General features: G+C 26.8%; 4 protein-coding genes across 6 annotated transcripts in view; 2 read left to right on the top strand and 2 right to left on the bottom strand.

Annotated features, from left to right (window-relative positions):
- The window catches only part of LOC145835657 (solute carrier family 60 member 1-like), a 17,380-nt gene extending 13,679 nt beyond the window's left edge, over positions 1-3,701 (top strand). The window contains exons 8-9 of one of the 2 annotated variants that reach the window (XM_082943339.1): positions 1,107-1,295; positions 1,560-3,701. In XM_082943339.1, the coding sequence (XP_082799465.1) occupies positions 1,107-1,295; positions 1,560-1,617 (247 nt within the window). In that variant the 3' untranslated portion in view covers positions 1,618-3,701. The remainder of the gene's footprint in view (positions 1-1,106; positions 1,296-1,559) is intronic. The other variant, XM_082943340.1, reaches the window with a different exon arrangement.
- Positions 3,702-16,842: 13,141 nt separating this feature from the next.
- LOC145837242 (teneurin-3-like) lies at positions 16,843-49,307 on the bottom strand. The gene is made up of 38 exons (XM_082945035.1): positions 49,191-49,307; positions 46,919-47,290; positions 46,673-46,773; positions 45,986-46,128; positions 42,075-42,418; positions 41,417-41,566; positions 40,724-40,902; positions 39,967-40,144; positions 39,181-39,285; positions 37,381-37,578; positions 36,559-36,759; positions 35,880-36,071; positions 33,772-33,924; positions 33,202-33,415; positions 32,555-32,674; positions 32,079-32,394; positions 31,600-31,879; positions 31,193-31,489; positions 30,192-30,343; positions 29,706-29,889; positions 29,107-29,318; positions 28,579-28,769; positions 27,892-28,017; positions 27,160-27,346; positions 26,768-27,004; positions 25,501-25,882; positions 23,538-23,896; positions 23,057-23,296; positions 22,676-22,913; positions 22,153-22,415; positions 20,975-21,171; positions 20,418-20,678; positions 20,128-20,260; positions 19,667-19,820; positions 19,228-19,372; positions 18,540-18,963; positions 18,059-18,194; positions 16,843-17,705 (listed from the first exon to the last, which is right to left on the bottom strand). Exons 1-38 carry the CDS (start codon positions 49,234-49,236, stop codon positions 17,266-17,268), a joined length of 8,250 nt encoding a protein of 2,749 aa, XP_082801161.1. The 5' UTR covers positions 49,237-49,307; the 3' UTR covers positions 16,843-17,265.
- A 16,705-nt stretch (positions 49,308-66,012) lies between these two features.
- On the top strand, positions 66,013-70,137 carry LOC145836563 (uncharacterized). The gene is made up of 5 exons (XM_082944357.1): positions 66,013-66,235; positions 66,405-66,467; positions 68,711-68,870; positions 69,236-69,353; positions 70,046-70,137. The coding sequence occupies exons 1-5, from the start codon at positions 66,042-66,044 to the stop codon at positions 70,135-70,137; spliced, it is 627 nt and encodes a 208-aa protein (XP_082800483.1). The 5' UTR covers positions 66,013-66,041.
- A 9,516-nt stretch (positions 70,138-79,653) lies between these two features.
- LOC145835831 (uncharacterized) lies at positions 79,654-96,676 on the bottom strand. Of its 2 annotated transcripts, none has more exons than XM_082943562.1 (19): positions 96,540-96,676; positions 95,691-95,811; positions 88,701-88,804; positions 88,477-88,563; positions 88,250-88,377; positions 87,259-87,362; positions 86,440-86,591; positions 86,064-86,191; positions 85,826-85,900; positions 85,450-85,735; positions 83,705-83,825; positions 83,239-83,381; positions 82,558-82,712; positions 82,048-82,235; positions 81,609-81,776; positions 81,283-81,376; positions 80,902-81,040; positions 80,659-80,773; positions 79,654-80,346 (listed from the first exon to the last, which is right to left on the bottom strand). In XM_082943562.1, exons 1-19 carry the CDS (start codon positions 96,642-96,644, stop codon positions 80,216-80,218), a joined length of 2,544 nt encoding a protein of 847 aa, XP_082799688.1. In that variant the 5' UTR covers positions 96,645-96,676; the 3' UTR covers positions 79,654-80,215. The 2 variants fall into 2 exon arrangements, with proteins under 2 accessions (XP_082799688.1, XP_082799687.1); XM_082943561.1 differs by having other exon boundaries at positions 85,826-85,903.
- Positions 96,677-106,695: the final 10,019 nt, after the last annotated feature.

Genomic DNA, 106,695 nt, shown 5'->3' on the forward strand with positions numbered 1-106,695 from the left:
AAATTTAAAGCTATTAATACAAAATTTAAAGACTATGGATATATAGCTTTATTAAGAAACACTAGTTTCAAGTAACAAAACATATTTTTTTGTTTTTCATTATGAACAAACCTATGTTTTATGTTGAAAAAACTAGTATTAAAAAAAAAAGTTCAGTAAAAAAAATGGTGTATTGCGAATCATAATCCCCATCGAGTAACTCTCAAGAGCACTTGCATGACTTTGTATTAGACGATGACATTTCACAAGAGCACACTCAACTTTCGTATCTCAGTGTAGGTATATACCCGTGATCGAAATCACACCCGTACAGAAGCGTCGTGACTTTGCTTGAAAGCTCAGCATTTCTGCCAAATTTGTCCGAGGATTTTCCCACGAGTGAAAGTCCTTCGAGGAGGACCACTCGTACAGCATGTAATTCACATTACGTTAAGTATCGTTGCGAAGCTCGTATATATACGCGTCAGTTGATTGCGCAGCTACCTTTTGTGATTAATAGTATAGTGACGTCATCAAATAAGCGTGTGAGCTAAAAGAAAAAATATAGAGTTTGTATTGGATGATGTAAAATTATTTAAAATTTTTCAAGTTTTTATTAAAATCAATTTAAACGAAATAAAGCTCAATAAACTTATTATATAATTTACGAAGCTAATTTAGGTACGCTAAAATACTTAGTTTTAAATTTTTTTTTTCTATTTTTTCACGCACAAAAAAATCAGAAAAATTATTACAAAGTTGGAAATTTATGTTTGTACAATGTAGAAAATGTTTTCAGCGTTTTAATTTATCTACTGTTTAATAAACTATTTTATTTTATTTAAGTAGGACTAAAGTTTCTGCTGACTTTCAATTGATCATATTGAATTACAATTTTTAAATATTATTTTATTATACCTCTAAACTCACTCAAACTTTCTAATTCATACAACAAGTTGACGTATAGACTTTACAAGAATGGTTTTCAAATTATTTAAGATATGTGCACATTAAATTACTTTGAAAATTTTTTGTTCACTTTAATTATTTAAGTATATACTTAAAAAAATTTCAAAAATATTCCTGCCACAATCTCAATAGATTTTACTCCAACAAAATTCCTGCAGGGCAGCATCAATACTTATTGTTGGTGGAAGCGTGGGTGAGATGCTGATACCCCTGCTGATCGGTTTCTACATCGGGGAAACCCCAATGAGCCTGATATACATCAACGTGGCATGCGCGGTCTCCATGGTGCTAATTTTCACATTACTCGTCTGCATTGCAATGAAGATGGGAAAGAAAATCGACAAAAAGTTGGTTAATTTAAATGATGTAAAAAAAAAGAACAAGTTTTTTCGTTAAGTTTACTACACTAGTTTAATTACTATTATTTTCGTTATGTAAATTCAGCTTAACAGCAACGATTTTTGGTAATTGATATTTATTTACTTTAGTTGCATCAGATTCTGAAGTATATTCAACATATAAAACTAAAAGTTTTCAATTTGTTTTTGTTTATTTTAAACATTTTGTGTACCTTAAACAAAAAATAAAATATTAAACCTGAAATATAAAAGTAGATCTAAAGACGAGAAAGAAGTTGAACTGCTAAATATGAAACCAGAAGATTTTTAAAAGACAAAAAACTTTTTTATTTTATTTGAAGTATACATAAAAAAATTGGAAATTCGGTCAAGTTTTTGTGAGAATTACATTGTGTTTTGGTGCGAGTATTTCGTATTACAAATCTTGCTGGAACTAGCTTACAAAGCAAAAAAAAAACTAATAAATTTTTTTTTGTGGTTCAGACTTTAGTTAGTTTGAAAACAAATTTTTAGCTGTTTCTATAAACCTCTAGATCAGTGGTCTTCAAGCTAATCATAATCTGTGCATTCTAAATCAAAAAATAAAATTATGTGCTCTCAATGTGCTCTTCATTACGAACCCCAGAATATCTAAAATAAGTTCCAAAACTTCTCTTTAAATCGAGTGTAACTTTCAAAAATTTTCTCGTAAAATTTACTTTAAGTTTCAAAATTAGTCTTAAATAGACATGATAACATTTTTTGATACCCTTCACGAACTCCAAATTTTCTAGTGTAAATCAAAAATTATGGATTATTTTCAAAATAGGATCAATACACTCAAAAATAAATTTCGTGTGCACACTTTAAGACCACTGCTCTATGTTACAAAGGTTAATTTTTTGAAGATTGTTATGAAATGCCAAATAATTTTTTGATTTGTTTACTATTACTATTATTATATGTTTACTATTATTTTATATGTACTCAAATCAATAATAGAACTTGCTTTTACTACTTAATTTAGTTATTAAAGCTAACCATGCTTAACTTTAAAAAAAAGCTTCATTTTTATTTAAAGTGATGTTCAAGACTTTTTCATAAATATATGTTTAAACTGTTTTTTAAATTATTTATTTTTTTGAGAATGTCAAGGTATAAAGTTTACAAAAAAATAATTGTTCTCAATTTTTCTAGTTTTGCTTATTGCTTTCAGTGTTTAAAAACTTTTTTTTATGTTACAACGAATAATTCTTCATGTTACTAAAGTATAAGTCATAGTGCTACCCTTGTCCAGCATAGCTCAGGCTACATAGCTTTTTAGGAACTCAAACTAATAAAAGCTCATTTAAAATCAAACTCATCTAAGTTGCCATATTTTTATGTGTAGATTTTATTAAATCAAAGAAAACAGTAGGCGAAAGTCTAACAGATCCTAATCTTGAACTTAAATATTCCGTGAGACAAGTTCAAGTAAACATAAAGTTTATCATACCACTTCCATCATCAGACCACAAACTTTAGATAGACTGAGCCTTGGTTTCGATCTACTGAAAGCTCGTGGTCTGATGGTTGAAGTGGTATGATCAGACCTTTAAATAGAATTTATTAGCATGTAAAATTTATAAAAAAATTACTATAAAAATCTGTTAAGTTTCATCATTAATCAACATACAAAATAGCAACAAGAGCTTCTGTTTGAAAAAAAATCTGTTTGCAAAAACGTTTAAAAAAACTGCCAGTATTGCGATCAAAATCTATTAAACAAATAGTTTAGGTTTTAGCATAAAAGGTCCAAAAATATATTTTTTTATTGTAAATTGATCAGGTTTTTTTGTTTTTAGAATTTTATCAAATTATTTGAAAGTTACCAAACAAAAAGTAAAGAATATTTATAGTATTTTTCAAAGTAATTGCTTTAATCTTATGTACTTTTATACTCATTTTTGGGCATACAATTTAAAACGACCTATAAATTTTGTTGGTCTTTTTAAACTGTGAAAAGTTATAAGATATGCAATTAACTATTTTATTTTTGAGTCTTTTTATATTTGCTGAGAGTAACTTTTCAAAATTATAAAATTAACAAACATGTTTTTAATTTATACAAAAGTTTTAGGTTTGTATTTTTAAAGTTTTACTGATTTGATTTGTACTTTTTATCATGCTTAACTTAATATTATACCTTTTTGATTGCTAAAAGCAAAGTGCATTTGTCGTGTAAAAATAAATTATGATTATAAATTTTGTAAAACTTTATGGCTTATGTTTTCTGTAAAAACATAAACGGTTTAAATTTACGATTTCAATAAACACAGGTGTAATTTCAACAAAATATTTATTATAAATTTTAGCTCAGTTTTAACAATCGTTAAAATGCTGAATTATATGTAGCAACTATGTACTACTTTTCAACCAATATGAATTTTTGACAATAAGTCAATAATTGTTTCAAGTAGTAAAACTATCATGTTAATATTTAATTGTGCTACTGTTGTGTTTTAATTTAAGTGGTTTTACAATAAAATGTAGATTCTAAAGATAATATACTCTATTTATATAACATATGTAAAATAGTAATTAATCTATAAAATAAATGAAACAGTTTTAATAATGTAACTTTTAGATAAAGTTTTGTTAAATATTATATAAGCTGTAAGGAGAACCCTTTGAATTATAAGCAAAACAAGTAATAACTTGTTTCTTAGGTATGTAGTTTTAGCAATTTGTCAATTTTTATGATGAAAAATCATATAAGCTAAGAGTAAGTTTTAAACATTAAATAAGAAATATTCAAATTGTTTAGGCATTTAAAAATAACTCATGCTTTTATTTAGCTTAAATTACATATATACGTTTTTTGTATAGAGTTTACACCCTTAATATTGACTAATGTAAGCATACTGTTATTATTCAAAACAAAAAAATCAAGTTCTTCTTTTAGAGTTTAATTTAAAACAGTTTTACTAAACCACTTATAGAGTTTTTTTTTGTTAAAAACAATAAAATTAAAATAGTTCATTTTTTAGTACATTTTATATAAGTAAAATTACTTAGAACTTTAACTAAACAATTATAGCTTTAAAATGAAATTTACATTCTATTACTTTTTATTCAATTAAAAAAATAATATTCAATAATTATTCAGTTTTAAAACAAATAAATTCTTATAGTGAAAAATATTGATAAACTTTATGTAAAAACTTAAATTAAACAAAACTTTAAAATAAAAAAAAAGTTTGATTACCAAAAATGCTATTTTTTAAGTAGTAGATTCTAGTTTTTTTTCATTTTATAGGTTGTATTTTAGAAAAAAAATTCCAAACCTAACAATAAATCTCTTTCCTTTTGTATATAATAATAAAAACAAAGTTTTATAAAAATTCTAGTATCTAACTCATAATAATCTTGAGGTCACCAAAAGTATCCTTGGAACCGATTAATGTTTTTTTAAATAAAACTTGTACGTAACTGACAGGAAATATTCTATTGTTTTAAAAAGTAGTTTTTGCACGTAAAAGATCAAAGTAAGATATATTAATGTGTTTTTTATTCTTATTAGCCTAGATAAAAATGTGTGTACTTAAAAAAGTATTTGATACTTTTTATTATATGCTGAATTAAGAAAAAACAAGCTTCATATTTGTTCTTATTGGTATAGTTAAAATGATGAATTTAAAATGTTATTTACTTTTAAAACACTTTTGTTTTTCTTACTCAGATGTATAAAAAACTGTTCTCGAAGTAAAACTTAATAACTTTTTTTTTTTATAAAGCAACGAAATTTTTTTTACAGTTTATTAGGTGATATACACCTGCAGATTATAGAAATACTTATCTATATCTCACCAATTGTAAATTATAGAAACGTGATTAAACTAGTTAAAAATATTTATTACTATTTTGACAAAAAAAATTGTCTACACTTCAAAACTGATAAACTAATAAGCAGTCAGTCTTAAACAAAACCTTCTAGTTAATTAAAAAAAAAGAAAATTTTAAGTTTTGAATTTACTTATGCTATGTATAATGTTTTACTAATTCAATATATGATTAAGAATAAACTAAAACTAATACATTATTGCCTTAATATATAACAGTTAGATAATTTAAACTCTTTAAAGACTTGTAGACAGTTTTAAATTGATAGAAGATATTAAATGAGCTATATAAAATAAGATTTAAAATCAAGAACGGTGTGTAGTTCAACGAAGTATATAAGCTTATTCTGCAGTAAGTCTAGAGCTAAATAGATGTGTAAAGTTTTAGAGGTAAGATAGTTAGAAAAATTTAACTTAAAAAGTTTTAGTATAAACCGGTAGTGCGTACTTAAGAAGTTTCGATAATTAAAAAATATCTTTGATAAAAAAGTAATCTTGTGTTAAAAAGTAAATTAAAAGTGTAACCAGTAGCAAAGAAGATTAGCAACCAGTAAAAGACGATGAAAACAAAGCATTATACAAAGACAAGCCAGTTAGTATTGATATTACTTGTCAAATAAAACAACTTATATGATTTTTTTTACACGTTTACTAACTCTTTTGTCACTCTATAATGAATTTTAAAAAAAAATCTAAATGGAAAAATTTAATGAAAAAATATGCAAACTGTTGGTGGTAAACTATGGAAGGCGATAATAAGATTTTAATAATTTCTACGCTATTAAAGTTAAGACTTGCAAACAACAGAAAGTGTCTGCAAGATCTAAACGACAACCTACTCTAACATGCACGTTTTTAAGGGAATCTAATTTTAGAGTAAATCCAAATTGTGTTGTTCTTTTTTTTATTAAATGACAAAACTTTATAAGTGTTTTTGTAATTATGTTTCGATTTTTCAGTATGTTGTTAATTTTGGTAAATAATAAAAGTTATAAAACCAAATTAACATTCGTTAGACACCAGTAAAGAGTAGCTTTATGTATCATGTGCGTTGTTTGTTTGAAGTTTTGACAGTGATTGATTTGCTTTGCCGTAATATTTTGAGATGTGTCGAGGTTTAATCGCATTTACAGCATGGAAAATACAAGTTCAAAAAAGTTCAACGTTAGTAATTATATGTCTTAAATTTAGTAGTTAAAAACGAGTGTTTATTTATACGACAACATTTACATATTTACTTCCATGTTAGAGTTTTTTTTAATTGACCATACTTTTGAAACATTAATACAAGATAAAAAATATAAACTTCAACAACTTTATTTTTATTTAAACTAAGAACTTTTAATTTTCTATTCTCAATTTTATCTTTCATTTCTTTTTAAATGTTGGTATGAGTTTAAAACAGTAAAGTATGATTTGTAAAATTTATATATTATTAAGTCTCTCCTGGTATTATACAATATAAGTTGTTTTATATGGTACTAAATTGACACAAGTAGAGACTTTTATTTGAGGTTTAACTCTTCATGGACAACCGTGACCCTAACTCTTAACACCTGACCTACAACTCTTATAAACGTTAGATTATATATTTCTTCTATAATAATAAAAAAACAGCTTAGTCCATAAAATTTAACCCTTAGATTATAAGTTTTAACTTATAGTATTCTAGTCTAAAATACTTAATAAAAGCTTATAAAAATTATAACTTATAACAATCCAGCTCGTTTTCTTCATTTTATTAAAAAATAAAAGGTTAAATTGAAATAAAAACTTTAAAATACTTTTATAGTAACTCCACTAAGTTAAAAAAAAAGTAGTTTATTGTTTGAATTTTGTTATTTTTTTATTTAATTTTTAGTTTATTACTTACTACTACACGCTCAACACAAGCTTTCTAAATACACTCTACTTAAATCAATTGGAAAAATATCGCTAATTTTTTTAAATACAGAATAATTGGTTTTTAATGAGTCTCTTTTTTTTAAACTCAATTATAAGCAATGTTTATACGCGTAATAAGAAAATTATAAAATTATATAAAATTAAGAAAAGTAATTTAATTCGTTCACTTTTATATATCTTAAAAGCTTATAAACATTTGAAATCTAAATTTATTAGAAGACTACAGCTTATAAGATTTTCACATAAAAAAATCATTCCTAATTAAAATTGTCATACTGAAAAATCTTAATGCACAATTTTTAATATAGCTTTTTTTTAAACAATTAAATTTTTAGTTTAAAAAAAGTTTTAATAAAAAAAATTAAATGGAAGGATTATTTTTGGCAAATTTCAGAAACGAAAGTTAATAAACTTTGTTTACAATTAAAACAATAAACAATAGTTGTTAAAAATAGGGAGTACCAAGTTTAATACAGAAACATTAGTTAAAAGATAAAAAGTGATAGTATAACTAGTTTTGGTTTTTATTTAAGCTTAATCAAGCTGTTAGTATAAATAAAAATTTTACAAAATTTAAAAAGAACTTTATATGTAAGCTTTTTAGACTAGTTTTTAGTGGATATATTTAAAAAATTAATGTTTTTTACCAATGTTTATGTTGAAAAGCTTAGAAAAGTAGTTTTTTAACATTTGTAACAATCATTTAAAATTTTCAAAAATTTCTATGACTTGAGAAATTTATTGACTACACGACTTAATGTTTTGTTAATACTTTTATAATTAAGAAAAAAGAAATTTTTGAAAAGAAAAAAAACTTTTTACTTGTCGTAAATGTGTCCCTCGTTGCTTGGGATTTTTGTTTTTAAGAAGTTAATATGTAGATTTAAATAAGTATTTAAATAAAAACAATAACAAAACAACAGAAAAGTATAGAAATAACACAAAAACCATTTTAACTAAATTTAATTCTAAGTTTTAAATTAACAACTAAATAAAAACTTTTTGAGAATTACTTTTTCACATAGTTTTAATGCATTTATACTTTAGTTTTAGTAATTGACTTTTGTACTATAGTAAGCTTTAAAATTTTTATCATCACTAAGCAGTTTTTTATCAACGTACAAAACTATCTATGGTAAAATTTAGTTGGTTTAATTTTTTATAAAATACAAACTTAAATTTGATAACTTTCATACCACATACTTAAAATATTAACTGGGACTGTTTTCAAACTCATTCTACACTTGATAGTTTTATTGTCAAAGTTGTCAGTTAGTGTAGTTGGAAAATACTATTTCCAAAAAAAAAGAATTGAAAATATTGTTTTTAAATATTATTGCGGTGTAGACTTAATCTTGTTTAAAATCAAGCGCTACAATTACTTTTACTACATTACGATTACAATCTAAAACGAAATAAGCTTACTACTTGAGTCTTGTTAATCGTAATGACCTCATTTAAATAATCGTGTCATTAAGCTATCAACTTGTTTTTTTCTAACTAATATTTTACAACATTCTATTACCTTAATAAAAAAATAAGAACAGTTTCACTTAAATATCACCTGTTTAACTTAAATAACAAATGTAAAACTCAGATCTTTAAATAAATTACGTATAGAGTAGACTAAATTTCAAATCTAAGCACAGCTTAAATATTTTATCAGTATCATATTTATAATTTTATCTACGTTTTATGTAGCATAAAAGAAAAGAAGTGGTATTTATGCACATTTATTAAACAAATTTTATTAAATCCAAAAATCATGTTTTTCTACAGGTACGAAAATATACTATGGCTATTATTTTTATAGTAGAAACGTTAAGAGAAAAAAGTATATATTTGCCTCGTAAGCTTAAAATGGTTTTATTTAAAAACCAAAATTTTTCGTTTACGCTTAGTTTTGGTAAGTTATTTTAAATAAAGTTACTATTTAAAAAGTAATGGTTTAATGTAGAATGCAAAGTTAAAACATGTAAAAAGTCAAAACGAAATGATCTAAATAGCAAAACATCTGTTTGCCAACTCGCAGACTTGACTTTGTTGACTAAAATAATTTCTATTCGGCTTTTAGAGCTGGTAAGAGGCTTGCGTATTGATTTTTAGCTGTCGCGTTTTCCTTACCAGAATCGTGTACGGTTGCAAAAGTTCGCAACCCAACAGCCTGTTTGCTGTGTCGTTTTGCAAGGCGAGGCGCGCAAAGCTCACATTGATAAAAACATGTTCAGTTTTGCAATTTTTAAGGGTCTAATTGAACGGCGAGGCACGGAGCGATGGTGCGACGCTATTCACGTAGCCTAATGCAAATAAGCGTTTACTATTCAGGATTATCACTAGTATGAGGGGTCAACACGATACGCATATGTCTTTGCATACTTGCGTTCATAAAAAGCTTGTTTTTGAAAAATCTATAGACAAGACATTTCACTCAAAACTTTTGTTTTGTAATTTTATAGCACGTAGAGATTAAAGTTGTTTTCTGAAATGTTTGTACTTTTTTTTTAGAATACTTGGGTCGATACAGAGTTCATCTTGAACAAGTTTTAAAACTGAACTAAACTTTACTTGGCTTATAAAATGCTACCTTTACATTTATTGGCTAAGTGAGTTATTTTATGTTTGAATTTATCCTACAAAAAACTGATAAATATTTTAGACAAACTCAAAAACTACTTTAAGCAGAACTATTAAAAATTACTTACATTAAGGAGTATAAAAATATTTTTTGTAGAGTACACTACATTTTTAGAGAAATAACTTTTTTTTCTGAGTTTATTTTACTTAAAAAACTGTGTAAAGTATTAAACAAATACATCAAAAAAATATTAAAATGATAAATTTTGAGTGACTTTAAGTTTTTTATTTTAATTTTAAGAAGATAAATGAACTAAAAACAATCCCTAAAAATTACTTAACAATATTTAGTCTTAAAAACTTAATCCCCAAATATTTTAAGATAGCCTTTTTTTTTTAGTTATACAAGCTTTCAAAATTTTAATTGCAATAGATGATAAAGTTTAATGCTCAGTAAAATTTATAAAAAAAAGTATTAATTAAACAAAATTTTATAATACAAAATTGTAAACAATAAATTTTGAGAAAAATAAACATGCACATTATATTTTGGTAGAGTACTATAATTTTTTCTTCAACATATTTAAAATTGTTGTAAAAGCATATTTACAAGCTACAAAAAATAGCTGAAATGAATAAAAAAACTAATTGAAAATTATGTGTTACAAAAATGAATTCATAAAATCGATTTGCTGTATGTTTTTTTAGTTTGTTTTAATGCTTAAGTGGTACTTTTGTCAAAAACCAAAAACTATCATTATTAGGGAAAAACATCTTAATAAAAAATGTTAAATGAGAAACTTTTATTGAAAACAAAAACAAAACTTAAGCTTTTACAAAACAAGTCAAATGTTTTAAGTATTAGTTAGTACTGATGTTTACTAATAAAAAATTTGAAATGAAAAAAAATCATTAGATAAAAACACATCAACTTCAAAAACACTTGATTTATTAAAGCTAACCAAGCTTTTCTACGTTAAATTCATAACACAGTTCGAAAGTTTTTTTATAAAAATTAAAGCAACATTTAAAAAACTCTTTCGAACTGTCTTATAAACTTAACATAGAGAAACGTCGTTAATTTGAATAAAGTACTTCTATTAATTGAAATTCTAGTAATTATAGTATGAAGTTCTAATTTTTAGTATTTTATAACTTTAAACGCAGCTTATTAAAAGAAACAAAATAAACAATTTTACTTTAGTTGAAGTAAGCATATTGTGTATTATTCATTAGATTAAAATTTATCAACTAGAAAGTGTTAACATATGAACATGAGGCATAGATGAAAGTTCTTTTAGAGCTTTTTCTTAGAAGTTTAACTTTTGGTTTATAAAAACATTAAATTAAGCTTTCTCAAAGCAACAAGAATAAAATATTTTTAGTTCAAGTTGTTGTTATAGCCATTTTCATATACATTTACATGCTTAAGTATATTTTGTTCGGTTATTAGCCACTTTTAGACAATAGAAATCCTTAAACTATACTGTACAAACACGAAATGTTTTTAATACTACTTGAAAAAAGAAGCACAAAAGTTTCATTCATTCTTGATTTTTCTGTGAAAGTTTACATTTCTTAAAAAAGTTCGCTACATTACCATGTTTTTTTAGGTACAATGTTACGTTAGCTACAATCTAGTTTGTATTTACTAATAACTGTTTTTAATGCTTAATATAAAGTAAAATACTTAAAATAAACTTGACTGGAACAAAAAGTTACTGAATTTTCAGCAAAATAATTTAAACTTTATGCTTAGTTTCACATAAAACTTTTATACTTCCTTATACTTAAGTTAGTGATAATATTCCTAAAAATTCTTTTTTAAACGCTTATTTTTAGGATGTGAAAAAAAAGCTTGTAACTTCTAATTTTTTAAAATTGACTGATATAATAATCAATAGTTTACTTTCTATGTAGTAGTTTTGCACTAAAGTACTAAATTCAACTAAAGTTGGAGATATATTTAAAAACTATATTAAAATTAAAAGTCACTGTTAGACGTAAAATGTCCGAAAATGCTTTAAACTAATGTAAAAAAATAAACTTTAAACCAAAGTAGGTAATGTGTTTGATTAACTATCTTTCAAAGCTTGTAAACAATAACGTTGTTATTTATTTACTTATACTTTAAACTTATTTTTTGTTAAAAACTTAGGCTCATGTTTGACTTTTAAGGGTTATTAAAAGCTACTAGGTATAATAGTTTTTGTGTGCATTGAAAAAAAAAACAAATAGTTTTACATTTGGAAGGTTTAAAGACATTTTTCAATTTCTAGTGATTAAAAATGTTAACATAAATCTTAACCATTTGAAAAAATTCATTATTTTGAGATATAAAATTATAATTTAATTTTTAGTTTGTTGCAAAACAAGATAAAAAGTATTAACACAAATCATAATCAGTATTTATTCTCACTGGACCTTATATCTGTGACAAATTACAATTTACTTTGATACACAATCTAATAGCTTTGAAAACTTAGATTATTTATGCTTAAGAAAAGATTTATTTTAACTTACACAAAAAAAAATTACAAGTTACTTTTTAACAAAAGCTAATTACAACCAATGGTCGTTTAGGTAACCTGAACCTTTTTTGAGGACATGACATCTCTCGCTTAAAATTCTTCAAGTTTACATTCACTAGCAAAGTAGCGATAAATTACCTTTAAAAGGGGTCATAGTGGTTATTGAATAGTCTTGATAGATTAAAGTGTTCACATAAGAAAATGAAATTTGATACAGACGTAGAATAACAACACGGTCGGTTGTAAGCAGAATAGTGTTTCCGATCCTAACTATTCGAGTATTTCAATTGTTGTTGGACAGCTAGCTTTCTGTACTTTTCGTTTGGTGCCAACAAAATCGCTCGGCTCTAGCGATTGACTACTGCGCAGTTAAAAACAATTACAGTACAAATACGATTTATCCCTTTAATTTCTCAACAGAAATGAAAAATCCAACGACAAATAACATAAAAGTTTGACAAAAAAAATTTATCAAACTAGTTTTACCATTTACATACTTTCATAAAACTTTTTAACTCTAAACTTTTCTGTGTACTAAACACATAAATTCTAAAAATAGAGTTTAAACATGTTTAAGTGTTTGACCTTGATTTATGTAGTTACATTGATTCGTTATACTTAGTATCTACATGCAACAGTTTGTTAACAGAACAATAAAAATAAGTTTACTTTGAAAACTAAAGTTTTAAATATTTATTTATCAATCACGACTACTTGACACAGTTTAACCTTTTATCATTTTCTTTAATTTTTCTTTAAACTGTTGTTTATGTTATTGTTATTAAAAGTATATAGCAAGAAAGTTTAAATCACAAGATTTTTGTTTTAATGCTATCACATTGCTAATTTTAAAAACTTTGTATAACTATTTACAGCTTTGGTAAAAAATGTTGGTTAATTAACTGAATATATAAAGTTTAACGTATAAAAATTTGTTAGAATTATCTAAAATATGTTTGTAAACTATTTAGATAACAAAAGTAGTTTTAATACGAGCTAAAGCATTAAGAAGAAAACTATTATAAATAATTTCATTGTATTTTCTTAATTAAGCTAATTATTTTAAATATCAAACTCTTTTTTTAGTTGAGACTTGTATATAAAAACTTAAGTGATGAATAAAAACTTCAATACATTTCAAAACTAAAATAATGCTAGTTTTCCTTAAAAAAATTAAATAAATTATTTACTACAAACGAAATATCAGGTTTATACAAAAAAACATTATTTAGTTAAAGCTACATCAACTTAAAAAGTTACTTGTAGTAAACACTTTTTTGTCTATTGCTAAAACAGCTTTGTACTTAAACTTATTCTAATAAATAAATAATTAACTAAACATTTGTACCGGCTTTTTTAACTGAAGATACTAAGATAAGAAAAATAAGTTGTCTCTACAAAACAAGTAAAAAGTACAACTACAAAAACTATAAATTTGTTTACTTTATTTTATTTTTCAGGTAAAACAAGTTTCTGTATGATAATTGGTTGATATAATGAACAGAAAATAATTTGTTAACGTATTGAAGCTTTGATTTATTATTTAATTATAAAAAGTGTCTATTAAAGTGTAAACAGGTATCTTAAATAATTTTTACTTTGAATTTTTTATTTTTTTCTTTAAAAAACTTAGGTTTTATTTATCGAAGAAACTTTATAACTTTTTTCTATATGTTAGCTAGTTTTTTTATAAATTGTAATCAACTTAGTTGCAAGGACTTGTAAAAAACTTTAAATTGATTCTTTTATATACGGCTTAGTAGAGTTACCTATTGTCCGGTTTTATCATGGCCACTGGTCTACTTTGCACCTAGACACGGTATTTTGTCTCTCAGCACTTTTATCTTCGCATTTGAAGCTTTGCCCAATGAAATCGACTTGAAATAACGAAAACATATGTTTTTAAAATTGAAAAGAAAAGCAAAGCTTTTAAGTTAAACGCATCAAAAATTCGGTTTTAATCCGTTCCACACCGCAAGTAATGACTCAAAATGTTGGCTACTTTAGCGAAAACCCTATTAACTTAAACAAGCGTATATGTCCATTGTAGACTAAAAAGGCTTGTACTAATTTCAAATAAATATAAGAGTTTTGCGAAAATGGAAAGATTAAAGCAATTTGACCCGTGAAAATAAAACATCTACTTGATTTTAATAGTGTATAAAAGTTTTTAAGAACATTATAACTTTTTATGTTTTTCTGTTTATTTTCTGCAGAAATTAACGGAATAATTACTTTAGCTGAAAAATATTCTCAAAGTCTTGTTTTGATATAAATTTAACAAAAACAACATTTTGTTTACTTAGTCTTGATAAGCTCATTAACACTTTTTATTGCAACTAATTTAAATGTAATTGACTGTTAATTAAATTTAAAAAGAATTGTTTGGCTTATAAAAACTGTTTAAACTTTATAAAATATGCTATTAAATAAAAAAAATTGGTTAGAAATTATAATCTACTTTAAGTTATTAGTTTTTTAAGTATTTTAATAACAATAAAATTTTCAAAGTACTTTAAACTTATAGTTGAATTTTTATTTGTTCACAATCTTTTGTAAATTAAATACTTTTTCATATTATGAAAACACTCATGAAAAATATTAATCTAAACTAAATACTTTAAATCTTATTTATAAAAACTGTAAAAATATAAATATACAATTTAATACAAAAAGTTTTCATATATACCGAAGCTTTAATCTTAAAAAAGTCTACTAATAGCTGATTTTAAATTATAATTCTTATATTTTCTTTTTAATGATTTTTAACAGGTTTAAAAGTCAATCAAAACTTCTACGTACTAGAACAACCTATTTGTTTAATATACTTTAAGTTTCTATATGTTAGTTTGAAAACTTCAATTCAGATAACGAATAAGATTAGTAGTACAAAATTTTCCTTCTGAATGAAAATAAGATCTACAGTAAAAAAAAAGTTATAAATAACACAAAATGTTTTACAAAACAACAAAACATTTAGAAGTTGTTTTGTATATGCTTTTGAATAAATTGGTATGTGCCCACAAGTGAACGTGTACTTTCACAAACAAATATTTCCCAGACACAAGAGATTAAAATGTAATTTGCCTAGCCCTTACTGCTTTGTAGGGTCTAATCCCCTCTGCTAGTTTCTCAAAACCCATACAATGCAAAACTCTAATCTAGTCCACTCTTATTTCACTGTTCAGTTATTAATTGTTCGTATAAGGAATTCTCATGGACGTATTTAGAAAATAAATAAATATTTTATTGCATGACAAAAATATGTTAAATAATTTTCAGCATTGTTAAGCTTTTCAGTTAAATTTTATTTTACTAGTTTAAACTAATAAAGCTGTAAAAACAATTTGCTTTTTAAGATCTATAATTTGAAATAGATTTATTTTTTGTAAGTATTTCAGTCAACTTATACCTGTACTTATGCTTAATTATTAAATTTACCTTTCGATTCTTTCTACTAGTCAGAGCAAAATAAATAAAGTGTAATGAACTTTCAACTACTAGAACTTAGGTCTAAAATGAAAACCTTTAGCCCTTAATAAAAACAGTATGTGGCAAAAAAAATCTTAATAGTTTAAAGAAGTTATCAGTATCAAATATAATTATTTTTAGACGGAAATCTTTTCTATACGCTTGATGCTAATTGAAAAAAAAGTGTACTTGACATTGTAAACAACTTCTCCAAAATCCAAAGATCGATAAAATCATTCCAGACTGTCGTTCAAGTGACTAAAAAGCATTTTATAATGAGAAAAAGTGCTTTTAGTGGTTTAAAAACTCAATTTTGTTTCAAGTTCTTCCTAAACTGATTCCAAAACTTGAACATATACTACTAATGAGCTTACACAACAAACTTTATTAGATAAAAAATACTCTCTACTAAATTACTAGATAAATAAGCGTGAAGTATACCATAACTTAAATTTTTATTTATAGTGTAACTTTTTACAGTTTACGAGTAAATAAAAGATTATAAGTTTTGTTTATTACTTATCGATTTTTTTTGAATATAATTACTTACTATTACTACTTGATTAAGTTTTTAAGACATATTTTGATTATAAAACTTTTGATTACTTTTTTAGTGTTATAAAAATTTTAAAAATTCAAAAAAATTAAAAAAATATTTTAATAAAATAAGCTTACATAGAGTCTAAAAAAGTATTTTCTTAAACAGCTTTCGCTACTAAAAGTTTACACACCAGTTTCAAAATTATTATCTTACTTTCTTCTTTTTGAATATATTTTAGACTATACAATAAAAATTAGAAATGTTTTGTACGAACACGACTTATTTTTTTTCTAATATAAATAATTGTACTTAAACAGAGAAAATCAATTACAATAAAACAACAAAACTTTTTTTTTCTATATTTATGAAATATATTATGATTGTAATGCACTTGAAAAACACAAACAATTCAATAATATAATAAGAATGATGATAAAAGCAGCGAAAAAATGCAAGAAATAGTTTGACAATTTACGCTAAAAATATTTTCAAAATCATTTTGTATGATTGAATTTAAAGATTGTATTTCTTTAAAAAAATATATGTTTTTTTTTACCTTTTTTTAGTTATTACTTTGTTTCGCAATGTAATTTAAGTCAATTAATTAATTAAACTAAATTAAAAAAATTATCAAAAATTAATTTAATGTACGTGATAAATTTTCATTGAAATAGTTATATTTCCTACATATAAAAATTATAAGGCACCAATTTGAATTGTAGTTGAATTTTAACTCGCAAGATAAAAAAGTTGTACTAATCTACTACTTTGTATATTTAAATTAATAATATTTTTTCTACATTTAAATACTATAAAAAATATAAAAAGCATAAAAGAGACTAAGCGAAAATGCACATAAAAAAAAACAAGATCACGCTGCTTTTAAAACACAGTGATCTTAGATGCGTTAAAAAGACAACAAGTAGAAAAACGTAACCTCATTAAAACTGATCAATTGAAATAGTTAAATGTTGGATTCTAAAAGTATAAGCAGTACTAAAAAACACAAGCCAGTTGTATTCAAGTTGAGTCAAAAAAATTATGCCTAAAACTTTATTGAAATCATTTATATTATGTTACGTTTTATCGAGCTTGTTATATTCAGTGTCTATTGTGTTAAATTCTATTGAGTTCTGACTATGAGGGTTGCCACCAAAAGTGACGTACGAAATTGTCACTAAGGCGTTGGCTGTTTTTATGCTGACTTTGTTGTCGCGCAAACTAGTTTGGATGCCGTTTTCGGCCGAGTTTACTGAGCCTTGGGCCAGCCTTAAAGTTTGCACATCCTTGTTGAAATGCGAGTAATGTTTGTACAAGTGAATTTTTTCCTTCTGGTCGAAATTTAAGCTTTGTTTGGGCTTGTAGTAGTTTCTGCCAACCATCAGAAGCGGCTTACACTCGTCTAGCACTTTCCCTATTCTTTTAGCTTCTTCTATTACGTTGTAGGTAAGATGGGTGATGACTTTTTGATTTTCATCAAACGAAATTGTCAATCCATCGATGAACAGTGAAGACTCTATAATTATTTCAAAAATTATTATAAAGTATTTATTACTATAAAAACATGTAATATAAGCAACTCTTGATAATTAACTAGGCTCATAAGCAACTAATACTGTCTTTTATACTTGAAGAATAAAACAAGATTAAAACAAAGTATATAATATTTTTTTAAGTTAAACTTTAGTTTGTATGATACGAATACTCGAGTCTTTATTAGACATCAAATAACAGAATGGTTATAAAACTTAAACGTACTTTAAAACGATTGTAAAAACATATTAGTCAAAAAGTAATAATACTAAAACTATTTATACTTAACATACAAGTGTAAAAAAAATATTTATTTCAAAGAATTGATCTACGAACCGTAGTTAGGTTGTTCTTTAACTTGTTGATATTTGCTTATGAGTGGACTGGAAACCGGCTCACAAATTTGCAAATTACTTTTTATATAAGCTTCCAAATGATGACTCAATTGCCTTTCCACACTGCACTGTTCTTGCTGTGATTTTTTTATTCAATTTAGTTAAAACAGCTAAAAAATAATATTCACTGTTACAGGTTTTATGATTATTAATGCGGTTATAACGTTAATTTGTTTAATAAAAACAATTTTTGAAAACTAACAAAAAAAACAATATTTACTTATATTTTATTTCATGTCAAATGACATATACGCTTTAAACTTATTTGACTTAAAAATTATTTTTTTACTTAAGATAAAAAATATTAAAGCTAGTTGTTCAATTTTTCAAAAACCTCAAAAAGTAAAAGATCAATTAGAAAAAAAGTTTTTTTATAAACATAAAATTTTAAACATCATTAAAAAACGTTCTCAATTGCAAACCTTGTTTGTGTCAGAGGTGATGTCAGGAACCACGTTGTTGAGCTTGAAACCAAGCTTCTCAAGCCAGTTCCTCGTTCTTATCAAATGGTAGTTCGGCTCGTTCCGCGACGCGGGACGAGCTACTTGGTACGGGTAAAACGGAAAGACTTCCAATTTGCCCGATGACGTCATCCAATCGAAATCGGCGGTCGTCGTCTGCCCCACTTTTCCGTCATAATCGACTGCGTGAGAGAAAAATAGACTTTCCACTTGCAAGTCGTCGTAGCGAATTGCTTCCGGCTGCAGCATCTTGTCTTGTCTGATCGCCGAAATGTGGTTGAAGTGGGTCAGGCCTGTGTCCGGGTCCCTTATGCCTCCGCGGTAACCAAACGGGAAGTAGAAGTCGGGGTTCGAGTCTTGGTATACTTCTCCGAAAGGTGTGTAGCTGTTGAAAAATTTTTAAAATTCAATAAAAGATGATATCTATTAGGTCATAAGTTTAAATTTTAACAACTTTGTGAGAATAAGTAAAAAATACTTATTATTAACTTGATAAAATACTTAGATTATACAAAAATTAATTATATAGTTTCTAATAAGCGTGTAACAAAACACAAACATTATGAAAACCAAAATTATATCAAGCACCGGTTTAATAGTTTAAAACTTTAAAAGTAAATCAGTGTAATATTTTTTTCGGTTTTCTTACCTAATTGACTTGATTAAATTGTAGTCTTTAAAAAGCACTAGTGGTGTACCAATGTGGTCAGAAACGACAGCAATGTCTTCATAGTTGTTACTCTGAATTGCAAAAATTGACCCTTCTCGATCGTAGTTGACTGTGTAAATTGCATCTGCAAACAAAAATATATTATGATATAAAGTATTGTAAAATAAAAAATAATTATGTTCTTTTCTTAATACTCTTAAGCATGCAACCAAAAACTAAATAGTTTTCCAATATATGTGCAGCTTACTCGAAACTAAACTTATAACTTATGCCATAAAAATGTTAAAAATAATTAAGCTAAGATACAGTAGTAATTTATAAAAAGGTAAAACTTTACTTTCACTAAGTATTAATATTTTTTCTCTTTTAACACACTAAAAGCCGGTTTCAAAAAACCATCATTTTTCTTAAAACGTACCTTCTTTTTCGAAGAAGTAATGTGTAACTCTCAGTGGGTTTTTTATGTCAGAATAAATAAACACTACATTATCATTGGAGTTCGCAGCGTAGTTGTTCAAAGACTTAGCAGTTCTGCTAACCATCCTTCCTAAACCATCATAACCATATTCGATCTGTTTTTAATTGAAATTTAATAACTTTTTTAAGACCTAATACACTTAAAAAATATTCTGTTGACAATTATTTTGAAGATAGTTAGTAGAACAATCAGTTTAAACAACGCATTAGTTATTTTTATAAAGATTAATCTGTATAATTTTAAGTTAATAGTTCACAATTAATTATTCAAAAGTATGATATTTTTACATATTATATGTATAAAAAGGTTATATATTGATTAAAACTTAACCTTTTTGTGATTTGAGGTTTTAATATTAACTTTTCCGATATGAAAAAGTAATATGTTGAAAAATAACTTACTGTTAGTTTCTTATTGGTGTCTACTGCCTTCACGAGCTGCCTTAATGAATTGTACTCTAGTTGTATTGAAACTTTTTGCTTCATAATTCCGTCTTTGTCAAATTTGTACTTATCGCCACCGAGAAGTTGCAGTCTGATATAAATAATTTCGTTTTTATCTAATAAGAATAATTGATATGTTTTTGAGTTGACTACATTTTAGAAAAATTGTTATAAATATTTTTCTATTTACACTTGCAACATAAAAAAAAAAGGTGATCATATATAAAAAAATCAGAACGTGATTAAACCTGTCATTTTGATCGTAGTTCAGGTAAGAATTGACGCCGTTCTTCGACAAACTGGTCAGTTTTCCGTCTCCGTCGTAGTTCATGTCCCATTTGAAGCTGGTCGTGGTTGATTGGTGCTGGATCACGTGAGTGCACCTCTTCAATTTGTCCTCCTCCCACAAGTAGTTGATCATGTGTCTTTCTCCTCCCGTTATCAGCTGCTTCGAGATCACTTGGTTGGAAGTTTGAGAATATCCAATACTCATTTCTAATATTGCCTCGCTGAAAAAATATGTACAGTGTCACAATGCTGAATATATGTTACAGAAAAAACGTTGATAAAAATTGTATTGTATATTTCTTTATAAAAAAAAATAATCGAAAGTTTGAAATCATTAGCATCGTTATTAATCAATAAGACTATTACATACTAAATTTTCTAGTCAATTTTTTTTTTAATTAATAAAATAGCTTTTTTTTGTGTAAATATAGTGTTTTAGTTTTTGATTTTGCACCTGTTAAATCACAAGTACTCGTTATAGTTTTAAACTACTCGTTGAAATTTAATTAAAACTTACTCTTCAAAGTAAAGAGAAATTTCTTGCAATTTTCCGCTTTCGTCGAATGTTTTTGATGTTTGCACGGCAGAATGACCGATGCTGTAGTCTGTCGCCCCTTGCTCGAATATCTGGAACTTTCTGACTGAAGTGAGCTTGCCAGATATTTTGTCATAGGTGTACTTTGACTCTGGCAGCTCTACTGAGTTTATTTCAGCCTGCAAACAGTGGTTGGTTATAGAATAGAATACTTTGACAAAAAAATTTAGCAGTATTTTTGAATTGTTGGTGTTTAAGACTTTCTTGAAATACAGAAAAATAATTTGAAACTGAATTCAAATAGTTGATATTTGTACTATTGTACTACTTCATAAATCTCTTTTTTAAGCGCCAGCAGTTTCAAAGATCAAAAAATTTCTTAGCGTGTTTAAACAAATAGCTACGTCTACACTCAAAAATGTGATAAAGTAAAACTATAAACATTCGCATGCAATATGCATTTCAGCGTGAAATTTTTCATTAAATTTTTATAAACATAAACTTTAGAGCGAAAAGATTTAAAAATGTATGAAGTCTGACACAAGTCGCTAAGCTTGGGTGTTACATTGTGAAGCAAAAAAAGTATAAAATATTTATGCAAAGGGAAAACTAAGTGAATAATCTAAACAAGCATAAACAATTTAAGACGTGAATTTTCTTGCTTTTAAAACAACCGTCACCTTAGTGTTTTGAATGCAACCTCAAATTAAAGCTTTGTATCTGTAAGTGTATTTAAACCTTTAAAATTTAATATGACGGGGAAGAAAGTGAAAAACAAAAAAGAAAACTGTAAGTTTAGCTACTTGAAAAACAATAAATTATTCAAATTAACATTAAAAAGAAGCTACTGAACAAAATGGAATAGATCAAAAGAAACAAAAAATTATAACGAATAAAAGTTTTAGAGAAAGAACTGCAGCACAACTATGAAGTAAGTTAATATTATTTAAAAACTCATGCATTTAATAAATTGTTTGACAAATTAATTTTTACACAAATAATGTTTGGAAAGGTGAAAAATACAAGTTTTCAAAGAAAAAAGTATTAATTTTTACTTTTAACTGTGAAACTATTTTTAGTGCAGTTTCTTTAAGAAATAATTTTAACTTATAAATATTTATTCCAAACAAGAAGCCTTGCACTGAATTTAAAATTCTCACCTTCACAGACGTGATCCTCAGGTAAGAATCGTAGAAGTAAAAGAAGGCAGCTTCGGTGTTACCAGTAGAAACGAGCTGCTGCTTAACCAGTTTCAACCCGTTGCGATGGTAGTTTATGGTTGACGCGTTGTTCTGAATGCATTCAATTTCGCTGTTTTCCGTGTTGCGTCTAATGTCGACCACATTTTGGTCGTGCAATACTCTCGTTAGCTTCTTACCGTTCGACTGAGAGTTGTATTGGTAGATGACTTTTCTACTGCCATCTGTTATAATGTAATTTTTAGTTGTTAGTGCACACACGTATTTGTATGCAAACAAGTTTACTCTAAAAATCATTAGATAAAACTTTGTAGCAGCTTTGTTAATTTTGTAAACACTTTAAGCTGCGTAAGTGTTAAAAGATCATCCTAAAGTTTTGATCACAAAAACAAACGATCGTGTAGGAATTTCTCACACGTATTGTATTTGTAAAAAAAATAGCAATTTTTTCTTAAGTTTTTCTTTTAATTTATGTAGTTTTTACCTTCTCCTGGATAGTAAATGGACAAGATATTTCCAAGATCGTCTTTGTCGATTTCGACAAGAGCTTCCGAGTTGTAGTCAATTCTGTTTCTGACAAAACCGATTCCCTTGAACAGCTTCTTTTTATAAGTGTTTCTTGAGGGTAACATGACTTGTTTGAAGTTCATACTTTCATCGAATTTAAACAAGTAAACCGACTTAGAGTTTGAGTTGTCCGTATTTCTACTTAGCATAATAACCTTGAAAACAAATTACCTTCAGATCTTAGCTTTTATTATATTACTTTTTTAAAGTTAAGTACATTATTGTTTGCTTACTTTTATAAAGCGTTTAGCTTTTATAATTTTTTTTTATAAATGTAAAAAGAAAATTTTACACTCACGTCATCGCTTTTGTCATATCGAACTTGCCACCTAGAACCGTCAGAAAACTGAATATTTTCAACAACCACATCTTTGTTACCGTTCTCGTTCTCATAAGTGTACCTTTCCAACATTTTGTCGTGCTTCCAGCTTTTTATCAAACCACCGTCAACTGCCAAACTTGATTTTGTGTACTCAACACTTACGTCGCCATCTAATTGAGAATTTGACCACTTAGTGGGCTGCCCTAGCTCATTGTACTGTAGAAGAAACATTTTGTAAATACAATCATACATGTACTTTAACAAAATCTAAGATAAAAAAAAAAGTTAACATTAATAAAAATTAACTGAAGGGTTCGGACAAAACACTTAAAATGTTAGTACAGTATGCTTTATGTATTTGTTATTTGTTTTAACTTCAAAATTTTTGTTAACCAAACAATTATAGACGAAATATTACTAAGACGTAACTTAAGACGTCATAGAACAAAATACTCACCTTAATATTAATCTTTAACTGTGCGTGGTCGTCATAAACTTGCTCAACCATAGTTTTTCTCGAGTAGTCTAAAGAAAGCATGTTTCTCCCGTTGACTCTCATTTTCCTCTCCATTGTGACATCATCAACTCCCGGATAAGTTTTCTTTCCGGAACTTAGCTTTCTCCACTCTACTTCATTGACAACCGGAAACTCTCCTCCGGCCATTTCTGCTTTTCTTGTGGAAAGAAAAGGTTTGGAGGGATATTTTGAAATTTGGTTACTAGGCAACGGCTTTGTTTGCATAGAAACTGTGCTTCCATCGGAGTACATGACTTTTATTGAGTCGTCGCTGCATCTTTTGAAACTTGTTGTAGTCCCTATTTGTAGATGTTATTAATTAATTAAAAGTTTTCATTAATATTGTAAAGAATATCTATGATAGAATTATTTCTTAACTTCTCAGTAAAAACTATAAATTCTTAAAAATTGTCTTATTAAATCAACTACCTTTTTAGTAATATATGATAGTGACAAACGTTTAAGTCAGTGCTTCTGAAATGGGGTTCCGCGGAACCCTAGGGTTCCGCGAAGCCTTTCGAAATTTAAAAAAGGAATTTGAAAGAAACAAAAAACTTAAATCGTAAAACTTCAAAAAAAATGTAACACATGAAATGGCAAACATTCATAATTATAGCATACATTCATCTGCTTAGTGTGTATCTAGCGGTAGGACTTTTAATGGGTATTCATTATTAATAGGTGTCCTGGTTGCGCAAATTTTTGCAAATTTTTTGAATTTCTATTTTTAGTGAAGTCATGAAAACACTGGTATTATCACTAAAGTAAACAATGTAGGAGCAATCAAAACAAATTCTAAATGTTTACACAATAAAAATAAGTAAAAAATCTTATCAGAAACTTATTTCTGGTTTATTATATTGTTTCAAATGCTGTGAAAATGTTTAAAATATGTCTATTAGCTTGATTTAAAATTTAATATGTATAAAAGCTTTTTTTTTACTTAAGAAATGCTACTATAATTTAAAAAAAAATCTGGCCAGGCCTATAAAATTTTTACAGAAATTGAATATAAAATAGTTTTTTTAGACTTACATAATAGAAAATGATACTCTAATTTTTAAAAGTTGTGGCCAGGTCTTAAACAGAAAACGAATGGCTGTAACTATCTGAAGATAGCAACTTAAAATTGAGTTTAAAAGGGAAGGAGCTTTTAGATTTTAGGATATGTGCAATTTCAGAGTACCCCGTCTTAGCAAAGCGTGCAGTTAAATTTCTTTTACCATTTATCACCACTTATTTTTGCGAGTCCGGTTTTTGGCATGTAACAAACATTAAAACGAAGCAAAGGAACTGTATGCTGACTCCAACCATAAATGCTTGTCTCCGTCTCAGTCTATCCAAAATCCAGCCGCGCATTGACATGCTTGTTGCTAAAAGACAAGTTCAAGTTTCGCACTAAATGTTTTTTTTTTATTTTTCGTTAGGCATCTTACCTGTTTATTACATTAATCTGTGATTTAAATTAGGTTCATGTTCATTTCCTTATTGTTTGTAACTCTCATTTTCTTTGTATTATGCAAAAAAAGATTTTATGACGTTGCGATTAATCATGTTTGTTTTTGTTTAATTATTATAGGGTCATGAAATACCTATTGCCTCTGGCGCACTTTGAGTTTTACTCGACTTAATTCTAATACAATTGGTATGATTTCTAACAATGATATAGTTTTGCAAAAAAAATCGTTTTTTACTGATTATTTTTTTGGTTTTTGGCAGGAAATATTATATCAAACATTATATGTAAAATTAAATTAGGGGTTCCGCGGAAAAGTTGAACTTTGGAAAAGGGTTCCGCCTGTAGAAAAAGGTTCAGAAGCACTGGTTTAAGTAACCTAAGTTAGTTGTATAAAAATATAGTTTTAAATACTTTATAATGAGCTACTTAAAATTTTGTATGTACCTGTTTCGGATCTCTTTTTAACCAAATCGCAAATAAATCCAGGTTGTGTTAAAATTTCGGTCGTGTGGACAAAACCAGCAGGGTCTGGTCCAATCATGGGCGACGCAGTCACTATTTTCACAACAAACTCGTCTGTGTTCGACTTAATCACACTCAGTGACGTCATGACACCAGAAGCAGACGTCATAGTGGTCAATCTACCGCTCGGTTCATACTCATAGTAAGTTTGAGAAATGCCGTTTCTCACCAAACTGGTGAGCAGTACGTCATCGTTGTAGTTGGCATCCATCAGTGAGCCGCCGAACACACTGCTCCGAATTTCAGATAAATACCCGTCTGAATTTTTCGTGATGTCCAAGTACTGCCGATTCGGGAGTGTAATCTGTTGAAGTGTAACCACATTAAACCTGTTAGGCAACTTCTTAATCTAGATTGAATTTGTAGCTAAAATAAAAGGTGTAAAAGAAAAAATATAAAGTTTAGTTTTTGGAAAAAAATATTATTTTGTTATCTAAACTTAGGTACTTACAACGTATTAAATAACAATTCTTTATATCACTTTTAAATAACTGCTTTACTGTAACCGTATATAAGTAAAAATTTAATAACGTTTATAATGAATTTAAAGTTTTATAGTTTTTTGGTCAAAAGTAATAAAAATATTACTAAAAAAACTGAAATGCATAAATGGTATACAACCTATATATATGAACTAATACCGTACTTGTATTCAAACTTAGAATGATTTTCTACGCTTAAATTTTTGCATAGTGAGAACTACTTTTATTACGGCTGGCAAAAAAAATCGAACTTTAAACTAGTTTATTTATTAAATCATTTTTATGCCAAACCTTAAAGTTTTATCCTGTTTTCGCTCTGTTTAGCTTTCATTAATTTTATAAAATTTCAATAACAACTTTTTACTCAATTGCGAAATAGTTTAGTCAATATCACATAACAATTTAGTTGCATAATTAAAGAGTAATATCAGTTTGTACAAAGTAAAATTAAATGTAGTAAGTTATCAATCTAAGGTGAAAAATTTTAATGTATTTGAATAATAAAAAATAAAAGTGTAAGCTAATCATCACTACTACTTTTGGTAAAGTATAGTATCACATTTTTTTATAAAATACTATATGATACTTGAAAATGCATGTTATTGTATTTCATAAATTTATTTACAAAAGTTTTTTTTTTAATCAAGCTAAAAAGTATATGTTACCTTACTTAATTTACATTTGTGTTATTTAAAATTTAAGCAAACCTGTGTACTATAGTCAGAAGTTGACTCAAATGTTAGTCTGTTGTTAAACTGGTCGGTGATTGAAACGAGGTTTTTGTATGTGTCATAAAGAAACTTGTACATAATAGTTCCAGTGATCAGGTTTCTGGTTTCCTTGTGTTCGTAGCCTGAAGAGTCGAACACGTAAAGCTCGTTATTGTCGGGATTCGAAACTTGGTACTGGTTTTTAGAAGTCATTACAAAGTCTGGTTGATAAACCTAAATAACAAAAGTCCATAATGTTTTTTAAAGTATCTAAAAAAATAGTAGATAAATATAAAGAAATATATTTTAGTTTATGAATTAGTTTCCGATTAACTGGCATTAATTTTTTTCAAACAAAAATAGTATACCTGTGTACAAGCTTTACTTACTTTTCGGATTCTGAAGTTCCGTTGATCACATACAAACACTGCGTCGGTATCCACAGCAACCGTCACGCTTGACAAACCAGTAAATTGAGCATTGTGGGCAAAATTATCGTCACCATAGAAACAGTCGCAATCGATAGATGCACAATCGCAATTTGAAAACTTTCCTGCTATTGTGGTTACTTTGCCGCTGTTGATATATTAAAATTTTGTTTACATCAAATTTGCTTTGCGTTTGAAGTCGATTTTATGGACAGTTTTCGAAAAAAATCTCAATTGTTTACTTTTGAAAAGATAAATGAGTTTCTTCAAGCACTTTTAGTAAATTAGGAGATACCTATTGCTAAACGGATATTTCATTTGTGTGTAAAGGTTACTTTATTATCAAATTTGAATCGTGATAGAAAAACGCAACAATTAAATTATAAGATAAAGTTATAGCTTATAAATTATTACTTAAAACTATAAGCATAACAAAACATTTTTGTGTGCTTTATTTCCGGAACAAGTTTAAATAAATGTAATTTTACTATAATTCAGATAACTAACTATCAGAATAATAAATATACGATTCACATACTAGAAATACTGTCCAGAAATTTATCAAAATTGTAAACAAAGCACTTTTTTACTCTAGGTCGGTTTTAAAACAATTTTGAAACATATTTTTAATTAACAAAAGCACACAATTAGTCATAAAAAAAAAGATTTCTCACTAATTCTGAATAAAGTCACCTGAAAACGTCGTATCTTAACACTTGTTCGACCTGGTGTCGGTCGCTCTCAGTGATGTACAGAGCCCCGTCGACGTGAGAGACCGATACGTCGGTAGGAGCCACCAATCGAGTTTCCTTCGCTTTCCTGTCAACAAATGCGAGTGATTAAAAATCAATTTGCTTCCCGCTGTCAATTACTTTGTCGCGCATTTAGTTTTTAAACTTGCTAAAGACCAAGCGGTGTTTTGTGAGCAAACATGTAGCGATTGTGCAGAGCTTTTAAGTATCAATTATATTGTGCTCAAGTAAAAGTACATTGCGTTAAGCAAACATTGAATAATTGCTTAAATTGCTTTTGCACCTCGAAAACTTTTGTAAACAGTTTTCTTCAATTTAAATGAAAAGAGACAAAATGAATGCAACAAAACGCAACAAGGAGATTAAAACAGGGTTTTAATCCAATAAAGTTGAAGGTAGCCCTAATCAAGCAAACCTTTATTTGTTTTACTTGTAGCTTTCACATAAAGCAAGAAAAAACGCACTAATGTTTCAGTAAAAGCCTATTGTAAAAAAAAAACAACTAATTTCATGTTCGAAAGATTCACAATAAAAATAAAGTAGCTCAACAGTCAATAAATTCTTTGTTTTTATTGTTTAACTTTTGCAAGGCTTAACAAACCGGACGCTTCAAGTTTTAATTGCTGACCTGTCGACGTTTTGATTGTCTTCAGTTGTAAAAAAATTCGAGGCCAGGTGGCCGCATTGGATGGGAACGCCGACTACTAATGACGCTTGACTGTGACGTATGTCAATCTTTATTATTACGTCATTATCCAGCAAGTACAAGGCGTCTTCAAGTGAACTGTACGTCAGCGCAGAGGGGAATATTAGCTCGAGCTGTTTAAAAGTATACTTTAATACAGCTATACATAAAGATAGTTTTTTTTTTTAATAACAATTTATAACACAACAGACTTTGGATTCATGTAGTACGTTGTAAGATTTTAAATTTTATTAAAACATTTTAAAAATTTAGGAACTGTTTACCTATCAAAAATAATAGACAAGTAAATGATCATTCATTAACTGCAGATGTTATGTACACTTTTACCAATCAGGCTTATAAAACTTTTAACTGAAATTGATTATGTCAGAAGTAAAAGCTATAAAAAAACTAAAGTTTTAAATTTTATATGTTATAGTTTAGCTTGAACATTTTTAATATAGTTTTTACCTGATCTAATGTTATTGAACCCTCGCATGGAAGTGGCCTGGTGCCGTAAATGCTTTGGCTACCGGCAAAATGACCAATTATACCGGTTTCAGGATCGATTGTCCTAATTGTGTTACCATCAACAAAATACAATCTTCCCTTCAAATCGACTGTTATTCCCTTTGGTGCAGTTAATTTAGCTTGTATTGCTGAATTACCGTTCCCACAGTTATCTAACGACAGTTAAACTAGACTTGATAAAAATACTTAACAATTTATTGTAAATTACTATTTACTGGAAAACAAAGGCAAACATCAAAAGTCATTAAAATCTGTTTTTAACTGCTTGAGTTGATGTTTTATAACATGTTAGGAAGTACAAGGTTAAAACAACATCACTACAGTTTTAATAAGCTTTAAGCTAAACAAAAGCTATACAAAAACATGTATGTGTTTAAATAAAGCATAGTTTACTGCAATTATTAAAAACTCTTTTAAAAAACATTTTTTATGTTTAAACTCATTTAACCAACTGTGTTTTTGTTACTTCAAAACTGAAGTTCAGTTTAGTTTACAAAAATTATCTAACAATATTATTTGTTATTCACAGGTAAGCTCACCTTTCTCATTGCTGAAACAGTTTTCCCCAGTTCCAGCAACAACAATGTAATTGTTTCGAACAGATTGTTTATTCCAATGTCTAATGGTATTCAGTTGAAGGTCGCTTGATTTCAGTTTGAAAATCCTTTTGCTCCTAGTCAGTGTGAAGTACACATCACCATTGGCACTTGCAGCCAAATAATACTGCAGTTAAATAAAAGTTCAGTGAGTTTGTTTATCAAAACAATATCAAGGTCAAAGGCAACTTTTGTCGGTGAAAGTTTTCGTAAAGTTTTTTTGAAAGGATCTAATTTGATAAAGTTAAGGTAAGTTTGTATTAGTACTCATTTTTACTACAATAAAACTAAAAAAAAAAGAACTAGCAACGCTACTTTACAGCAATAAAAAATCTAACTTTTTAGACACATACCAATAACATATATCTTAGTCGACTTATATACACTAAAAACTTTAAAAAAAATTGAAAAGTTGAAAAGTTGTCTAACTTTTTCGTGGTCGACCAATTCGTAGAGTGAAAATATGTTTCCGTCTTTGTCAATTTTTTTGATAAACTTGTAATCTCCTACATATATGTTTCCTTTTTTATCGCTTGCTAGCGTCATTGGAGAAAATAGTTTTGACAAGCTAGCGTTTTGTCCTGTAAATAAAATATTGATAAATAAAATGCATCATTTCTTTTAGAGTTTAATTTAACAATCATGCTGACTTGTTTTTAACATGAAGAACACTACAAAGAAAAGATTACAATCCTTAAAAACTGTTAAGTTAATTTATAACTTTATAAATAAATTTTAAACTTAACCTTGTTCAGACACTATGAGTTATTAGCTTGTGGTTTTAGAACACGCTTGTAAACAATTAAAAGATTTTATTGTGTTAATATGTAAATACAACTTATAACACCTACAGGTTTTATGTGCAAAAATTGTTAACAATAATAAATACATTAAGATTTATTTGTTTTTATAAGCACCGCCATTAATAAGTTCAAAAAAAGTTTAAGTAAAACAAATGTGACAACTATAACAAGGCAGGTAAATGTTTTTATTTTATTGCCGGTCGTTTAAAGTTGAAACAGGTATAAAAAGTAGCTGTTTTTCCGTTTTACTTTAATAACTTGTATTTACAAGATAACTTAAGTACCATAAAAATAAATTTTGAACTGAACTTGACTTTTGATAAACTGTACAACTTAAGTTTTTTACTACAGCTGCATGTTTAATACAAATTTTCAATTGTTTTATTTAAAGAAGTAATAAAATTATTTCAAATATTTTAGATCTGTTTTAATTTTTTTAATTAAAATATTTCAAATAAATTGAATTTGAATTTGTAAGTAAGCTAAGGTATTTTAAATATGAATTTTTTTCTTCATTCATAAGTTAATTTTGTATTTAGAAATTAAAGAATTACAAAGTATATTTAAATTAAAAATTGATCTAATATTAAAAAGAATAATTATATTCAAAATCTAGTACGTCTTTACCGTTTAGATGAGTAGTTACGTCCAATTCTTGATCTCCGTTTCCAGCAACGGTCTCCACTATTCGTGGCTGCTTTTTGAACGAAACCTCTCCCCCGTCACCCATGTACAAGGTTTTTCTTTCGGGGAAGTACCTATGCTGAAGGTTGAGAGACCAAAGGTCGAATGGCGCCACTTTGTTGCGATAGTGCATGTTGTTTGTAGTGTACACGTGGAATCCTTGGATTTCCGACACCTGGCTTTTCCAAACAACTTGTTGGCTTTTGTCGTCGCAAACTGACACTACGTATCCAACACGAGCTGTAAAAAATATACATATATACTATAATTATCGTAAAACTGCTTACGGATAACCATAAGAAAAACATTTAAAAATTTTTTAAAAGCATTTAAACAACTAAAAATCTTACCTTCAACTGGAACAACACCAAATACTTTTTGGTTGTACGCATCCAAACCATCCCAGGTGAAAGTGTAGTTTAGACTCGAAACAACTTCTAATGTTTCCTCATGCACGGCACCTTCGACTATAATCTGAACTCTAATCTCATCAACTACATCCACAAGTGGAACTTCACTGTCACTTATCAGAGACAGTTTTAGTACGTTTTTGTAACCAAAAGTTCTGCTACTAAGGTATACTAAAGAAACTCCAGCCATTGTAGGAAACTTAAATTCTTCTCGAACGGTCTATGTAAAATAAGTATACTTCAGCAAACACGGAAACTTTATAAAATTGTTTTCAGAGTTAAACTAAGAGTTAGTTTTTTACATATTTTTTTTATGACACAAGATAATTTAGATACAAATATTTAAGTTAAAACAAGGAAGAATTTATTTTTTTGAGTATTTAAAGATAAAAAACTTTTTCTACATTAACAAAGTTTACCTGAGTTTCTGGTATATAGTTGCTTGAATCTCCTCCGCTGGTCCAAGAGTTGACGCTCGTGAGCACAACTTGAGGCTGAGGAAGCTTCAACTTGTCAGTTCTTTGTTTGCAATCTGACAGCTTTGAATCAGCCTTTATGTTGCTCAAGCTGGCCGTCGTGTAGTAGTTTAATGGCTTTTGTTGCAGCAGCCTTGTCGTTGCTAAAACAACAAACTTGTTCTTGCTGACAAACACCGGGGAAGTGATTGTTTGCGTAAACGATTGTCTTGTTATTTCCAATGAAACTGCTGACCCACCAACCACTACCAAGTCGAACCTAAATTTGTAGTAAGTATTAGAAAAAAATATGAATATGTTAATACATAAATTTTTTTTAAATTCATATTTCTAAAAATGACCTTAAATTTTAACTAAATAATATTTCAAAGAACTTTAAACAAAATTCATGTAAATATTGCCATATAGTATTTACTAACCATCCGTTAAGTTTTGTTTTAGTCATAAAACCCGAAGCCCCGACTACTTGCACAACAGCTCCGACTAGTGGCGATTCATCATCGTCTGAAACTAATTGACCTCGCACAACACTAAGTTTTCTGTTTAAAATTAATTAATAAAAACAAATGAAATATCTTTTTTCCTTGTTACTTGGATCAAAGCTTCAGTTTAAAATTTCATCAGGCATGCAGTTTTAAATTATAAAAAAAACAAGCTATAAGTTATTAAAAACACGTTTCAACTCAAAGTGTTCTTTTTAAATACTTAAGCCTCGTTCTTTGAAATTGGTCACTTCATAGCAAGCAGAGGTTTAAAAGCCAACCGCATCAGTCTTGACATTCGAATGGGATAAGAAGATAATTCCTTTCTGGCTTTACTTGCGTAGGGTGAACTTCGTTTGAGGAAAGAATTTATAAGAAGCAGGCTTATTATCAATAAATAATGACCTCTGCTTGCTAATTTAACTCTTATGGTGTCTCTTTGTACTATCTTTATATGAGCGCAATCAGCCACACTGGCTATTTTAATAAAGTTTTTGGAACAGCTATTTTACGAAGCAGTCTACTTATGCATTTCAAAACAAACAGTTTATCTATCTACAATGCACTAGCTGAAATCAACTTACTCATACTGTGGCTTGTCAATGCTGCTTCGCGGGTTGTTTTTGTTTTGCTCGCGTATGAGAAAGTCAATTCTTTTACTAAACGGTGATGTTGACACCAAAGGTATGGGCCTCCTGCCAGCAAGAACTTTAGGGTCCACCCCAGAGGAGCACTGACGACTGTTAATGCACGCGTCTTTTAAACAGCAGTCTGGGTCTTGACAGTCAACTAAACCATCTGAATAAAAATGATAATAAGTAAAACATTGTTTAGCATAAAATGTCTAAATTGAAGCAAAATATGATTGTAATAGGTTTCTTGTGTCTCCTACCAGTAATTTTTGTCATAGTAAGAAATATACATGTTAGTTAGTGTAGTTTTGACTTTATTAATGATTGTACTCTTAAGTTTAAGCAAATAATCTTTGATTTTTAACTTTCATACATAATGTCATTTAAATTGCTATAATAAAATATAACTCATTGTAAAGGTCTTGTTCCACATTTGCTTAAAAATTTATTTCGGTTTTAGTTTAAACACCTATCAACGAAGATAACATACTACGTGTGTAAACATCAAGTACTAATAGTAACCATTATCGTTGTCTCGTGCGTCGCTGCAACTGGCCTCCATCTTCTGTTCACAACCTCTGCCCTTCCTCCCTTGCCTACATTTGCACTGCCACGTCATCGTGATGTCGTCAATCTCACAAACGCCGAATCCCGAGCAGTTGTTCGGACACCCGTCTGAAAAGATAGTAAGAGTTTTAAGCAAAGTAATTTACTTTTTCTAGATTTTAAATTTAAATTCTAAACTGATTCTAAGAGTCAAGACGGCGCCACTTATCAAAGCTTAATGAAAAATTAAATGCATAAGGTTAGCTTTTTGTAAATTTGACAGTATTTATTTGATTCTGAATGCGTAATTTTGATTCAAAACACTTTTTTGTTGAAGCTTGTCAAATAAATGCTCTTAGAAAGTTTTAATTAAGTCTCACAGCGTTGGTAATGAAGTAATCGTATTGATTTTTGTTGAGATAATCATTTGTTTAAAGTCTAATAAAAACATTGTAGCATAGTCTAAGTTATATAATTAATTAACAGCTGAAAAAAGACTAAAACAAACTTTGAGCTAATACTAATATAAAAATCCAAGTTTATTAAAACTTAATCTAAGTATTTTAGTATAAACAGTTATTTAAACTGATATTAGTTTTTAGCTTCTTGTTGCTAGTGTGAGCTTATTTTCAAAATTTTAAAAAATAAAAATGACTTTATCTACTCAAGAGCTTTTGATTTTTAATCACAAATAGTTTGACGGTTGAAAGTAACTTTTGATGAGCTCGCAGGTTAAGTGGTGGGCGTATAATGAAATTTTGATGCGGTAATGGGGTGTTTAAACAAACATTTTCCTTTGTAATTGATTTGCATTGCGGGCGAAGCTGGGTGATAGTTGGTGTTTTGCGACTAAATATTTGAATAATCTTTTTGTTGTTGTCACGTTTGATTACACGCTCTCTCTTGATTGACAGCCACCATCCCACTTTTAATTGTAGTCTTAGGACGTAATTAAAGTAATTTTAAATTTGAAAAAAATCATTAGGAGAAAATGATTCTTAAGTACACAAAGTATTGAAAAGTTGTTTAAAACAGCTTTCATGTAAACATCAGTAGGTGATGATGAGAAAAAAATAACTAAATCATTAAACTTAGTATAAGCTGTAATAGTAGTTTTAAACTTTTAAGTATTAGTCTTTATTAAACTTTTAATGCCTTTAAGTATAACTTCCTTTAACAAGATATTTTTGTTTTGTAAACTTTTTTTCATGTTAAACAGGTTGCCAGCTGTAAACATTGTTCAAATAATATACCAACGATCAATCTTAACTATGTACTTTTTTAACCTTGAAAACTTTGTATCTAGTTCTATACCTAGTGAACTTAAATAGTGTGTTAGTGTTTAAATAAAAACTGTTTTTTAAGTAACAAGGTTTATAACTGACGATTTTTTAAGAAAAAATAAATAGATTTGCGGTGTTTACAGTTGTGGTATTAAGTATTAGGCGGCTTTACCAGTCGTGTTATATTTCATTTCAGCTTATACAAACCTATCACTATCACTTATTACATTTTCTAAAACTGAATACTACTTGACATCTAATCTATACCATCGTGACGGCTCAGACTTTACTTTTTTCTAACAAAAATAATGTTTTCCTGCACTTTTGGCTGAAAAATTATCGATTTTGGCCTTCATAATTTTTCTGAGACTTATAACGCCTAAATGTGGCTCGAAACTTTGCGACTTATCAGCTTAAGTAATTTTACTTTTACCGTTTTGAAAGCGTTAAAACACGTAAAGCAGTATTTCATAATAGTAAACTGCGTCGTTTCGTTCAAAGGCACGCAGAATTTGTGGGCCGATATTTGCAGAAGATTAATTTAACTAAGCGTATATTCACTGGATTAGCGCGTGAATTTAAAAGGTTAAGGTTATGAACGTTCCGAGCTGCGTGTCAACTATTCATTCTTGGAAGTTTTGTTTGTTATTTATTTTTTAAGCTTGCTAGTGACATCAACAAAGTTTTCTTGTGATTATTTTTGAATAAATATTCAAACACTTAACAAGACTGGATACATTGAGCAAATGTAAATACATAGGTTATTAGAAAAAAAAATCTACAAGTATTTTTTTTACTTACTGAAGCTGCAGAGTTTGCCATTCCAGCCGACCTTGCACGAGCAAGTTCCGTCTTCCAGACAGTTTCCATTGTGCTTGCACTTCGGGTGGCACTTTTTGTTCTGACAGCCCAACCCAGACCACCCTCTGCTACACTTGCACTTTCCTTCAACGCATGTTCCATGCTGGCTGCAGTTTTCAACACAAGAATTTTCTGTTTGAAAATAAACATTGCTTGCAAAACTTTGGGGTTACAATAGCGCAGTTTTTAGGGTTTTTAGTAGAAAATGTTCGTATTGTATATGAACGCTACTTTAAACAAACAAAACTGATTTATTAAAACTTAAACTTGTTAAGACAATTGGAAATACAGTTTAGAATTTAGACATTACATTCATATATTTTTTTAAATAAATATATCTTGAATTTGCTGATGTCTCATTTTATTTTTAAACATAACAGTTATTATTAATTACAGACATATAACTACAGTGTAACTAAAAATAAGTTAAAATAATTACGCAACTTTTTTTTGTTTTATTCAAATTAAACAGTTATTCAATTTCGATCAGCACAAGTATATTGGTGTTATCGACAAACTATTTTGTTATCGCACCTATCCCATTGTTTACCAGCCAATGTTTGCTGAATCAATTAACTTAAAGCAATATAAACATTAAATTCAAATTTTTTAAGCTGACCTCTTTCGCAATGCTTGCCGGAATAACCCACATTGCAAATGCATTTATCCGTTATTTCATCGTAAGTACCGCGGTTCGAGCATTTCATGTTAATGCTTTCATCTGTGATGGAACACAGACTTCCCGACCATCCGTTATCGCAGTAACACTTGCTTTCTACGCACTTGCCATGCTTCGAACAAGTTGGATCCTCGCAGTCATCTGTTAATGTTTGCTATCGTGGTAAATCGTTGTTTGTTTTGAAAAAAAAAGTTATTAGAAAGCTAATTTACCACGAGTTTTTGATTGAAATATTTCAGTCATTTTTTTGCTGAAGAACAAACTTTTTGGCTGTTTTAAACAAATAACAAACAAGTGAAAAGTTTTTCATGAAAACAGTGTTTTTGTTTGCTAAAAAAAGTTATTTTTTTCTCGTGTTTAAAATTTAATACATTTTTACACTCAATTACTTTCTAGTTTATTTTAAATACTCATTAGATAAAATACTTTAAGGGTGTACATTAAACAAATTATATGACAACTTTAAAAATTTTTAGTTAAAAACAACTTTTTAAAGTCAACCATTTTGTAAATTATACTCTACACTAATGTTTTTAGGTTTCTACTAGTTTCTAAAAAACAGTGTACAGCATTTATGCATTAATAAATGTACAAAAAATATCTAATTACAAAGACTGCATTTAAATTCTTGAAATACTTTAGTAAGTTTGTTGTATTTGTTATAAAAACAAGTACTAAAACAACATAAACAAATACACTAATTTAATGTTTTAAAAGTGTTTCAAGCGACAAAAGAACATACATTTAAATTACAATACAAACTTTTTTCGCAAGAAATTCCCTTGAAGCCCGCGTAACAATCGCAGTCGCCGTTGGAATTACAAACTCCGTTTCCGCTGCAATCGTGCGAGATGCACTGGTCTGATGGAACGGAACATTCTGCACCTTTCCACCCAAGAAAGCACTCACAACCACCATGGTTGTAAACACCATTTCCATTGCAAGGCACCATGCAAGAAGCTTTGAAAATTTATTTTTATCTTAAACATGCTTTGGTCTCAATTTTCAGTTTTAAGTTTTGTTTTACTAGGTTAAAAAATACTTCATAACTTAATGTATTGTTTAAAAGTTTCAACATTTCCAAAAAATTTCTACGGCAGCCAAATATTATAAAGGCCATAAGTACTTGAAATAAATTTTTGTTTGGTATTGATTTTAAAAATTTATTTATTATCTATTTGATATGAATATTCACTTTTATAATGATATACAGACGCGAGTAGATTGCTTGTTGAGAACTTATAACGGCTCACGTACCCACTTACACGATGACTATAACAGTGTAGTGTGAAAAGGTTATGTTTAATTTAATGTGCTTACATACAAGTGACACTATAATGCTGAATTAAGACGTATCGTTAACTTGAACTTCTGTTGACATTTCTATTTGAAAACAATTCGCTGCACATTCTGCGATGAACTCCTTCGAACAAAGCGTTAAGTTTTATTTATAGCGCGTTTTGTTGAGTGAAATTGTGCTTTATGCTGTGTGCTAAGTGCGAAGGTTGTTTTCAAAACCGTGTGATTGTTTATATTAAGTGATATTCTGAAACAATTGTTTTTGAAAATACTTTAAATTCTTTCCAGCAAGGTTTTAAACTAATGTTTAATATCGAAAAGTTTTTATTTTTTAATGTAAAAATAAGCATGTTTTGAATTTTTTGACAAATAAGAAAATTATGTCGAAGTTAAACTAGTTCTCTAGTATATTGCGCGAAACTTTTTCGATCTTTTGACTAAAATACTTATTAATAATGTGGTAATGAAAATGAAATTAATTTTATTAACGACCGTTTAATTATATATTTTTCAATCCAGATTGTTGTTACAGTTGTTTCCGTGCGTATAACTTGAATATAAAGTATATTTAGCTGGGTCATTAGCTTCAACTGAGCCAAAGAAAACCTTTAAACCGACTATGCAAACACAAGCAAATTTTTTGTACTACTTGAGCTTTTAAGCGTATGACTGTTCAATAACTGTTTGCTTTCTTCATGAAAATTTTCAAGTATTAGCTGCACAAACAGCTAAAAGTTTAAGAACTTTTCAAGCTTTTTTTAATTGAAATTGATTTTAAAATCAGAAGGCTCTAATCGTTTACAACAGTTTTATCTTTAAAAGCTAGTTTAGAAAAAAATTACTCAAACTATTTAACAAGATTATTGTTTTAATTTATAGTATGTTGTTTTTTACTACATTCTTATGACTCATACTAAACGTGACATTGAGTCTAAAAAGCCTGTAATAAAACATAAAGTCGTTAACATGTGTTTAAAGCTCACTCAAGGGCCAATATATTGCAATCATGTACTTGTATAAGAGCTGTATTAGCTGACGTAGAGCTTTAAAGAAAATTCTTTTTAATCAACTCAACTTTTTTGTAAGATAATTATTTATAAACCTACTTTTTGTTTTGACACACAAAAGAACTTTTAAGGAAACGCGATTTCGGGCAGTTTCAAAACGACCTAGTTTTAAATCAAAAATAGAAAAAAAATTGGCAAAAGTTTAAAGAAACTTTTTGACGGATGGCGAAAAATAATTGCAGCAAATATGTCTCACCTTCAGAACAGTCGCTGCCTTTCCAACCCGGATAGCATTTGCAGTCGCCGTACAAAGTACAATCGCCGTTTCCACTGCATTTGTTCTCGCAACTGTTTCTTGATTCTGTATAAAATTGACGAATTTAAACTTTAAAGTTTATTTTAGAACAGTTTAAATACCAATGACATATGCGTAAATATCGAGGCTGTTTAAAATAATTGCCCACAGGTCAGTATAAAAGCTTATAGCTCGACTTTTATTTTATTTTAAAACTGTGCCAAAAAACAATTAACTCTAATAAATAGAGTCGTTTATTAAAACTCAATAGATTAAAAGAGTTAGTCTTATATATAGCTTACCTTTTCATACAGCTGCTGTAAATTAATTTGAAAATAAATTTATAATTACTGTCTTTACTTGAACAACGGTTTTTTTGGAACAGATACAAAGTATATCAAACTATTTTTTCTTAACAAAAGCATGTTATGATTAATTACAAAATATTATTTATTAAAATAAATTCATCAAAACAAAAACTAAAACATTCATAAAAAACAAATTAAGACAAGTTTTGAGGTCTTGCCAATTAAATTATTAATTTTTACACTTAATGAAATAAATACAAAATAAAATGAAAAAATTGGTATAATGTTTTTGCAATACTTTACAACTGATAAAAGTTGAAATGAAAAATTAATTGTATTGTTATTCTTACAATCAGTTGAAACTCAAGTTAAAATATCCACTAAAAAAGCAAACAGGTTTATGTGTTCTTTTTGATTTTTTTTGCTTTTAAAAACTAACCGTAGAAGTATACTTTCACTTTTAAATTTATTGGTCGTGAGCCTCCATTGTAAAGAGCCCAATACCAAGATCCTTGCGGCAGAGACTCGGTAAAAACAAAGTTTGAAACTGTTGAAGCTGGCTGACTGATGTAGAAAGAAGGCAGTAGCCTCGTGTCAACTTGCTTTATGACGTCATACTGAAATAACAAACATAATGGGTCATTTAAGAAAATAGTACGTACGGCTTAAAACTTGACATGTTTTACTTATGTTTTCAGGTGTTATATTGACTAGCATTTTAGCGAAAAAAATATAAAAAAGTGCTGTGTTTGTCATTGAATACGACGATCAATACGGCCTTAAGTCGTTTACAACGTCCCGTTCAATGCGTGTAACTTAAAACGATCGAACAACAATAACAACTAGTCGCAGACACAAAGTGTTTCCGATTCTTTTTTTTTTCAATAATTCGATTGTCGTTGGAGAGCTAGCTGTCGTGGGCTTTTCGTTTGGCGCCAATAAAATCGCTCGGCTGCATATTACAGCGCGTTGGAAAATAATTGCAGGACGTACGCGGTTTATCCCTTTAATTTAGCGGTCTGCTACGAACCGGGCGTTTGCAATATTTCAAATTGAGATAAATCGATTGAATTGTAGGAAAAACGCACTGAACTATTAACTTTCAAAGTTTCAAACTCATAGCTCTCGGTGATGAGAATTTTAACGCGCAATGCTAAAATTAGTTTAATTGCTAGGTAATGCGGTCGTTAACCCACCTTGGTGTGGGAAGGAAGTATCCCCTTTCTTCCGTACAAGGCGACATCTGCGCTCGATGGAAGCGTGAAGTTGAATTTGAAAGTTTCAGACTTGCTGCTGACATACTGACGCATGTACAAGAAACTGGAGTTTGCACAAGTCCCTTGTATTCCTCTCCTCGTGTTCAGTTCTAACGGAGCTGTTTGAAATGTTATCATAAAAATTTATCAATTTAAATGTTTTCTTAATTTTGTCAATTTTATTACAAAGAAAACTTAAAAAGAATTTATCAGTTTTATTGTTGTTGAAATGTTTTAATACAACTTTTTTTATCTTTTTTTTTTTTCTTAGAAAATATATTTTACAACTTAAAATGATTTTTTCTTGTTAACCAGTGCTAAGAATTTCATCTTATAGTTAACAAATCATGTGATTAGTTACTTTAACAAGGTCTTTGTAGGTTATAATAAAACATTTAAATGAATACATAACATATGTTATCATTATGATGAAAGAATTTATTTAACAACTTGTAATGAAAGAATTTTTTAAATAAAGTATGTAATCATCTTTTATGTACGTTTCAAATAGCATTCATGTTTCAAACTTCAAACAAAGTAAAAATATTTTTCTTCACTTTATCACATACTTAATTATATTAAATTAATGATTTTAGTAACATAAAAAAGAAGTTATTTAGCAACTAAGGAAACCTTTATTTGAAATGTAGCTGAGGAAGTCACCGTTCATATTATCCCCACTCTGGTGTCCCACGTACACTGTTCCGTTGTCCGTTTGACACGGTACCATTTGTCTCTCAGCACTTTTATCTTCGCATTTGAAGCTTTGCCCGATGAAATCGACTTGAAATAACGAAAACATATGTTTTTAAAATTGAAAAGAAAAGCAAAGCTTTTAAGTTAAACGCATCAAAAAATCGGTTTTAATCCGTTCCACACCGCAGGTAATGACTCAAAATGTTGGCTACTTTAGCGAAAACCCTATTAACTTAAACAAGCATGTATGTAGCCGGTTTAGCGTGCTGCTTAATTCTGAAAAACCGACTTTCGTCAAGTAACAAGTGTGCACATGCTAGCTGAGCTTATTTTGTCAACAACAAAAGTTTTTCTGTGGGATAAATCTGTAAACATTTCTTACACTTGCTTTTTAGATTTGCGATGTTGATAAACAAAGCGGTTATGTGTTTATTGAAATGAAATTTTCAATATTTTTAGTTTTCTTAAATCAAACAAAACACATTATTAAAAAAGAGGAAAATGATAACAAATTTTTTTTATAGTATATACCAATAAACTTTTACAAATTAAAATAAAATTTAAATGTTTTTTGTCATAAAGCAGAAATACATACCTAAAAGTACCGCTAAAACGGCCAAAAGAACGATGCTTATCACTGTCATGACAACTCCCCACACCTTCAACTTGGACCAGTCGGAAAAGCAGCCCCCTTTCCACTTGGTCATCCTTCGGCTGAAGTGGTCGCGCGGCCTGGCCCTGAGGTGGTGGTTGGTGGGCGGCAAGTTTCCAGCCATCAACCGGTGACCTGGATTGTAGGATATCGGTTGCGGCAAGAGGGGATTCCCTGGTTCTATGAACGAAGTTTGCTGCTGAGTTTGGTGTGCAGTGAACCGTGACGATGTCGTGGGCGAAACTGTGGCGGTGGGAATGTTGGAGTTGATCCTCGGGTTCTGACTTCTGTTAAAAAACTTGTATTTAGCAAAACTTCAAGCGTGTAAAGTATTTTAAAACATCAAGTAGAAGTTGTTATGAGTTGGTTACAAACGGTACATGTTTCGCTTAACTTTGTTGATACATCGGTTGTCGGTAAAATAAAACTAAGCAAACCCTCATAAAACTTGTTTAACATTTTTTAGGATTTTCAAATTCGTAAACTAGCATTAAGTTGACCTCCTGTTTTTAAGTGCGCGCACCTGTCAAAATTACTTTGCGTGAGCTTCTCTTTTCAATTTAAAAACAAATCGCTCAAGGTTTCGCAAACACGGGCGCAAAGTCATTATGCACAGCTACTACCAGACCGAGTGTCGAGCTGTTAAGTATCAGTAGAAAAACGTGATGAGAGATAGAAGCAAGTCGTCAGGTTTTGTTTGAAGCGCCGAACAGAGCAGGGCAAATTGAAATCAAACAAAGGTATTACCTACCTGTTTCTAATTTGCACGTTTTTCACTTTTTTATTTATATGCGGCTGCCAAAGTTATATTCAAGTGTTGCAACTTAAGTTTGTTTTAATAGTCGGAGAAAACAACTTTTTTTTTTACATTTTTGAGCCTTTTTTTTTTGTATTTAAAAATAAAGTGAATTTAAAAAAGTGTAGTAGTTTTTTAAAGAAAACTATTTTATAAAATTTTAATGTAGAAAAAAAAACTCAAAAGTTACAATTTCAGTTCAGCTTAGTACTGCGTATAAGGCATATTTTACTGTTACAAGGGTTGCAAAAAACTACACATATCTGCGATAACGGTACACAAGCACGTTTGTTTACATTGAAGCTTATGTGTGTTCAGCCGCATGTTGAGAGCAAAACTTAGTTTTAAAGGTTGCAAAAAGGTTACTTAAACAATTAACACAGCTCGCAACAACAGACGCTCGAAGATAACTAACGCCAAATTAATCTCAACCAAACTAGGTTTTTCCGGAGACAGAATGAACCATGTTGACGAACAAAAGTATTGTAACATGTGTATAAAGAAACTGTCCGAGACAGTAGTGAGTTAAAGTAAGTTATTGGTAAATATTTACATTTAAAAGTAAAACAGTATAAGAGCAAACATAAGCGTTTTAATGCAAGTACAACGTTGATATTCTAGCTTGAGTAATCAACCATGAAAATATCCTAATAAAAATAAAAGCTAAACTTCGCTAGTTAATCCGAGTCAGAAACACTATAATCTAATTTAGAAAACAACTAAATTACATTTAAAATGAGAAATAAGACAAAAATTTTGATATTGCACTTAAGCAGCTCTGAGCATGCGCTGAAAAAAATCTTAATCTTTAATGAACGTATTAAAGCAGAAGAACGCCACGGAAAAGCATACGATCTAATCTCTTACTTTTGACAGTGAATTTTCTTGTGCAAATACGAGATAAGGACTTTTAAAGCTCTTTCATGTCTCAGAGCAGCGACTTCTTTGCGACGCACAAAATAGACTTGTGTTTATTTGTGCTCAGCAAAATCCATTTAATAAAGCCTTATTGTTGTAGTGTCTGGTACGTACTTTATGTAAAATTGTGCACAGTAGTCTAAATAAACAAAATTTGCTGCTCCGCTTAAACGGCATCTTTTCGCTGCTTCACAATTTATTACGCTCTCGCAGAAAAGAGCAACTCGGGACGAAACGAAACTTCTGTTTGCTTTTTTTTCATAAAGATATTTAATGTTTATTTGTGCATTCAAAAAGTGTAACGAACTTTAACGCGCTAAATTGACTGAAACACCTTTGCATTGAATTGAATAAATCTTTTGTAGATGCTGAGCGTGTTTCAATTTAGCTCAACTTACAAAGGTTATGATGTATGGCATATAACTTGTTGCAAGTTCAACAATAAATTTAAACTACGAAGTAACAATAAAGAATAACTTTTTAATAAAATATTCAATAGTTGAACCATAACATAATTTGTTTGTGTTATATACAAATAAACCTTTTAAACAGAAACTTATTTAATTTGCACAAAAACTTACCAAGTTTCCTTTCGAAAATTCAGATAAGAAATGCTCAAACTTTAAGGGAACGTGTAAAAGGGGCTTTCGAGGGAAAAAAAGTTAATGTGTAGAAATCAATTGGTGGGGACATAAAAGCAAATGTTAGTACGTGTTAACTCGCAAATTAGTTTTATTTGCCCACCGACCATTAGCGATTTGTAATTTTTCTTTTCGCCGCGCCAACCAAAGAGCCTTAACAATCGCCGCATTTCACCAATATTTGCTCAAGATGCCTTCGCTACGCCGCGGCCGTGTCATTTTGTTACCTGGTAAATTAAAGTAATCAATCATTCTGCTTATTACTAAGTACATAACAGCATCAAACAAGACCTGTGTGTGCTTTTACCTACCGCATCGAACACAGAGAGGAACAGTTTATCAACAAAAGAGTTTTTTTCAAAAGTACTTTTCGCCAAAACCGTGAAACATATTTCGTTAGAATCTGTGTATTTTGTAATCCTAACTGTTTATGTTCGACACAGAGACTTTGCAGCTTTGTGCAGATGAGCTTGTTTCCACAAACACTTCAGAAACGTGCATATGCGGTGTGGTGATATTTTCTTCTATTTAAAACCAAGGTTTTTCTCAACACTGAAATATTGATTTTTGATCCGCAAAAATGACATGACTTTAGCTTTAAATTAAGCAAACAACAAAACTGTTTGAAAGTTGAAGAACTTTTTAACTTTCGGTTGACAATGGCAAAATACCAGTCAAGGGGGCTTGACGCAACGACAAATGTCTGTAGCTAAACACTTGTGCGCTCATTTTTTGCCTTTTTTGTGAGAAAAGCCAAGTTATTGCTGGCACACAACAATTTGTATTTTTAAAAATTGTCTCTTTCTTACAAACGATTTTTTCGAAATTGCTTAAAAACTTTGGTTTCAGCCAAAACATAATTGCTATAAAGTTTACTCGCCGAAGGCTTACGAGATATAATCCAATACATTATTCAGCGCATTTCGAGATTATTCGCTGGTTATGCAGCAACACTTCGTTGATGAAGAAAGCCATTGTTCGAATTTTTATGCTCACGGATTATGCGGTATTTGATGAGCAAATAATCAAAGGCACTTTGTGCACTGAACAAACAAAAATTTTTAATCAACAGTATCGAAATTTTTGCTGTCGTTCGTTTCAATGATTAAAAGAAACTTACACATATCGAATGAGTATAACAAAAATAAACTGGATAGTGCTTGCAGTTTGCAGAGCTGAAATAAAAGTCACGAACTCGCACACTAATGAACCGCAATTAATCACCGGTGGAAAGAAAGATTTCTCGGTGAATTCAGCAAACCAAATATTTACTCTATTATTTAAGTCTTGCCAAGCGCAACCTTCACAGCGAGCTATTATTTATTACGGCGAAAATTTTCTTTGCGCTGTGATGAAGCGCAGGCGAACGACGAGCGTCGAAGCGTGACGATTTACCGTTTCTGCCCTCGGGCAAGATTCTGTCAAATATCTGCTTTTAGCGAGTATATTGGCATGTTTTCGTCTGAATTTGCGTTCTTACTGCGTTTTTTTCGGATTACCTGTTGCTGACGTCGTTGCGCTGGTGGTGTTGCCCGCAGTTCTGCTGCTGGGGAAAGTTTTTGTGGTAGCTCCAGCGGTTGTCCTCCACTTCGTACGTGGGCTTGATGTTATTGGTTGTTACTACCGGGTCGAAGTTTTCACTCTGAAAAAAAATATGATTATCAATTACATGCGTTTCTCAGAATATACTGAGAAAGTTATTTTTTCTCAGTTCCCTGTACTGGAGAATTTTTAATCTCGTTGTTTATACAAAACATGACGTTAGCAACCAACAGACGACCTTTAAGCCGATTGAAGTCAAACTGGAGGCAAATTGCCGGTACCAGTACAGCTGTCAGAGACTCGACCTTTTAAGCCAATTACAAACTATTACTAAGTTACTTACCCATATGCCAAAAAAAAAAACAATTTACATGAAAAAAAAACCACTGACAATTTGCTTACAACAAAAGTTGCAGAGTGAAAATCTCAGGTTTCCAGCGGGAGCCGGATTTGCAGTGTATTCTTACAACAGCAAAGGTGTTTTGTTTCAAAAATTCGGGTCCTTAGCTTCCCACAATCGTGCTTTTATTTATGCTTATCCGTTTTAAAGAGAAAAGCATGCTGAATACGGTTAAACCAGAAAGTTTTAAAGATTACTTATTTGATTAGTAAATTTTTCTTTAAATTGTTAACTTTAAACTCACTCTGTTGTTAGAAGGGCAGAAGCTTCCGCTGATGGAGCGACTCGATTTCGGCGGTGAGGGATTCTCCCTACTTTTTGATCGATTGTACATTTCCGGTTTAACTGAAATTCGAACTCAGAATAAATATTTGATAAGGACAAAAAAGAAAAGCGAACAATCGCAAGGCGTGCAAACTTGCTTCATCGATTTTTTTTTACACTTGCACGTTTCAAAACTCAAAGTTTTCTTTTTAATTAAATTTCTTACCAGTTTGCAGCGAGTCCTGAGCAACTCTCGCCACGTAGGAAGTCGGATGCTCCTCCTTGTCGCGGCCTCTTTCGTACGAGTATTGCTGGTACGAGCAAGAAGGGAAATCCCCAGTAACGGAAGAGTTGTTGGGAGGGATGGAGGCGTAGTCGGGCTGCGGAGTGAAGTGGTGGTTCTTCCTCATCAGCTGGTCCACTTCCCTGGAAAGTTCTTCCTCCTCCGACCTGTACTCTTCCTCCATGAGCATCGAGTCGGGGGTGAGCTCGTGGTTGCGGAGTGCGGAGGGGTCGTATGCTGATTTGGGGGAGTTTAGGTCCCCGTTGTATTTGACAGGACGATCGTGCATGTTGGTGTCGTTGGCTGATGACACTCCTGTTAGAAGAAATAAGTAAATAAGTCAATAACCCTCTTTTACTTGGTTCTATTTATACTGTTTTTGTTTTAATTGTTTATTTGATTTTTGATTTGTTTAGTAGATTTAAAATATATTTAAACTTTTCAATTAAGATATTGATATTTACTTAAAAAACATTTATTTACAACTAGAACATCTTCACTGAACCATTCTTTTTACAGGTTTTAATTTTCCTATTTTATACTTGCTTTAAAGAAAAATTTATTGTTTAAGTTTTGAGAATTATTCACTACTGTAGATTTAAACTTTCGTTTTGAAATTTTTGTATAAGTAAGCTTAATTTCAACAAATTTTTTAGTAAAGTAAGCATATTTTAAAATAGCTAAGCTATGCAATTTCTTAATTGCTCTTTTACAATTAGTGTATATATTTTGACTTTAGTTAAACAATATGGTTTAATTTAGTTACACAACAAAGTTTTATAGCACACAAAATGAGGAAAATTTATCGATTTTCAAAGCCGAAACACTAATTAGACATTTTCAAATACATTGGTCGTATATACCATGACATGACTCATAAATTCACCGAGGTTTGGTTTTAACTACATTTACAACTAATGGATACAACCTCTACCAAAACACTAAATCATCTCTAAGAGCATGTTTGAATTTTGTTTGTTTTACGCTTGTAATTGAAGTTAGCAAAATGTTTGCCTTCGGATTTTATTTGTTTGGATTGCGAATTTTTTAATTAAAACAAGCTCACTCGCTTAGCGTTTAAGTAAAACAAACTATCGATCAAAATTTTACGAGCTTAACTGTAATAAACTTAATGGAAGCAAAAAAAAAAGATGACTTGCTAGCGGCTAATCCTTGAAAAAGCAGTTTGGTAGTTCAATCAAAATTTGTTATCTAAACGTTTTCGCGGTGGGAGGAGTAGTAGAGCCACACAACATGCACTAGCGACTCATCTTGATGGCAAGTTGTGGTTTTAACCGAATCAGTCATTAAGCCTTGATTGCCGCCGACGTCAGCGCTCTTATCTGCGTTTACTCACACGCGCTGACTCGGCAAGATTCTATGTGAATTTTTGTGTCATGAAATTGTCGTTTGTCTTTATGCGAGCGGCTTTTAGATTTGTATAGACGATTAAGCGTGAACGTTGCGATTGTACTTATCTTGTTTACAGTAATACGATTAAGTAAACTTATGAGCTTGTACGTTTGGTAAAATTACTAGAATTTACTAGTAAATTGGTAATTACTTGGTAAATTTACCGTTTTTTTTTTATAATTATTAAATGCTTCAATTAAAACTACTGTTGGTGTTTATAGTGAAAACTAAGAAGTAAAGTTTCGAAGAAAGACCAGATAAACTTAGTATGTTTTGAGTAAAAGGAAACACAAGTTAAGCAAATTTTTCAAATTACTCATCTAAAACTGCCAACTTGAGTTTTTTTTTGACTAATCATATATGATATTTTTAAATGTTGAAAGGTCATATAAAAATAATTTAGTGGGAAATAATGAATACAATCTTGATTATTACAATTAAAAGTTTTAAGTTTAAGATAAAAAAAATAAAGTTTTTTTGATTTATTATGCAAAGTTGAGTTTAATTTTTTAATGTCTTTAACAAAAAAAAATAATTCTCCTTTAATACTAAACAAAACAAATCAAAAATAACTAAAATCAAATAAGTTTTAAAACAAGTTAGTCTACGCAAGTTTACCAACCAAACCACAGTTCAAGGATACAAAAATAAAAACAAAGCTAAACTAACAAAAAACTTTTGATTTAAAGTGGTAAAAGTCCTACAAGCAAAGCTTTATTTCTAAAACTGAGTATTGAGTATGCTATTTCTTTTAACTAGTTTTATCCATTTACTATTTTAAAAGTTAAACTAAATTAATAACCTGAGGATTCAGTATCCGTATTTGTAGAAGTTGTTTTTGCACTCATCAGTTTTTTTGTTTGATATTACTTTTGTTTTTTCCTTTTCATAAATTTTAATATGTGTCTAAAATAAACCTAAACAGAATTAATATTTTTATTTTTACTCAATCATTTTGTTTTTAAAGCGTGGTTTAATTGACATCATAAGAATATGAGAAAATAAAGGCTGTGAAAAGTTTTTTTTTCCCAAGAACTCATTTGCTTAAAACACAATGAGCATGAAAATTAAACTTTCATTTCGCTTTTATGCATTGACACAACTACATTTGTTTAATTGCATAAATTTTCCAACAAAACAATGTAACTTTTATAAAACTCAAATCACGAAACTTTGTTTTCATTAATCATTTTAAAATGTTTAGCTTAATACACATCACTGAGCATCAACTCTAAAAGCTGTCATTCGAAACTCTCAAACTTTTTGCGCGTTGCTTCAGGTCTCAAGGGTACGAAATTTTCGCAGTTGCACATCAAATTACTTTGCAAGTTTACAACTGGTATTTACACAAAACCCGTTTTACACATCGAAACAAAAGGGCAAATTGTTGTAAATAGCGGAATAGAACACCTGTAATGGTAATTTAATAACCGTTTCAAAACTTATTACTGCGAACGTGGCCTACAGAGCGGCAATTTTTTTTTGACATTTTTTAAGATGTTTCTAAATTAATGGACCATCAGTGAAATTTTTTGAAGTTTGACGTTTTCATAAGTACCTCCTAAAAAGGTGACTTGTAAAAACCTGGCATACTGAAGTCAGTAAAGTGTTTAAGTGACGAGTACTACCAAATAAAGATGGCAATTCTAGCTATATCACAAAAAGATTGATCTGATTTAAGATGTATCAAGTACAACTTAAAAATTTTATATTATCAACATTTAAGTTTGAATACAGTTCTAAAAAAGCTTAAAAAATAAATTTAAAACACAAGACAAAAGTAATTCATTTCGAGTATGCTTTTCTTTCAAACTTAAAATAAACTTCACTAAAAAACTTCTACGAGCTAAAAAACAAGTAAGCCAACTAACCATCGAAAAAACTCAAACTCAAACCTAAATTTTATATAAAGCGAGCTCAAACTTGAAACGAAATTCGTGCGAAATCAATCAATAGATTCAAACAACTTCAGCGTCTGCCAACTGCGTGTTACGCAAAAATCTCATGTACTGTTTCAGGTGCAATTTAAGCGGGGCCGAATAAACGAACGAAGAAAAGTTCTTAGCGAGAGCAGCGGGATTATGCTTGGTAAACCGGAGTTTGTTTGAAAAAAAATGGTAATTTTGTCCGGCTCTCGTACCGTCTACCTGTCAAACGCTGAGATAAAAGGTCACTTTACGCCTCATTTGCTTATTTTTTTATATTAAATTAAACCTAAATCAGATCATTGGGCTCGATAAGAAATAAATTCAGGGAGAACAAACACTGTTTGCTGCAAAATGCTTATAGTGTCGGGTATTTAAAGTATTACATTTACACTTGATTTATGGTGAGCTGAAACATGAGCTTTTGCCTTCTTTGTAACGAAAGTCTGGTTTTAGGGTACTTATCTTGAATTATGGTTGTGAGATTAACAGTTAAATTTTTTACTAATGCTGTATTAAAACACAGCATTTTAGCTATATTTGATAAAACATGTCAAAAGACATGTTTTAAAAGAATTAAGTTTAAAGCTAAACTCATTTATTGCTAAATAAACAAAGTCTTGCATTGAGCAAAAACAAAAAGTCATTCCACTGAAATTGTTTTAATGAAGCTGAAAATTACAAAATGAAACTTGGCGAGGCAACCTGACCAAACATAACAAGCTAAACAAACTCTATGAACAAATTACGTGCATAAATTAAAGTTTCTAAGCTGTAAACCGACTTTTGGCTGAGTAACGCAACACTGAAAGGCAAAGAACGAGCTCGAAAGCAGTCCAGCAAGCAAAGAAGATGAAGCCGGCAAAGCTTTTTTCTTCAATCTCTCATTTTTGTTATCTTTCTCTCATTATTGCAATTATCTCTTTTTTTCTTGAAAAATCGCTTTCTTAATGAGCAAAATGTAAACAAAGTTTTTTCCTTTTGTTCACAATTAAAAGTTTTTTTTTTCAAATTTTTTTACAATGCCTTCCTTTAAAAAAGTATAATTTTAGTTGCATCAAATTCTTAATGGTCTTAGTATCGTAGCATGGTGAAGTTTAAATTGCGTGTAAAATCCAACATACACTGTATTGAAATTCTAACGAGATTAATTAGACACGGGTGCTACTTTATCCCCAGTTGAATTTTATTTGCAACTAGCAAAACATCAAAGTAAAATAAAACCTAATCAAAATATTCTGTACTGGCATGTTAAGTAGTCAATACAAACTTTTTAAAGATTTTTTGTTTCTGAGTAGAATATTTTACCTTGTTTGTAAACACTACAATTTAAAAACTTTTTTTCTAATTCTCCTAAAAAAATATGTTGTACTAGCTTTAGTAAACTTATTAATTTAATCAATAAAGTAAAGATTCAATATCTATGAATATAAAACAGAAATTATAGCAATTACTAAGCTGATAACATTTTAGACATTTTATTTTGCTAGTATTAACTAAAGTTATTGGGTAAAAATATAATATCAAAAATATTTATCATAAGCATTAAAGTGTTATTGTTTTGATTTAATACTAATCAAATATTTATTAAAGCAAAGGTAAACTAAGTTCTTGTTGCGTGGTAAAGCTAAAAATTGATAATAATTAAAAATGTTGTTTTTATTCTATATTAGTAGTGTATACACAAACAAAATTAAAACAATAACATTTAAACAAGGGTTTTTTTTAAAGTATGCGATATCGTCCCTTTATGGACGATTTTGGCTATCAAGGGGCAGTAACTAGTAAGAGATTTAAAAAGTATATGGGTAATTAACTATCAAATGGCCGATATCTAATAAAGGGAGGAAGCAATTATTTTTTAAACTTCTTCCAAAAGGGAGATTATGAAGTCGAGTTGAATAAAAAACGCATAAAATTAGAATTTTAAGTTTTTTTTATATTTTTTTAAGCTTTTTTTATTGTCTAATTGTTTTTTTTTTTTTTGCTTGTAACTAAATATTTTAAAAGTTTATTATAGTTACATAACTTTTTAAACTGTTTCAATTTTAACTTCCACTAGCAGTTAGTTCACTTTTACCATTACTAAAAAAAAATGTTGAATTTAAGAGCCGCTTCTGTCATCATTACCCAAAAAATTTTGACATTTTTATCTAATCTAAGTTTATTTGTTTATATATACTGTTTAAACATGTGGGCTAAATCCGAACTGCTTTTAAAGGTTTTTGATAGAAAACAAAAGCGAGTAATATAACAATTTTACGTTTCTTAAAAAACTATGCAAGCTGGTCCATTTTTTATAAGTCCTGTCATTAAGAACAACTAATATAAATAACAAATTATATATTTTTTAGAATTAATTTATTAATGTTTCGGATTGTTAATGAACTATATATTCTAAACCACATTAATATTATTCACTTAACTGCATAACAAAAACTAATATAAAATTTTTAAGTGGTTTTAACCAAAAAAACACCAGTATAACTTATAATTTCTTACTTAAAAAAAATTAAATCATAATAAAGCTAAATCATTCCAATAGCTTTATTATTGTGTAACCAAAATCAATAGTTGTCAGTTTAAATGATTTATCGGACAAATTTCAGTTTTATGATTGATATTTAAACTGTTCTTTAGTTTAATCTTTAATCTTTAGCTATTTGAGTATGTTGTTTTAGTTTAATGTAATATATAAAAGTTTTTTTTTCCTCAAGGAAGTGTATATCTAAAATAATTGAAAGTCATGTTATCAAACTTTTTTGAAAATAAGAATATTAAACTATATTCAGAATTTTTTTTAGTTTTAGTAAAATAGTAGCAAAACTTTATATTTGTATGTGTTTGACAACTAATTGACTTTTGAATATTGAATCAAATGATACTTAGAGCTTATAAAAATTGGTTACAAACTAAAGCTTTTGCACATAATTTTAACAGAAATTAATATTTATTTATTAATTTTAAAAATTAATTAAAAAGTACCCGAAACTATTTAACAAAATTAAAAAATAACAACTAAAATGTAAACTTTGTGGTATTGTATGCTGGTTTTTTTTCTAAAGTTTATATAATAGTGTAGTTAGAAATATATTATATTGTATACAAACAGTTGGTGAAACCGTTACAAAATAAATTGTAACTCAGTTACTATGCTAGTGAGTGAAAAGATTTAATATGTAAAGAATATACAAAACAAATGTTTGCCATTTTATTACTTTAAGCTTTGAACTTAATAATAGTACATGAAAATCATGAAAAAATACGATACTTTAATCAACAAAAGAATCTTATTAATCTGTTTATGAAACTTACAGACTTTATGAACAAATTAATTCTAGCAAAGTATGAGTTACATAATTTGTTCTATTGCTAAAAAAGTAAACAATAATTTTTATTTATACTTTCTCTTTCGTTTCAGTGACTTATAACAATATACATAAATAATATAAATATATAAAAATAATTAAAACGTTTCATAGTTAGAAGACTAAGAAACAAAAAATTACTTAACTATTAATTCATTCAGGAACTCTTTAATAACAAAAACACGTTTAAAAAAGCTTTGATCTATTACTTATGAACTACGTCCCTTTTTCAGCAATATACACTTACACTTATCTATTAAACGATTATAAATTAGTACTCTAAAATTAATCTTTATATTATTGTAAGTGTACTTGTAAAACTTTAGCATTACCTATAAGATAAATAATTATCAAAACTTTAAGTAAGTTTTAAAAAATTATAACTGTAAAATAAAACTTATTTTGCTATACATTATAATTTTTTTTTTCAAATAAATAGAGTAAAAAAACTGAACTTAGTAAAAAACAAAACATAGTACAAACACAAACTGTTTAAAAAGTTTAAAGAACAACTCTTATAAACAAGAGAAAACTAAATGTAGTAAATTCAAGCTGGTTCAGTTTTATAATAGTAGTAAAGCTTAAACAGATTATTTAACAACCTTTTATATTAAAAAACAAGAAGTCGAATAGTATTTACTTCACTAGAAAAAATAAACTTGGCATATATTAACTTCTAGATGGCAACCACTCAATTGTTCTAGCTTCAAAATAAGATTGTGGCATTGTTTTTGTATATAGTATTGTATGTTTGTTGTTTAGTTAAGAATTAATTCATTTAATCCAAAATCATGTTTTATATTAAGTAAAAATAAACGACTTCCATCTTACGTTTTGTAAATTTTAAAACTCATTAGAAACAATGCAATTAACTTGAAGTTTTGCAAGTTAAGCAAACAAAATACTTGTTTAGTAAAATTTAAGCTAATGAAATAAAGTAACAAATAAAAAAAGCAGTTTAACTAAATTAGGTGCATTCGCATAGATTTTGTACAAAAAAAAAACAAAATTCAAAAGTTATTTTGTTTATTATTTAGTGCACACGCAAATGTAATTAGCGTGAAAAAGGCCGATTACACGCCATTTCAACGTTGCATTACCTGAAAAATATCTAAACATCTGATAAAAACCAGACTTTGCTCTAAACACATCATTTATCAGCGGGGCTTGTTTAGCGTTTTTCATAAGTTTTTTAGCGCTTTCTGAAACTCAGCAGACTGACAAACAAACTTTCGAATGATAAGTTAGCATTTGGGCGCGATATTTCGCACAGGTAATCGATTATTGTTGTTTATTAGTGTTTACCGTTGTCACTTGGGCAGCTAAGCGACCCTTTGCCTCCTGCCTGCCTTATGCCTGTCTAAAATTTTTCAAACTAATCCTGTCTTGTGGCTATTAATACTTTGTTAAGTTTTTTTCATGCAGGTAATTAAAGCATTTATGCTGTATTAATGTTTAATTATATATATCGGATTAACAGTTACGGTTTTAATGTTAGACTTAAGCAAGACTAACCTTTTTCTTAAGAGAAGAAATTATTTGAAACTATATCTCAAATAAGTGATAAACTGTTAAACAATGTTTTCAACTATGCTCACCGACATTTAAAAATAATAAATATTGCACAGCGAAAAAAACATAAAGTATTTAACATAAAGTATTATATATTTTTTATTTTTACAGCTTATTATAAACAAAACAATGTTTCACTCTTATATTGGGTTGTAAGAGATCATCAGTTCTTACAAATAAATCTTATTCAAACAGAATAAGTAATAATAAAGTAACATTAAAAACTCCCAACTTTATTTTAATATAGCCAATCTGATAATGTTGGTCTGCTGATCTTTTAAAAGGTAAAATAAAAACAAACTTGACAAATATTACAAACTGAAGAGGTTCCATTATGACGTATTTCAAAGGTTTTTACTAAACAAACATTGTCACACTTTTGATAGATGTACAGACGTATTACATATAACAAGCAAATGATTAAAAGAAAGATACTTATAATGTATATGTACAAAGTTAAAAATAGTACTAGCACATTTTTATTGACTCAAATTTTATTATAAAGTAAGCTCTATAGAATTTTTTTATTAAACAAGCATATCAATTTTTACTTGAAAAAATAAGTTTAAATTAAGTGTTATTGAATTCCACTAAAATTTTTTTTAGTTATTAAGTTTTATTTATTCTTTAGAGAACTCTTAAAAAGCGAGTTTAATGACGTTTTAGTTTAATAAATTACGTTTGAAAATTAGTTTATGTCAAAGTAAACTTTGATGCTAAATAACTAATTCTTGAAAAAACATTTGCCTGGTAGGACCGCTTTTACCGAGTTAATGTTTGTACAAACTAAATGTCAAAAATGCTTTTAGCACAAGTTTTCTCAAAGGTATATTTGTGTTTGCATTTAACTTGCATTGTACTAAACTTAGATTTGACTACTGAAAGACTACAACTAAGTGTAAAAATAAATCAAACATTAATAAATGAAATAAATAACTACCAAATTTATAATGTTTTTGCAAAATAAAACTTATTTAGTTAGTGTTTTTAAACTTAATATTTTTTACACCACTTTCTTAACAGTTTATAAAAATATAAAAGTTATTATTAGCGTAATAATAAATTCAAAAGTTATAAAAAAAATTATAGTAGTAAAAGTAATAATAAGAATATCATTTAGTTTAAATAGCAGTAGATTAACAGTAGATAATAGACTAATCTTTGATGAATAACTACATTATAAACTGTTCAATTTCAATCTTTTTTGTTAAAATAAATAAAATCAAAAAGTTATAAAAGTTTTCTAAAGTATTAATACTCGTAGGAAGTGAAAATTGTCTTTTTGTCAAAAAAAAAAAAAGTTGATTTAAAATATTTAACTTAATGGAATAAAACATAAAAAGCTAACTCGGCAAGTCGTGATCAAAATCACCCGTACTAAAATAATCATTTAGTTAAGTTAACAAAAACAAATTGGTCAGCAGTAACCAAACGCAGTGCTACTTTAAAGCACAAGTTAAAATTTTAACTCTATAACGTTTCAGATCTTTATTACAAGACAGACTTTCTGTTTTTATGTTTCAATTTATTTCAAAATTAAATGACTTTTAAAGCAACTACAGCTAAGCAAGGAGATTTTAATTAATTTATGAAACAACTTTTATAAAAAGTTTTTAAACCAAGGCTTTAACCTTATAAATGTTTAGTTTTTCCAACTTTTAATGCAATAAATTTTATTCAAGAGAGACTAAGGTTTATTAGTGTACTTTTTTCAACCGTTTTATAAAACTTTTATTAAAAATATATTTTAACCGTTGAACTTGCTGTACACAAAACCTAAACGCTATTTAATAACATTATGCAAATATTTTAAGCTACTTAGTTTTAATATGAAAAGCTTTATTGAGTCTAGTTACCGGAAAATCTTTAAATGTATATTTGATTGAAAGTTTATACCATCATATATGAATTTCGGAGCGAAAAAGACATTAAGGCTTCAGACAAATTATCTTTTTAAAACTTTACAGAAGCAGCTAGCTATTTGCAAAAGGACCGTAGGTAGCATTTAACAGTAAAAATTGGTTTAAATCTAACTATTTTATCTACAGATAAAAGCTTAAGTCTGTTCTTGGGGCTAAGAGAACTTTTAAATCCGACTTTGAACTTAATGCTGTCAATGAAAGAAGCCTCTTTGTCGGCTTGTGATGTCAGTTTCTGCGCAGAGAGCATCTCGATGATAATCACCTGATCTGCCGTTTAAAACTATTAGCAGCTTTCTGATTGACATTTAAGATAAGGCAACTTTAAAATTTTTACGCTTATAAACTTTTGCAAGTGATAATAAAGGCTCTGAGAGTAGGTTTATAACTGCAAATTCTCTACTTTAGGGCACAAATGCTATGCATTTACTTAAAAAGTGTTTATTACACAGTAATGTATACTTTTTCGTTACAAGTCTTAAAATACTAATATTTTTATTTAAAAATAGAACTTTAGATAAAGTTGAATTTTCAAAACAGGCTGTGTTTTTAGCTTTAAGCAAAAAGTGTTTTTATCTAAAGTTTAAATGTTTGTCTGTTCGAATTTTCCGTTTTTAATGTTATAACCTTCAAAAAGTTTATTATTCAATCAACATCTTAAATTGCAATCGAAAAAAGCATTGTAAGTTTAATGTCATTTCTTGTAAAATAAAAGTTATACTTGAAAACGTTTTATTATTCTGCTTTTTACAGAGTTTAAAGGATCTTAATTTTGTCTAAAAATTGGATACTGGGAATTTTTTTTAAATCAATAAAAATACATTTTTTGAATATTTTAGCAAATAGGGAAAGAAATCTGATTTATCTAATAAAATGATACACAGACTTGGATAACTAAATAAATTTTCCTAATCTTGACAACATTCACTAGAATATATTATAAAAACAACTTTAGATTTTAATGTCTTTTTTGAATGCGTTAAAGCTAACGAGATATGATAATTAAAGATTCTTTAAAATCTGCATGGTTCCACACGTCTAGTCTGTATTAAATAATCATTAACATTAAAGACATTTAAGTGAATTTTTGGCTATTTACAAAAATTTAAACCGTTCTACATTCATCATCTTACATTCATTTATGTATGTGTAAAATTTTCGCTATATAACTCGCTCAGATTATTGGTAAAGATGAAGTTGATGTTATCATAAATTATGAATAAACTAACACGTATTCTTTGTATATTGTTTAGAATGCCAATATAAAACTTTTTTTCATTTGTTTTTATGAGTTAAGAGTTTTGAAGGGAAGCGACCTTTACCTTACATCAAAAAAAGCTTTTAGTCTACAAAGTAGCAACTAAAGTGAAGGTAATTAAATATAATTTAAAGGTTTCTGGCACACCTTAAGGAAGCCTAACGAATTCAATCAAGCTTTTAAAATAAATATTATTCAAACTCCTCATTATTAATTAAAGTCGAGCAATTAAATGCGTAAACAAACACTATCTGTTGGTCTAATAATCGGACAAAACGTAAGTTTGCATATTTTTATTTCTTTTTTTTAGTAGAAAGTTTATACTTTTTTAATAAATCTAGATTTAAAACCTTTATTGTTTAAAGTATTGGTTGGTACAGCTAAAAAGTAAAACAAAATATATAAGCTTATACTATCAACAATAAGTTTTAATTAACTTAGACCAAAAAGATAAAAAACACTTGAATTTTTTTATTTTTTTCAAGAGACTAATAAAATGAATAGATATATAGCGTACTAAACATTTTTTAAGAAAATATGAAAATTTGATGTTATAATATTCAAAACGTGAGTAAATTATTTTTTGATTATCTAAGCTTTTTGTGTTAGATTATCATAGTTCAGAAATTAGATAAACAAATTTTAAAACTAAAAACGATATTTCAAAAATATTTCTAATAAGAAGCAGAGCAATAAGTTAGTAGTTCAGTTTTGAAATAATTGGGGTTTAATTTGTTGTATTTTGTTTGATGAAAAATGTGTAGTACTTGTAATTTTTAGAAATAAAACAATTTTAGCTATGTAAGACATTTTTAAACTGAAATTTTCCCTTTAACTGTTCGTACTGAAGAAATAAGATTTTTAAATGTATATAACAAACATGAAGTTTTTCGAAATACAAACTAAAAGGTTTTGTGTTTCTAATGATGTCTTAAGTCGTGTAGTATTTATAGTTCTACGTCAAAAAAGACTTTACTGATTTGTCAGTTATTAAATACTTACCAAATCGTACTAGACTATCAGTAAAATTCGTGTAAACAATTAAGTTAATCCGACTTGATGACTTAATTGGGTTTTTCAGTGGTTTTTCTTAATTGTTTGAATAAGAACAATTAAGAAAAATAATTTTAAGTCTTTAATACTTTCTCGTGACTTACGCAGCTGCTGACAATTAAAACTTTTTTATAGTGTAGTTGATTATAATTTACAAATTTTTAAACGATATTCGAGATTTGTTTAGTAAACATGATAAAGTGGTTGATTTTATGTTTTTTTGATTGAAAGTGTTTACAATTAAACCAAGAAATAACAAGAGTATTTGTATCTATGCGTTGTGCTTAAAACTAGTACAACAAGTTCGTTTTAACTAGAGTTTGTAAAAATTATAGAAAACTAAATAATAAAATTGAAGCATTTTGAATAGAATGAGTAGTATAAAAATCATAAAGTTTGTAAAATTAAAACACTTTTTGGTTTGATTTTGAAAACGTTTTGAATCGTAAAACTTACTAACATTTTATCTAGTTAACAAAGCTTTATTAAATCAAAGTCAAGTTTTGATCTTAGATAAGAGAGAACTAATGCGGTGACTTTATTACAAGTTATTTACGATAAAAATAGTACTAATTGTTGATTTCACAGAATAATTTACTAAGATCAAGCTAGTTTACAATAACTGAGCAGTCGTGCAAAAAAAACATAAGAACATTTTCAAGTTACTATCTACGCTTTCAAACTTAACTTAAACTAATCGAAAACGCAATTAAATTGTCAAGCTCTATCTTGTGATGCATCTAAAAATTACTACAATTAGCTGATTTCGTATACCAACAGAGTGAAAGTTATAAATTTTGTGTGTTTTATTTTTGATTAATCATGCCAGCCTCGTTTAATTGACGGAAATAGGTTTATGAACTTCGTATGACTCAGTAAATTGTGAAATAGATTAAAAAATCTTGAACTTTTCAATGTGTATTTGTTTTTAAGTGAAACATTTAATTAAAGTCTTTGATTAAGTAGGAACGAAAACGTTGTTAATGTATAGTTGTATCGTATAATAAATAAAAGCATTCAGAAAAGTTAATTTAAACTTAACAATGGTTTTAGAAACCGTATTCTTTTTGATAACCGAAAAGTTGTTTATGTTTTTTTTTAATTTGTAATAAAAATAAAAACGGGTATATAAAAGAAAATAATCTTCAAATATACTGAATAAAAACCAAAACCATAAAAACTGTTGAAAAATGCCAACTTGTATATGAAATAAAAACTGTAACTTGATTGTTTCTTTGTTACAAATTGAGATAAAAGTCATTAAAATATTTCTAAACACGAAAAAATAAGGTCTTATTTTTATAAAAAATAAAAACTAACACATTAAATTAATTTACTTAATTTAATTTCCAACAACTGTAAGAACACAAAGTTACTAAACACTATACCTATGATTTCACTACAGTGATAGGTAACATTGAAAAGATAGTTGCAGTCGAATATAATTGTTTTTTTACTAAAAACATTATCTTTTGTATAATTTTTTTTTATATTAATAACATCTAGCAAATTTTTTTTTTTAAATTCACAACATTTTGTTGTGTTTTAAATTTACAACATAGTTTAAGTGAACATTATTTTTAAGGTCTACCAATTGAAGCATTAGCTAAGAAACGTTTACCACTTTTTTATTTTAATGAAATCAAATTATCTTACTAAGTAACTTAAAGTTTTAAAAAGTACTTAACTTAATGCAATTTTTACGTACGCAATATATTGTTCACAATATTAATCTTCTACTAAATTAACTTGTCAAAGTTGTTGGTACTTAACTAAATAACACATTTTATACTAATTATACAACTGTGTGAAACTTCAAAAAATATTTTTTAGATATGATAACTGTAAAACTTTACTTTCTATAAGAAACTTTCCAATACCTTCAGGGAAAATGTTTAATGGTTGTTCAGTTTGTACAACTAAACTACAAATAGTTTTCTAAAAAGTTTTTATTTGAAAGAATGTGCATAATTTTTTACAACGCAGTAATTTAAAGTGTTATTTTTAAAATATTTGATAAAAAACAGTTGTCTAAGTTAAATAACTGTTTAAACAAATTTAGCATTAGTTTTAAACTTTGACGTTTTTAACAAAAAATGTTATTTATATTTTATAAGCTTGTTTAAAACTTCTATATAGCTCGAAGAAATGATTGATATTCACGCCTTAAAATATAATTTGCATTATGTTTTGCGTTTCACACTTAAACTCTCATAATTTGAGATGTAAAAGTTTTCAGATCTTTTTATTTCAACAACAATTGAAGTCAAGTTCACTACAAACTTAAGATAAAACTATTTTGATAATAAATTAAAATTCAAACCCATTATAAACTGTTGCGGTGACAGGCATAAATTTAGACATCAGATTTACTAAATGACTATAAAAATATCGTATGTTTTTATTAGTTTATCTTTGAAATCTACTAATCGGCAGTTTTTTTTTTATTGAATTAACTTGTGATTACCGTAACGCTGTCTGCCTGAATTTAAAGTGCATCTTTATTAGTGATAAAAGTTATGCTTAACGATGTTAATGAGTGTTTTTAAAAGATTTAAATTTATTTCCAACTTTTTGCTTTTATAATCGTCGGACGAAATTTTGCGAAGTACAGAGTAGAAACACTTCAAAAAATTTTACAGATAGACCGTAACAGTCAAAGTTGCTTTTTAAGAGTAAATTTATTTACATACTCTACGTTTCATATCAAATAGATCTTTATACTTAAAATTCTAAAATCGTTTTTTTATTGCTTTAGTGTCTAGTTTATCATCTAAAGTTAAAATCTTGGAATCATCCCCTCGTTATACTTTTTGTTCATATTTAAATGACCAGATCAAAAACGAAAAAAATATACGTATACATATATACAATATTTTTACTTTTTTTTTTTTTAAGTCTTTTGTAAATGTGTATTTATCAGGCAATCAATTATAAAATTTAACTGTAGCAAGTACTAAATCTCAAATTTTAAGCATTAAAAGATAAATTAAATTATTAGTACTCATAGAATCACATAGTAACTTTTGGTAAAACAAAATTTTATCTAAAAAATACTATATTATCTGCTGCATTCTAAAAATTATTTTAATAAATATTGATAAATTATATTCAAACTTAACTTAATATTTTAGATACTAAGTTTTTTATTAGAAACTTTTTTATTTAAACAAGACTATTTAATTCAAATGTCTTTGTTTAGAATATTTAAGTTCAGTGTTTTAAATGCAGTATGCTCTTTTTCAACGATCAGGATTCTAAATTGTTCTATAAACACAAGCAATTAGCAATTTTTGCAGTTTTAATTGGTTACTCACGTATCATAAATGCTGCTTCGAATTCACATGGCGACAGGATGAACAACAGCTTATTTATGACCTTTTTGTTACGTCACAGTGTCATCTTTTTCTCATGTCAGTTAGGCAAATATATACACAGACTGCACAGTGAAGAGACCACCCAATCGGTCTATTTGTTTTTGTTTTGAAACTTTCATCAGCATATGCTAATATTTATTGATTCGCTTTTGGGATTTTAAACGGCTACGCAAAATAAATTTAATTGACAAAGAATTCTGCTTTATTTAATTAGTTCGCAACTCAAACACTTTTTTATGTGCTCTATTGTTTTGCGTTACTTTTCTTTTAAATTATTAATGATTTTACTTACTTTGTTTTAATTTCTTTATAGTCTAATACACAAATATTTTATTTTCTAAACTGGGTCCAACTAAATTGTAGTTATATAGTTTTACAATTCCAACTAAAGAGTTTTATATTTTTAGAATTTATTTTAGTTATATATCTTAATCATTAAAAATCTATACTTTTTATAAAGTTAGAATTAATACCTTATAAATACAGTAAAAGTTTCTCATTACTGTACACAATTAACATTTAAAAATAATTATGTATTCGTTAACCGCTAAATATAAATCGATTTTTACTAAAAACTCTTTTTAATATTTTTTATTTCTTTGCAAACTAAATTGTGCACATTTGATCGGATCAGCACAAAAACGCTGCTTGAAAATTTAAATGTAAAGTTTATTTTAATATTCATAAATACGTTATGAACGAAACCGTTTTAAAACTTGACCATGGCAGAAAAAAAACTACCGATAAAAATTTACTAAATAAAAAAAACTCAACTGTAGAACTTTTTAATGTTTTTTTAAAATTAATTCGTTTTTAACTGCGTTAACTTTTAAGTTTAAAGTGTTTTAATAAAATCGCTTCTGAAATCAGGTAGAAATATGCGATTAAGCCGCTAACAACTGCGGTGAAACTCGTTAGCAATGCTATTTTATTGCAACAAAAGACATCAATCATCGTTAAACTCGACTGTTGACCGATGTCACAACACTTCACTGGCTCGAAACGAGGACACCGTGCGGTTAACGTTATATTAGATTAATTGCTAAGTTAAAGTCATTGATTTAAAAAGAAAATCTGAAAAGTTAAACTTTCACATATAAAAAAATGTTTGAAATGTTAAGAATAAAACTATAGTATTATAAAAGTAATTATTTTAACTAAAGGTTAAAAGTAAACTTATAAACAGAAAACAATTTTTTTTTTTTTTTTCTAATTATTGACTCCGTAGTTATAAATTGTGTACTTGTTTTTATATTTGTGTTTGTATACTGATGGCTGGTACTACAGTTAAAATTTCCATTTATAATAGCAGTTAAAAAAAAATTCAAAAGTAAACAGAAAATTAAATTTCTGATTTATATGTAATAACTTTTACCTAAAAACTTAATTAAAGCTAGAAACAAGTTTTTTTTCCTAAAACCAGTACATCACGCAAAGTTTTGCTATAAATATTTAAAGACCAAAAATACATTTAAAACTCTTATACTTTTTTAACTTTTAAACAAAAAACGGTTAGCTGGATGCGCCAGAACAAAGATCCCTAAAATAACAACATTAAAGCTATATACAAGATGACCACACACATGAAATGCCGACCACACGTATAAGTGCAAGTATAAGTGTATTACAACTTACCTTTGACACATATGAGTTAGGCACAATTCCCCCCTGCTGACAGTTGAAGCTTACTTTGATAAAACTTACTGAACTTTTCTAGTCACAAGCGTTTTTTATTAGCTTTTGTACTACATTTATTATTTTTTCTCAACAAAAAATTTATAAACTATGAATATTTACTTAAGTATAAAGCAATTATTTGAAAATAACAAAGCATTAAAGCTTAACTGAAAAACTTATTCTAGAATTTAGATATTTGGGTTGTGTTTAACTTTTATAACTTAGTTTTAAGTATTGTACTTTTTAAAGTGTAGTTTTATTTATTAACAAAAAAAATGTTTTATTTTTTTATAACCATAACCCTAAGTTTTTAAATGCCATTTTTAAGGTTTTCTTCTTCAATGTAGTTGAAGTTTCGTTGCTTCAAAATTGGACTTTTCGTAGAAAAACTCTCAAAATGACAATTTATTTTAAAATCTGAACTATTCCCCACCCTTATTAATACTTTCTTTTATCTGTAGTTACAAATCTTTATTATTGCCAATTAAACTCAATCATGGGACTTAATTTCGTAAACAACCTTGAAAAGTTGAGTGCTGTTGTTTTAAAAGACTCATCTTTGTGCAAACACGAGGCGCCTCACGCTGCAAAAGCATTTTAATGAACGACGATTTTATGTAATTACACGCTGTTACACGCTCGCATGACCTTTTGAAAAAGGTACAAAATTTTGAAAATGCAAAGTATTTGAGGACGAAGGAAATACGAAACTGGGGCTTGCTATCTCAAATGCTAATCGTTTATACTAAACTTGAAACTTGATCAGGACCTCAATGCGTTATAATACTTAAGTTTAAAAGAAATTAAGACTTTGTGTAATTCAATTAAAACTCAAAGTAAAGTGTTATTGAAATTTTTGAAATATGACAGTAAGTTATTTAAATTTATTTAATATTAAGTTAATGGTTCTAAGTTAAGAATGATAAATCTTTTATTTTGAAACTAAATACACCAGAATTTAAAGCAGTCCTTACTAAGTTCTTAGTTAGTTTAAACTAAAAGAAATACTTACGATAAATATTTTCTGTTTTGTATATAGATAATGTGGGAAAATAGTTCAAAATGACGTAAATATAAAGGAGAAGTATTTTCATCTTTCAAATTATAAAAGTAGTGAATGAAGTTTCCGGGTTAGTACTTAAAGTAACGCTTACTTTAAATACACTTATTGAAAACTAAATCTGTTAGTTTTAGTAACTATGTAAGCTATTTATGAAAAGACAATATTTTATTGATCTAGGTTTATAAGTATATATTTATAGTTTTATTTGTTAAATCTAAACTGTGTTTGTGTTCAATATTTTAAGTAATAAATGTACCATTTTTGTTTTACTGAAGTCGAAAAAATACTAAATTAACTACTTCAAACAAGATAAAACTAGTGCTTGCACTTACATTTATCGTGAGGCTCAGTTATTAAAAACGGCCGAGCGCCGCAAAACTTACAATTTAAATTCGAAAATAAAGGTGCTGAATAATTCAAGTCGCTCGGTTGGGCGGCAAAATGACATTATTAATTATATTGACATTGGTTCTGCTGCTGCCAACCAAGCACGGCGGCTGTTTATTAGACTGGAAGAACGTCGATTTCATTCACTCTCCACCACGAAGCAGCGAGCCTCATAACGAGCGAACTCATGATAATATTGACAGCAGCATCGATTTTTTCGGGTATCAAGTCAGAGTTGGCTTGAAGAGGTGAGTCTCGGCGTGATTTCGGTTTGGTAGCCTACTGAGTGTAAACAAAATGCATACTGAAAATATCTGAAAAATGTGTAGAAAAATGTTTCTCTTAAAAGTAATAAATAATGAACTTTACCGCAAGATCAACAACAACAGCAGATCAAAAGCTCGATGTTTTTTTCAGGCACATCTTTATTGGAGCACCTTACAGGAGAACATCAGTTGACTATTCCGACCCTAAATGTCAGTAAGTATGATTCATTTTACTTTATAGTTATGTCTTAAAAAATTGTCTATATAGTTGATAGTTTAAAGTATATTGATTTTTCTCCTCATAATATTATTAGCTTTCACATATAACAGTAGCTTGAAGTAGTTGCTGTATTGATTCCTCTTAAATAAAAAGTAACGTTTTTTAAGATAGTTTATAACAAAATAAACCAAAACCTTCATATCGTATACAAAGATTACATATTTTGCTTTAAAAATTCAAACGTGTTTGTTCGTATCTTTTAACTTTCTGCAGATGCAATAATGTTGCACGGTAATAAGGTCACATTAAAAACATGCCATTCGACCACCCAAATCACACACAATCGTCGCGACATATGCCACTGTATTATTTGATTGACTCTTGAGCAAAATATATTTTCAATATTGCGAGAGTTATTTAAGTTTTCAAGTAAATTGTGTGCTATGTTGTATCTAGCTCATTCTTAAAATAATAAAACTAAAGTTAAACAGTTAGTAACACTTAAAAAAAAGAGTGTTTCACTTAATTTTGTTCTGTCATTTTATAGATTACCAAAAGAAACTAGTTTAAATTTTTGTATAAATGACAAAACTATTTGTAGAAAATAAACTATACCTGGTAAGATACGAGTATCAAAACTGGTTTTTTAGCACTTTTTTTCATTAAATAGTTTTCGTATATTTTTACTATTTGTAAATATTTTATTAGAAATAAGTGAACTTAAACACTGATAAAGCTATTATTATAAATTATTTAGAATTTTAAACTAAAAGGCAAAGTGTAAACCTCGTTATCAATCATTACTAAATTTTACATTTGCTCTTCGTTAACATCATGCGGATAAAAGTTTTAATGTTTAATATAACTATCGACTCTGGAACAGCTTTTATGTATCATATTTTTGATCTTTTACCGTATTTTAGCTTTAAGTTATACGATTATGTATTTTAATATATCGTAATTTTAGTATATATTTTATTAATATATATTAGTTTATTTATCTATATAAATTCATTTTAATAAATATTAAAACTAATAAGTAGTAATTTATAGACTATGTTAATTGTTTTACACAGTTTATTGAGTTATCCATCGTCATCATTTATTTAAATCTTATATAAAACTAAGTAAACTTTATATTACTTTTTTTAGTAAAAAATATAATAGTTCTTTTATCTTAAAAGCAAAAATCTGTAACAATTTTACTAAACAATTTTTTGTTTTAAACATTTGTATACTTTAAGAAGTGAAACTGATGTTAAAAAACATAAAAAATATACTTAGCAATGTAGAATCTTTCGCAACTATAACCATTAACAGTATTATCTACATAGCTAAATATTTTCATTAAAATATTTTTTGATTAATTCTAAAGTTTAGTCTATTTATATTCAATCGACCATTTTAAAACTTTATCTTTTAGAATAGTAAAGAATAGTAATAACCTATCATTAACCATTAACCTCTAAAAGCTGTAGAAACTATTTTTATTCAAATGAACACATGTATACACCTATTTTAGCTTCTATTCTTTCCTTACAGTATTTATTTTTTACAGAACCCAGTTGAAGTGTGTTAATCCGTTAACACAGAGAAACATATGTCGGTATTATAAAAGTAGTACTGTATAATTTGTTCTTATAATTTAAAGAATATTAACATTATCATAAATTCTGTAAAGTTATTAATGTTAACATATTAACTAAATATTAATGCTTTATTAAAACATTTTATAAAACAAACATTGCAAAGTTTTTATTTAAATTTTTTTTAGATATGTGAATGGATTATTAAAAAAAATTACTTTCAAGTTAAATAAAATACAAACGTTTTTTTTATATAATTATATTTTAATTGATATACTCAGTCTTTTTTTACTATTCTACAAAACTTTATGCAGTTATTGTTGTTAATATTACAACATAAAACTATGTTTTAACTAATGTTTTTTGTACGCAAATATTTTCTTAAGGACGTTTAACTGCTAAAAGTAATAAGGTACAACAAAAAAATAACATTTGAAGAAAAAGTTGTATGCAATGTTTATTTATATATAGTTGTTATAAATACCTTTTTAGAAGTAAAACCACTATTTTTTTTTATAGTTTCAAATTATAGAACACTTTTATAATAAATTAATACTTTAAGAAGTTATTAAGTTTTACAAAAATTAATAATTTTAAATATCTAATGCAACTGTAGAACGTCATCTTAGTCTTTTTATTCAACAAAAACAGAGGAGGGCACGGAGGGGAAGTATTTAGGACAAATCAGTACAAAAAACACGGTGATGGGGAAAACATAACATTTTCGAAACCTATTAGACCTTCTTACCAGACCCTACCATCTGACACATTTGGCCTGGATATTGTAAGACACAACAAAGTCTCCGTTGTAGTTAGTTCTGATTTTGACCATTATTTACTTAAACTTTTTTTTCTGAACAAAGATGCTAAAGGCAGATGATCAGCTTCTTGTTAAGGATAGTGTTCTTTATTCTCTAAAATATTTTTTTTATTCAAATAATTGTTTTCAAAATTCTACAAATTTTATTGCATAACATAGTTTAATATATATTATTATTAATAATTAATAAACGTTTTTTGAGGACGGGTTGTAAACGTTTTAAACTTATATGTTGCTTATATGCTATAGCTTATTTTTATACAAAACTAAAAAAATACTCTAGATACTTTCTTATTTATAATGTATAATTATTTTTACAACCAACATTTTGTTAAAAATTTAAACTTGCACCATAGGCATGTTCAGTCACAAGAAAAATAGAATGTGGCTCACAATACAGTCAGCCAGGGTTCTGTTACAAAGCAGGAGGTGTCAAGCAAACTTGGTTTCGTTTTTACCCTGGTTCTAGCCACGGTATGTTTCCTTATTTGGTTGTTAGCTGTTTCTTAATGGTAATTTCAATAACTAAGTACTGTTTATAAGGCACTGATGTATAAATTGTTATCATCAAGTATCAATCATTTGAGGAAAATATTAATTACTTATTTGTCTGAACAGAGTTTTTTTTAAGAGCTCAATGCTAATATACGTACAAAATATTTAACTATGTTTTGTAATACTTTAAGTTAAAAATTTTAAGTCCAGTTTTTTAAAGCAGAATTTTAAGCATTATTAAATTTTAACTATTAGCTTTATTATTATTATTATTATTATTATTATTATTAATTGAAACTGTTGAAATTAAAGCTAACAGTTAAAACTTTAATAACTAAAAGGTCTAAAATTTTACAAGTTTAGTCAAGTTTTTACAAAAACAGTAATTTCTTTATAACTTTATTTAAGCCATATTGTTGTGCAGGTTTTTCCAAAGCTAGCAATCTTACCCCTTTAGAAACGATTTCAACTATAAGGGGCCGTTATTTTTGCGGCGAAAAAATAAATGTTAACTAGTTAGTAAAAAGGCGATTTCTAAAATTAAGGGCGACAATATTTTTAACTTTTGCCCAAGGGGCTTTTATGAAATTTAGTTTGGTAAACCTTATTATATTGTATGCATTAAGTTGAACTACCATATTTGCTAAAAGGTTTTGTTTTGTCGTTTATAGATTACTGCCATATCAAAAATAATAAAACAAAGGCGGATCTTAATATGGTTGGGTTTTCGTCTGCAAGAATTACTATGAAAAAAGTTTGTTAAATATTACTTTGTGTAAATCATTGCATGAAACAAATTAGTTAAACTTAGTATGATAAATAACTAATACGATTAATATAGAAAGTTTAGTTAAAGTATTTTTAATAAAAGTTTAGATAAGTTAAATTCAAGAATTAAACAACTTGTTATGAGTTCAAATCTTAAATTATTAAAACTTTAGTTTTTTTAACTTTTTTAAAGGTTTTTTTTTTTAAACATGTTTTAAAGTTATTAAAACTTGATAAACAGGATGTGTTATTTAATTTTCTAATGTAGCTTTTTGTACCTATTAGAAGATTGTTTTTTAAATAAATGACAATTTTGATGATAAAACCTAATAAATAATTGATGTTTTGTGAATGTTTGTTTTGACTAAAGAAAAACTATGGACTTTATCCGAAGGTAAGTGTTGTTGCAAGATAATAGTCGTGTTTTTTTCAAATCTTAGTGTCTTAAGCATTTAAAAATTTAACTAGTAGTAATATAACTGTTCAAAATATAGGTTTAATCGTTTGCTAACAAAAGATCCTAATGAAGTAACTTCACTAGAATATAAATAAAAACAAATTGTACAGTAATCTTCCTTTGTTGTACCAACATATGTTTCTGTGTTGATTCGTTAACACACAGAAACATATGTTGGTACAATAAAGGAAGATTACTGTACAATTTGCTTTTATATAGTAGTAATATATAAATTCATCTAGAACAATTTGTAGTTACATTTTTTGAATTAGTTAAAACCTAAAATACTGTTTTGATCAGTCCTTACGTATAATAGCTATATAACTTAAAAGTTGTTTACTAGAAGTTAAAAGACTTAAATTTTTTAATCTTTTTCATTCTTTTGTAAGATACAAGCATTATTTAGTGGTCAAAACATATTTTTTTTAGTTGAATATGAAAACTAAAAGTTAGCTTAACGATAACCGTTACAAATTATAAATAAAATGTTAGCTAAAACAAACTGACGTTATAAAATTTGTCTTGTTTAGAGGAACAATTAACTTGTTAAAAACAAGAGTCTAGCAAAATATCATTATTGAAAAAATATTTTAAGTAATTATACATCTTTTTTTTTTTATTTTATACTGTAAATGTAACTGAAATAAGTTAACAATAGTTTTTCTAATATGGTATAACTACGAAAAATTATAAAAAGAAGAAAGAGTAGTCTGAGTTTAATCTCTACATTTAAAGATAAATATATTTTATTGAATGTTGAACGAACAACAGCTAGTTAGTATTTTGTGTTGATAATTGTTAAATTCTACGTCTTTGTTGTCTTTGAACTTATAAATTATTTTACAAAGTTTACGAAATCGACTTCAAGACACTTTACAAGTGCATTAGTCAAAGGTTAGTCTAAAACTCTAAATACTCTATAAAGGTGTGAAAAAATAGCCTAATCTAAACATTTTAAGCAGTATTTTATTAAGACTATTGTTCAAATCATTTAGAATCATAGATGTATATACAGAAAGTGTAATAAACTAACCACAAGGACTGTGAATCCCTTATCATTTTCCCTTTAGTAGTAAAACAGGTTTAATGTAGTCTGAAATACATACTATGATAATAATTATATTGTTTTATTATAATAATGATATTTACGGTGTGCACGAAATTCATTTTAGGGTTCACGAACTTTAGCTTAAACTTTTGTTATTTTTTATTGGATAGATAATTTTTGAATTTTCGCATCGTAACAAACAAAACTAAAAGTAAAATCGTTAAAATTATTAATTAGTTAAAAGTTTGCTAATGTGCCACCCATCAATGATAAGTATTAAAATTAATGATACCCTACATATAAACTATTTTTCGATAAACTTGAAAACCATCAGAAACATGTCGATATTTTAGTTTAAAAAAATTGATAAAATTTAGATTTCTGTCTGAAAATAATTGAAGTTCAAAAGTTTTGATCGTTTTTACAATTAGTATAACTTTAGTTATATGGAGCTAAAATTTAAAATGGTTCTTTAGCTTATATAAAAAAAAGCACGCAAAAAACTAACGTTTAGCAAAAATATAAATGTAGCCATCAATTTACTCGTTTAAAAAAGTCCTTAACAAAAAAATAGTTAGTATAAATAAAAAATATAACTTTGTTTTGGCTCCTCAAAATTTTTATTTTATCATTCCTTTGTAAAAAAAACTTGATGTCTTTGTTCATTTGTAATATTTTTAATATACATATTTTATTTGCTCTTTGAATTATTCTTTTAGTGCTGCAATTAGAAAATAACTTTGTGAACTCATTTTTTTAATAGTAGTAATGATTTCAGTAAGTAAAAAACTAATTTGTAAAGTTAAGGTGCTATTAAAAATTGTACATAAAAAAAAAGTTATCGGCCCTACCTCTTTAATCTAAAAGTATTTCTACAAAATATTTTGTATAAGTAATACAAAAACTAACCTTGTTTTTTTTTTCGTCATTAGTATACATTGTTTTTATTTTGCGTAAACAGGCTTTAAATTAAACTCGTTTTTCGAATTTTTTCACAGTAATTAAAGTTTTTATTTTTTTATTTACTAAGGTCCATTCAATTTTAACTTTTGAAGTGTTCAAGCATTAAAAAGCTTAATTTTTTCTCCAAATGTATATTCCAAATAGTTCAAATATTTTGTCAGAATCACAATTTATAATTACTATCAAATAAACACCGAATTTTTGTTTTTTCGTAATTTACATTCTTTTAACAATCCATTTCAAAGCTTTTTTAAATATTTTGATTAAAAGTTCTGATTTTCTTTATTTCCATTAGCTTTCTCACATTTTTATTTAAACACTTTACTTTTGGAGTAGTTCTAGAATTAGAAAAGTGCTCAACAGAGTCTCATTTTAATTTTATTAAGTTTTATGTTCATTTATTTCATTTTTGCAAATTTTTCTGTAAACTTCTTTTTAATTATTTACTTACTTTATTTCAACGTTTTAGTAAAGATTAAATGACAATTTAAATTCTACTAAAATGTTTAAAGAGTACTCAAAAAGAAATTTACATTTAAAGAAACGTGTATCTAGGTCTGATTAATACCTAAAAACAAGTTTTTGTTTTTTCAAAAAAAAACTATTTAACAATAAATAATTTAAATAATTACTAAAATTTACTATACTTTAGTTTTTTAGCCATATTTCTAGAAATACTTAATACTGTCCAAGAAAAAAGAATGTGTGTAGGTATTAATTGGACCTACAAGCGCATTTTTTTATTCTATATATGTATATATTAATTTTTGAGTTGTGGCCAATTAAAAGAAAAAGTAAGAATTTGAATCGTCGGATTTAAAGTTCTCAAATTTGAATAGTTATTGTTAGTGATTGTTACGAAGTATATGCTTATAATGTTCTCTAAACACAAAACATCTGTTTTTAATGTTATATATAGCTTTGTTCATTAAATTCTTTCAATATATTTTAAAGCAGACTCAGTTTCAGTCAAAGACCTCTTCAGTGCTTTTTTAGAATTAATTACTTACTTTATTTCAACGTTTAGTAAAGATTAAATGACAATTTAAATTCTACTTAAATGTTTGAAGAGTACTCAAAAAGAAATTTACATTTAAAAAAAACGTGTATCTAGGTCTGATTAATACCTAAATTTCGCTTTTTTAAGATAAGCACTGAAGAGGTCTTTGACCGAAACTGAGTCTGCTTTGAAATATCTTGAAAGAATTTGATAAATATAATTTCTCCTCTAAAAGTTGAGATCTTTTTATTAGTTTTCGACAAATAAAAACATATTACATTATAGCTTTGTGAGAGAATGAATAAACTATTTTTACCAAATTGCATACTGCAAAAATGATTATTCAAAAAAATATTGTATTAAGATTAATAAGAAAATGTTAGACTTAGATAGTAATTCTAACTTACAACATGAATAAGATCTTACAATTAAATGTCTTGGATATTTTTATACCTATGCTAACTTAAATAACTAGTATGTTGTTAAACTAGCTTATATTAAAGAAAATTTAAAAAATGTAATACAAAGTAACAAAAAATGGTTTGTTTGAGATTTAAATAAAGAAGAAAATGAAAACAACTAACTATTTTTGTGTTTTTAAGAAGTGAAGTTTCATCTTATATTCATATGCATAAGTTAAGTTTCTTTAATTTGTGTTTTTGACTAAAAACTTATGTTAAACAATTTAAGTTTTGTCTTCTTAAATTTCAATTTGGGATACTGCACCAAACTAGAAAATATTTTTGTCTGTGTTAAATACTTTTCTTTTGATAAGCATGAGGTAAGAAGGTAAAAAACTGAAGCTTTATAAAATAGAAATACTTTAAATTTCTTATTGTTGATAAAAAATAACTTATCTGCTCTACCTCTTTAAGCTAAAAGTATTTTAACAAAAAACTACATAGCGAGAAAATGCAATAACTAACTATAGTTGTATTTTTCTTTAAACTTCTTGGTTTTTTTTTTTTTTTGATTTGCTGAAACAAGTTTCAAAATGAATTCTCTATTTTAACATTTTTAGAGAGTAAAACGTTTTCATGTTCTTTTTGTATACCTTTCATTTCTAAAACTTCCAACCTTCTCAAACCCGATAAAAGCTTCGTGAGTTTAAATTTTGCACAAAATAGTTTTCCTGGAACTAGATCCAATACTTCGTTTGAACAAAAATTTCTTTTTAGTATTACGTACATACAAAATCTTATTAAGTTTGTAATTCAGATTATTCTCCAATCCTTGTTCGTATTTCTCTCTTTATACTTGGCAAGAACAACAAATGTCTGCTTTTTTTCTTTACTTAGTCTTTTTTTGGTTTATATGATTTATTTTTGGCAATAAATCTAGAAATAACAGAATACTCAACAAAGTCACTTCAAAATTTAAGTAATATTTTTCTTGGTTTGTTTTCTTTTTAAGATATCTTCGTAAACTTTTTTTTTTACTTTTTACTCATACTACTTTGTTTTAATACTTTAGAATGTAAGAGCTTATAATATGCTCTAAACACGTTATCTGTATTAGAATTTTAACAACAATTAATTATTTATTTTAAACTAAGAATTTACTGTATTGATCTATATTAAAAAGTGCTGATCATTTAAAAACTAATAGAATTGATTTTTTTACAAATACTTTCTTATTAGATTTTCAATATTTCGTCAAAACTTTCCATGAAATAATCTTAGACGCTAGTTTTTTTATTCTTTAATACATTTTTTTATATAAATATGACTAGAACACATTGTTTTTAACTTTAAAATTGTAATTAATATAAAATAAAAAAGTCTACGTTTTAAAAAACTTTTAAATAATTTTCATTCTGTTATTTATTTTACTTTCCAACTTTAATTTAAACTATCAATATTTAGGCTATATAAAATTAAACGTGAGTTGTTCGAGTTGGTAAAATAGACAAAGCTGGACTAAAACTTGCTTTGAATTAGCTAAAAGTCTATTTGAATAATTAAAAAAAGCTATCGAACTAAAAAACATATGAATAGAAGGATTTCAACTAGTATATATAAAGCAAAATACTTACTTTGTTTAGTTTTTTCCATACCTTGAATTTGGTAAGTCGACTCTTGATCTATCCACTAAGTTTAAGTATTATTGGTCCAGATACCAATTAAAATTTTAAATTTTAAGCAAAACAAGCTATTATAACAAAAAGTAACTGACTCTTAAGTCCTTTGAGTTTACGTCATAAGTAGTTTATTTTACAAAACCTTTTTAATAAATTTAACTACTTCATGTGACTTTTGTGAGATTTTTCTTAAATTTACACAAGTTTTACTACAGTACTAATTTTTGATAAACTTTTGAAAATATAATACTTCTTATAAAAATGCATCAACTAATTCTGTGGTTGGTAGAAATTTGGTAGTCTCGGGTCAATTTTCTAAAATATATGTCTTCGCAGGCGGCAGTATCAGTTACAAGTTGTAAGTTACAACGTGACCTTTTTTTTAACCCTTCAAACAATTTACTTCAAAAATAAAACACAACAAGTTTTTTTTATGTTGATATACAACTTATTTCAACATAAAACAATGTGACATAATAAATATCTAAACTTCAACTTGAGGTGCACTTAATTATTTTTTAGCACTTAAGTTTGAACAGATTCTGATTACCTTGAAACCCACTGTAATGTTAATCTTATTAATTAGTAAATTAAGTAGTAACTGTAATAAGTTAAAAAAAAAATTAAGTTTTTATGTGTAAAAAATGTATAACATATCCCTAACTTATTAATTAAGTCGTGATACCTAATCTTTTTAATGCGTTTAATGGATGTTTTTTTAAAGTTATCCAACATAAGTTTACTAAAAACTTTTTAAAAAATTTTAGTTTATAGTTATAAAAGAAACAAATGTTTACTTTTTAGATTTTTGAAACTTCGTTAACACTTTCTATGTTATAATGTTAGTCACTAGTTTTTTTTTCTTTAATAGTTTTTTTTTTTGTACAATCGTGACTAGAACACATTGTTTTCAACTTTTTGAAACCTAAAATTGTAATTAATTAAAATAAAACTGCCTACATTTTAGAATTTTTTTTTAATTCTTTCATTCTGTTTTCTATTTTACTTTCAAACTTAAATTATCAATATTGAGGGTGAGTTAATTTTGATTAACTATGACACGGTAATTTTTTGTTTAGGTTGTATTAAATTGTTAACGTAACGTATCTTGGTACTGCTAAGACTGTGAAGAAGATTAAGACTTAGACGACCCAGAAAGCCTAATACTCATAATAATGAAACTACATACTAATTTATTTTCAAGACGATTCAATTGATGCTTTTAAATTAGTAACTTTAAAAAAAGTATTAGCGAACCACTGAACATAAAGTTGCAAGTATTTTTTTATCATAAATTTATTATCTTCTGTTAATATATTTATAGTTTTTCTATTAACTATATGATTTTCGTTCGAAAAAACTACTACAAAAACATTTCTAGTTTTTCGTTTGAAACTTTTTTACTGACTTATAACTTTAAAAGTATATTGCAGATACATCAGGTAGTAAGTAAACACTATATTGTTCGAAAGTTGATTTGTTTGGTTACAGTAACATTGGTTTAGTCTAGGTTTAAGCATTTTCTATCCAGCTATTTTTAAGATTATTCTTTAAGATTATTATTTTGAATTAAGTTCAGAATACTTACAAACTTTTTTTTTCTTTTGAGCATGCAAATGTAAAAAAAAATTATAGATGTTTTTACTTTAGCAGAAAATAAATTTAAATAGTAAGCTAAGATAACTGTTCCAAGCAAATTAAAAATATCTCCCTTTTTTTTTGAGGAAATCAAAGAAAAATTATTTGTTTTTATGTTTGCAAATGTTACTTTCTTTCTATTATTACAGCTTTAGACTTAGACATGTATTCAAAAAAAAAAGAAAAAAAGCATATTTTAAAATAGAAGTAAATTTGTTGTTGTAAATATCATTATTGTTAAAATTATTATTGTTTTTTATCTTATTAAAAGCATAAATTTTACAGTACTTACCTTCATTTTTTCATTTTCAAAAATTAAGTTCAGTTATTGTAAAAATCACTTCTTTAAAATATTTTTAAAAAATTTACAATAGTATATTTAACTATTCAAATGTAAAATTGTTTTTACTGTTCAACTTGAATTATTAAATAAAATAAGAATTACCATTTTAGCACAAAATAATTATATAAAAAATTTATAAAAATATTTCAGCGTATTACATTTTACTTCTTTTAAGAAGTTGTAACCTATAATTCAAGTATTCACACGTTTGTTATTAGTGTTGTTTATCTTCTTTTAAAAGTTAATTTAAAGTTATATATCTTTTTTTAGTTCTTATATTACTAAACAAGATTCATAGTACATTATTATACACAAAATTCAGTCAATTTTTGCTTAGTTTTGTTTTCTTAATTTTTTTTCGTTTAACTGATTGTTCTATTACTAAAGATTTAAATATTTAAATGATAAAAATAACTATGAGTAATAGCTCGTAAGAAACTTTATAAGCATGTGGTGTACGACTCGATAACTGAAAGGTTCCTTTGTACATATAAATTAGAAATTTTAGTTTCGGTCAACGATCTCGTCAGTACTTATATAAACTCTTATTAAAATATAATATCTCGTTTTAAGGTTTTATAAAAGTACTGACGAGGTCTTTGACCGATACTTAGTTTGTTAACTTAGGTCTTGAAAGAACAAACTACTTTATTTCTCATCTAGAAGCTGAGATCTTGGTACTTGTTTTCAAAAAGTCAAAATATTAAATAAAGAAAACTAAATATTTTGTTTATTGCATTTCTTGTTTTCTTTTTTGCGATCAATTGTTTATTTTCAATTTTGTTTTTGTTGCACTGTTTTACTTATAAAATAATTTTATAGCTCAAACAAGATAATAATCATCAAAACTTATTGCTATAAATGAAAAACTAATTATCTACATCTCTTTTATAAATCATATGCTGAGGCTAAAATTATATTCATATAGTAGTTTGTTTGTGCAAAAAAAAAATTAAAATTTTAGACCTTCCCTTGTTTTAGTAACCAACAATATGCTTATTTATTGTTTTACAAACTACTTTCCTTTTTTAGATAGGTAACCGAATGATTTTTTTTAATCTACTAATTCCTATTCCACATCAACGTTTTCAAAAACTTTACTTCCTTGGTCAACAAACTTAATAAAACAAAGCTTTTAAAATTAAAACCGGAAGATTTCAAATATATATACATACTAATCAATAAAATCTGGGTCAATTAAATACCCTAGGAACTATATCAAAGTATCCAATATAAAATTGGCAAATTTATAAAACTTAAACTTATTTAGAAATGCCAACAATTAGAAGTTACCAAACTGTGCAGACAGACGTGCTTAATAAAAAAATACCAAAACTACAAATTAGTATGTAATAACAAAAACCCTTAAAATGGATATTTTCCTATGATGGCAGGAAGCTACAGAATTTTTTGAAACCATTAATGGCTTCACTTAAGTAAACAGTAAAGAAGATCGTCGAAAAAAGTTTTTCAAGAAGTCTAACTAGATCTAGTCTAAAAAAAGTCAAGTAATCTATTTAAAGTAATGTTAAAGTAATTTATTACGTAGCTCTTGCTAATTTTTAAGGCTAATTACTTTATTGTTCTAGTAATTCACGTTGCCAGGTTTAGTTCAATTTTAGTTTTATACTTGACTAATTTTAAAATTAGATTAAAAATTATGTATAGTTATGTCTTTTCTATACGGAAAAAAAAAAGAAAAATTCAAGCGTTATTTCAATAACTAATACAAACGTAACTTTTTATAATATATAAATATATAAATATTTACATTCTTTATATAAAATACCAATAAAAACTTTATAAAAAGATTATGGACTTAATGCATAAAGTAATACAAAACTAAAGTTAGTTTATATAAGAAGTAGATTATTTAAAAAATATATAGCTTTCAGTTTTATTACTTTGCAAAATATGATACCGGTTTTTGATGTTTAATTGTAACACTATCAGAAAAAATTTAATTTATTCATCGACCAAGCTAAAAGTTCAAAACAAAAAAGTACAAAAACGAATAGTTCAAAAGAAAAGCTTCTAAAATTAACAACTCTTTAGAACACCGCAACAAAATAAATAGTGCAAATAAAAAACACAGTACGCTTCTATACGAATAAAAAAAATAAAGCCGTAATAAGTTAAGAGAACCTAATGATTTTATAAAACACTAAAAACTAGTTTTGTTAGTAAACAGTTGCTACTTGTTTGTAAAAAATAGCCATAAGCTCTAAATAATTCTTTGCATTAGCATTCAACGTTGTAAAAAACACGACCATTCAAGTTTTAAAAGCTAAAAATTAGTACATTTTATAAATAAACAGATTTCATAAGTTTTTGGAATATTTATGGCACACAGCTTATGCAATTTGAAAAGCAATTGTAAAGTTTTGTTTTTAATTTACTAAAAAGTTTTAAGTTATACAAACAGAAAAAAAATTAATAAAAAAATTATACTGCAACAATTGAAATATAGTATTTATTGATTATCATCTATCAAACTTGTAATCTTTGTAAGTACATTATTATAAACTTGCAACAAAACATTGTTTACTTATGCTGAACAACACTCAGAACGCAGGTTTGGTCAGCGGAAGTTGTTGCCAGCATCAGACCTGAAGGATGCCATCTTCCCTGGATCAGTTTGTCGTGATGGTGGCGTAACGTGCAGTGTGTTGAATCTGAAATTTTTCATTTCAAGAATATTTAAACGAATGAAAATTTATAGTTGTGTTTTTACACTTACTAAATCTTAATATTAGCTTACTAGTCGTTACAAATAAACTCATTATCATATATCATTATAAACTAAGGTTGAATTGAAAAACTTAACAAAATATTACCAGAAAAATTATAATAGCTACAAATATAATACGTTAAAGTAACTAAGGGTATGTTTAAAAAATAAAAATTATAACTTTTTGATTTAATTTTTTTAATAATTTTATGTCTATCACATATTGTAATTTTGTATTATGAAGATAAATAAAAACCTTGTGTATCAAACTCAGTAACAACAGAGGTATTATCGTATGATGCAGACAACAGAATATTTTTAAATGGATGAAATCTCACGCTTCTCACTTCGCTTTCATGTTGTTTAAACGTCTGTTAGAAACAGTTAGCCGTTATTTTTGATAAAATAGCTGGTAACTACTTATTGTTAAAGTAGATAGTTGTATTTTTAAATTATAAAATTTAATAATAAACAGTGCATTACACAGATGTTAACAAACGTGCAGAGGTATATTGTAGTTGCTGATATCGTACACTTGAGTGATGGAGTCGGTTCTCCCCACTGCTAACAACCCGCCTGTTGAATCCACACATACGCTAGTGGGCGCTTTAACCGGTAAATTTATTTCGTGCACGCACCTGGAATTACAAATTTCAAGAATATCAAACTCTTATATACCATTAAAAATTCAATTCAATAAAAAAAACTTGTTATTCTAACCATTATGATCTTTAGCTATAGGTGTTACGATTTTTTTTTAACAAATCGACTACTTTTAAGTTATAAGATAGTTTATCTAAAATCAACATAACCATTGAAAATAAAGTTCTATCTTTATTATGAAACATACATATTTCAAAATTTTTAGAGTTAAACTAACTTTGTAGTTCTGAGATCCCACATTTTAACAGAACCATCTTGGCTGGCAGAAGCTAGCATTTGAGGTTGCCACGAAAATAACGATAATATTTGATCTAAATATTTATTTTTATTCAAAGTTGATGTTTATTATCTGTTTTATTCTTGTAAATAAACGGTGTAACTTTTACATTTAATTTTGCAGAATATAAATAAAAAAACAATATAACTTTTATTATTTAAATAGTTTAAGTAGAAATGTATCATTCTTTTAAAAACTTTTTTTTAGATAAACTTTCTATTGCTTGTATTAAATTTAAAAATGTTAGCTATTTAGCAGGTACAAACCTTTATGAGCAGATATTTTGTGCACAGGAGCGTATGTTTCACAATTGGTGACGAATATGTTTCCATCAGATGGTCCCGCACTGCACAAGTACAGTGGGGATGACTGGGTGGGCATGAATGCCACGTCCCTGACTATACCCTTGTGGTGTGTCAAGTCACCTGGTGGCGCTGTTTTGTTGTTGGTATATTATGTTTTGCTATAGTTACTATTGAGAAATATATAAACTTGATAAAAGCTTTATAATGCTTTTTAGATATAAATTTTTATTAAGTTTATCAAACTTTTGTAAATCTAAAATATATTTTCAATTTTAACTTTATAAATACTTTAATAAATCAAACAAAAGGACATACAGAACTAAATATAAAATCTAACTTTCCATACAGATGAATAATTATTTTAAAAGGATATAAATGATTATTTTTTTTTTCAACCAACCTGTTAATTTTTCGTTCTCTTCGTCAAACAAGAAAAGTTTGACGGATTTATCGTTGGAACAAGTAGCAATGACATCACCACTATCAGACCAGGTGCAGGCATATATGCTGCCTTTGTGAACCTTGGGTATGTTTATAAAGGGTTGAGACCACTTCAACCCCATCTTCGCGTTGTAATCTAGCCTATGGCTGTAATTTAAGCAAATACTTTAAACTCTACAAATAAACAATTATATTTTTGAGTTAAGAAGCTGTTAAAAGTCAATTAACTTTAAGCCAAGAAACTGATATATATGCTATAATTTTATGAGAAAAAGATGACTAAATAATAAAATATAACCTACTTATTTGTTTTTTACATGTATTAAATTTACTTTTTTAAGTTTTATAAAAAATAATTGAACTTTACATTTAAGTTTTATAACAAATAAAAATAGCAATATTTATTTTGTATGAAAATTTAAAATTTAAACATGTAAGGCAGTATGTTTGTTAAACTTATAAAACTTACGCAGATGCAAGCAGGTTGGCGGGAACTTTGCACATTTTAAGCGCTTGTGAGTTGGTACCGACAGCATATATATTTCCACCTGGATGAAACGAAACAGACCTGATAGCTGCGGTGTCTCCTGTTTTCTCCACTGGTATGTAGTTGTACGGGTGCGTCTGCAAAATTTAATTTTTCTATAGTTCTTAACATAAAAAATTCAAAGTTCATTTTAATTCAAGTATCACTGATTTTTGTGTAGATAAAAATGTGAACAGAATATAAACTGAAGTTTTTTATTAAAAACAAATTTTTAGTTCTATCATTTCTTTTTTAATTGTTATGTTTAAAAATCTGGTTAAGGATTAATTGATTTAATAACACTAAATAATTCGTGTTAACTTAAAAATAATACTTTTATTGTTTTCAAGAACTTAGTATGGTTACTTATATTTAAAAAAAGCTTGTTTTTTAAATTTATACGTTTTTTTTTGGTAACTTTTATATATTTTTTAAATATCAGTTGTGATCAGTTTGGAAAAAATCTTGACAATAATTATTAAAAATAATGTACTATATAATTTACTTCTAAGACAAAGATGATATACAGTTGGCTAAAACAGATATCAATTCCAGTAAAAACTAAAGTATTAAAATGATTTATAACTTAAATTAACATATGCAATTACCAAAAAATAGGAATACCTTTTTAGGTGACTTCATTTTATGTAGTTTGTTATCGCTTCTAGGTGTTGTTAACTTACTTTCTGAATTTTTTTCAATACTTTTGTTAATAATTTGTGAAGATTTTAATGAATTCGTTGATCTATTACTTGTTACTTCTAATTCTGTTAAACACCAATTTGACTTTTAAAATAATATTGTTTAAAACATGAATTGAAACCTATGATTAAAATGATTATTTACTTCTTTGAATAAAATTCATCATCATAAATACCTAACTTTTGATATACAATTTAGTATTCAAAATAATTAACCAAGTACTTTACAGTTTGTATATTCTAAACATAACTCGCGAATATTTTAAATACATAATAAATAGAACACTATTTTACTTTTGGTTTTTATAATTTTCTATTATGTATTACCTAAAACTAAACTTAAATTGAGTTAAAATTAAAAATAAATAAAAAACAGTTAAAAAACAAACTGTGTTCGAGAATTTTTCGCAACTTTTCTGTTTCGTTTTCTTTTTGTTGGAGTATTTGTAAAACTTGATCTCGATTTTGTTGAGCTATATTCTTTTGTGCTAAAAAGTCTGCATAAGAGTCCTGTAAATGTTAAACAATAGTAAACAAGCATCGCTAATTATAAATTATTTATTAACTTTTTTAATTAAACGTCAACGAAAAAACAAAAGACTAAAAGCTTTTAAAAGAATAAATGTTTATTACAGTAACCTTGATTATTTTAAGTTTAAGGTACAAAATTAATGGTTAATCATTTTAAATTTGGTAGCTAAAAATCATTGTTAAAATGCTTTACTTAGTTCAGCAGTAAAACAGACAGCTGGTTGGGTAATTAACTGCTGTGTTGCATTTAATCTAATAACAAAGCTAGTGTTGTACAAGTATCTTATATAGGTGAAGTTAAATCATAAACTATTTTGTAATAATCACACATTAAAGTTATTGAAAAATAAAAGAAGTGAAAGTAATCTATGAATTATTATTTTTTAAGTTACAAATAAATAAAAACTTGAAGAAGAGATTTTCTTAATTTTTATGAAAGAATTTTCGTCGATTTTATTTTGATTTAGTTTTTTTTGACTTAAAAACTATTTAGTTACTAACTCCAATACATAGTAATATTCATAATAAGGGTGTTGGGTACAAAAAACAAACGTATTATATAATTATATATTATCTTAAAGTGTATCTACTTAATACAGCTTTATGTCTAACAATTTTCAATACGTGTAAAACTTAAAATAAGATTTTATTTTATGCTTTAAAATTTTGTAATTTTTAAAAGCAGTTTTAAATGGAATTATCAATTTCAAAAATTTTACATTTATCTGATATAATTACAATAAACTTTTTGATTATAGCTACTTTTTATACTAATAATGAACACAATCTTACAAAGAGAAATGTCAGTTATACTTGTCAACAGTTGTTTTTGCTAAAAAAAAATAAAGATCTGTTGAATCTTAAAAGTTTATATTTTTCAGAAATAGATAGCGTTTTTAAAAATTCTATTCTGAAAATAAAATTTAGATTTAAAATGAGATTAACAAAAGATCTTTATAACTAAATTAAACTATTTTTTCTAAAAAAGTAAAAAATTCAATTGAGAAAAAAAACATTAATAAAATTTTTCTTTTAATGTAAGCAATTAACTTTTCATTTGTAAAACAAAGCAAAACAAATTAAAATAAAAAACAGTCGTAAAATAGCAAAGTAGTATATTTTTAAATAGATTTTTTTTTTCATATTTTGTGTATTACTACAATATTTACATAACTATTTCAAACATAAGCACATAACTAGTTATAAAAGACCTTAATTTAATTTTTAATAATTTTGATATGCTTTTGTTAGACAGATAGAATTTACTTGCTCTGAAACTTAGTTATTCAGTTTTATGTAAATAAAGAATTATGTTTATAAATGATTTTTTATACTTTAGAATTAAGCCAAAGTTATATTTAAAGTTACACTAATTGTGTGTGGTTGTTTTTTTTATGTAAAAAATATGTATATGTACAAATACTTATTTAAATCTATAAATAAAACGAAAACAAAAATCCAATATTTTTTGGATTTTCTTATAACTAAGTTGAGAAACCATATAACAAACAATAAAAAATTAAGTTCTATTGGTTTACAGTACAACTTGATTCAAAATAAGACTAAAGTAACTAATGAAAACATTAAAAAGAATTTTACTCACTCTGACATGTTCATTTGAAGGTTTTCCATTTCTAGGAGTATCTCCATGGTTATTGTTTAAACTATCCATGTTAGTTATAATTATTTCACCCGATACATCAGGAATCTTTTTAGTGCTAGTAAGAGGACCTTGCAGTGATGCAGCTAGGGAATTATTGTTGTTGTTATTTGTTATGTCTTCTATTGAACTATTAAAATTATGGCTTCGTTGTCTGCTTTCCATGTCAAAATTGTTTTCACTGACTATTGTCTCGTCATTTATTATGTGTTGACTTTCTCTGACAGGCCTAGAAAATATCATTGAATAAATGTTAAATATTAAGTTTATTTTTGAAATAAATGTTAACTAATTTCATTGGTAAGGTTAAATAACTAACTGTATAGGCTCTTCTTTGTAAATTGTTTGACCATTACTTATAGGTTCATATTCAGATTCGTTTTCTTTAATAGACCTACTATTAAAATAACTTCAAACACAGTTTATTTAAGAATGTAAAACTGATATTTTCTAAATACACAACAACTTAAGTTTTATAACATACTAAAATTTAAAAAACATTTAATAAACTACTGTATACAAAACTTTTGATTACCAATGTTTTTTTAAAAACTTACTGTGTGATTTCTTGAGAATCTGTTACGGACTGTTGATTGGAAGATGATAAATGTTTACTTAAAATTTCTTTTTTGAGGTCATCACTTTTTTCTTGGTCTTCGACAAGATTCATCTTCTCAACTATAATCTGTTTAAGACAGAGTAAAAGTACTTAAGAATGTTATAAGTCTAGTTAATTAAAACTAACTTAAAATAAACAAAACTTTAGACCTTATAAACACACGATCAAATTCACTCGTGGTTAAAACTCCTTAATTACTTTTCTGGCTCTTAATAAGCTTAAAAAAAGTTTTTTATAACATAAGTGTAAGTTAAAACTCATTGCTTTAATGACTTGAACAATAAATCAACTTTAATTTATCAAACAAAACAAACTTGAACATCTTCTTCTATAAAAGGTTGTTTAAAAACTTCACTGTTTTGTATACCTCTTAACCAATAGTAGAACGATGGACTGACGTCGTCTATAGAAGTTTGGTCAATTGTAGTCTTTAGTTTTACTTCTACTACTTGATCAACTTCTTTCTCTAAAACAATAAAAGCCAAGAATTCACTTTTGATAGTATTGCTTATTAAACGACAAAAAAAAGTTCTCAAAATATTTGGTTTTAGGACCTGGTGTACGAAAGAACCTTTCGTTTATCGAGTCGTACACCATATGGATACAGTTTAATGTCATAGTCCAGGACAGATATTTATGTTTTACAACTATAAATGTCTAAAATTTTAAATATTTTTTATGAAGTTTAATTATATTATAAAGTACTGGTTAAATTTCAAAAAAATCACTTCTAAATGTCTTTTTTTGATTGGGTGTAGTTTAAACAGTTAGAATATAGTTCGTTTATAAAAATTTTTTTTAAGTCAAAAAGTATACATTAAAAATACTTAAAATCAATTTATTCAAACAACCCTATTAACTTAAGTGTATTGTTGTTGTTTACAATACAATATACTACACAATAAAACTTTAAACAAAAAAGAGCTCGAGTACATAAAATAATACAATGCTTTTTTATAATTCTCTAAAAACTAGAATTAAAAATAAAATAGTTTTTAAGTACTATTAAAATACAAAAAAAAACGACTAACCAAAGTTATAAATCTAAAGGTCAAACAATATATTCAAAAATATTCAAACTTGATATTTTATTAACTTTCATTAATTACTTTACAACAAAAAATTTAACAAACCCATAGATACTTTAGTGTAGTTTTTTGTATTGTCCACAGCTCTATCACTGCAGTAAGAAGTACACATTTCATAAAATGAAGCTTTCAGCATCATTGAAATTAACCTTTTTAAGAAAATTTAAAAAGTTTTAAAATTTGTTCTATAAATTTTATTTCAACATAATTACATTAAGTTACTTTTTTCAAGTAGTCAGTTATAAGTTTAGTACAAAAACAATAAGTATTTACAACAACTAAATGTATTTCAAAACTTTATATCAAACTAACACAAACTATGTTTACTAGGTAAACTTAACGACTTCAAAAAACTAATTTTGTACGATTTACAATGATAACATTTATTTAATAACAGTAAAATCTATGTTTAAACACAAAAAGTTGAGAATATAGAAATCATAATAATAAAATATGTTTGTCTACATAGTAAAAATTACGTACAGTGAACGTTTAAACAATGAACAAGTTAAACAACAAAGAGTATAACAACAAAACATTGTTGCTATGTTTATACAAAATTTATTTGTTCCAATAATACGATGTTAGCTTTTTTTCGTTACGTTATCTTTCTTTACAATAACCATAAGTTTAATTGAACCATAACACTCATAAATTTTATTTTACTTTAATGATACTTTGTAAAAAGATGGCTTGTTGTTTAGTTTTAATATTAAGGAAGAAATAAAGTGTTTTTTATTATGTATATAATTCCTTAATAAGTGTTTTTCAAAAGTAATTTCACGTAACAAAGGTCATGCTAGACAGTAAAATAGAAAGACAAAAAAAAACTTTTTTCTAATTATATAAACAAAAAAGAAATAAATGATAGTCGAAAAATTGTAAATTTTTCAAAAACATCATTTAATCTTTTTAATTAATGATGCCGTAGAAAAATCACAAACAAAAATTGACTGTGTCCTGGACTGATTTAAGCATTATATTCAGTGTACAAATCATGTCTAATAATATTTTAAAAAATTTAATAAAAAACAACCTCTCTTTTCCACTGTCATCAAAATTTATATTTTGATAAAAAACTTCTTTTGTAAGTTCTAATATTTCATTATATGTTTCCATCCTTGTTGAAATTAATACCGCTTGAGGATATTTGTATATTTCTATCTGTAGAAAACATTAGTATTGTTTTTATTATAAAATCTATTTGGTTTATGTTATACTGGTAGAAAAAACAAACAAAAACTATGTTATTTTGAAACTAACTTTGTTATCATAATACTCATGTACACTTTGAATGAGTTCTTTCAATTCTGTTTCACTCAACGCAGCTAGAGCTTCAGACCTAATAAGCTGAAAAACAAATATCAATAAAGATCTAAATGTAAAAAAAATTTAGCATAAAACATTAAGCTGCAGTTAAATTTGTAAGGCAAACACTAAATTTATTCTTTAAATCTAAGAATCAATGTTTTATAAAAAAATCTTACATCAAAGTTTGGCTGATCAGTATTTTTTTGGAAACATACTGACTGACTTTCACAGTAACATTGCCTGAATAACAACAACTTTAGTTTTTTCGTTGGAAAATTGTCTGAAAAATACTTTAATTGATGTTTAAGCAAATTATCATTTATTAATTATATAAAAAAGTATTAGCTGAAAATATCTAAAAACGACAAGAGCATAAAGCAAAATATTTGTCTAAAACGTCACTTTCACTTTTAAGGAAAATACATTAAAGGGTTTTATTATAACTTTTACAGCTTAAATATCAGGCTAGTTTAACTTAAAAAACTATATTCTTAAAAGCGTGTTAAACATAAACAAATATTTAAAAACTTAATGTTAATTAAAACGTAAACAACTCAACGTATTACTTAAATCAACCTACAAATTTTAAAATGTTTATTTTTAATGCAACACTAGTAATAGATCAATCGTCTAAAATTAGATTTAAATTGCTATAAAGTAAAAATTTTGTTCTATCTAAAAAGTTTATACAAGTTCAGATCGCTACAAGCACACAGTACAAGATATTTTCTTTACAATAAATGAAATTTAAATTAAGTTGACTAATTTTTTTTTAATAAACAATGCAATTTTAAAAAAATATTCTAAACAAAAATATTTAGAAAATACGATGTTTATATACGGTAAACTTATATAATACCATTGTTATATTAGTATTATTAATTTTTAGTGTACTTTAAATTTATTGTTACTCATTATTCATAATAATTTAAAATTTTATTAAAAAAGTACTTAATAAAACACCTTGGTACTAAAATTTTTTCCACAGTTTATTATTTCTAGATTAGTTTATAAGTAGTTACTTGATATCTATTAAAAAAGTAGAGGGACAAAAGTTTATAAAAACCGTTTTTATTTAGACACCAATCAGTGAAATAAGCTAATAAGATTTTTATCTGATCAAAACATAAATTCAATTAAGTTACTAGTTTTACTTTTCATATAAACTCGTAATTCAATTAATTTATATACATGATTTCTATACTCTACAGCAGGGTTCAGCAGCCTTTTACAAGTGATGAGCTAGGTTTAGTAATAAATATCTCTTAAAGGTAAGATATTTTAGAAAAAAAAAGAACATATCTGTTTTTAAAATTGATAAATATAATCTTATCAAAATATCATATAAAGTTTTTTAACAGACGTACAAATTAAATTTTATTTTAATACTTAAGTATATTTTTTAACGCAATCAACTTTTTATGTTACATAAAGATGTATAATACAATTTAAATTATATTTTTTAAATTCATTGTAAAAATAACAAGTTATCAAAATTGTTTGATATGCACTAAAAAGAAACCTATCACAAATTAATCAAGTATAAACTTTTTGAAAATTAAAGTTTTTTTAAATGATTTCAATTTAGTTTAAAAAACAAAACATTTAGTTTTATTAGAAAATAATTTATTCATTTTATCTTAAATTAAGTGATTGAAAAATAAAATATTTGCTGAATTGCACATAAAAAAGTTATAGTCATGCTATGCTAAATATGTTGTGTAACACACATGCAAGAATTTTGTTCAGAAAAAAGTTTACGGTGAAAAATTGTTAAGAGTTTGCTATAAAGGAGGAGCACCAAAAAAAGCTATTAACAGAGTTACCAACGGTTATTTGTGAATTTCTTCCAGATTTTCCAAAATTCTTAGTTTTTTAAAAACAATTTTTTTAGTATTAAAATAAAAGTTAAGTAAAAACTGATTTAACCAAATGGGTTATTTTATTGGTTTTTATGTTTTATGTCTTAACTACGTGGTCTCCAGTAACTTACTGACTGCTATACTTACGAGAAGTAAATAATATACAAACAGTATAAGTTACAAAACTATTTCCTAAGTTATGAATAAAACACACTTTAAAAAATGCAATTTAATTTATTTTCAATAATAATTCTTAGTTCTGAAGAAAGAAACTATTAAATCACGACACAAATAAAATCTATAAAAAGTATCAACAATCGTAAAGTTACATAAATACTAACATCAACTCCGCGATGTAGACGTTTTCTTGATTCTCGATAATTGAAGTAAAACGTTAAACTTAATCGTAACTAGATCATACCGCGGAATAACTTTGCAACTAACCTTTATTTGAAAGACAAAGGCAAATTTATACGCATTGAAATAAAATTAACTCCTTTAAGTAAACAATATTGTTTATTGTTTTAGAAAATTGTTTTAAGAGTTATAAAAATTGTTTTGGAAAAGCTTGTTTTGAAAATAATGAAAAATGTTTTGGAAAAGCTTTTATTGTTACAAAAAATTCCATATTTATTCACAAGCTTTAAAATACTAAAAAAAATGTTAGTTTCATTACATTGTTTCTTTTTTAATTTTCAATTTTAACGTTTAAAGCCTGGTTTTAAATAATTTAAATCCTTGAAATCCTACTTAACTTTAAAGCTTTTTTATAAGAGTTTTAAGCGCGGGTAAGAAAAAAGTAAGAAAAAGAAACTGTATAACTTATTATCTCAAAAGTTACATAATTTACAAAAACTTAGATAAAACACAACATAAAAACAAAGTAAGTAACAATGATAGTCATTTAGTTGTCCTCAGGCTTCTTATCCTTGGGGTTCTTGTCCTTGTGCCTGTTGTCCTCGGGCATCTTCTATTCCGGCGTTTCTCTTCCGATTTCTTCTTCTACGGTGGTTTATTTAGCAGGAACGAATTGTTTTAATTCGCTTGTTCTTCTCTAAACTTCAAATTCAAAAATTCATCGAATTCACTTGTTGACATAGAAAATATTCATCTTTTCATTTTCCATCATTGTAGTATTCATTTGAAAGAATTCATTCCAAAAAATACGCCGCTCAAAAAAAAAGTTGAGATATTCTTTTAAGAAAGTTTAGTAAAAACTACTATGTTATTAGGCCAAACGACAATAACGAAACTGTCAGTATTTACTTTCAAACCCATTTTTTTATACAAAACAAAACAAAAATTAAGCATTTAAAGATGCATTAAAAGAAAATTAATAGTTTAAAAAACATGAAAAACTTTAATTTTGTTTTTAACTTAGAAAAACATATGTTCTTAATATTCAAATCGCAAACTTTAATAAACAAAACAGAAAACATTTTCTTTAAAAAATTTTACAAAACAATAAGCAGTATTTTCATGCACAATTTTTTATAGGATTCAAGTATAAAGTATTTGTTTTTAATGTGACACAAAACTTATGCATTGTAGAAATTAATAAAGAGAAAAATTTAGCGAGTGCTTTTTTCGATCTTTAACAGTCAAAACTAAATGGGAAATAAAAGTACTTTTACATTCAAAATTTATAGGAAAAGTTTATCACGAGTCGAATTGAAAGCTTTAAACTTGAACTTGATTATTTTACGAGCAAAAAATCTTATAAATCAGTTTTGTTTTAAAGTTAGAGTGAAATGTAGTTACTAAAATCTCAATATAAAAATAGGCTTATAAAACTTTTTATTGTATAATTGTTATGTCTTAGCTTTTAATTAATAGTTCAATTACCAAACTGTAATTTATGATATAAAAAAATAGATAAGACATCATTAAAAGTAAAAAAGCTATAAAATTTTACAATTCAGAAACTTTATCAAAAAATAAAGAAAAAAAACACACTTAATAGCTTCTTTCAGTTTAAATTCTTAAAAATATTACCTGCGTTTAAAAAAAAATTTAAAATAGATTTTCATGTTAATAAAAAGTTACAACTTTTTACCTTTATTAAAGTCTATTTTGTTAGTTTTGTGAAAATATTTATATTTTCTCTTCAAAATGCTTTATGATAAATGTTAAAAGTTTTAGACCTGCTATTGATAATTCTGACTTTTTTTGTTCTGTGTTTTAATTTCTTTTTTGTCAAAGGAATTAAGTAGTGCCAAATTGTTTTTTTTCTTTAGCTAATATGTTGCTTGATACACTAGTTTCTGATTTTGTTTTTGAAGAATTGTAATAGCCTGAGTCTTGTTTATAACTTTTAAGCTGCAATGTTGGCACTTTATTTTTTGGTTCGCTATCATATTTTTTATTGTAACTGCTATTTTTCTGCTGTTGGTTTCGATGTTTTTCTTTCCTTAGTTTACCTTGTTTTGCTGTAAAAGCAAAAGCTTGCTTATAAGCTCTACTAGCTTTTCTTTTCTGCTGTTCGAGGTTACTAGAATGATGGTTTGCGTTAAATATATTTTGTTGAAATTTTTGGTTGTAGTTTGAATTCTTATCTACAGCATACTTAGACCCTTGAACTGTTTTACCATTAGGACCTGTCACGTTTGCGGCTTCTGACATGTTATTTTTACCTACAACAATATCAAACTGGACTTTTTCTCCTTGTGCAAGAGACCTTAAGAATTTGTTAGGGTTGTTTTTGATGATATCTGTATAATGAACAAAAATATCGCTGTTCTGATCATCACGATGAATAAAACCGTAACCTTTGCGAACATTAAACCATACTACTTGACCAGTTACTCCAATTGCTATAGTATTTTTGGTTACCTGAGTTTTTTCTTCGGCTGTTTGTGACGCTTTAGTTATATTAAATGTTTTTGTGGGTAAGTATTGATGACGCGACAAACACTGTGCTATGTTAACATTGTTACTACTATTCCCATTGTATGATTTTCTTGGTTTAAAATTATCTCTATCTTGATTATGTTGACGATAATTGTAATTATGATTAATACCATTGTCTCTAAAATGAAAATTTTGTTTATAATTAGGACGAACTAGTTTATGGTAATCTATTTTAGACTTATAATGACTTTGCTCATACTGCTGTAGTCTATCGTAATTAACTTGCTTAGGTATTAATGCGTTTTCTTTATAAGCATTCCATATGGCTTGTCCTTTTCTTTTAAAAACTTCTAAGCTTTCATCAAAATGCTCCTTAATTTTATTTTTGATTGAAAAGGGCATCAAGTATGCAAGAAAAAACTTAATTCTGTCCTGCTCTGGACATTTGGCCCAACTCACGGCTGTAGCAAATATTTTATTAAAGTTTGTACACTCATTCCAAATTGGGACCTTATCTAAAATTTCAGCTAACTGATTGTCCCTATTAATAAAAAAGTTTTTTAAAGAACTGTAGTTTCTTTCACCTCGTTCTGTCATTTTATAATAATCTGACAACTCTTCTCTCGGCCAAAACCCAGTTAAAAATTTATACTTTTCTGTATTACTAGAAATTTTTTCATTTAACATTTCCTCCTCGAAAAAACTAATAATATCACGAGGGTTTCTTACAAAGTCTAACCTTTTAAACTTTTTACTCAGTCTTTGCGCCTTTAATGTGTCCCTAAAGTTGTTAAAGTTATTTTGATTACTATTTTTGTAATTATCGTAAAAAGGTTCGCGTTTTTCTAGCATCGCACGTTCGTAATGTGGTGATCTAGACTGCTTTAATCTATTATTTAGTTTTTTTTATTTGCATTTGCAAAACTCTTAACTCTTCTTCATTTGTTAGCTGCTTAACTTCGCTTGATTTTCTAAATTGTTGTTGAATGCTGTTTGACGGATAAAATTCAGCATTATCATTCATCATCTCTGCTTGATGAGAATTATTAAAATTGATATCGTCATTTTTGTTTGTGTGCATTTATTCTGTTGACTGCTTAAAGATTCCTAACCAGAAGATTTAAGGTTCTTAACAGACACTGCGTGGTTTCCACTTTAACCAATTAGGTTTACTTTCAAGCTAGTTTAATATAGTTACAAACTTATTCCTAAGTTATGAATAAAACACACTTTGAATAAATGCAATTTAATTTATTTTCAATAATAATTTTTAGTTCTGAAGAAAGAAACTATTAAATCACGACACAAATAAAATCTATAAAAAGTATCAACAATCGTAAAGTTACATAAATACTAACATCAACTCCGCGATGTAGACGTTTTCTTGATTCTCGATAATTGAAGTAAAACGTTAAACTTAATCGTAACTAGATCATACCGCGGAATAACTTTGCAACTAACTTTAACGCGTATTTGAAAGACAAACGTCCATATATACGCGTCGGAATGAAATTAACTCCTTAAAATAATAAAAATGTTTGTTTTTAATACTGGAAGCACGTCACGAAATCTGCGTAAAACAGTTTACAACATCCGCTTTAAAATACGAAAATGAGATGTTAATATCATTACACTGACTTAAATAGTAAAAAAAACACAAGATGCTGTGAAGCTATTTAAAATATTTTAAACAAATAGTCATTAGTGTGTTTGGAAATATCTGAGTCAATAATTTAAATCTAAATTTCACTGCACTAGTTTTGTTTTGCTGATTACTGTATTATGGTATCTATACTCTGGGTTGCCAAATGATTATGGCAAAATTTCTGCAGGTTTTCAAAATTCCCTCCAGATTTTTATAAGTACACATTATTAGGTATAATTTTAGTTTTAAGTTAAGTTTTAAGTAATAAACTGTGTTAAATAGTATAAAAACATTGAAAAGCTACTGTAAAGCTACTTTAAATGTGTTATTTAATAACAAATTTTTTGATGATGACAAAAAGTTTTTATCTATATGATATATTTTTTGTCTTAAACTGAAATTTTACTACTTAACATGTAAAAATTGTTTAAAATTCCATATTTTTCCAGGTTTTTTAGCCTAAATTGTCAAATTCCATGTTTTTCCAGGATTCAGGTTTTTTGGCAACCCTGTTTACTGCATAGCCTTCACATACTTTTGTTTTATAAAGTATGTAAAACAAGTAAACAATATACAAAAAATACTAAATAATATCTACAATTTTTACATAAAATACAAAAATTTGTTTGAAAAAATGGCTACTTGTTTGTTAAACTGAATACTTAAAGTTCCTAAATAATAAACAAAACTTTGATTGTAAAATATTAAGACATAGATAACCTAAATAAATAAACATATACATGTAAAACATTAAAAATATATCTATTCCGTGGATTTATTTTATTTATATAGTATAAAAACTTGTTAACCTAGGGTTAAGCAAAAAGGTTGTAAAAATTTGTGCACAGAGTTCCACTTTCCAGCCCAACAGTAAGTTTGCAGAGCTTCAAGATTTAAATTTCTTCTTTCTTTATTTGTATCCAGAAAAATCTTTAAAAAAAATAAAATTTAACAACTTGAACTTAATTACTTACTCAAAAAAAATTCATCAACAGTTTTGAATTATTGAAATTGTAATGCTAATATGTTTGAAGACTGTCAAATAACAAAATGTTCTACAATTTTATTTAATTAAAAAAACAAATGTAATGATTCAGTAACACTTAAGTATGAAATTATAAAACGTTTTACACAAACAGTCAAAAATATAACTAGATTACTTTTTAGAAAATCATAATTAACTAAATATTGTAATGCAATCAATTTACAAAAGGTAACTAAACAAATAACAATAATTACTATATATTATAATTATACCCCACTAACGCAAAGTTATTAAAAATCTTGAAAATTTAAAATATTTAATTAAAGAGCTTAATAAATAATAGTGTAAGTTAGAGTATGAACAATTAAAAAAAATACTTAGTTTTAACAATACATGCTTCTTCTACTAATAAGTAAAAAGGTATCATCAAAAAACCACACTTAAAAGTTTTAATTTATTTCTTTATGTAAACCTTAAAGTTTTAAGTTTAAATTGTCTCAAAAGTTCTCAAGTAAAGTAAAATTTCATCTTTAAAAAGCAGTTAGTATTACTTTCAATATTTTTTTTTAAACTATTTTTAGTTCGACCCTTTTTTAGTCATTTGAAATATACTTAGTACTAAAATTACCTACAAATGCAGTTAAATTTATTTTATAAGATTATAAAAACAAACTTTAGATTCTTTAATTAAGGAGTTACAGCTGAGTATTAGCTTCCTTGAGTGTAAATATTCGGCAATGATATGGAGTACGTCTGAGTCTTTTACAACTACATCCATTTTATTAAACAATTTATATAAATAATTAGCCAAAATCTAAAAAGCAGCTGGCTATAAAAAATTACTTTTAATAAAGATAAAGATATGATTATTTTGTAGTAGTTTAGCCAATATAATTGAAATTGCATAAATTTATATACTATTAGCCATTTAGTCTTAACTTTTTAACATCTAAGAAATTTATCAACAGATATGTTATATGGACATAAATCAAAAAAAGTTAATGTTTAACATGATATTTAAATAAAAACTTTAGCAATAAGTATGATATCTCAAAAATAGAAAAATTCTGATCAATTAAACACGAACTTAAGGAAAGTTTGAAATAAAATAAATTTTACACACTATCTCTTAATAGCAGAAAGATAATTTTAACTTTGTTTTAATAAAAACAACTTTTATATTAAGAAATAAAAAGTTATAGAAATATATTAAATTAAGACTAAAAAACTAAGTAGATAATTATATTTAAAAACATTAACTGTTATGGTATTAACTATTTTAAAGAAACTTTTACAAAGCATGTGTTATATCATACTCTAATTTATAAAAAAAATTGCAGCTAAATATCACTAAAACTAGTCACAAAAAGAGAAACTATTCATAAAACATTTCATAATTTATAAAGTCATAAACTAAATGTATTGCAAATTTTGTTTATACATTTTTTTTAATTTATTCTAAGTTTTTTAAGTAAAGTAAAAGTTCTACATTAAATAAAACAAATCCAGCACCTAAACCTAAACAAACTCTGATGGCCAAGTCTGGAAATATACCTTGCAAAATATAACAAGAACCAAAAACACATGCTAATATGCTTAACAAAAAGTTAAAGCCAGTGCTCATTTGAGATTTGTATGAATTCATCTGAACTCTTTTTTCTTTGCCTGATGAAATTCCTGACACCATTTTGTTGTAATCCCTGTTATCTTGTTGAGCCTTGAGTATTTTAAGTCTGGCCTCTAACTGAGGGTTTCTTTTTGGTGGCTTAGGTGAAGTTGAGATAATAGTTGAATTCCTCAAAACATCCATCACACCAATTCCTTTGTTTTGCTTATGAGACCAGTCAAGCACTTTAACAATGTCATCATACAGAACTCTTTCACTACTAATTTTTTCAAGTATCTGTTTGACCTTTTTTGGAATGTTTTTGTATGTAGTTTCTATTGTTTTAAGATTTTCTAATCCATCTTCATTTAGTAGGAGGTACAATGGCTCCACAGACATTGTTCTATAAAATATCAAGTCTAAAAATTTAAATGTTGTTTATAAGTATTTTTTTATGAAACTTTTGATATCTAGGTATATTTCCTATAAAGATATATTTTTCATATAAAATACTGTACTTAAAAAAATTACTTAGAACAGTAATATAAACTTTTTATAAGTTTCTAATGAAAGCTACTTTTTTTCTAAAATCTTCAAACTAAATAACTTTAATTAGTTTTTTTAAGACCGGATTTATTTTTAAACAAATCTGTTTATCAACTAGCCTTTTTTTTAATGATAACAAAATGTAAAAAAAGAATAAATTTAAGTTAGTTCTTGTGGAAATTACAAACTTAAAAAACAAACTCACTAAAGCTGATCATATGGTAAATAAAAGTAAAAACATTGCTATGATAGATATAAAAAACTGAACAAATTATGAAATAAGAAAACTCAATTATATACTTAATAAAATGAATAAAATTTTAATAGTTTATGTAAACTTGAAATACATGCACCAATCATCTAATTTACAATAGTGTTTTATCTTAAAATGGTTTACATTGTGTTAAAATAATTAAATTCTTTAGCTTCAGTTGATGAAATTTGAAGCACAAAAATTAATATTAATAAAACAAATCACTAGAAGTGTATAACTTAATAGTAAATAAAAAAAGATAAAATTACTAATATCAATATATTTGATACTAGCAATTATAGCCTATTTAAAAAAACAAATTTCAATAATACTTAATTGTAGGTGCTACTTTTCGAAGCAGAAAGAATAATTATACAAATTTATCAGATTATTTATTCAATTAACTATAAGTAGTATAAACTTGAAATTGCAGAATCAGAATAAGAACTTATCTTAAATAAAATAAATTACGATAGTAAATAAACATAACCAATAAGCTACACAACTGTAAACACCATTATTATCACTTTATAATTAAAAGTTAAAATAGTAAATATATTTTGACAATTATTATACTGAAATTCTCTGAAGTACTAAACTAAGTAAGAACTTGAATAGAATTTTATTTATAAAAAACTTTTTACTTCGTTATTTATTTGTATAGCTAAGTAAGTAAAAAGTTGTACATTAACCAATCAACAAGCTTGTAAAAAATGCTATGAAAGCAGATTTTAAAACATAACTCAAACAGAATTATCCTCCCTGCAACTTTTAGTTAAAAAATAACTTGTAAAAAGCAACTTTATTTATTATAATAACCAAATACACTCTGAGTTTAGTTTTAAGTTAGCAATTATTAATATTTTTTTATTTTAAACAGTTATGCTTTTAAACATGTGTTTTTCTATTATTTTAGTATATTTTTTGAAACTATGGCGGCTGCAGATAATTTTTTTTAACAAATCTATTCCAATAAAGAACTTTTTTTAGAAAATTCAGCCCATTACTTCATCAAAGACTGAATAAGAAAATCAAAAAAAATTACATTTTTTATAAAAATTCCAACTTTATTAACTTTATCATTAAATGTCACTTTGAATGCTAAATTGTATTATTTTTAAGCAAAAATAACAGTTAGCTTTTTGAAAAACTAGCTGATTTTGAGTATAATTTTTTTTTCAATGTATATGTATAATTTAATGCAATAAATGTAGTTTTTACCATACCCTTTTAAGTTTTTTATTTTGTCAAAGTATATTATAAACATATATTTGATTGCTGGTGTAATTTTTATATTTTTAATTACATAGTCAGTGAACACTTGAATGAGATTTGACCTTCATAACTTTCCAACAGTTTTTATTTTTTAATGTTGAGACTTTCAACTTGAAATTAAATAAAGAAAAGTTAAACTGATGCTATTTTTACTTATTAAAATGTATTGGATTGGTTTATAAATATTAACAGTTACAAATAATTGCTTGTACTACTTTGAAAAAAAGTTATTAAGTATTCTTCTTCTCAAGTGTTATAAATAACCATAAGAAAACTTAAGTCTTTAACATATTATCTGTAAAGCATATTGTGATAGCCAAATGTTAGTTAGTAAAACTACTATGGCCACAAAATAGTTGTTACTTTAAACTCCTTTGTTACCAAAACTTGACATCAATATTTACTTATTTTTATATTTTTTTTATCTTATGACAATCATAACTACAATGGTGGTACTGTTAAATGACACAGAAACATTCAATAGCTCATAAAGCATTTAAAAAAGTTTATCATGTACAAATTTAAAACTTTAGCTTTAAAAGTTTTACCAATAAAATATTTTGAATATTAGTCTGAAAATTTCAAATAATTTGAAAAGACTTGAATTTACAAATCACCTAATTTAATAGTATAGCTTCAAATATATCTAAAGCAAGGTTTGCCTAACTTTTTTTCATAAGGGCCCCTTTAATAAAAAAAAGCCATGGCCTCCTCCAACAAGGTTTCTTAAAAAACTACCCTCAAGTACGACTAAAATCAACTTCAGAATACCTAGCATAAGTTTAAAATTATAGCCTCTACTCCCGTTGGTCCCTATTTTCTGAAAAGGCTCCCAAGGGGACATGTAGGTAAACCATTATCTAAAGTGTTCCAACAATCTCAAACTAGATTTAAACTTTTTGTTATATTAGAGTAAATTACTATAAATTATCGATTTTTTTATTTTAGGTTAAGTATTTTTCTTTAACAAAGCTCTCAATTTGTAATGTTTGTTTATACAGATTATGTCATTTTCTGACCACATTATTGTAGTGAAACTTAAATTAAAAACTTAATAGAAAACTTTTAATCACACAAAATATTTTTTCAAGGTTTTGAACCTTAGAGCTTATATTTTATAATCATTATCAACTTAGAATAAAAACTTCTGAATGATATGGTAAGTAACATTAAAAAAGTTGAAAAGATACCAAAGTAAAAACTTATAATTATAGTCCTGGTAGTGTTGAACATTTAATTCTTAAAAAATACTCAGACTTTAAATTGAAATATTGAAGCTAAAATACCTATATTAGGGGTGAACAATTTTTCTATACAACAGGCCAAATGTACCATAAAAAGTCTGTTGTGACCACATTATCTTGAAAAATTTAATTTAAAAACTAAAAAATAACTTGTAAAAAGCTAAGTTGTAAAGAAATAATCATTCAATAAAAACTCATAAGTTTAAAAATTTAAATAAAATAAACATTTTATAGCATTTATTGCTAACAAGCTGAGTTATTTTATTTGAACAAGATAATTTTCATTTAAAATATATTTTAAGGCCTAAGGTTTCTGTAAGCTAAAAGGCTATAAGACCTTTAACCTTTGTAATATTTATTAGTCAACAATATTTTTATATAATTTAAATGAACAGCTTTTAGTCAGTATTTAAGATTTAAAAGATTTAACTGTTGAGATTTTTTAATAATAATAATATACTAAAATTTGTAAGGAATTTGACTTAACTCACTTTTAACAAATACTAACTAGTCTTAGGAAGAGCAACTCTTTTTATTAATGAGTAAAGAATAAAAACTTACTAATACATTGTTTATTAAAAATTATTAAGTTCAAGTGTGTTAGTCCTTTGATTTTAAAACTTTGACGAAAATATTCTAACTAAAAATTTAGTTTATATCTGGAATTAAGATTAGAAAAATAACAGCTTTTTTTATAATATACTGCTATTTTGTTAAAACTACTTATTTATTAATGAAATAGCTATTGGTTTTATTTTTATGCAATGTATCTAGGAAAAAACAACATTTTTAGCATCACCTATAGGTAAAATACATTTCAAATTCAAGTTCCATAGACATATGTTAATGAGAAGAGTTAAATATTTTAAATGAAAAACTAGATGCTTATAACTCAATATAAGAAGGAAAGTGACAGCATACTTATTATAATAATCATTAAAACAGTTTTAAGGTAAAACCTGTGATCGGACTCAGTCAAAAAGATAGGTTACAAACGGGCCGTGACCAGGGGCGTGTTTAGACTGGTTTCCTAGACTCCTAGAGCCTGTGCGGGCCCTAAAAAAAGGAAAAAAATAAAAGTTAGCTTATTTACTATAATCGTTGTTTAACAAAAAAAAATTATCTAACTTTGAGATTTGCTTGTGTTTTTTTACTGAACTATTAAATAATGAGTTTTTAAATCACAAGATGTAAATATTATAAGTCACAACTCACAATATTGCATCACAATTATACATTAGTTTCAAATTTTTGCTGGTACGTAATTAGCAGTTAGCACTTAGCTGTTTTCGTCTTAAATTAAAGAATTCATTTGGTGTCTTAATGGTTTTATAACTTTCGAGAGCCTAATTGTATTTTTAAATTTTTATATTCAAATAAAATCATTTAAAATTCATTTTACAAGTAAATAAACAAAAAACGTGTTTTTTTTTGAATTATTAATTTATATATATATATGAATTATATATTTTACTTTAATGTTAATCAATAAAGTTTATATACACTTAGCTGCTTTAAGATGATAAATTTGTATGAGACAAACTTAATATTATTTTTTATTTAAAATTTAAATTAAATTCATATAAAAGCATATTTTCCGATGGCTTTTACTATTATATTTTTGTATTAATACTTGATTTTTTTTTTTTCAAAATTTTTGATTCTTATAACTCACTTAAACTGAACATGTCATTTTGACTACTTAACCACGACATTAATAGTTACGACATGAATAGTGAAATATAAACTTTATTTTTAAATTCTTCAATTTTTACATTACATTTTAGAAATATTATCCATTTTTAAAATCTTTCAATGTTGTTTTTTTGTTAAGTAAACTTAAATTTTTAAACTAAAGTTTATTCCTTTAACTATCAATTTTTTTTTTACGGTAACATTTTAAATTTTATTAATGAAATTGATAAAAATTAAATCATTTTATTCATAAAAGATGTTCTAAGTGTAAAAAAAACTAAAACTTTAATTTTTCAAACAAAAGAGTTTTAAAAAAAGTTGTAGAATTTTACATACTTTGTTTCAAAAAAAAAAGAGCTTCCATTGCAAGTAAACAACTTTTTGCTTTTCATATTCGTGATTTAAATTAATTGTTCAACCAAAAGGATTTAAAGTTCAACAAAATAAAACGTTTCTTTTAAAAAAACTTTAAGCTCAACTAGATATATACCGGTTTGTTACCTTATAAAAGTTCTGTTATTAAAAAATCCTTGTATAAATGCCATAATGTGTAATAAAACTTCTAAAAAGATATCTATAAAATATACAAAATATTATATATATAAAAACAAATTATACAGTAATCTTCCTTTATTCTACCAACATATGTTTCTGTGTGTCAACGAATCAACACACTTCAACTGGGTTCTGTAAAAAAATAATTACTGTAATGAGAGAATAGAAGCATAGAATAAAGTAGGTGTACAGTAACCTCTCGCTTATTTACGCACATTGTGTCCACAAAAAAACTGCGTAAAGATACGAGAGATCGTAAAGATACGAGAGGTACCAAATATACTTACTAAAATGGCTGCTTTTTGATATTGCTTCTAGTTAAAAGTAGACTGGGGACTTTCTCACTTTTTAAAAATTTGTTTAATTAATTTATAATATGAACACAAAAGATAAAACTAAATATATATTAAAAAATGGATTTAAATTTATATAAAATAATTATAATTTTAGAAAATTTTTACTAATTTTAATAATAAGTAGATTTCATCTCTATTTATTTGTGATTTATTTGATACTAAACATTTATATTCTATTCTACTTAGCAAATTCAATTTAAAATTAAGCATTTGTGTTAAATGTTAACTCTATATTTATTAAGTATCACTTCTACTTTTTGCTATAAAGTTTCATAAGATTTCTTTTCTAGATGTTTGTTCACATATAGGGCAAGAATGCTGTATTATTGGTTTGTGTTTTAAACTTTCATTATTTCATTATACTTTCATTATTTAACACAGTCATATTTCTTTCTGAATTTTAATTTAAACTCTTTTATTGTTAACAAAATTTCTGATATACTGAGGTTTAACTAAATGTTTATCAATTAGTCAATGAACATAAGTTTACAAAGTCTAAAGATATAGTGAAGTTAGTTAGCATTTAAAAACATATTTTACATTAAAAGTATAAAATAAACCTAATTTGTGCAATATTAAAAAATATTAAAAAAAATTTTTGAATTTTTTAGAATTCTAAAATGCGTAACTAAACGAGAGTGCGTAACGTCACGAGTGCGTAAATATGCGAGAGGTTACTGTATACATGTTTTCATTAAAATAAGATATTTTCTACAGGTAATAGTTATTAATAGGTGAAATACTTAATACTAAATCCGACTGTTATAAAACTATATGATATTTGTGATTATTAAGTCTAAAATAAGTAAAGTAAGCTAAATTACACAACAAAAACATAATATAAACAAACAACTCACTTTATAGGAAAGATAACTAATTCAAAATTTACTGTTGTTAACTAACGAAAAAAATACATTTGTTACAACTAATAATTACGTCACAATGTAAATGAGGTTATTTAAACTATTTAATTTGTATTGTAAAGAACATTAATTTTGTTTTTATGTAATCTATTTTGTTTAAAAATAAAACATTAACCATTAGAATAGTAAATCAATAAAATTTAATAAAACTTAACGACGCTGAAGGCAATAAAAGCCACAGAAACTCGACGTAACACGCACATTATATATTGAATGTTTGTAATGATTGAATCAAAGTTATATAGAATTAGGAAACAGATTTAGTTCAAATGTGAAAAATCAAAAATGAAAAATTTAAACTTTAAGGAAAAAAATTAAACTTTAAGGGAAAAAACAAAACACAAAAAACATAATTGTTATTGGGCTTACAATGTACTGACCGATAATTAATTTACAGCGACATACAGAAAATCATAATGACCTAAATTAAATATATATTGTATTTTATAATTAATAAAATAATTAATTGGTAAAGTAGGAGTCAGCTGTTTAATTTAAATATCCCATACAGATATTCTATATATTCAATAAGTAAATTGTGTTATATATGAAAGTTAAAATGTAAAACAACTAGGTAGTCATATGCTAAGTATAAACCTTCAGTAAAAAACCTACTAGCTCTCTTGGGCGTAGTAGGTAAAAAAGCACGGTTTATCTGTGGTTTGAATACAGGCTTCCAATTAAACTTGGAACTTAACATATAAAGGTGTGAAGAATTATAGTCGGAGGGTAAAGTGAATATATGAAATTTCAGAGAATAGAAAGTGACTTGTGTGAATAGATATAAATAATAAATGAATAAATCTATATGTTACTTAGGATATATAATTATATTAATATATGTTAAGTGAATGTGTGTGTGTATGTGGAAGGTGAATGAAAAGTATGAAAGGTGAGAAGGCGCCAAGGTGTTATTTGAAGAAGAACCGTCGGTTGTGTGCACAGTTGTTTGAAATATCACGTCTTTTATTTAGTAATTGTTTACTATCTTCTGCTAAAATTGCCATTCGTTCAAGGTTGCATATGTGGCAGATCTTGCTCGCGCTACTGATGTTATTGTTGGCGTGGTGGAGGATGCTCCATTCCATTTCTGGTTTGGTTCCATACCTATCAAAATACTGCCAAACGAAATCTGACAATCTTGTACTATTCTTTTTATTTACATGCTTAAAAGTATACTATAAAATACAAAATATTATATATAACTATTTAGTATTTTATTTTATAACAACATTTCTAATATAGTAAAATTATTTAAATCTAATTTTCACAGTTAATTAATATCTATTTCTTACAGAAGTATTAATATTTAAAATGGAAAGTTTAGTTTGGTCAGTAACAAACTTTTTAAGGTGTGTATATTTTTTTTATTGAACAATAAAAAAGCGGTCATAAAGTTTGGTCTAAGGACCTGGTGTACGAATAGACTTTTCAGTTATCGAGTCGTACATCACATGCTTTTACAATTCCTACGAGCTAAAAAATATTTTTTTTAGCTGAACTTTTAAACCTTAAGAAATAAAACTGTCAAAAGAACAAAATAGAAAATTAAACAAAAATTAACTAAGTTATGTGTTTACTTAAGAAAGTTTTATTCCCAAGGTACTCAAAAACTTGTCTAGTTATAAAAAAAATAAAATACAGTTTAAGACTAAATCTTAAAAGAATAAACAAAATAAAGAACATTTTTAGACTTTAAAAATTAACTTTAATATGGTTTACAAAACGAGATAAACAATACTAATAGCAGACATGAAAATATATGTCACTATATAGTATATTGAGCGACAAAATAGTGCTCAAAATATTTGGTCCTAGGACCTGGTGCACATGAAACCTTTCGGTTATCGAGTTGCACACCACTGATACCTTTTATCGTCTTGTCCAAGACAAGCGCCCAATTAGTTGGTAAAAATTACTTTAGAATATTTCTTACCAAGGTAAAATTGTAACAAGCTAAAATACTTTTACATTGACTTTTATCAGTATTTAATGCTGAAAGTTTGAATTTTTTTTATTGATTTAAATACTTTATGAAGTTTGTATTTGAATAAATAAATATAAAAATATCATGTATTTTTTGTTATTTATAAAGATGTGAATTTAACCATAAACCCAATTTTACTTTTATTAACAATAAGTATTATAACATTTAAACACTATGCACTTAATGAGAAAAAAAAGAATAGTTATAACAACAAAAAGTTTTCTACTATTTTTTTTTTTGATTACCTTTCTAAGTCCAAAAATGTATTTAAAAGGAAGCAAAAATATTTGCAACTATAGATAAAAGAAAAATCTTTTTAAGTTTTCCCAGAAAATTAGATTAATTTTTTATAAGTTTACTTGAAAAAGTAATCTCAGCTTACCATTTAT

Source organism: Thalia democratica, chromosome 5 (genome assembly GCF_965202585.1).
Source record: "Thalia democratica chromosome 5, ktThaDemo2.hap1.1, whole genome shotgun sequence".
NCBI classification, from domain to species: domain Eukaryota; kingdom Metazoa; phylum Chordata; class Thaliacea; order Salpida; family Salpidae; genus Thalia; species Thalia democratica.

Excerpts from the sequence above, each read along its gene's own strand:
- LOC145837242 (XM_082945035.1), bottom strand. The coding sequence starts at position 49,236 with ATGAGTGCAAAAACAACTTCTACAAATACGGATACTGAATCCTCAG. Across the intron at positions 46,129-46,672 it reads TCTGCCCTTCTAACAACAGA|AGTGAAAACTTCGACCCGGT; the intron begins GTGAGTTTAAAG and ends ATTTTTTTTCAG. Across the intron at positions 29,319-29,705 it reads CTGTTTCAGCAATGAGAAAG|ATAACTGTGGGAACGGTAAT; the intron begins GTGAGCTTACCT and ends AACTGTCGTTAG.
- LOC145836563 (XM_082944357.1), top strand. The coding sequence starts at position 66,042 with ATGACATTATTAATTATATTGACATTGGTTCTGCTGCTGCCAACCAAG. Across the intron at positions 66,468-68,710 it reads TATTCCGACCCTAAATGTCA|AGGAGGGCACGGAGGGGAAG; the intron begins GTAAGTATGATT and ends CAACAAAAACAG. Across the intron at positions 69,354-70,045 it reads TTACCCTGGTTCTAGCCACG|ATTACTGCCATATCAAAAAT; the intron begins GTATGTTTCCTT and ends TGTCGTTTATAG.
- LOC145835831 (XM_082943561.1), bottom strand. The coding sequence starts at position 96,644 with ATGGATGTAGTTGTAAAAGACTCAGACGTACTCCATATCATTGCCGAA. Across the intron at positions 95,812-96,539 it reads CCTTAATTAAAGAATCTAAA|ATTTTTCTGGATACAAATAA; the intron begins GTTTGTTTTTAT and ends TTTTTTTTAAAG. Across the intron at positions 81,041-81,282 it reads TGGGATCTCAGAACTACAAA|GTGCGTGCACGAAATAAATT; the intron begins GTTAGTTTAACT and ends TTGTAATTCCAG.